Genomic DNA, 144179 nt, shown 5'->3' on the forward strand with positions numbered 1-144179 from the left:
ATCTCTTCCTCCCACTGCTGTTGACAAGCAGATGTGAAACATTCACATCATTTACCAGTTTTATTGCCCCAGAAATCCATTGCACCATCCCGGTCCATGAAGAATCCATCTCATTCATTCTGATCCATATCTGATCACTGAACCCATATGGCTCCAGAGGAGAAAGTGAGGCTGGGGCCTTTGTCCATCCCCTCCTCACTTAAATACAATTCCCATGCATGTCACAGCATCACCTCCCTGATGCCATGGTCTTCTTCCAGAGGGAAGGACAAATGACAACAACCTTGGCCCTCCCTCTTGCCCACTCCCACCCCCTCTTTTTTTTTTTAAGGTTTTTGCAAGGCAATGAGATTAAGTGGCTTGCCCAAGGCCACACAGCTAGGTAATTATTAAGTGTCTGAGGCCAGATTTGAACTCAGATATTCCTGACTCCAGGGCCAGTGCTCTATTCACTGTGCCACCTAGCCGCCCAACTCCCACCCCTCTTAACAGAATCTTCTCTAGCTTATGAAAAGGCCATGGGTATACCAGTTTTCTCTTTTCTCCCACTAATAGGCTTTGTGTTAAAATACTCCGACTAAAACTGGCACCTCGTGACTTTCTGAAGTGGAACAAATTCACACCTGCTGAGAAAGCTACTTACATCCTTTGCAGAGAAGCTGAGGAAAATTCTAAAAAAGAAAACAGAAACACTCAAGAACCCCTAGATCCAACAGTCTGTTCAGCGGTAAATACATCCAAAAAACCATTGATGACCTTTTTTTTTTCCCAGAGGCCCCTGACTCTGAAAAAAGAATCCTGCCAGTGATATTTATATACTAAGACAAGTGACTTTGTTTCTCACACTCGGTTTCCTCAACTGTACAATGAAAAGGTTGGATTAGAGGACCCTGTCCAGATCTAAGACCAGGATTCCCCCAATCTTTGTTAGTTGCCATCCCTCAGGATAATCTTAAATCTGTCCTCTGACTTCTATGGGCCTCTGTTTCTTCATCTGAAAAATTAATTTATGGGAAATGACGGGCTCTTAGGTAGCTTCCTGCTATAAGCTGTGGATTTGAAAGTAAATAAGAAAAGCTGCAAGTGATCATTTTGGAGCTATTGATGATTTATTTTCTAGCAGGGGCGAAGAGACTCTTCCAGGCTGCTGATTCCTATCTTTGCTGGAAGGAAAAACATTTTAAATGAAAAAAAAAAGAAAAGAAAAGTGAAAGGAGATTTGGCAGTATCTTCGATGGCTTGTTAAATTTCTTTGGATTCTTCTGAAAAGTCAAGTGATGCTCTGTAAAGTTTCATAACACAACTACACTCCAAGGCTTCGCCTACATCAAGCCAATGTATACAAATGAACACACAAATGTTTTTCTTAAACTTGAACCACCAAATGTAGCAGAGAAATGAGTCAGTTTATATAAAAATCCCCATGATTAGAAACAAGAAAGAAAAAAAAAAGAGGTGGAGAAGAAATACAACTCCTGGAGGTCTATGATTTTTCTGTGTGGCTTATGTGAAGTCACAGGCACCAAAATAAGTTTGCTGTGTCCTCAGCCCACTTTGCCCTGTGATTTTCTTGGCAGGAGGCAGGCCACGCTGCCTGGAAACCCAATACTGGAAATGTGATTTAATACTTCAGGGGTCTAGTTGACTCTTTTTGATTTGGGCCTCATCCTTGGCGTATCCCTGTTATTGGAACTTACCTCTTATTAAATTATTCAACCAATTGGATTTAAAGTTCCATATTGAAATGGACAATTGTTTTATTCATAGATACATCTAGGAATGCTAAGCCTCTAATGGGTTTAATGAGATACGTAAGAGGAAGGAAGATTTTTACACATCCTTTTCCTAAGGACAGAATTCTAAACTTTGGTATGAAAAACTGGATTTGATTCTTGCCTCTCGATGCTTCAGGAGCTGTGTGACCACAGAAAAATCAACCAATCTGCCTGAGCCTCAGTTTCCTCATATGTAAAATGGACTTAATAACAGGGCCTTCCTCACAGAATTGTGAGGGTCAGATGAAATGGTGTATGGAAAGTGCTTTGCAAACCATAAAATATCAGTGGTTATTATTGGGGAAAAGTGTGATGCTGAACCTTTTATCGAAACTCTAAAGACAAAGTTTGCTATTTTTGTTGTTTGTTAGTTGTGTCTTAACTCCTCATGACCCCAATTGGGGTTTTCTTGGCAAAAAATACTAGAATGGTTTGCCATTTCCTTCTCCGATTCATTTTTACAGATGAGGAAACTGAGGCAAACAGGGTGAAGTGACTTGCCCAGGGTCACACAATTAATAAGTATCTGAGGCCAGATTTGAAGTCAGGAAGATGAGTCTATAGTGCACTATGTCACCACCTAGATGTCCTAGAAAGAGGACCTGAGTTCAAATCCTACTTCTGACTCCACAGGCAGGTTATTTACTTATCCAAACCACTCTCCAAGATGACATATTACAGATGAGCTTTCAATCTGCATTAGTGGGAGGAATTCCCATATTGGGAGTTTCAAACAATGATGAAATCACAGACCTAACCTCCCCCCAATTTTTTATTATTCTAATATCTGTTTTTTCAGTCATTCCTCAAGTGTGAGATATTTAGGTCATTTTTCATGTTTTTGCTGCTATTAATAAGCAAAACTGTAAAGATTTTTGTATAGCATCTCCTATTTTTTTCCCTTTTAAAAAATCCTTAGGCTATACTACTAATAATAAGATCAATGGGTATGATCAATTTTGTATTTGTTTATTAAATATTGCCAAATTGGTCCCAGAAAAAGACTATAACAACTTATAATTCCACTATGTCCTTGGAAAAAAATTTTATTTTAAACTATTTCTGCCATTTTGGTGTCAGAATAGTCTAGTGGAGAGAGCCCTGGATTTGGGGGCATAGGTTCTAAGTTCAAATCCATTTACTTGACCTCTTTCATTAGTTTCTCCATTTGTAAAATAAGGGACTTAAAACATCTCTGAGGTCCTTATTATTTGAGCTGTTTGAATGATCATTTTTTTTTTTTGTTATTAGATATAAGCTGTCTGTTCTGGCATCCAGGCCAAGACTCTGACATTTGGATATAATTGGGCAGCAGAATCTATGTCAGAATGTCAGAGGACTGGCAAGAAGGGAAGAATGCCTCTATGATATCAGGGCTTGGAGAAGCTTCATAATGGGAAAACAGAATAAAGAAAACATTTCTAAAATTCACAAAACCCACCAAAAATGAATGGTGAAGAGAACAGAAATAGAAACAGTTTCTAGGATTTTGTCAAATTGTGTGTGTATATTTGTGTGTGTATCTAGATAGCTATATCCACACTATATATCACAGAAGCTGATACTATACATTCTTTTCCTTTGTATATTGAAATATTTGTGTTTGTTGCTTATTAAATTCATTAAAAAGAAGAAAAAAGACTAGGAGGTATCTTCAAATGTGAGTGATGATTTATATTTCCTCTTTTATGAAATCATCAGTTCCTATCATTACTGAAACAGACTGAAGCCTATCAGTCCTCAAAAAGTCCTACCTTCTTGCTCAAACCTTGGACATTCCATTCTATAGTGTCCTCTCTAAAAATTAATTAATTTTAAAAAAATTAAATATTTAAAAGAGACTTTTTTATTCCTTGTTTTGTTTAAGTCCTCCTCTCCTTCTTTGAACTTCTTTACAATTTATTTCCTGTACCATTCCTTGGTACTTAGCTTGGTACTTACCTTATGAGAAAAGGTAATTATTACCTTATACAGTTTTTTAAACATCTTTCTGATGGGTCTTTTCTCCTTCAAAAGACATGGTAAATCCTTAGAAGGAAATCTTTTCTCTATTCCCCTTAGTGATTACGGCCATGCTGTATGTGACTACTCGATGACTAAATGGATGAATGAATGAATGCATGAATAAATAAGAATGAATGGATAACATGATGCATACCTGCACTTTAACACATATATCATAGGTAAATGTATATTTGCATATGTATATATGTGTACCTACAAAATAGTGTTTATACATATACTGGTTGTATTCTATATACATACTGTGCATTGTTTATACTATGTTACATATGTGTGTGTTAGGCACGTATGAATATATACATGTGTTGTATTATATGGTATGTGTGTTCATATAAAATTGGAAAGGATCAATTAGTATAATTCCCTCATGGTATTTCCTCCTTGTATAAGTGACTTGGATTTGGGGGGGAGGGCTATGCAAAGTCACCCAGAGGCATCTGGGTCCAGTGGCCAGATATGAATCGGGATGACTGGAGATGGCCAACAGTAGGTAGACCAAATCCCGGATTCAAGTCCTCTTTCAGATACTAACTAGTTGTATGACTCTGGATAGGTCATTTCACCTCTTGGAATCTTCATGAAATGAGAGGGTTGGACTCGATGACACCAGACCTCCCTTCCTACTCTAAATAGAAAAATATTCCCAATTGGCCCCCCCCAAAAAAATTCTGTATTCATCCAAATTCACATAATAATATAGAAGTTGATCGCTTCTCTATCTTTCTAATTTTATTTTATATCGCAGAAAAATGTATGGCTAACGGGTTTTTGCTAAATGTAATCTGCCTTCATCACCTACCTCTGTGCATTTATCCAGCTGCTTAGAATGAATTTCCTTCTCAAATCTATCTTTCAGAATTCTTTTCTTCCTTCCTTCATCATTCTCAAAGCCCTCCATGACTTCCTGCCAATGAGTAAATCAAGTTATCCTACAAACTATAAGTTGCTAAATTGTCCCTCTTCAAATTTTCCTAGAATACTTTGTCCCCATCTCTCATCTGCTCCTTTTATTCTTACCTTAGATTATATTAAATGCATATATATTAATAGTAATAGATAACATTTCTACAGTGTTTAGTACATATCATACACTAGAGCTAAACGCTTGTCAATGATCATCTTATTTAGATCCTCACAAAAACCAGGAGAGCAGATATCATAGTATTCCCCCTTTTATGGATGAAGAAACTGAGGCAGTTAAGTGACTTACCCAGAGTCACACAACTAGTGACCTCTCTTTCCTTAGTTTTTCCATATGTAAAATGAAGGACTTAAGTTAAAACATCTCTGAAGTCCTTTCCAGCTCTGGAATCTATAATTTGGGTTTGAACTCATTTTCCTGACCCAAAGCCTAGAAGCAATGTGATGTAGTGGTTACAAAGCTAGTCCAAGAACCAAGTACCTTGCTTTTCAGAGTCCTAGGCTAGAGGTTCTCAAATATCATCGAGCCATATAAAATATAATTGAGAAATGTTTGACAAAAATAAATAAAAATACAATAGAACATAGATAATGTTCACATATGGTTTTCAACATTATTTGCCACCCGCAGGGATCCTTATGGATGGGTTTAATGACCATTACACTAGTCTCTGAAAATATAAGTTCGATAGAAGATGGCAACCCGAATTGGTAAAGGTAATTCCTCCACTGGGAATTCCCTATCGATGCATTCAGCAATCCAGATCCTGATCCCATCCATATGTGTATGTATCACACCTTCCAATGTAGAATGGAAACTTCCTGAGGGAAGAGCTAGAGTCACTTGTAGAGTTGCTTTTTTTATCCCCTAGTTCCATACAATACCCTGGACATGTATTCATTTGGTAAATGTTTGTAAATGTTTTAAACCAGTGAGTTTATATTCCTCTAACAGGCCCATCTGCAAGTCTTCCATTTTTAGAGAAAATGGAGCCATTTTGGAAAATCTTACAGCCTTTCCAAATAGAAGATAGATGGAGGCTTTTTTTTTCCTATTCATGGGGACTCTTTTAGAATAACACTTTTTTTTTTTTCATTTTGTCCTCTAGGGTTTTCTATTTGTAGCGAGAGTGATGGAACTGTGCTATATACATGCCCCTAAGAGATCAGTGCATATACCCAATTATGTCACCCCCATTATTCATCCATCACCCCTATCTCATACTTCTCTTGGGACTCTAAGTCTAGAAATACAGAACCGTGATTTGACAGTATCATTTGAGAAAAATAAATTTCTAATCCTATCCAATAGTTATATTCAGAGCATTGAGGTGGCATCCTAGAGGTTAGAGCATGGGCATGAAATCAGGGGAACTCATCTTCCTGAGTTCAAATCTTGCTTCAGACATTTATTAGCTATGTGACCCTGGGAAAGTCACCTAAACCTTTGTCTGCCTCAGTTTCCTCATCTGTAGAATGAACTGGAGAAGGAAATGGCATACTTCTCCAGTATTTTCCCAAGAAAACCCCCAAAAAGGGCCAGAGTGATTGAACAACATGTTTGTAGTCAGCTTGATTCTCTCCTTATGATTCCAGATGTTATAATCATATAGCTAGGGTTATTATAAAAATATGGTCTCTGTAGCTAGAGAAGAGAGAAAACTTTAGGCAATGCATAGATTTAAGACAGGAAAGACCTTGGGGGCCATAACACCCAATCCAATCATTTTTATAGATGATGAAATGAAGAGAAGATAGGTATGAATAAATTGAGGTCAGGATATTCCTAGATATGAGAGCACATCTGGCCAGTGTTCTAAGAATACCCACAACAGATGGTAAGTAATTTGACCAAAGTCTCACAGGGAATATTATAAATAATAGAACTGGATTTGAACCCAGGTCTTTTGACTTCCTTGGGGAGAAGAAAGAAATCATCTTTCTTAGCCAGTATTCCTTGGTGAAGTACTGTCCACCATAGATTAGAGACCCAAGATGAACCAGGGGAAAAAAAAATTATCTCCTATAAGTAACTGATAAAAATCCTGGATCTCCCAGATTAAGCTAGTATTTGGATCTATAGAGTGAAAAAGACTTTTTTTTTCCTGATTTGTCTTGGAGTTCACTCAGTATTTTTTGGAGAACAATTTCAAAGAAAAAACATGGCAGTGTGTTTGCTTTGATATTTTGCAGTAGAGAAAGTAGTCATACATTCTACTTGCATGAGATTAGCAAACCAGATATAAAAGCACAAAATATCTCTCAAAGTTTGTTTTGGCTTTTCTTCAGAACATTAGAGAGTGGTAAAACCAGTGTCTCTGGTTCTGGGTCAAACAGCTTTGTCATTAAAATTAGCTTACCATGTTTTTCCCTTATCCAGGGCCACTGCCATCAACATTTGCTCTTAATTGGAAAGATTCAAAAGCAGCAAGCAAAAAAATTCAGTTTTTTAAAAAAAGTCAAATTTTGTGTTCTTTGATTTACTGAAGCAGGCATCTAGTGTTCTTACTTCAGCTGATAGAATATCAAATGCTACTTATATTCTTGAATCCGTAAGATGAATAAAAATAATTTTACATCTTCTATAAAATCAACATTATTCTATATTATGATTTTTAATTTTAGTTCCATGGACTTTGGAAAGGTAATGAGATCACGACTCTGTGGGCTGATTAGGAGAGTAGTTGTTTCTTCCATTCACTTTTCAGGGACTTAGAAAAGACTAGTTGAGAGAATGAAGGATTTGATATAGTGGATAAAGAAAATTGAACTGCTCAAACCTACCTCCAATACTGACCAGCTGTGTGATGTTGGGCAAGTGACTTTCTGTGCCTCAGTTTTCTCATCTGAAAAATGGAAATAACAGCACCTACTCCCAGAAGTTGTTGTGAGGAACACATGTTACTATGTATAAGATATTAAATAAATATTAGCTATTATTATTAATATTCTTCTGTGTGTGTGAGCCCCCACTTTGTTTTCTTAGTTCCAAGAGCAGAATCAAACAGTTAGAGCTAAAGAGACCTTAGAAATAATTTAGTTCAGCTCCTTCATTTTATGTGAACAGTTGACTCAGGGTTGGTTCTTGTATCATGTCCTTCAGTTATATGAACAGTTGGATCTTAGAATATGTAAAGTGTAAGAAGATTGGAAAGATGGGAAGAGTTTTGAAATGCAAGTCAAGATTTTGTTTTTTATCTTGGTAGTAATAGGGAGCTCACTGAAGTTTATTGTTTAGAGGGGAGATATGAAATAGTCAGACCAATTTTAAAGAGATCAATTTGGCAACTGATTGGAAGGTAGACTGCAAGGGGAAGAGATTTGGGCCAGAAAGACCCACCAAGCAAGCCATTGCAATAGTTTAGTTCAGAAATGATCCCAGGGTGTGAGTGCAGAGAAAGGGACCTATAGAAGAGATAGCATCCAGGAAGAAATGACAGGACTTGACAAGTGACTGAATGCTCAGGATCAATCTGAATGATGAGTCAAGGATAACGTGGAGCCCAGGTGACAAATAGGGAATTTCAGAACAAACAAACATGGAATGATAACGAGTTCTGTCCTGGATATGGGGAGTTTGAAATGCCTAGAGTATATTCAGTCTGAGATGTCCACAAAGCAAGCCAACGATTCCAGCAAGTAAGGAAAGCTGGGAGTCATCTACATGAAGATGAAAAGTGAAAACACTGGTGCCAATAAGATTGCCAAGAGAAATGGTATAGAGCCGGCATTCTTAACCTGGGCTCCCTGGCCTTTTTTATTTATATATTATTTATTTATGACTTAAGTTTTATATAATATTTATATAATACATTGCTTTTAATATTTCTATTCAACTACATTTAAGATTAATTCGTTTTCTTTGCAATGCTAATTTCATTTTATACATTCAAAAACATTCTGAAAAGAGGTTCATAGACTTCATCTGACTGCCAGTGGACTCTATGACACACAAAAAAGGTTAAGAATCCCTGATATAGAGGGAGAAGAGAGCTCAGGATAGACCCATGATTATTAGGGATGACCTAGATGAGAGGATTGTCCCACTGAGAGATCTCTATGTAGACGAAATCACAGGTTCACCATGAAGAAATGTCATTATATTTACTACAAATATATAAATAGAATTGTTGTCTAAGACAAAAAAATTAAGCTCAACTTTCAGAAATAGGCCACCAATTCAAATACATTTGATCTTTTAAAAAAAAAAGTCACCTCATAAGTTGGAAAGGTTATCAAAGTATGTTGGTAGAGTGAATATTTCCAACCAGAATATAGCTGATCCTTGGACCTTCTAAGAAACTAGGTGTAGCTTTATAAAAGTTCTCATTAAGGAGAATTCTAATGGATGTTGATCTATTTTATGATGTTATCCTTATATACTTTGAAATGATCATCAAATATTATTGCTTCTATTAAAATGATCAAATATATACTCTTAAAATTAATAAGAAATAATTTTGAGAGAAATATTATTGAGAAGACAATAACAGAGTTGGGGATAAAAGAGACCTCAGATGTCATTTACTTTGATCCTATTTTTTTTTAACAGATTAGGAAACTGAAGTCAAAGGAGGCTAAGTAGCTTTACCAATGTCACGATGTCACATAGTAATTCTCAGAAGCAGAAATTATACTCATGTCTTATGAATCAAGAAGCAGGACTCTTTTCATTAAGTACATAAAATAAAGAACATCCAAAATATCCATGATATAAAACAAGTCTGGAAATCAATAGATAATGTCAATGAAATCTCTTGTCACCCAATTGTTATTTCATTCTGACAGTCACCTGCAAGCAGCTGGGTAAGGCAATAATAAAAACTTACCCAGTGCTAAATCACTTTTTGTACCTTGGTCTTATTCAAGCCTCACAACTTTGTAGGCTTGGTACTTCAGTAATTGAGCATGAGGATCACACAGATAAACAGTGGAATCTTCATTCAAACTCAAGTCTCACTTGGCTTTTTTTCCTGGATTCTTCCTAGATTTTCATGACACAGTTCTTTCCTGGCTCTTTTCCTGAATGTATTTCTGACTATTTTATTTTACAGATGAGAAATTAAGACCTAGACAGGCTATGATATAACTAGTATCATAAAGGTAGTTAATACCAAAGTTTAGATTGAAACACAAGTCCATTTACTGGAGAGCCAAGGTCTTTCCACTCTACCATACTCCTGCTTTCCTCATACAGCAAGGAGTATGTGACAGAAACAGGTCTTGAACCAGGTTTTTTTGACTCCAGAGTCAGCCCTGTATCTATAAGTCCATCTGGTCTATTTTTGCAAACTGATTCCTTTACCTGGAGGAATTCCTTTTTTTTTTAAGTGCAACTTTTGCCTTAAAAAAAATTTTTTTTATTCTAAATTTTATTCTAAATTTAAATATTCCACCTTTTACAAGAAGTCTTCCTCAATCCCTCTTCATTCTAATTCCTTCCTTCTATTAATTATTTCCTATTTATCCTATATATAATAAATATGTATACATATTTATACATTCTAAGATATATTTATACAAATACATACATATATGTTTATATACATAAATTTGTTTACATGTTATCTCCCTTGTTAGATTGTAAACTCCTTGAGGACAGGGACTGTCTTTTATCTTTTTTTTTTTTAACTCCAGTGCTTAGCATTAGGGCCTTCCACCTTATATTGACTGATTCATTAAATTTGATTGATTTAAAAAAAGAATATCTCTATATACAAAATGGAATCCCAAAAGAAGATTCTCTCTAAAATTGTGAAGCTCTATTTCTCTGTCCTTGATGTTTTTAAGTATATAATAAGAATTATATTTACATATATTATATATATATGTATGTCTATAATAAATTCTACACATTAATTTCAAATCTGTGCAGGAATCACTTCTGAAATCTTTGAACGGATTACTAAATTTCTCTGATGTGCCTTCAAAGCTATCAAAGTTATCTTCGATGTGAGTAATAACTGTCCTCCCGGATGTGGTTGTTTTATTTTCTCTGCCTAGGGATGCCTTCTCTGAGCTCATCAGAAAGCCTTTCCTGGCAATTCGTTACCCAATTCTAAACGGATTCAATCAGCGTGCAATCTTGTCCCTGAACTCGGAAGGAAAGCCAGGCTCTGGCAGGCGCCAGTCTGCCCACATCGTGGCTTGCCCTCTAGCTGGTCCCTGGGGCAGGGCAGCTACTGAACATACCACACACACACACAACAGCAGGATCTGGTGAATGATGAAGGGAAGCAGCTTAATGGTAGGCAGGCTGGCCAGGTGCCCACTTGAAGGCTTCCCTTCAAAGGGTGCGGCAATGCTAGAAGCCACAGGGACAGACAGGTAGACCTTGCTTTTTCTGTTGAAATCAGCCAAGAGATGACAAAGACAAGGACCTGCAGAAAATCAGGAAAAAAATGCATGAAATAAGTCCTTGCTCCTGAGTAGGACACTATGAGCTATCCAAGTCCACCCTCAATGAATGTTTTTATTATCTAGTAGAGGTTCTTATGCAGCTAAGACTGGACCTGGAATCAAGAAGGCTCATCTTCCTGACTTCACATCTGGCCTCAGACATTTTCTGGCTGTGTGAATCTGAGTAAATCACTTAATGCAGTTGACCTCAGTTTCCTCATCTGTAAAATGAGCTAAAGAAGGAAATGGAAAGCCACTCCAGTCCCTTTACCAAGAAAAGCCCAAAAGGGGTCACAAAGACTTAGAGGTGATTCAACAACAACAGTAACAATATCATCCTAAGGGTTCTTAGCCTTTTTTTTTGTGACATGGACTCCTTTGGGGGTATAGTGAAGCCTAAGATCCCTTTCTCAAGATAACTTTTAATAAATCAAAGAAAATGTTAAATATGGTTAGAAAGTACTGATAATAAAGATGTAGTTTTTTTTTCCATCCGGGTTCATGGATCCCTTGAAATTCAGCTTCAGGTTGGGGGACTCCAGATAAAGAACCTGAAACTACCCTGTGCTGCCTCTCAAGAAAACCAGGACAGGTTCTTTTACACCGTGGATCAGCAAGCTGGTGTCGTAGATAGAGACAGTCCCAGGGTCAGGAAGCCCTGGGTTCAAGTGCTGGTGATGCTCCCTAGCCTGGCCATGGGACAAAAGACAATCTCTCAGATCTAGATTTGCTGACTTACATATGCAAGTTAAGTCAAGTTAGACAAACATGTCAAGTTAGTAAGTGCCTGCTGTGTGACCTGCTCTTCACCATGCAGCAGGTAGACAAGGAGAGAGGGAAATCCCTATCCTCAAGGAGCTCACAGACTAATGAGAGAAGACAACATGCCAAACAGCAATATATAAGTAAGATGGATCCAGGAAAAATTAGAGCTAATGCCAGAGGGGAGCCCTATAATTAAGAGAATTGGGAAAGGTTTTCTGTAGAAAGTTAGAATTTAACTGAGACCTGAAGGAAGACAAGGAAGTTCAGAGGTAGAGATGAGGAAGGAGAGAGTTCTAGGCATGGGGGCAACCAGTGAAGGAACAGCAAGGAGATCTCACCATCTCTATGCTGATCATCATGCCCCAATCTCTCTGTTGACCCCCAGTCTCACATCTCCAACCTCCTTTCAGTTGGAGTCCATCTGGAACTGAATGACCAGAAGAGATTTCAAACTCTTCATGTCCAAAATGGAATTCTTTTCCCCCTCAACTCTCCCACACTCCTACCTTCCTTCCTACTGTAGAGAACACCATCCTCCTAGTCTCTCAGGATCAAAATCCAGGGTCATTTTTGACCCTTTTTTTATCTCTCACCAGCCCCCCCCATTTCCAATCTGTTGCGAAGACCAATTGATATCACCTTTGCAACAACTCTTGAATTTGCCACTTTTTTCTTCTGATGCTGTTGCCATCTTGGAGCAGACCTTCATCAGCTGCATCAACTGGACCACTACAATAGCCTCCATTCCGGTGCATCCTCCATAGAGTTTTCTAAAACACAAATTCACCCCTAACACACACACACACACACACACACACACACACACACACACACACACACAACACAACTCCAAGTCCTCTGTATAAACTCCCTGATCCAAATACAAAATGCCCTGTTTGGCAGTCAGAGCCCTTCATAACCTAGCCCTCTTCTATTTTTCCACTCTTATTATACCTTACCCCCACCACATACTCTTCAGTGATATTGGCCTCCTTGTTCTACAAACTCCAGGTATTTTCTCTGGCTGTCCCTTATCCCTGGAATGTTCTCCCTTCTCATCTCTATGTTCTGGCTTCCTCTGACTCCCAAGAAAAATCTCACCTGCTTCTAGAACCTTCCACCTTGTCATTATTTCCTATTTCTCCTATATAAAATTGGTTTCTTATTGTCTCCTCCCATGTGAGGACAAGAACAAACTTTTGGCGGCTTTTTGTTTTTCAGATCTATTTGCTCATCTCTAACTACTTTCCTAACTTCCGGTCTTTAGCACATAGGAGGCTCAATAAATGTTTGTTGATTGACTGTTTTGGAGTCATGGGTGTGAGGGAGCCAAGTACAAGAATACTGGATAGATAAGAAGGGATGAGTTGATGTTGACCTTCAAAAGCCCACCCAAAGGTTTTCTATTTGATCCTGGAGGTGATAGGAAGCTACTGGACTTTACTGAATAGAGGAAGTGATGTGGTCAGGGTAGGGAGACCAACTGCTAGCTACTGCAATAATCTAGACATGAGGTGATGAGGGTCTGTATTAGGGGGTGACAGGGTCCAAAGAAAGAAGGCGTAGAAGAGAAATAGTATAAAGAGACAAAGGAAAGAACATGGAAACTGGTTGCTTATGTAGAATGAGACAGTGAGAAGTTGGGGATGAAACTTAATTTGGGAGAGGCTAGATGTTAGGAGCCTTGATGGTAAGAGAGAAGTTAGGAAGACAGGAGGGTCTGGGGGAAAGGATAATGAGTTCAGTTTTGATATTGCCGAGTTGAAGATGCTGTTAAAACAACCATCAAGATGTTTGATGGGCGGTTAGAGAGGCAAGACTGGATGTCAGAAAAGTAATTAGAGCTAGGCAAATGGATCTGAGAATCTTCAGAATAAAGATGAAAATTCAATACACAGGAGTTGACTAAAAGAGTAGAGGAGGAGGGAGTTTCAATCCAGTTTTCAAAACATGTTAAAATTATAGGGCCAGGCCAAGAACAACAACAAAAAAAGTACCTGTAATATGAGGCTTAAGTGAGATAATGTCTGTAAAATACTTTGCAAACTTTAAAGCAATATATAATGTTCCTTTCTCTCCTCCTAAATTAAAAAAAAAAGAAGAGAATTCTGATTGAATAAGGATCAATCAGTATTCTAGGAGACTGACAAGATGATGGGTTCAGGATATAGGGTTTTCTCTATCTCTTTTATTCTCTCTTTCTCTCTCTCTCTCTGTATATACATGTGTGTATTATCTAATATGTTATATAGTATGCATATATGTATAATAGTATATAAATGTTATATGTTATAATACATATTTAATATATTATCTATAACATATAACATTATTATATATTACAAATTATATATATTTAAATACATATAGCTAGCTGGATAAATGGAGAGAGGGAGAGGGAGTAGAATCTCTAGCTCTATATCTGAACTGAGCCAATGCAAAAATCTGTTTTGGGTGACAGTATATATTTTTGCTAAATGACTAAATAAAATTTAATTGAAAAAATTTAAGAGCATTATGTAAGGACCAGTTATTAGTTGAGTCCCCCCAACCCCATGCATAATCTTCAGGATAGCACAACATAAAAGGGTTCTTGGGACACATCAGTAGTTTTCTGTAACCTAAAAGGAATGGTGGCTCCAGTTTTCCCCAATGCTGCTTGCTGCTATTTACAAAATTCTTTTCTGTTTAAATACCTTCAGATCAGATCTTTGGCTTTTTCTCTCTGTAAAGCAACTCCTAGAGGGCCATTAACAACACAGTAGTGATAGAACCCCCTCCAGGGTCTCTGCAGGGCCACTGCCCCTTCCATTTTGGAACCAACTGCCTCCTGCAGAGGCCACAATGAGGAGAAAAGGTTCTTCAAAAGGTTCTCCTCCCGGAGGAGCTGCCTCACATAGCAGCCCCACAATGATTCAAACTGCTTGAATTTGCCCAGCAGACTCTTGGTTTTTTTTCATGTGTACCTCCCTTTACTCACTGTCAACATTGTGATAAATGAGCGTTACTAATTATGGGCTTCTGGATCATTTTTTTAAACTAGATACTCATTGATGTCTTTTGCTTTTACATTGCCTAAATTTTCTCCTTTATCTTTCCTATTTTTTCTTTTCAAAGAGTCATTCCTTATAATAAAGTTTTTTTTTTTTAAGAAAAAAGCAAGAAAGGGGAGGGAGAAGTCAGCAAATCTACTGATAAAATGATAAAATGTGAAAATATATTCGTTGTTCTTTACTGGGTCAGTGCCTAACAAACTTTCAGGAAACCAAAAAAAAAAGGGTTTTTGTGATTAGGAAAAGCTTTGTAGGGTGAAGATGGTGAACAGTCTGAAACAGCATGCTGGTGGTGTGTTCCATAGACCTCATGGAGGGTGATACCATGACTTGCAAATTAATTGGATTCAAGTGAGGGAGGTGCATGCAAAGTCACCAGCCTTTCTGGCTCCTCCAGAGTTATCTCTAGGGGGCCAGATATGGATTAGGATGACTGGAGAGGACCCTGGATGAAGTGGGAGATTTTGACCTTTTTTATTCTAAGGTCTTTCCTAGATCTCATTTTGACTGAGGCAGTGTTCATTCAGTGATAATGTTAGGTAAGAATTGAGGCAAAGAATGTCTTTTTTTTTTTACCTAGTTAAAAAAAATCAATCTGGGAGGGGAAGACCTTAGAGTTTCTGGCCAAAAGATAATGGATAGCCTAGGGATAATAAGATAAATAGATTGTTAGCAGACGGATAGAGAGAGATAAGTGAAATTTAGATAGATAATGGATTGGCTGGCAGATGATAGATTAGTAGATAGATATAGATATCAGCAGCTAATAGGGAGATATTTAGATGGGTAGATAGAGAGAAATAATAGAGAGAAAAGTAGATAGATGGATTAAGTGCTTATAATGCTAAGTGCTGTGGGTATGACTATAAGCAAACAAGATCATAAGAAATTTAACATTCCAAGAAAACAAAAGGCAAATTGGGGTTGGGGAGATAGAGCATTCCAAGTGTTGTAGAACTGGTAGCCAGAGAATGACAAAGGCAGCCTGGTTCTGATAAACTAAGGCAAAAGCCTATCTATCCCAGAGCCTTGTCCCAGGGCAGAGCCCAGAGTGAAAACTGGATGCTTTTTCTTTTAGGTTTTTGCAAGGCAAATGGGGTTAAGTGGCTTCCCCTAGGCCACCCAACTAGGTAATTATTAAGTGTCAGAGACCCCATTTGAACTCAGGTCCTCCTGACTCCAGGACCAGTGCTCTATTCACTGGGCCACCTGGCTGCCCCCATTTGGGGTTTTCTTGGCAAAGATACCAGCATGGTTTGCTATTTCCTTCCATGATAAATGACTTGCCCCAGGGACCCTCCTGACTCCAGGGCTGGTGCTCTATCTACAGCAACATCTGGAACCATCTTAGCGACATGAGCTTGTGCCAAAGTCTCTACCAACTTTAAGATGTTTTGAGATTTTACATTTCCAGTAAATGTACTTGCATTGAGCTTTGTTCCCTGACTGACTGTTAATTGCTTATGAGCTACATATCAAGAGTACAGTTCCAATGTACCTTAGACCTGGGTTAGTTGCTTCCCCACCACCACCACCAAGCAAACCATAAGAACAAGTTATGGGGGTGTCACCCAGAGGAATGTCATAGTATAATAATGGTTGGACTGGATGGCAGGATCTTCTTCAACCCCAAATCCATGTTTCTATGAAAACTGAGTAAGTATCAGTATCAATAAGCATCAATAAGACAATATCAGATGAAAGAGATATAGGAATAGAAATAGCAAGTGTCAGCAGCTGATCAGATGTATGGTGAGAGTAAGAGAGGGAAACCTAAATAATCCTGAGATTATGAACTAGTGAGACTGGAAGCCTGATGTTTCCTTCAAATAGGAGAACTGGAAAAAAGGAGAGTTTAGATGGGGAAAAATAATGAGTTCCATTTTTTTTTAGACTTTTCAAGGCAATGGGGTTAAGTGGCTTGCCCAAGGCCACACAGCTAGGTAATTATTAAGTGTCTGAGGTTGGATTTGAACCCAGGTACTCCTGACTCCAAGGCAGGTGCTCTATTCACTGCACCACCTAGCCACCCCGAGTTCCATTTTTAATATGTGGAGTTGGCATGTCCAGTATGATTTGCCTCCAGAGAAAGGATTGATATTTTTGAATACAGACTGAAGTTGGTTGTTTTATACCTTCTTTATTCCTTTTTTTTATTCAGTGCTTCTTGTACAAAATCACAAATACAGAAATGTTTTCCATGATTGCATATATATATAACCCCAATATGATTGCTTACCATTTCAGGGAGGGGGGAAGGAGGGATGGAATTTGGAATGCAAAACTTTAAAAAATGTGAAAAATTGTTTTAGCATGTAATTGGTGGGAAATAAATTAAATGTAAAAAAAAGGGTAAGTGGTGATGTGGACCTGAAATTAGGGAAATTTGGGGACTGGATATATAAATATGGGCATCATCTTTAGATAGATGTTACTAATTAAAAATCATGGAAGCTGAGGAGATTAGCATGTTAGAGGATATGAAGGGAGAAGAAAAGAGGATCCAGGATAGAACTTTGGGGAATACCTACAGTTAAAAAAAAACCAAACTGATAGGCAATGGGGTCTCATGAGTAAAGAAGCTGACCTGAGTCAGAATAACCTAGATTCAAGTGCTCGATCTGACATATACCTCCCTGCCAGGGCACCTTGGACAAATTATTTGTCATCTCAATTCATCCAGGCAACTTTGTAAGATTTAGTAGCAAAGCAGATATTATATATATAGTATGTATACATATATTATATATACATACATACATACATATGTATATGTGTAAATATGTATGATGTAACAATGAAATCAGAGATCTGGCTCTTTTTATGCCATTCCACCAAAAAAAGAAAAAAAGAAAAATCTCAGCCAAAAATAACCTGCTAAAAATTTCTCCAAATTGAAGAGCTGAAGAAAATAAACTACTTATATTAGAATTTTATAAAGTAATTACATTCACTTCCCAGTTTATATTTCCTGCTAAAATATAAATTCCTTGAGTTTAGGGTTTCTTTTTTGTATCCCTCCACCAGACACTACCAGGGGACCTTGTACATAAAAAGTTTTTGATAAATCTTGTTGATTGATTGATGGATAGGCTAGGTCTGGGAATGAAAGGTTTCTTAGGCTGCAAAGCTCAGCCTGGGGCTATAGCAAATGAGTCTCCTTCCAAAGTGTAGCTCAGTTTCTGCCAAAGGAGAGAAACTATTTCTGGTCTCTTTGCCATGTGCATCCTTGGTCTGCTGGCCCAAGTCCTGGCCCAGGTTCCCTATCTTGTAACATTTCAAATAAGGTCATTTTAACATCTGACTTGAAGGACAGGCCCAACCTTTACCTTCTTAAATGATTTTCTTCTTAAATTTGCTCTTGTTCAGAATCAGTTTCTCCTATTTCTTAGCTACCTACCAAAGCAAAAAATTTCAAAGCTGCTGCTGCTATTCATCTCCAGTTTTTAAAACCATTAGACCAGAGTGGGGCTCCAGAGGGAAGAAATAGGATATCTTTGCATTGTGGTTTCATCATTTCAGTTGCCCAACTCTTTAAGACCCCATTTGGAGTTTTCTTAGCAGATTTACTGGAGTGTTGCCATTTCCCTCTCCAGTCCATTTTATAATTGAGGAAACTGAGGCAAACAGGGTTGAGTGATTTGTCCGAGGTCAGATAGCTAATACATGTCTGAGGCTCGGGGAAACCTTGAAAACAGTCATAAAATCAACACTATTAGTCTTGATAAGAACTCTCAATAAATTTCCTCAATTACTTCAATCTCCCATTTCTTTGATTTCTCCAAAATACTCCTCCATGACCAACACTAACTTCTATATGGATGCAATATGGAATATGTCTTTCTAACTCACATTTGTATCCCCAGTGCTTATCACCCTGAGTCTGATGCTTAGTAATTAGTACTTAATAAATAATTTATTCTCAGAATTATTAACCACTCTTTGCCCAGCCTTTAACCATATGAAGGATCTGTTGATATGCCTTGGGATCAGAACCCATGGTTGGCCTTAAAGGGATTAAAAAAAAATCCAGTGTGGAAGATGATTTAACAATATGGAAAAAGAGATCATTGATTAGGGAAGTGAAATAATAGCACGTGAAATAAAAGTTCAGAGAAGGGAGCTATGGATTAGGATTAGGGTGGTCCTTAAGGAACAAGAGGCTTTATATAAATGTGACCCAATTTATGTGAGGGGGATATTGCACAACTATAATTAAATCCATCAACTAGGGAGATGAAAGGTTCAGTGATTTGTCTCCAGCATGAAGGAAATAAATATTGGGATTGAAGTTCATTCCAGATCTTCTATCTTCTAGGCCACACAGCCCCTTGAAACAAAGGTTTCTTTTCCCCTGCTCCCTATCAGTGGTCTCCAAAGTCCAGGCTCCTTGGGTGACCTAGTCCTGACTGAACTGTGTTAATCAGACCATAGGAGGTTGAGATGTTTCTCATCACATCCCCCCAGGACAGGCTGATAGCATTGCAATTTAGAGCTGGAAGCAACAATAGGGACTATGGAGTTCAGATCCCTGTGGAAACTATTTCTTTCCCTTTGTGGAAATATTAAGAAAATATCTAAAATTATCTTGGTGTAAAACTTTGAACAAATCTGAAAGAGAAACTCTTAGTCTTTTTCATTTAATTGAAAAACAGTGTCTTGCTCCCATATCTCTGATCAGTCCAGGAGGAATTGCTCCTTTGACACAATTTTAGGTAGGAACTAGACAAGGAAAAGAGGTCTCTCAGGGTGTAGGATAAGGATCCATCTAACAGAAGAAAGGAGTCTCTTATAGTTGGGATATGTCTGGCTCTTTGTGACCCCATTTGGGATTTTCTTGCTAAAGATATTGGAATAGTTTTACCTTCTCCTGAGGAAATTGAGGTAAACAGGGTTACTTGCTCAAGGTCAATGTCCGAGGTCAGATTAGAACTCAGGAAGGAAATCTTTCATGACCCCAGACCTAGTACCTCACACACATCTAACTGCTCTTGGTTGACCTACCCAAGTGACCTCTTTCTGGGTGCCCAAGAGTTTAGAATAAAGATCTACCGAAGAGAAGGCGAAGTCTCTTCTTTTTATTTTTTTTTTGTTTTTTTACTTGAGGTCATATGACCACCTGAAATGATATAATGAGATTGGGAAAGTCCTTTGGGGAAATCAGGCATAGCGGGACTGAATAGTTTTAGGAAAGGTTTGTTTGAAAAATTAACTATTCCTGGGCAATGAGGCAAAATGTTAACTTTGATGTAACACTGAAATGTATATTTTATCATATTGTGAAATTTTCTTGCTCAAGAACCCTATAAATTTGAACTTCAAAATGATTTGTGGGGAGATGATCAAGGGCATGTGAGAAGTCTCTGTCAGATTGAAATTTCTCTTTCATAACTAGAAAACTCCATGAATTTGAAATAATGATAAATTAATAAACTGTTTCAGGTAGACATGTGCCTACAATTCAGAACACAAAATTAATATTTTGTCTTTAACACTCCACTCCTCATTTTATAGATGAGAAAACTGAGTCAAGAAAGATTAAGTGATCTGCCTGTCATATAAAGTGTGATCTATCCACTGTTTCTTCACAACTAAACACACACACACACACACACACACACACACACACACACACACACACACACAAAACCCACAAAATTCTCTGCTTTGCTAGTTCCCACCCTCCCTTTTAAGTGAGGTTCCTTGGGAGTGATTATACACACTATATACTACCAACACCTAACCACACCTCTTCCCCTATCCCTCAGATAATCAGGTGTGCCTGGAGGGTCAGTTTGTGTTACCTCTGACTAAGAGCCCCACCTTGCTGGTTTTCCCTTAGAGGTAAAGCAAAATGAGTCACATATAATGGACAAGAATGGTGGATGGGTTGGGTCTTGCATTGCACAATTTCGACATCTTTCTCTCTAAAACCCATTCTTTCTGACCTTGCCTGTTATTAACAGAACCACCATTCAGTGATCTGGGATCTCAATCCATCCTCAGCTCCTCTATCTCATCAGTTATCCTTTCTTCTTCTACTCTCTTAAAAAAAGGGCAACAAAAACGTACATACCCTTTAATCCAGCAATGCCACTTGGTCTATACCTGAAGAGATTATGGAAAAAGGGTAAAAACATCGCTTGTGCAAAAATATTCATAGCAGCCCTGTTTGTGGTGGCAAAGAATTAGAAATTAAGTGAATATCTTTCATTTGGGTAATGGCCTAACAAACTGTGGTATATGCATGTCATGGAACACTATTGTTCTATTAGAAACCGGGAGGGATAGGAATTCAGGGAAGCCTGGAAGGATTTGCTGATGCTGTTGCTGAGTGAGATGAGCAGAACCAGAAAAACACTGTACCCCTAACAGCAACATGGGGGTGATGACCAACCTTGATGGACTCCCTCATTCCATCAGTGCAACAATCAGGGACAATTTTGGGCTATCTGTGATGGAGAATACCATCCGTGTCCCGAGAAAGAACTGTGGAGTTTGAACAAAGACCAAAGACCTTCAATTTAGAAAAAAAAATTATCTTATGTAATTTTGCGATCTCTCACACTTTATTTTTCTTTCTTAAGGATATGATTTCTCTCTCATCACATTCAACTGAGATCAATGCATACCATGAAAGCAATGTAAAGACTGACAGAACTTGTTCTGTGGGGGGAGGGGGAGGGACACAAGAATGGGGGAAAATTGTAAAACTCAAAATAAATAAAATCTTTCTAAAAAATTTTTTTAAAAAAGAAAAATAAAGAAAACATCTCCCTTTCTCAATTTATCCAAGCATCGCCTAAGCTCTGGCCCTCATCAGACTAAAGGAACAATTGAAATTGTAGTGCTGTGATGGGTGTCTCAGCTTCAAGTCTTTCCCTACTTGTTCCAGACTCCATTTAGCTGCCAAAATGACTCTCCTTAGAGTTCAGGTCTGACCCTGTCACTCTACCTCTCCTACACACCATCTGCTCAGTAAGTTCCAGTGATTACAAATTTATTTTAGGATCAACTTATTTCATCTTTTTCTAATCTTTTTTTTTGAATTTCTATTTGTTCTATGTTTTATGCTGTAAATAATTATTAGTACCCAGAGTACATGCATATAATTTATAAATAAGTAAATAGATTTATAATTAAATAAATACTTATAAATAAATAATTAAATAAAGTGTTGTTTGGTTGTATCTGATTCATCATGACTCCATGTGTGGTTTTCTTGGCAAACATCTTGGAGTGGTTTGCCATTTCCTTCCCCACTCATTTCATAGATGAAAAACTTGAGGTAAACAGGCTCACATAGCTAGGAAGTGTATGAGGCTGGATAAGAACTCAGGAAGATATCTTCCTAACTGGGAGTTTCCTAATCTCCTAACTCTATCCACTGCACCATCTCGATATTGCAGATTACATGTGCAAAACATTTTACTAATGGGGTGTGCAATCAAAAAAAGTTTGGTGAGTCCTTATCGAGATGAATAGTTCAAACTCAATTAGAATAGGGTTGTCACTAATATTATATTTCCATAAAGTTCCACTATCCTTGGAAATGTTGTAGGAGCCTACTAGAGTTTGACATCTCAGGTCTAGATATCTTCACGGCGGTGGGGTGGGGGGCGGTATTCAGGAAGGACCAGCACTGCTGAGCTCTTTTCAGGGGCTGCTCATCCATCTTCGGTACCCAACTTTTGCCTGTGGTTCCAAGCTTTACCCTGTATGATGGCCATACCCTGGCAAACCTTCTCAGCTGACAGGCTAAACTATATCAAGGGGAACCAAGAGGCATTAGACCCACTGTTGAGTTAGAGACAGATCTACCCCAACCTTGGAAGGATATACTTTTTTTTTCCCCCCTACAAAAACAAATAAATGTAATAGGCCCCTCTGGACTCATCGGCCCTATTCAAACAACCAATGGAAAGTTAGGTTTCCAGAAGCTGGTTGTTACTAGTCCCAGGTTCGGGGTTCACCCTATGCCTGGCTATCCTCTTAGACACTAGATCACCACTCTCCCCTGAGGACTTCCCCTTAGCAAAGAGCCAGCACATTCAGTTAGCTCTTTACCAAAGGCATGTATTTACTCAATGGTGTAGCAAGGAAAATACTTACAAAGCATTTCCCTGAACACCAAGGCCCTAATCTCCTACAAACATGGAACAGGAGTAGCCACAGACTTAAAGTGAGGACCATATGTAGAATGCACTTAGGTAAGTCAATGCACAATCCCCCGAACTGCAGATTTATTTCTCTGGAGGGTCCTCATTGGTGATAGTTTCCATAGTTTCTGACAGTGTCTCTCAGGTTGGGCCATTCTCCTAGGTCATGTGGATCTTTTAGGGGCTGCTGACTCCTTCTCAGGGACTTTGCTGCTGTTGGGCTGGGCCAGGCCAGTTGGTCGCTCAGATGAATCCATCCTCTGGTCTTCTGGAATTGCTCTGTTTATAGGTAGTTAAAATAGCTCTCTTCAGCTATAGTGTATTAAAGAGCTCTGTTACAGAAACATTTTTATCTGCCATATTCCTATGGGAATCATATGTAAATGAATAACTAGGGACAAAAATATATTTCTAGCATAGCAATGTATGCTCTGGAGATAAATTCATTAGTTTGTTGGTTTCTTCATATGCAATTAGGGTATTCAAGTCTTACAATTTTTTTTTTCTTTGCAAGAGATGACACTGGAATTCTGGCAGAGTCATAAGGGAGAAGAAATAGAGAGGAGATATCAACAGACCTTTGCCACATATTGGATATGTGCACATACGGAGTCCAGAGAAGGTTAGGGGGAGAGGTCTGAGAGCTAGTGAGAGCAGGATGGTCCCAGGCTGTAAGTCTGAGGACCTGGAGGATGGTGTGACCTTCTACAGTAATAGGGATATGGGGAGGAGGGGGCTGAATAGGACATGTTAGCATCTATTATATAGAATGTGCTCTGTGCTAGTCTCAGAGCTAAGCACTTTACATCCATCTCATTTGATTCTCACGTCCCTGCGAAGTAGTTGTTAGTTTATATTTTTCACGAGAAAACCGAGGCAAACAGATTAAGTGGTTGGAAGGAGATCACAGAACTAATAATAAATATCCAGGGCTGGGTTTCAAGTCAAGTCCTCCTGCATCATGGCCCGGTGTTCTTTCCACTCCACCTTGCCATCCGCCTTTCTAGGGTGGGGGAATATCTATTTGCAGCTGCGTTTTGTTTTCCCCTCGAACTTTATCTCTATGGTTCAGCTTTTGCAGAACTTCAGCCTGGGTGGGGTGTACAAGGCACCCCAGAAAAGGAGACGCTTCCTGCTGTCGTCTCAGGGGAATGGTATAATTGTGTTTGGCCCCATGTTTTTTATGTTGAGAGCACTCTTATAGACAGGATAAAACGGTTTTGAAATTGGTCCTCTTGCCGCGCTGCACTAATGGTAGGGGTAAATAAACTGGATTCTGGAAAACTAATGGCAAAACGAAGATAGTGTAACTGAGGAATGAAGGAGAGAGCAATCCGCCGTCCCGTCCGTGATATTCTTACAGAATGATGACCCCCATAGTACAACTGCAGCTGGGGCTTCCCGTGTCGGTGAAGAGCACGGGGAAAGGAACTGGAAATCCCTCTCATTCTGACTACAGGGCTAGCACAGTCAGTCATTTAACAAGTGGAAGGGATGCTCCATGGGGTCAATCCATCATCCCACCCCATCTTAGAGCAACTAAGAGCTGCTGATCCCTGATCCCATTGCCAAGGGAGAATAGAGATGGATTGACCCAATCAGACTATGAACCAGGGGAAAACAAGGTCTAGACATCTCTATTCAATCAATCAATCAGGAGTGTGTCTAAAGGTGCAAAGGGAAGAATGGAGACATTGGTTGGGAGATTTGGTCATGTTCCTGCAAGGCTTGTATAAAATTTGCAAGTTAGTTGAGACCAGGGATTTATTTGCATATCTGACAGTGGAAAGGAATGAGATAACCCAACTGAGCCCAAAGAGGGAGTTGCTTGGAAGCAAAGGATGAAGGGAGGGAGGAAAATTGGGCTTTTTCATCAGCATCCTAGCAACAGCCTTGAAACAGTCACAATTAATGGCAAAGTCTGCTTTGGGAACCAAGGACAAACCTCAGCATCACTGTAGCTTCAAGATTATAAAGAATTCAGCAGAAAACTTAGCTACTAGTAAAAAGTGTGCATGAAAATTGTCATCACTTGTTTCTGCAAGGAATTGTGTTAGGGCAGGGATATAAAACTCCAGGAAGGAGAGAAAAGGACTTCCCTTTTGGCCCCATTTCTCCATAAGTTTGAGCCCTTGACTGAAGCAGTTGGGTGGTGGAGCTGATAGAGTTGGGAAGAGCAGAGTCTGAATTTCAGATCCTTCCTAAATGTATGATCCTGGGTAAGTCACTTTACCTGTTCACCTCAGTTTCTTCAATGTTAAATGGGAATAGTTATAGCACTTACTTTCCTGGATTGTTGTGAAGAGGTAATAAAATCATTTTTGCATGACATGTCAGAGAGCCATGTCATTTACCAATCCAGAAAAAGAAATGCTCCTGGAGACTCTTTTCTAAAAATGGGAATCGTTTGCTCAGAATGTAAACTTTTTTTTATTTCAAAGTGAAATTTGGTTTTTCAGTAAAACAAAATCGATGCCAACCTTATTATATAAACAGTGAGTTGGTGTAACAGTGTCAAATACTGTAGAGTTGAGAAAAATGGAGAATTAAGAACTAGCAACCCATCATAACTGTCCCCAGGATAATATAAACTCCTCTGGGCAGGGGCTGTGGATTTTTTTTTTATTTATGTATTTGTATCCCTGCCCTAACACAATTCTGAGCAGAAGGTGGTGACAGTTTTCACATACAACTTTTACCATGGATGCCATGAGATGGTGGGGGGTGGGAAGGGAAGGTGGTAGAAAAAAGAGGAACTCATAAACCTGCAGATGGTTGGATGTTGAAAACTAACTTTACATGTAATTGAAAAAAGAAAAAAGTAGATAAAAAAATTGATCAATTGAATGACACCCATACTCTTTGCAAATTTAAGAAAGTGAGGCAACATGATGAAAAATGCTATTCATCTCTGGAGAACCAGTGAACTTTTGAGGGCAGATTGAAGCACAAAGTTTTTCATTTTCTTTTCTTTTTTTTTTTCAGAAGGGGCAATATGGTAATAAGAAAATGTTTTGCTTGACTTCACCTGTATAATGGCTAAAATATTCCTTTCCTTCTCCAGAGGGAATGAAGATGGATTTCGAAAGTTTTTAAAATGAATGTTAAAAATAAATTAAAGGGGCAGCTAGGTGGTGCAGTGGATAGAGCACCGGCCCTGGAGTCAGGAGGACCTGAGTTCAAATCTGGTCTTAGACACTTAATAATTGCCTCGCTGTGTGACCTGGGCAAGTCACTTAACCTCATTCCCTTGCCAAAAAAACCAACCCTAAAAAAAAGTAAATTAAAGGGGGCAGTGGGTGGCACAGTGAATAGAGTGCTGGCCTTGGAGTCAGGAGGACCTGAGTTCAAATTTGGCCTCAGACGCTTAATACTCAGTGACCTTGGGCAAGTCACTTAACCCCATTGCCTTGCAAAAACCAAAAATAACAATTAAAGATAAATTGAAAGGGGGAGCCGGACGGTGCAGGAGATAGAGCCTGGCACGGAAGAACCCGAGTTCCAACCCAGCCTCAGGCACGAGATGCGTCCTAGCTGTGAGACTCTGGGCGAGTCACTCCGCCCCAATTGCCTTGCCAAAAAGAATGAAATAAATTGAATAAAAGGGGGGCAAAGGCAGAAAATGGAAGCGGCGTGCGGCAGAGCAGGTGCGCCCACCACAGCGGGATGACCTGAACTTGTCTGTCTGCTGTGGATCTGTGGGAAGCGCCAGGGCTGCTCGGGGAGGGAGCCACGAGGGCACGGCCCGGCTGTGCAGGGCCGCGCTCCCGGGGGGCTCCTATACTGTGGGCGCTCTGGGGGGGGGGGCTCCTATACTGGGGCCACGCCCCTGGGCCTCCTATAATGCGGCCACGCCCCCGGGTCTCCTATAATGCGGCCACGCCCCCGGGGTCTCCTATACTGCGGCCACGCCCCCGGGGTCTCCTATACTGCGGCCACGCCCCCGGGGCTCCTATACTGCGGCCACGCCCCCGGGTCTCCTGTACTGCGGCCACGCCCCCGGGGCTCCTGTACTGCGGCCACGCCCCCGGGCCTCCTATACTGCGGCCACGGCCCCGGGCTCCTATACTGCCGCCACGCCCCCGGGCTCCTATACTGCGGCCACGCCCCCGGGCCTCCTATACTGCGGCCACGCCCCCGGGCCTCCCGTACTGCGGTCACGCCCCCGGGGCTCCCGTACTGGGGCCACGCCCCCGGGCTCCTATACTGCCGCCACGCCCCCGGGCTCCTATACTGCGGCCACGCCCCCGGGGCTCCTATACTGCGGCCACGCCCCCGGGGCTCCTATACTGCGGCCACGCCCCCGGGCCTCCCGTACTGCGGCCACGCCCCCGGGCCTCCCGTACTGCGGTCACGCCCCCGGGGCTCCTATACTGCGGCCACGCCCCCGGGCTCCTATACTGGGGCCACGCCCCCGGGGTCTCCTATACTGCCGCCACGCCCCCGGGCTCCTATACTGCCGCCACGCCCCCGGGCTCCTATACTGCCGCCACGCCCCCGGGCCTCCTGTACTGCGGCCACGCCCCCGGGCCCCCTGTACTGCGGCCACGCCCCCGGGGCTCCTATACTGCGGCCACGCCCCCGGGTCTCCTATACTGCGGCCACGCCCCCGGGGCTCCTGTACTGCGGCCACGCCCCCGGGCTCCTATACTGCCGCCACGCCCCCGGGCCCCCTGTACTGCGGCCACGCCCCCGGGGCTCCTATACTGCGGCCACGCCCCCGGGCTCCTATACTGGGGCCACGCCCCCGGGCTCCTATACTGCCGCCACGCCCCCGGGCTCCTATACTGCGGCCACGCCCCCGGGCTCCTATACTGGGGCCACGCCCCCGGGCTCCTATACTGCCGCCACGCCCCCGGGCTCCTATACTGCGGCCACGCCCCCGGGGCTCCTGTACTGCGGCCACGCCCCCGGGGCTCCTGTACTGCGGCCACGCCCCCGGGGCTCCTATACTGCGGCCACGCCCCCGGGCTCCTATACTGCGGCCACGCCCCCGGGCTCCTATACTGCGGCCACGCCCCCGGGGCTCCTGTACCGCGGCTCCCAGAGGCCCCTCGCTCTGGGCCCCGCCTCGCCCCCTCCGCGGCAGGCCGGGCGGGCCGGAAGTCCCGGGAGCCTCGGCCTCCCCTCGCGGTCGCCTGCTCCGGACTTTTTTCCTTCAAAGTGACTTTTCCTGGTTCAGTAAAGGCCGCGCGGGCCGCCTGGGGCCAGAACCTCGGCCGGTCCGGAGCAGGGCAGCTCGGAGGGGGCGGGGCGGCGCGCGTGGGGCGCGGCGGGTGACGTCACGCGCACAGGCCCCTCCCTCCTCGGCCCCTCCCCCCCGCCGCCCCTCCCCTCCTCGGCCCCTCCCCCCCGCGGCTGCGCCCCGCCCCTCCCCCCCCGCGCCACGAGGCCGCGGGGCGGGCCCCTCCCCCGGCGCGCCGGCCTCCAGCCGTCCCGGCATGCCCCTCCCCTCCCGGCATGCCCCTCCCCCTCCCCGGCGCGCCGGCCTCCAGCCGTCCCGGCATGCCCCTCCCCTCCCGGCATGCCCCTCCCCCCGCCACGAGGCCGCCGGGCGGGCCCCTCCCCCTCCCCGGCGCGCCGGCCTCCAGCCGTCCCGGCATGCCCCTCGGCGCGGCGGGGCTCCGGGGGCGGCGGCCTCGCGCTCTCTCCGGCAACATGGCGGGCGTGGAGGCGGCGCGGGCGGCGGCCCCGGAGCCGCACCTGAACGGCGAGCTGGAGCCGGACGACAGGGACGACGGCGCGGCCGCGGCGGCCGAGGACACGGCCAAGAAGAGGCGGCGCAAGAAGAGGCGGGGGAAGGCCGGCGCCGCAGGTAGCGGGCCGGGCCGGGGGGCCGCGCCGCCGCCGCCATGCCGGGGCCTCCGATCGGCGGGGCCCGGCCCGGGGGCGCGGGGGGGGGGCTGGGCCCGGCGGGGCCGCCCGGGAGGCCGGGCCCGGGCCGGGGACGCCGGGGGGCCGCGGCCACGGAGGCCCCCCGCTCGGGCCGCACGGGCCCCGGGGCCCCCGGCCCGGAGCTCGGAGCCGCCGGGCCCCGGGACTCGGCCAAGGTCAGCGGGAGGGTCAAGGCGGGCCGGGCCGGAGAGGGGGGGCGCGGGGAGCCCCGGGCCCGGGGCCCATGGGCGCCCCAGCCCCGCCGCGGGGCGGGCCCGAGGTGAGCGCGGCCTGGCCGAAGCGCGGAGGAGGGGTTTAGCCAGGCCGCCCCGGCCCGGCCCGCGGGCTCACGGCGGGGCCCTCCGCCCGGGCTGCCCGGTACACGGCCTAGTGGGCGCCCCGCTCGTTCCTGGTGTGCGCTGCCGAGACACCAGATTACTGATCTTCTAACTCTATCCGCTTAAAGGGTTTGTTTTTGATTTTAGCTTCTTTGGCAAGAAAATGGGGTCAAGGCTAGGTCAGTATTAATTGCCTGGGGCCGGATTTGAACTCGGGTCCCCTGACTCCAGGGCCGGTGGTCTGTCCGCCGCGCCACCTAGCCGCCCCCCATCTAATCACTGCGATTGTCGCAAACCCTGCAGACACTCACCAAGCGTTAGGATTTCCTAGAAACCCTGCTTCTCCTGGGTCTCTTGACATTTTCACGCTGCCGTTATTTCTGTGATTACTTCTGTGTGTTGTGTCTCCGGGTTGGCTGAGGGCAGGGGGCTGTTTTACATTTTGTGTTTGCAGCGTCTTTACTTAGGAAGCTCTTAGTCAATTCTGATGAATGACCCGGGGTAGCCTGAGGTCGTCTCCTCCTTTGCAGTTTAGTGGGGTCAGTTGGGGTTGGAGTTTTGACCCTGTCCCTTTCAGTTTTTGCGAGGCCGTGGGGTTAAGTGTCTTGCCCAAGGTCACACAGCTAGGTCACTAAGTGTCCGAGGCCGGATTCGAGCTCAGGGCCAGGGCCGGGGCTGTCCGCTGCTCCACCTAGCTGCCTCCCCTGGCACTTCTTTAATTGTGTTACTTAACACTTAATTTCCTCATCACTTCTGCAGACTCCATAGTATTCTTGTTATCTGCCTCCCAGGAAGGGGGAGTAAGCTTTCACAGACAAATTTCTGAAAGGGGCCAATACTTTTGTGGTGCTTTGTTCTGAAATCCTTTTATCTCCTCCCTTATTCTCATTGGTCATGGCTCTTCTCAGACTACATAGCATTGATCTAATGTACTGACTTACTCTTGGAGTTGTTTGGTTCTCTCTAAATCATTATGCCCTTATCTCCTTGAAGCCATATTGAAGAGCCTGGTACATCCTGGCCTTTTTGTTACCACAGTTTAGTTAAAAGGCACTCACTGGTTTTGTTTTTTGTCATTGGGGAGATAGAAGTTTTCTAGCTTCTCTTTCACATAGAATTTCTTCAGTTGGAAGAGACCTTACCTTAGCTCATCAGGACTTGATATAGGCTTGGGTTGAATCATGGCAATGTGGATGGATTCATGCTTTGTAGCACACATACTCAGCTAGTTCTGAGGATACCAAGACAATAGGAAATAATCCCTGTTCAAAATAAGTGCAAAGTAGTGAAGGAGGATGATTGGGGAGGGATAGGGATTAGGAAAAGGCCTGGGATTGATGGTGGGAAATGACACACTCTTGGACACTGGAGTGCCTCAGAAATAGTGCCGGGAGGCATTGGAGGAGGTGATCTTGAGGAGGAGTCCATTCCAGGGAACACAGAGAAGGCCAGTTTGGCCTTAATTGTGGAGTACTGGAAGGGCAAAGAATTGAACAGTGAGCCTGGGAAGATAGGTTGGGGTTGGGTTGTGAAGGCAGTTCAGAAAAGCTGGGGTGGTAGGGAATCCCTAGAGTCTGTGCATGACAAGGGGGAGGGGAGTATCATTGAGGAAGGAAAGGAAAAGAATTGAGTGTGTGTGAGGGCAGTAGTCCAGGGGAGAGACCAAGATTGGTGGCTGATGGAGTGTGGAAGATGAGGGTGAGTAGCTGTGGTGCTGGTGACCTTACAGACCAAAATTAAGTTAGGGGAACGGGAATGGGAGCAGAATGAGTTGTTTTGGACAAGTCACCTTTGAGATGTTTGTGGGGCATCATCTGTGAACTGCTTAAGCAATTGGTGTTGTGAGACTACTGCTCAGGAGAGAGACTCATTTGAGTTTTCTGCATAGAGAAAAACCATGAGGTTTTCTTAAGTGTAGAGAGAGAAAAGAGGGCTAAAGACTGAATGAACCTTGGCATTTCAGAGGCTATTTTTCTCCAACCCCCCCTTCATTTTATCATATGAAAACTTGGATGTCTTGCCCAATGGCAAGTTGGGATTTGCAGTCTCCTTCAACAGTGCTGAGGTAGGTACATAGGCTTAGTTGAAGACTAGAGACAACCTACTTTATTTTTGCATAACTATAATTATTGGGAAATTTTTCTTCAAGTTGAGATCCGAATGCAAATTTTACTCAGTTTCTAGTTATTTCTGAGATTAAACAGAGTAAATCTAATTTCTCTTCCATTAGCACTTCCCAAACTTGAAGATACTAGATTCTTTTCTCCCCCCCCCCCCCCATGCTAACCATACTTATTGTCTTCAGACATACAGCTTGAATGTAGGTTCCCTGACCACCCTCCAACATCTAGGTTCCAGTTTGCCATTTATCCTTAAAGTAGAATGCCCATAATATTCCTGTTGTAGTTTGACCAAGGCAGAGTATAGCAGGGCTGTCACCTCATGGATAGGATGCTGTCTGACACTGTGTTAAATCTTTTGGGTGCTTTGTCACATTGTTCATTCTTACCAAACTTTGGTCATTCCCACATCTTTTTCAGTTGAACTGTGATATAATCATTTCTTCCCTCACCCTTAACATAGCCAGTTGCTAAAAGTTGAACTTTAATTTATATCTTTGTTAAATCGGTCCAGCATTCTTTCTTGCCTGATGCTTTTTGGAAGATGATTTTTGTTATCCAAAATTTTGACTAAGTCTCTCGGTTTTGCATCATTTGCAGATTGGGTGATCAGTCAGATTAGATGATATAAATGATGATTAGCTGCCAGCACTTTGCTGGGCAGAGTATGCAAATACAAGTAAAAAGGACAGCCTTTACTCTGATGGAGCTTATTCTCTCTCTCTCTCTCTCACACAGACACACACAGACACACACACACACTCTCTCTCTCTCTCTCTCTCTCTCTCTCTCACACTCTTTTTAATGGGTGATGGTAGACAGCTGGGGAGTCTGAAATTTGTGAGGAGGCTTTCTCAAAGGGAAGGCTGGAGAGTTAGGAGCTGAGCTACTTTAGAATTGTGGCTAACAATCCATTTTTATTCAAATGGAGGTTCTGGAACTCAGCAACTGGAAGAAGAAACTGCAAAGAGAGAGAGGTAGATAAACCATACTTTTTACTTCCTAATTAAAATCATTGCTAAAAACATTGACCCAAGAAAAGAATTTCTGAGGCACATCACTGTAGTGTTATTTTCCTTCTTTCTATGTTATATATTTCATTTTAATTTGGTCTGCCTCTTGGAACTTAAAACTTTTTTTTTTTTTGGCAAGGTAATGGGGGGTTAAGTGGCTTGCACAAGGCCACACAGCTAGGTAAGTGTCTGAGGCCAGGTTTGAACTCAGGTACTCCTGACTCCAAGGCCTGTGCTGCGCCACCTAGGTGCCCCGGGAAGTTAAAACTTTTAAAAATTATAATTTATTTTTTTTAATAGCAAAAATCCACCTTTCTATTCTTTCCCTTGCCCGCCCCCCTATTTAGAACAAGAAGTAAAAGCAAGCACTTTACAAAACAGTCAGTTGAAACAAATTTCCACATTGGCTGTGCTCCTCCGGAGTCATTCTTCTCTATCCAGAGGGGAAAGGCATATTTTATCATTAGTCTCAGGAATTATGGTTGGTCATTATGGTGATAAGAATTCCTAATTCTTTCACAGTTGTTAGTTTTTTCCATATTGTTGTCATTGCCTAAATTTCTCTCCTGGTTCTGTTCTTTTCACTTTACATCAATTTATACAAGTCTTCCCCCATTTCTCTAAAACCATCTCATCATTTCTCACAGCATAATAGAGTCTAATCTTACTCATATTCTCTAACTTATTCTTACATTCTCCAGTTGGGGACACTCCCTCAGAGTTCCATTCTTGGCAATCTCAAAAAGAGCTATGAATATTTTTCTACATTCATTAATGGTCCATTTTCCCTCCCCCTTTAGCTTTATAGTCAGCTTTGCTGTATAAGTTATATTTGACTTTAACCCTATATCCTTTGCCTTCTGGAAAACTGTAATCGAAACTCTGCACTCCTTTCGGGTGTCGTTTGTGAGTGGGACTGGATTCCTGAACTTCAATTCTTTCCTGACTACTTTTTTCTTTTTTTCTTTTTTCTTTTTCTTTGACCAGAAAGCCCTGGATTTTGGCTATGATGGTTCTGGGAGTTTTTATTTTTGATTTCTTTCAGGAGGTCTCTGGTTGGGTCTGTTTCCACTTTATCTTCTGATTCTAAACTTTCTGGCCAATGCACTCTTTTTTTTTGGTTTGTTTTGTTTTTTTAGATTTTTGCAAGGCAAATGGGGTTAAGTGGCTTTCCCAAGGCCCCACAGCTAGGTAATTATTAAGTGTCTGAGACTAGATTTGAACCCAGGTACTCCTGACTCCAAGGCCGGTGCTTTATCCACTACAAGGCCAGTGTATTCTTAAAAAAAAAATTATTGAAATCTGATTTTTGGACTTTTGGGGATGATAACATTGAGATGGTCTGAGAAGTCTTAAATTTTTTTCATCACCTATTTTCCAGGTCAGTTCTTTCTGCTCTGAAATACTTATATGTTCTGCTGTTTTTTCAGTCTTCTGACTTTGTTTTTAATATTTCTTGTCTCATGGAGTCATTGGCTTCTATTTGATCCATTCTAATTTTCAGGGAGTCTGTGGCTTGGACAAGGTTTTATACTTTTTGTGCCAAACTTTCAGATCCCTTTCCAATTCTTCTATAGCTTTCATTTCTTTTCCAATTTTTTCCTCAAGTACTCTCATTTCATTTATAAAAAATATATTTTTAACTCCTTTAAAAAAAAACCCAATCTATTCATCCCTTCTAGGAATTTCAGTTGGGCTTATTCCCAAACTTTTTTTTTTTATGTAAATCTTTGCTTATAAATGTTTTGGAACCATTCTCCTTCTGGGTCTGGATCTGCTGGAGCTTCCCCTGCCTCCATCTTAGCTCTTTCTGGTAGGAGTCTTTTTTTGTGTTTTTTCTCTTCTAGACTTTGGGCTTGATGGTGGGTTTGGGTTCTGTCACAGCAGTCTTGGTTGCTGCTTTCTTGGGTTGTTGTCTAATCCTGGACCAGGTCTGATTGTTGCTTCCTTGTTCTGAGCTCTGCAAAATTGTGACCTGAGTTTGCATCTAAGCCAGGGTAGAGACTGCTGGATTCAGCCCCAGGTCAGCCAGCTGGAAAGCTTTGGTGGTTCCCAGTAGGCTGGGCCAGATGCTGGAACTGAGACCCCATTGTACCCCAGCTGCTTACTCCTGAACTTCCTCCTTCCTTGGTGGAGAAAAGGCCTCGGGGCTCTCTGCCTGGAAACACCCCAGGATCAGTGGCCTGGAACAGCTGGCAAGTTGCCAGTTGGAAACCGCCCCTCTTCTGGTGCCTTGGTCTGGGTCTGACTGTCTCAGGGGGCAGCTCTAGTATCTCTTGCTCACGTTTGCACCTTTCCCCATCCGGGGCATGCGCCTAACCTGATACTGTGCCCATGCCCGATGTCTGCAAATCTTTATCTCCAAATGCTGACCAGGGCAGGACAAATGACTTATTACTGCTTTTGGATTTCCTCCATCAGGATTTATTCTGGTGCATTTTCTAGGTCCCTTTGTAATTAAGGTGTTTTGAGGGGAGACCTCTCTGTTACTCTACCATTTTGGCTCTGCACTTATTAATAAATGTGTTTTTAATTGAATTGCAAAATGAACTGCTAGCTTTCTCCTATAAATTTCTCTTAAAGCCAAGATCTGGCACTTCCTTTCCTGATCAACCCCACAACTTCATTGATTTTCTTCAAACTTGTACAGCATTTTATCTCTTCACCTACTTATTTGGGCCTTTGCATATACTACATTATTTGGCTATTTAAATAGTTTCTATTTACCCTTCCAAACTAGATTGTAAACCTTGAGGGAAAAGAATGTTCCTATTATGCCCTGCACACAAAAAAATGGTAAACATTTGTTGAATTGATGGATAGATGATCTAATAATTTGTTAAGTAAATCTAACTATGCCTTCAGTCCATCAGGGCTGCTCCATTCTCAGTTGATTTATTACACACCCTACAGCATCTGTTCTACACATCCCCCAGGGGCTTCCTGGGCCCTTTTCTTTCAACAACTTCCATGGATTCAGTTATCACCTGTGCAGGACTCCTGTTTTAGCCTGTCTCCTGAGCTGCAGTTCTCTATCATTACTGCCTTTTGGACATTTCATAGCAAACTCAGCCCATTCATTGCCTTTCTCCTCAGACTCATTTCTTTGAATTTTGCTGTACCTGTTGAGGTGCCATCATTCGAGTCTTCTGGGGTCACTAATCTTGGTTCATCCTCTTTGATTCCTGTCTCGTAGCCATCTTAAGATGTCTGTCTCTACAATGTTTCTGTCATAGGTCCCCTTTCTCTTTACACAGCTCTCACCCTGGTTTGCCTAGACTTTTACAATAGTATTTCCTACCTCTGCCTCATGTCCCTCCATTCCTGTCCCTCTCCACAGCTGCAAGAATAGTTTTTCTGAGCATGGATCTGGCCATGCTCCCGTGGCTCAGTTTACTCAATACATTTTGTTGATTCACGGCTCTAGAGTAAAATGCAAATTCCACTGACTCCTCAGTCTCTTTCTAATCTAGCCCTGCTCGACTCCCCAGACCTCCTCAGAGGCCAGCCCAGCTGCCTTGCATTCTGAGGGTGGCCTCTGAAGATGTTTTCATTGCCATGCCTCTGTACTTAGTGGCCATTTGCCTTGAATAATTTTCCTTTTTGCCTCCACCCCTTGAAATTCTCTCTTCAAACCATTTTCTCTAGTCTGCCCCCTTCTGAACATCCAGCTACTTGGGCCTTACCTCCAAAGCAATGTTTGAGAAGTTTCTTGAAGGCAGGAATTGTTTGGCTTTTGTCTTTATGTTCCCTGTCCTTAATGAAATATTTGGTATATAATAATAATAATAATCAATAAATGCTTATTGATTTACTTTTTACATATAAAGGTACTTATGTTAATTTTTGACGTTAAAAAAATTTTACCAGTTGCACCATATTTTGGCAGTTGTGTTTTTCTGAAGTTGAGAGTGGGATTCTTTTGATAATTTATTTTCTAGAGTGATTGATTTTAAGTAGTTGTCATTCAGACTTGATTTATACAACATTATTTAATCGGCAGGACAACAGGAAACGGAGGGAGAATCTGGGACTTCAGTGGATGAGGTAGCCAAACAGCTGGAAAAACAGGCCCTGGAGGACAAAGAAAAAGAGGATGATGAAGAAGGTAGGGGTGTGTGCGTGTGCATGTGCGTGTGTGTGTGTGTGTGTGTGCGCGCACGCGCTTATCTGTGTATGTGTGTCTGTATCTGATTTATTTTATCCAATATCTTAAGTTCTGTAACTGGAATGTGATGAGAGGTTTAGACAGTCTTAATGATTGATTCTGAAGGAACTGGGATATATAGAACACACTGTAAACTTGAGAAGCTTCTGTAAAAATCAGATAACAATCTAATTTTAAGAATCTTTCTATTATACAGCCATTCATGAATTCATGGAAAAGACCCTTTATTGAATTTATAACCTGAGATGTCTAGATGATGGACATTATAACATAAGGAATAGAGTTTTCAGTCTAGACTCAGAAGGGGGTAAATAGCACTTATTAGCTATGTGACTGGGGACCTCTTGACCTTTAGACCTTGGTTTTATCACTACCTTCTACAGTTTGTCAAACAAACAGTGACATTTGCCACTTAGAATTCTGAATTTGGAAGGGACCCTAGAAGCCTTTTATTTTGTTGATGAAAGTGTTTTGGCCAGAATCAAGATTTAAACTGGGAGTGTGTGCCCCTGAGTGTGGTATGATGGGTAGAGAAATGAAGAAGACCTGGGTTCAGGCCGTACCTCTGTGACCCTGGACAAGACACTAACTTTTCAGTGCTCTGGCCACTTTTGGAGATTCTCGTGTTATAAAGAAGGTCCTTGTGTCTGCTGGTGGTGGGATTTTCCTCACTCAGTGCCAGGGAAAGCACTGATCTAGCCCCTCCTCCTCATTTGTGTAAAGCTATTTGTATTTCACTTCTTTCAGCTGAATGATTGATTGCTTTACCAAGCAAGTTTGGATGTAATGATGCTTTAATTAAAAGAAAAGTTTCATTTTGTGTTCTAGTTGGCATAATGATGTAGGGCTGTTTAACTATTTAGGTACCCATCATTTAGTATTCACTAGAATATCAGAAGCTTAGAGGTTGGATTCAATACCTTACTCTATAGCTGAGGACACTGAGGTCCAGAGAGGCTGGTGACTTACCCTAGCCACATAGCTTATAAGCCTTAGCAGAATTTGAATGCAGACTCCCTGATTGCACATTCAGCACTCTTTCCAGTAGGTTTATTTACACATAATTTAGGAAAAATAAAAAGATGGAAGAACAGTTCTATTTATATAATCCTAGAATGTCACATACTCCTCCCCCCAGTCAGGGCCCCTCAGAATTCAGGTTTCCTACAGCTCTAGGATTTTTGTTTTAGGAATTTTGAGAGTTGGCTACTAGTACTCTTGGAAAAGAAAGGCAGTTTTCTGCAGCCTCCATCTGGGGGAGGCAGAGATATTATCTCCAGACCATGCTCCTCTCTTGAGACCTATTAACATATTTGACTGATGCCATCTGCCAGGCCCCCATCCCTTGCCCTCCCCCCCCCCCACAGGTTTTGTGGACCGATGTTCAGCCATCGGGGCTGCCTGTTTTGTTCATAATGCTGTCGGGGGTGGGATACATGGGTATGGCTGAGAAACCCATTCTTACATTTGGCCCAATGTCAACTCCATTAGTAATGTTTTGAGAACTTTGAATATAAAACCTTCGAGTTATTTTAAAGACAAGGATTTTGTCAGTTGAAGATAATTGATTGCTTCTGTACACACACAGTGGAATGTAAAATGATGTGATGGAACTAGGATCTACCAGGCATTTCCTCTCAAAACAAACACACACACAGACATACCCACATCCCAGATAAGGTTTTGAAAATTGGTACTGTAGCCTTGTTGAATCAGGTATATTTTCTTGTGTTAGAAATATGTCAACATTTTGCTAGCAGGTCATTGACCTGAGTCAGACCCACCCCTCACAATGAGACTCCTAGTGTTGAAGCCCGCCTGACCAGACCACACAGCTAGGTAATTATTAAGTGTCTGAGGCTGGATTTGAACTCAGGTCCTCCTGACTCTAGGGCCCGTGCTCTATCCACTGCACCACCTAGCGGCCCTGACACAAAGAAAGTTAAAGAAAGTCTTTGTCCTTAGGGAGCTCTCATTCTACTAATCCCAAAATGACTCTTTACTGGCTAAATCCAAGTCTATATCTATAAGGTAACCTTCAAAGGGAGGTCAGCACAGACCTGCAGAAGACCAAGCTGACTGTTGAAGAGAGCCAGGGATTCCCAGCTTTGGAGATGAGGAGGGAGCAGAGGCAGAACAGAGGAGAGAGTATTTGGATGAGGAATGGCAAGCAGGATGAGTTGGCTAGAGAACAGGGATGTATTTTTGTCAAGAAAATTGAGAAAGAAGCAAGCACCCTAGGTTATCATCCTTAAGGGCCAAACAGAAGGAAAAGAAGCCAATTGGGTTTACTGAGGAAGCTCAGTAAAATTTCCTTCTTTGATCAAAACGAAGTACAGTGCATTTCCTTCTCTGACTATTCTGACCACTGCTGTCATTCCACCTCTCCCTCTGCCTTCCAAACCTTTTCTGACCTTCACTGTGCCCTCCAGTCCCTTGATCTTTCACTTCTCAGTCTGACCATCTGCCCTGCCCTATTCTCATCATGACTTGTGGCACTGTCCTCTTCTCTGGAGACCTCCCCCCTTGTCACCAGTCTTTCCTTCCAAATCTCAGCGAGTCTTGGATTCCTCCCCTCAGTTGCACCCTCCCTGCACACTTTTGTAATTGACTCATTATCCCATTCACCACAGACTTTTCCTCAAATCTCCCTGAGAGTACCTCTCAGCTGAGAACCTTGCCTCATATTTCATTGAAAAGAATGGAGGCCATTCACTCAGGACTCCAGTTTCACGTGAAGAGGTGGCCCTTCTGTTTGCAAGGCATCCTTTTCTTTATGTGCAAGTGATCCTATCGTATCTGATCCAACAGATTGTCCCTTCTGAACCCTCCCCCAATCTATTCCTTATCAGCACCTTCTCCCTATGTGCCAGCTATACACATGCTCATGTCTCACTATCTTCAGGAAACCCTTCCTATTCTGTCCATTCCTATCTTTTCCTTCCCTTTTGTAACTAAACTTAAGAAGGCCCTCAACAACTGGGGCTTCCACTTATTTTCTTATTAATCTCTTAATCTTCTGCATTCTGGCTTCCAAGGTCTTTTCTCCATCTTCATCCTTGTTCAACTCTTCACCCTCTTGACATGACCCTGGTTCTCCTACCCATCTGACCAGTCCTTGATCTCCTTTCCAAAATCATTGTACAGTTCAGGCTCTGTTCTGGGACTTATTTCCTCTGTACTATTTTACTTGGTGATAATCCTCGGTTTCCATGGATTTGAGTTTTTGATTCTCAGATCTGCCTATCCAGCCTTAACCTCCCATTCTCCCACTGATTATTGGACATCTGAAACTGGATGTCTCCTGGATATCTTTTTTTTTTTTAAGGTTTTTGCTAGGCAATAGGGGCTTGCCCAAGGCCACACAGCTAGGTAATAATGTCTTGAACCCAGGTACTCCTGACTCCAGGGCCGGTGCTTTATCCACTGCGCCACCTAGCCACCCCTCTCCTGGATATCTTAAACTCAATGTGTGCAAAAATGAATTCGTTATTTTATCCCCAAACCCTCCTCTCCTCTCTCTCCTCTTCCTGTCTTCTTTCTTTGGAGAACACTGTTATTCTCCTAGTGACTTGAGCTCACAACCTGAGAGTCTTCCTCACCTTACTCACTTCGATTTTCCACATTCGTTCTCATCTTCTTGACATCTCTCACATTGCCCCCACCCTGGTGCAGAGCTCTTCCCTCACCCTTAGACTGCGTGTCTGTTGGCTAGTTTCTCCTCCTTCCAGTCTATCCTCTACTCAGCTTTCAGAACTCTATTCTTTGTAAAGTAAGCTCCAGTGGTTCTTGATTTCCAGGAACAAATAGGAAACCCTCTGTCTGGCTTTTAAAATCTGTCTTCACTTGCTCCTCTCCCTCTTAGACTTTTCCCCTCCCTTGCCACCCCTGCCTTCAGTGATGCTAACTTGCTTTTTTTTTTTAATTTTTTTGCAAGGCAAATGGGGTTAAGTGGCTTGCCCAAGGCCACATGGCTAGGTAATTATTAAGTGTCTGAGGCTGGATTTGAACCCAGGTAGTCTGACTCCAGGGCTGGGGCTCTATCCACTGCACCACCTAGCTGCCCCTGATGCTAACTTTCTTGCTTGACCCTCCATTTCCTAACTTCTTGCATTTTCCTGGTTGTCCTCCATGCCTGAAATTCTCTCCTTTGTATGGGGTCTTGATTGATTCCTCCTCTTCCTGGGGCCTTTTGTCTAGACAACCCCCACTTTATCTGTGTATATCATGTCTGTCTGTCTGCCCAGAATGGCTGTGGCTGTGAGCTCTTTGGGAGCAGGGCCTATTTCTTGCCTTTCTTTGTATTCCAGCACCTGTTTAGGACCTAGGAGCTACTTGATACATGCTTGCTGATTGAATAGTGAGCTGACATGGTTGGAATTATGCTTTTGGAAAACGACACTGACATCTGTGTGGAGAGTTGATTTGGAGTGGGGAGAAATTAGGGGCAGAGAGACCACCTGAATATTTTTTAAATTATATTTCATTTTTTCAGTTACTTGCATAGCTTTCAACATTCATCCTTTTTGTAAACTTTTGAGGTGTATCCCCTCCCCCATGGCATCCAGATCTCTGATATAGGTTGTACTTGTACAGTTGTCAACATATTTCCATTTTAGTTGTGAAAGAATCAGAACAGGAGAAAAAACCCATGAGAAAGAAAGAAAAACATAAAAGAACTTTGCTCTGTGTTTAGCTTCCACAATTTTTTCCTCTGGATGTGAGTGGCACTGTCCATAACAAGTGCCTCAGGATTGTTGTCCTAGTTCTCTGAACCACCCAGGGGAACTGCATCCATCCTAGCTGATCATCTCACAGTATGGTTGTTAATGTGTAGAATATTCTCCTGGTTCTGCTCCCTTCACTCCTGCATCAGTTCCTGTAGGTCTCAAGCTTTTCCATGAAGGGAGATTTGGTAGTTGATTGAGATGTTGTATGAAGTAATAACACCAGACATTTATATAGAACTGTGCTTTACGATTATTTCATTTTGCCTTCATTACAACCACATGAGGTGCTAGTATTATCCTCATTTTACAGATCAGGCAAAGGTAAGCGACTTGCCCAAGGTCACACAGCTAGTGTAAAGCCAGAGTTGAACTTAGGTTTTCCTGATTGTAGGTTCCCACCTGTGATCCCAAAGGTCTGAACCTAGGTCACTAGAAGGATGGTTGGGGTGCCTTTGAGAGTAATAAGGAAGAGGAAAGGAAAGGATTTGGATGAAAGACAGTGAGTTCTGTTGTGTTTGAATGTTTTGGTCCTTCATTTTTTAATGTCTAACAGACCCACTCTTTATTTTTTTAGGTTTTTTTTTAGTTTTTTTTTTTTGCAAGGCAAACAGGGTTAAGTGGCTTGCCCAAGGCCCACACAGCTAGGTAATTATTGTCTGAGACCGGATTTGAACCCAGGTACGCCTGACTTCAGGGCCGGTGCTTTATCCACTATGCCACCTAGCTGCCCCTCTCCCACTTTTTACAACAGCTCTTCCAAATCTCTGGTTTCTCCCACCCTCTGAGATGAGACTTACCTTGTATTTTCCGCCATGTTTTCCTCCCTCTTGTTCTTCTCCTTTCTTTCAGATGCCTACTGACCCGAAACCTTACCAAGGCTACCTGTTCAAGTGATCTATTTCCCTTCTTTCCCTCCAGCAGATTGACCCCTGTGAAGAGAAATATGATTTTCATGTCAGTCAATAAATGCAACGAATATACTGATCCATCTGGATTTCTCAGAGCTCTTTCTCCACAGGCAGACTCTGCTGCGTCCAAAACTACTAATGACCTTATGTTATCCTTTGGTAGTTGTTACCAGCTATTTCAGCAAACTCCTTCAAAGATTCATAGTAGTGTAGCATCTGGATGACCTGGAAGTTTAAAAACATTTTTTTTTTAATTTATTTTAAGGCAGTGAGGTTGTGTCTTGCCCAAGGTCACACAGCTAGGCAATTATTAAGTGTTTGAGGCCAGATTTGAACTCCAGTCCTCCCGAAGACCTGGGATTTTTAAAGGATATGGCAACAGAATTCAAGCTCAAGCTAGGTTCTTCTCAATTGGAAGGTTTTTGAGCCCCAAACTGATAACCAGTAGGCTCTACCCTAGTTATCTCGGCTTTAACCTGGTGCTGCAGAACTGGTTCTTTATTAGGAAAAGAAGTCTAGTAGAAACAGTTACTCACTTGACAGTAGTTGGAATCCTCAGGCTTTTAAGTTAATTTCTTTTGATTTTTGCAACTTTTCTGTCTATTACTTAATAAATCCAGTTATCAATCTTGTTTCTTAACTTCCCAAATTTATTTCTTGAAATATCATTTATTTTCATTATTGATGTTGAAGTATGATAAGCAACATCCTATAGTTTACATGCAGTTTTTCACTGAATTCTTTTGCTATTTTTTTATTCTGTTGACTTTTTTGGCTAGGCAATGGGGTTAAGTGATTTGCCCAAGGTGACACAGCTAAAGCAGTACTTTGAACTCAGCTCCTCCTGACTCCAGGACTGGTGTTCTATTCACTGCGCCACCTAGCTGCCCCCTATAGACATCTCTTAAACAGTTGAATCACCAAATTCATGCAAAATAGTTTAGTAACAGTTGTATAAATTAAATTAGTATATTTTAAAATAATTTTTTTTTGCAAGGCAAATGGGGTTAAGTGGCTTGCCCAAGGCCACATAGCTAGGTAATTATTAAGTGTCTGGGGCTGGATTTGAACTTAGGTCTTCCTAACTCCAGGCCTGGTGCACTATCCACTACACCACCTAACTGCCCCTTAAATTAATATACTTGAAGTTCTATACGTATTGTGATTCTATAATACTGGTCCATATTTGTCTTATCATTTAATTGTTATTTCCTTTATTTTGTGATTTAAATCTCTAAATTCTTTTTTCTTAGATGGAGATGGTGATGGAGATGGAGCAGCAGGAAAGAAAAAGAAAAAGAAGAAAAAGAAGAAAGGACGTGAGTTTCTAATTTTGATTTTATTTGATAAGACATAAGCATTTGACTGCCAGTATGGGAGTTCAGGTTCTTCTAGAACCCTTCAGTAGTTTAGTGGCAAACATAACTTCCCTTGTGCATCTTACAGCCTGAGAGGTCACAAACCTTATCATCTATGGCCTCCCAGATATCCTTCATAGAAGACCATCCCATGGCATTGGGAGCCCTCTCTCTTTAGGATATTCTCTGTAGCATGTGGACTGTTGGTCAGGCTTAGTTTAAAAGCCAAGGAAATATATTAAGGAAATAATGTTAAATTTTGCCCGAGGCAAAAACTTAGTAAAATTAAATTCATAATTCTATAACATTCTTTTGGATAGTAACTTTGTGGGTGTAATTTTTTAATAGTATAAACTTTTTAGGGTGAAAAAGATTTTAGGGAAGCAGTATAGATAGGACAGTGACTTCAGGTTTTTTTTTTATTGTGCTCCCGTCCCCCATCTGTAAAAATACTTGAACATGTTTTATATATATAAATTTATAAATTGCATCAGCTATTATTGTATTGATAAATTAAAAAATAATTGGAAATTGAAATTAAAGGATACATAAGATAAAATGCAATTAAAAAATTCTTTATTTTGAGAAAATGCAATTTTTATTTATTTTTTTAAGTTTTTTTTTTTTTTTTGCAAGGCAAATGGGGTTAAGTGGCTTGCCCAGGGCCACACAGCTAGGTAATTAAGTGTCTGAGGCTGGACTTGAACTCAGGTACTCCTGACCCCAGGGCTGGTGCTCTATCTACTGCGCCGCCTAGCCGCCTCCAAGAAAAATGAAGTTTTTAAAATGATCTGTTACTGGTTTAAAAAAAAAACCTATTTGCTCTCACTAAAATTAGTGAGAAGTTATTGAATGCGCTTTATTCTTTTCATTATTTTTTAGGGTTAAAAATACATATAGGAGCTGTAATATTTTCTTTCTACACCACAATAGATTGTTTTTGTATTCCAAGGCATGTGGACTCCACTTCATTTATTTATTTATTTGTTTTTGCAAGGCAAATGGGGTATTATTAAGTGTCTGAGGCGGATTTGAACTCAGGTACTCCTGACCCCAGGGCTGGTGCTCTATCCACTGTGCCACCTAGCCAGCCCAATGGACCCCACTTTAAAGACAAAGTTTTATGGTAAAAGAGCACAGGTTTGTAAGTCTGGACACCAGTGACTAATGAGTGAATTCTTTTATTAATGTGCCTTTTTCCTCATCAGTAAAATTAAGAGAGTCAAGTCATTCTAAAGATGTAAGATTTTAGTTCTTATTCAGAAATATGGGGAAATAAATATATATATATATAATATATTATATATATATATAATAGATTTGTCAGATTTTTAGATGAGTTATTAAGAAGGGATAGTTAATAGTAGATGGCAGAATCTGGAGGCAGAAAGATTTTAGAGTTGAAGGCTAGGAGGGGAACCTATCTTCTACAAAGCATGCAAACTCTTAATAGTAGTTATTGGGCAAAAGAATAAGGAAACGTTCAGATCATATACTTTAGAACTGGAAGGGATTTTAGAGATCACTCAGTGCAGAAGTTCTTTACAACCAAGTTTGAGGACTCTAGGTTAAGAACCCCTGATCTTAGTCTGTCATGTTCCTTCTACTCTTCATTTATGGACGATGAAGTAGCTGAGATATGGGGGGGGTGTCACCTTCCTGTTTAAGATTACTTAAGTCATAAGTTGAAGAACCTGGTTTTAATAAAATCAGTTCTTCTGACTTCACATTTATTGCCTTTTTCCACTGAACACCTTTCACTGTGTTTCCAGGCATTATAGAAGCCAAGAGTTTGACGGTGGGTGTTACTCTAATGTGCTTGCCATCTGAATAGAAAGTGTCTGGAGAGGGGGTAGAGACCCTCACCTACCCTCACCCTGCTCTTCCATTATCAAAGTGCTCTTGAGAAGGAGAATATTATGCTTCTCTAGGAACACCAATGCCAGATTTTCACAGGAGGAAAGAGCAGGGATTAAGAAAAAAAGTAATGGAAAGAGAAGCACAGGAGCAGAGTCCCAGTTTTCAGATGATTTGTAAGCCTTGACTTAAGGGTAGGTATTTTGAGTGTGAGGTCTTGGACCACTGACACGGTATAGGTAGACTATTGGAAGTCCTGAACCATTTCAATATTGATGTGGTTACATTAAGCAGAAAAGAACCAGAAGACAAGGGTTTTGCAGAAGGACAGTTGAGACTCTTTAGAGGTTCTTCTCAGAGAAGCAAAAAACTATTGTCTTGCCACATAGAGCTGAGAATGAAGAGATTGAAAACTAAGTCATTTATACTGTGAGACATAAGTACAGTATGAAAACGGACATGGGGAGGATGGCCAAAAAGGCTGAAATGTGTGGAACCTGGCCAGTTTTGAGAGAAAGAAGCCAAAATCTTGTAGTTAATTCAGAAATCTTATCCAAAAATACTTATTTTCAGAAGACAGGTTTTGAACATTGCAGCCCTGACTATCACAGGATGTGAAACTCCCATGAAGCAAGCGTTACTGATGGTCAGTAATATCAGTCATCCCAGGTAGAGCCAGTTGTCACCGTCCGCATAGAATTCAAAGAAAGCCTGAAGATGAAAGTGGCTGAAAACAGTTGTAAAACTTCAGTCTCATTCAGTCAGATGTTGGTTCCTCAAAGAGGGAAATGATAAAAAGATCTCAGCCTCAGCTGTCACTATTTCTTGCAAAACTCTTAACTGATAGAAAACAGTTTCATAAGGAGGAGACCAAAAGATTGTCAGCTCATTAATGGTAAGTGAGACATCAAATGGAGATTTGTTTTTGTCTTGTACAAGTTCCACATGAAGGGATTCCCTATAAGGGTTGAGAAGATGGTGTTTATGAAGGATATTGAGTTGACTTTTATCAGGCAGTAAAGCCTGAGAATGACAGACCCTTCTCAATGCTTACTAAAAAAACTTTTTATAATAAATGTATGGAGATTGTTAACCATTTAGTATTTTGAAATTTGTTACAGGTACTGCAGGTGGACAGTGAATTGGGGAGGCAGTGTAGAGGATTGCATTTGTAAATTTAAAAAAATTTTAATTACATAATTCTACACAATTTCTGGAAAGGCTATTCCTATTTTCTCCCTTCCTCACCTCCCCCTGCAAAATGAAAAACCAAGAGGAAAGAAATAAAAGACCCTTTGTATCAAACAAAAACGGGTTCATATAGTGATTGTGTCAAAAAAAATCACCCTGACTTTTGTCCATCAGCTTTGTCAGGAGGGAGGTAACATGCATCATGCGTCCAAGGTCAGCCCTTCTGTATCTTTGAAGTTCATCTCTGAGAACTGTGCGCTGCTTTGCTGCCTTGTCTCTCCTTGGCACTTTTACAATTCAAACCTTGACACACATCATAAGGAGGGCGGTGGTTGGTTCAGCTTCCAGACACAGCCTTGCAGGCGACAACATCCTGGGTCTGGGCTTGCATTGGGCAATGGAGGCATTGCCTTGGCTGATGGGGGCCCGATTCCTGGTGCCCATAAGCCTCTGGCCGATTTCTTGTGCATTTAACAAGGTGTAAGAAGTTACTATGGGGCGGCTACATGGTGCAGTGGATAGAGCACCGGCCCTGGAATCAGGCATACCTGAGTTCAAAGCTGGCCTCAGATACTTAATAATTACCTGGCTGTGTGGCCTTGGGCAAGTCACTGAACCCCACTGCCTTGCAAAAAAAAAGTTACTGTAGTTTGTCTTATTTGATCATTCTAGGATCTGGTGTCAGCTAAAGGGTTTTGCTGGAGTTTGTACATTTTGCTGGGTGATAGGACTCCCATTCAGGCTGCCATCTTGTCAGGAAGACCTTTGTTGGATTGCGTTTGAGAAATTAAGTAGTGAGTCTAAACAAATCGGAATTCATAGATCCATCTGTTCAATATAGACATTCCAGTAATGCCCACAATCTCTTAGGAATTAAAGCGTGACAAAAACTGTCAAAAGACAGGGCATTGAAGAATTTGCATGGTGGGCTGCATGTTTTGAGGGCTATCTCTCCAAAAGAGAAGCAGCCTAAGGAATGCTGTTGAGGAAGTCGTTGGGCCAGGCCGGTTGCTGGCCTCCTGAGAATATCAGTGAACTGCTCCTCGCAGTCTAGAATAACTTGGGAAGGAGCGCCTCTGAGTTCATTGAGGAAACTGCTTTATTCCTGTTAGATTCTTTTCTTGTTTTCTCAGTGGTTATTTTGATTTTCCTTTTGTAGTTGTCAGATCACTTTTGTAATTAGTGAAATAAGCAGAATTCTCTTTTGACTGATCTTTGGGGAATACTAATAAAACTTTATTGTGTTGCTCTAGAGTTCACAGAATGCTTAAGATGATCTTTTTGGGGGGTTCATAATGACTTTGTTGTTTGGCTCACAACTGTTATTTCCATTTTTAGAGATGAGAAAACAGACACTTTAATAAGTGTCAGAGCTGCAATCAAAGCCAAGTCTTCTGATTCAAAAGTACAGGGTTAGAGGAAGCTAGAGAATTAACTCAATCCAATATATTTATATCTACTTGTCAAAATCTGTATGTTTCTTGGGAAAATGTAAATCAAGTTACAACTTAAATACATGATAATATAGGAAGAATCATGTCATAAAGTGAATCATTACCCTGCATTTCAGTTCTTTGAATCTGGATTTTAGCATATTGTTTTAGGACAAAATTGGGCACTTAAGGTCATGGTGAACATGAAATTTGTTTAGAATTCTTGGGTGAAATGTGCTTTTCTCCAAAGGCAAACAGTTATTATTATTGCAACACTGTTAATCTTTCTGGTGGGTTTTTTTTTTGTGTGTCCTACTTGAAATTGGAGGAAGATGCTCCTACACTGACCACTCCCCTCTCCTCTGTAGCTGTGCGGTCCAGGCAGGTCCCCAGAGAGGCCCCGCTGAGCCATTGTGTCCGGTGATATGAACTGTTAACACTTGATTTGTCTTTCACAGCGAAGGTACAGACAGACCCGCCCTCAGTTCCTATATGTGACCTGTATCCCAGTGGTGTATTTCCAAAGGGTCAAGAATGCGAGTACCCCTCCACACAAGATGGGTGAGTAGTGTCCAGTCAATGTAGCACCTTCTCTTCAAGCTGGGTGCTGGGGTCCTCTAGGCTTTGGCCCAGGGTCGTCCCTGGCCTCGATTCCTAGGTTGGATCTGACCACACCCTGTATGAGGTGAGGAAAGTGTTTCAAGGGCCAAGGGGAAAATGGCTTTTGGAACTTGACTACCCTCTTGATTTGCCCTCTTAAAAACAGGTAAGAGTCTTTCCAAATGCTGCTGTTTCCCAGGTTAAACCCACCCCCCCCCAGCTGAACCCTGAATTCTCTGCCACTCTTCACATCTTCCTTGGCATCATTTCTCCTTTCCATGCAATGGTCCTCTTGTAATCTAAGACCTGCTCATTTGATAGATATTTAATGATGTCTGCAAGTGCAGCCCTGGGTTCAAACACCAAGATGACATCGTGTCCTGGTCTACAGAAAGTTTATGGTTTCTTACAATCCTCTTCTTTTAGAGAGGAATAATCTGCCTTTTGAACTGCATGTTGTATGCTGAGAATGGTGATCCTGCCTTCTTCCAGGAAATGCCCAGGTCTATAAAACAGGCAGATGACTGGAAAGGCCAGAGAGGACTACACTTTCATCTGTAACTGGTCACAATCTAGGGTGGAAAGTAAATTTTCTAAGTAAAGCTGATGTCTGCTATTTGGTGTCTGTCAACTTTGTGTGATCAAAGGGGTTTCTGAAGAGTGATGTTGATGAACTGCTAAAGGTGAGGGGGATGGCACCCCTTCTGTCACTGTCATTGCTTCCTCCTTTGTAACAGGGTGTGCGTCCTTTGGGGGAACAGCCAGACTGGAACTTGGAGCAAGTGGGCAGGGTTAGCACTCCCTGAGGAATGAATGAGAAATTCTTCCTTTTCTTTCCAGCCCCAGTGGTCCCAGAATTCATTTGAGTGCACCTTAGCCTCAAGACAGTTGGCATTAGCTGTATGCGGAGGTGACAAGGACACAAAGAAAAGGGAGCTGACATAATAATGAAGGCAGTATATGTAAAATGAGCATGCCAGCATTTGTTGGGGAGGCACTGCCGATTGAGGTGCCAGGAGAGGTTGAGACTTTGCAGGGCACTGGGGACTCCATCCCAGGAATGGAGACAAAGGAGATGGGACGCCTTGGGGAAAGCAAGAGCATCAGTATGACTGGTGAAAGTGGGGGCTGATGTACAATCATTGTGGAAGTTAGTTTTGAGCCAGGCTATGTATGTAGAGCTTTGGAATTTGGTCCTCAAAGCAGCCAGGGAGTCCTTGATTTGGGCTGAAGGGGGGTACGGCCAACAGACCATTCATGGTTATATACAAAACTAGCAATAGAATTTCAGTCAATCAGTGACCAATTATTAAGTGCCTGCTCGGTACCAGTTGACTTGTGAGCCCTCCTTTCCAATTGAACCCCATCCAGAGCTTCCCCTTTTCAGTAATATATGGCTTATTGTGTCAGATTCACAAAGAATCAACAAAATTAGTTTAACTTTTCAAAATGGTGTAATGGATTTATATTTATGCAGTGTTTTGTAAACTCTGGCTTTCCTTACAACTACTGTAATGTAGATGTGATCTCTGTTTTACTATAACTAACATGTAATAAAACTTCATATAAATCCCAGATGGGGGAAGAGCTTCAGAAAATGGGGACTGAGTGGCCAGAAATACCCCATGATTTACCCGCTCTGGTAAATTTGGCATGGGTTCGGGAGAGACTTCAGGTCCCCTTTGTTCCTTCTCTTTTTTCTTAACTGCAAATAGATCTAGAAAGGGTTAAGTTTAAAGCAATTCACAGTAAAGCATGAATGATCATTCAGGTAATCCGACTGCCAACAATCTCAAGTGTTATGGGAAAGGTAGGCTTTGTTTTTGTTTCCAGTTGGGAAAATATTTGGGGAATCTCATTTTTTAAAAAATTTAGTCCCCTCTTTTAATTTTCATGAGCCCTACTATGAGCCTGGGATGACCATTTAAGGCCATGTGATGGCACTAGAGCATGAACTGTCCCAACCTCAAAGGAGATTGACATGCTGATCTGATCGGTTGAAGAATATCCTTTATTCAGATTTCAGTCTGCAGTTGGATGGCACCCCACTGAATCTGTTTATCAGTGTTTGTGTATCTGGGACAGGCAACATAGCTGGTCTGTGACCTGGGTCCAGAATTACAGAGGTGGAAATGAGTTGGATTACTCTAGGGAAAATGCTTTTACTAACCTCAGCTTGCTGTTGACAGCAAAGGTCCATCTTTTCAGTTCTACTATGATGATTCTTTGAGGAGGTAGCAATGAGACACCACTGTTGCAGAAAAACTAAAAATGAATGTCACATAGAGAAGATGGTGAATGGGGTTTGAAAAGCTGCAGTATGTAACCAGTGAGAAATTTCAAAGAACAACCAGGAGAGAGAATATCCTCCTGGGATTATATGGCTGGAAGAGAAAATGGGCTGGTCGGAAGGATGGGAACGATTATCTTGGATTTTGAATGGCACCATTTGAAGACTGTCAGTAAGATCATAGATCTGTTTATGTGAGAGTTTATATGGTGAACTTGGTCATTGGGGCACACATTTTGTTTTCTTCTCTGCCTTTATTTATTTAGGTTTATTTTTTGTTTTTGTTTTTTTTGTAAGGCAAATGGGGTTAAGTGGCTTGCCCAAGACCACACAGCTAGGTCATTAGTAAGTGTCTGAGACTGGATTTGAACCCCAGGGACTCCTGACTCCAGGGCTGGGGCTTTATCCACTGCGCCACCCAGCTGCCCTTCTCTGCCTTTTTAAAAAGGTTTTATTGATGCTCCCCCCCACCAATGTAATGAAAAATGCTATCTGTGCAGAGAGAAATGAAGGTGGATGCAGATAGAAGGAGACTTTAAACCTTATTTTCCCCTCTTGTTTTGCTTGTTTTGGTCTGTTTTCTTTCACAACATATGGAAATGTTTTACATGGGTGCACATGTATAATCTACATCAAATTGTTTTTCTTTTCAATAAAGGAAGTGAAGGAATATGGAACTCAAAAAAAAATCCATTTAGAATTGTTTTTACAGGGGCGGCTATGTGGTGCAGTGGATAAAGCACCGGCCTTGGAGTCAGGAGTACCTGAGTTCAAATCCGGTCTCAGATACTTAATCACCTAGCTGTTTCGCCTTAGGCAAGCCACTTAATGCCATTGCCTTGCAAAAACCTAAAAAAAATTTTTACATGGAATTTAAAAGATAATTAATCATCAATTTTGTGGGATAATCTCAGAATTTTTTATTAGTAATATTTTCTCTTAAATTCACCTTCATTTCTCTCTGCACATACCTCCTTTATCCCTACCTCTACCCCTTCCCATCTTCTAGGCCCCCTTTGTAATAACAGTAAGAGGACTGAGAGGTAGTTCATCAGAACTAGCCGGCACACATCAACCCAGAGCACCACATTCACACCCATAGTCCACCTCTGTGAACAAGGGAGGCAGGTCCATTCTGTCCTTTCCTCACCACTTGTTTCTAGGGGCAAGTAGTAACCCTTCCTTGGTTGTGCTATAAATCTATCTTCTGCTTCTTGTCATTTGCTTTTTAATTTATACAAAATTCTAGCTCTCCTTCTCCCACCCCTTATGAAATGATGACCCCTTCACTGTGTAACATGATACAGGGAGGGGGATGTAGTCCCTCCTTGCCAAGAGTCCTCTTCCATAGCCTTCCCTGACATCATCTGGCTGTCTTCCTAGTCGTGTGGCTCAGTTTCATTCAATGTTGGTGTGTCTTAGGGTTCTGTGTTTACCTTTATATCTTAGCACAAACCTTTCCTGTGGATAGAAGACCACTGTTACCTAGATTTCTTAAAATTCTCCCCTAGATTTCCTGCTTCTTTTGCTTTATGCTGATGCTAATTTCCTTTCAATGTCTCCTTCTAAGGATGAGTCCTTCCTTATTACCATGAGATCTCTAGTCTTTGGAATCATTTTCCCAAAAGCCTGGTGACTAGAGAATCTGTAATATTTTTTCAAAAGATAAGTGTAAAGAAGAACCAACTTATATTGTTAGTGGATTCTTGTTCCTAGTTGAGGCTTTGTAAAGCTAAATGTGGATGCCTGAGGTGATAATGATTATTTCTAGAAGGTAATGGTCTCTGTGATTTAGAAGATTTTTCTAAAAAATGCGGGCTTAGACTAGGTGGCCTTTGAGGGTCCTCCTTTCTACAGCACTGGGCATGCAAACTTAAGTTTAATTAGGAAAAATTGAAAGAATTATTTCCACATAAGCTTTTTTTTAAGGTTTTTTTTTTTTTTTTTTTGCAAGGCAAGCGGGGTTAAGTGGCTTGTCTAAGGCCACACAGCTAGGTCATTATTAAGTGTCTGAGATCAGATTTGAACCCAGGTACTCCTGACTCCGGGGCTGATGCTTATCCACTATGCCACCTAGCTGCCCCTATCATTTTGTCTGTCCTTCCTTTATTTTTTTTAGGGTTTTTCAAGGCAGTGGGGTTAAGTGGCTTGCCCTAGGCCACACGGCTAGGTAATTATTAAGTGTCTGAGGTCGGATTTGAACTCAGGTACTCCTGACTCCAGGGCCGGTGCTCTTATCCTCTGTGCCACCTAGCCGCCCCTCCATAAGCTTTTAAAAAAAAATTATTTTTGGGTCGGCTAGGTGGCGTAGTGGATAAAGCACCGGCCTTGGAGTCAGGAGTACCTGGGTTCAAATCTAGTCTCAGACACTTAAATAATTACCTAGATGTGTGGCCTTGGGCAAGCCACTTAACCCCATTTGCCTTGCAAAAGCCTAAAAACAAAACAAAACAAAAAATTTATTTTTAATTTCTGTTAGTCTTTACATTGGTTCCATGGTATACATTCACATGAGCTTTTTAGAAAATTGAAAATGTAACAAATATATTGGGAGTTCTAAATTTAAATAATTGTCTCATTTTTACTTTTGAAGGCGAACGGCAGCTTGGAGAACCACAAGTGAAGAAAAAAAAGCATTAGACCAGGCCAGTGAAGAGATCTGGAATGATTTTCGGGAAGCTGCAGAGGCACATAGACAAGTGAGGAAGTATGTGATGAGCTGGATCAAGCCTGGGATGACTATGATAGAAATCTGGTAAGTCTGGAGGTCTGGGGAATGGCAGCTCAGGGGCCCTTGGCCAGTGGGTATGGTATATGAAAGAAGATAGGACCAAGAACAGTTGGTTGTTTGACTAGACTTGTAATTGAATTTTTGAAAAAGTTACATAATTCAGTATGTTTTGCTTTGGTTGTATAAGTTCCATTTTCAATCTCCTTTTAGACAAGCTCTATTAGAAATCCTTCAGATGTGGTTAGGTGAAATTGAGAAAAGAAAATGAAGTTGGAGACGATCAATCTTCCTATTGGAACACTTTTCCTCTAGATTTCCTAGTATTTTAAATGCTAGGGTGGGAGGGGTGAAATGGCACTTGGAAATCAATCATTTGAACTGAATATTTTGTTTTTATGTTTTAAATTAGAAACCTGAAAAAGGACTAGGATATCTTTGTTAAGATAATTGCCTGGGTAATCTCCTTTTACATAGTGAAGCCAGAGAAAGGAAAAAACAATCATCACTGACTTCAAGTTTTCTGATATTTTTTTCCTCTCAGGAAAGTTAATTATCAGTATTGATGATTCATCAAAGCCAAGTATGACAGAACTCTAAAATTAGTATTTCATGTGTAGAGACCTTGGAGGTAGTAACAGGTTTTACAGGTGAACTGGAAATCCTTCCTGATTCACCTCCAGAGAGGATCATGTATGGTAGGAGGAGGAATTAGGTTCCATGGAAATGTTGACCAATTCTGAGATTTTTGGTTAGGTTATGCTGTGGAATCATTTCACTGGACTGTCCATTCTTTTTGTTTTAGTGAAAAACTGGAAGACTGTTCCCGGAAGCTCATAAAAGAGAATGGCCTCAATGCTGGCCTTGCCTTCCCCACAGGCTGCTCCCTCAATAACTGTGCAGCCCACTACACTCCCAATGCTGGGGACCCCACGGTCTTGCAGTATGACGACATCTGTAAGATAGATTTTGGAACACACGTCAGCGGTGAGTGGTGAACAAGTATTTCGGGGCTTTGATTTGGGTCATTTGGGACAAAGGTTACCTCTCCTTGAATAGCTTGGTGACCCCCCCCCCCCCCCAATAATGGGCCAGTCTCTTGATGGCCTTAGGCTCCCTGGAGCTCACAATTCTCAAACTGAATTGATTCACTAGCCCCAGAAGTAGGAATTAGAAGTTGTTCTGTCATGCCCTAATGTTTAATTATTTTAGAGGTTAAAAACTTTTGGGATTGTTCTGAAATACACACTTTTTTAAAAAATAATCAACCTGCTCTCATACTAGAGATTTTTTTTTATTATTATTTTTCAAGGCAACGGGGTTAAGTGACTTGCCCAAGGCCACACAACTAGGTCATTATTAAGTGTCTGAGGCCAGATTTGAACTCAGGTACTCCTGACTCCAGGGCTGGTGCTCTATCCACTGCACCACCTAGCCGCCCCATACTACAGAGATTTATGGGATAACATTTGGCCCATATTTCATCCTATGGTCCTCAGCAAATCATAGTTAAAACAGTCATTATAAAACTTATTCTATGTCATGAGCCATTTTAGTTTTTTATTTTTTCCTTGTGACACAAGTGGACATAGCTTTTGCTGTCACTTTTTCTTTTTTCCCCCCATTGGTTTGTGTTTTCTCTGCTACTTTTTTTACCCATAGTTGCTAGCTGTGGGGAGTTAGTTGTGTATGTCTTTCCAGGTATTCTTGTTCCACTTGCTTCAGGAGTTTGGGTTTATGTTCTAGATGACTGATTTAGGTTCCTGGGGCATTACCTCCATCAGCTGTCCCTGTGAATGAGCAGAAGACATGTTGATTGATAATCAGCTTCTGACAGCTTCAGTGAATTAAGGGATCACTGGAATTTTGTCACAAAAATAAAAAAATCTAAGTTAAGAAAATTCTTTTTCAGGTAGAATTATCGATTGTGCTTTTACTGTCACTTTCAACCCCAAATATGACACATTGTTGAAGGCTGTAAAAGATGCTACTAACACTGGAATAAAGGTATGCAAAATTACCCTAACTACTTCAAGAATTTACTCTGATTTCTTAATTTTTATAGGAGTGAACCTTGTACCCTTTTAAAAATTGTGTTTATATTCAGTGTGCTGGAATTGATGTTCGTCTTTGTGATGTTGGTGAGGCCATCCAGGAAGTCATGGAGTCTTATGAAGTGGAAATTGATGGGAAAACGTATCAAGGTATGACGGTCTTTTGAAACGGAACCGTAAAATGGCCTGTTTGTTTTACATCTGCAAGATTCCCTGACCTTAACATACAGGCCACAATGCCATCTCACTCTCGATTTTTTTTTTTTTTTTTTTTTTTACCTTCCAAGAGTTTCAGGGGGTTCAGTAATGAGGAACAAAAAAAAAAATTGAGTCTTGGGATATTATCTCCAGTCTTTTAGTTTCAGGGAGGGAGAGTTGTGTTTGGGGACTTCCAAGAAAATCACTGCCGTGTGTATATCAGGTTCTTTGGGGATAAGTTAAGCTTTTGGTGCTATGAGGCTAATTGTATTGGGGTGCAAAAACCAAGCCTTAGATGGTTTTCTTCATGAGATCAATAATCACAAGAGTAGGTTTTGTAGAAACTGGTTCTCCATTTATCTGAAGGGACATTCTATTTCACATTTCCTCTTGCAAAATACTCTATAAAAAGTTGCTTGTCTCTCCCTCTATAGTAGTTAATAATGGATTAAAGAATGTTCTCTGTTTATTCTAGTGAAACCCATTCGAAATCTTAATGGACATTCAATTGGGCCATATAGAATACATGCTGGAAAAACAGTGCCCATTGTGAAAGGAGGAGAAGCAACGAGAATGGAGGTGGGTAGCAACTTAAAACCATCTCTGTGACGATATTAGGGTTTTCTCAAACTGAAGTTTATTAACAAATTATTATGGTTCAATGCAGTAAGATAATGACATCTTCCAACTAGTGCAGTGGCACAGTCAGTGCTTGAACAGAATGCTTTTTAGATATATCACTTGTTCAGCCATTCCTTTTGATAACCTCAGTTTCTCTGCTCTCACAAGAACATCTGTCTGTCTTAGCAGCAGTATTATTTAGATTGCTTTCTAAGATGGCTCAAGTGTTAGAAGTAAAACTCACCGCAAATATTTTTTCCCTCATTTACTTGCATTTATTTTGTTTGTTTCTTTAAGGAAGGTGAAGTATACGCCATAGAAACCTTTGGTAGTACAGGAAAAGGTGTGGTGCATGATGATATGGAATGTTCACATTATATGAAAAATTTTGATGTTGGACACGTGCCAATAAGGTGAGAGAACTGCTCCCCCCACATCTATTTCATCATAAATTTGCTACATAGATAGATCTATTATTTTTTACCCGCCCCCCACACATACACCCAGAGCCATTTCACATTTGCCCTTTAAATTTTGCATTGGGAGCTGAGATTGTGTGTAAAGAACTACAAGGTGGTCTGGTCAGGGTTGCCAGTTTGTGTCCGCAGAAAGAAAACCGGAAAAGGAAAAAATAGAGAAGTGTGAGTGTGGAGTTAAGGGTGACTGACTTGGAGGGTTGAGGATGTGAGGAGAGAACAAATGGAGTCAGATTCCAAAAGGATAATTGGGGGGGGGAAGCCATTTAAGTTGATGACTTTGTGGATGTATGTAGGTTTTAGAGAGGTTTGCCTAGAAAGAAAACTATTTTATTTTTTTGCCTTTCAGACTTCCAAGAGCAAAACACTTGTTAAATGTCATCAATGAAAACTTTGGCACCCTGGCCTTCTGCCGCAGATGGCTAGATCGCCTTGGAGAAAGTAAATATCTCATGGCTCTCAAGAACCTGTGTGACTTGGGGATTGTGGATCCCTACCCCCCCTTATGTGACATCAAAGGCTCCTATACAGCACAATTTGAGCACACCATTCTCTTACGCCCGACATGTAAAGAAGTTGTCAGCAGAGGAGATGACTATTAAACCTAGCTCCGAGGCCACCTCAGCAGCTTTCCCTAGGCTTTGTTGGAATACATTATACCAGAATTAATTTGCAACAAACATATTGTCTGTTTTTAACAGTGGACCTCTGTAATACTTTCCCATGTGTGAAAAGGAAGGAATTCAGTCGAAGGCAAGTCTTCTCATGTAACTAAGGCAAAAAGCTTTCAGGGGCTTTTAGAGAGATTTCACAAATGTTAAAACTGTTCACTATTTTCTGTTGAGGAGAACCATACCTATGATGCTCAATTTTTAGTTTGGAATGAGTTCTATACATTTTGTTTTGAACATTTATTCTATAAAAGATGCTTTTCAGATATTTATATGACCATATTCCTTGAATGCTTTGAATGAATTGACCACCTAATTCTCCCACACTCACTTACTACTATAAGCCCTCTGGTCTCAGATTATTGCCTTATACACTTCCTGGATTCCATTTTGTAAAAAATAAAGACAAATTTTCAGATCTAAGAGAATACATTTCCATGTTTGTGGTTCTAATTCTGGGCAAGATTTGCTGGCTGTATTTAAGAGAATCCATGTCTTAGTGTTAGAATCTGGAATGTAGCTTTCCTTCCTCCTGCTCATGCAGTGGATTACTACCTTCACCAGCCTGGTACCACCCTGGCAGCAGCAGTGCACCAAGCCATTGGCTCCTGATTTTCTTCCTAATGGATGAAGGAGGATAAACAACCTTAGCAGACACCCAGTCTTTGAGAATTCTTCATTTGCTTTCTGAGATCCTCCCGTTAATCCTCATTTTCTCCAATCAAGTGGAAAGATATATATTAACTTTCAAGCATTCTGACTTTCTAAAATGGAACCTTTTACTGATTGTATCCACGCTGGGGGGAAAAAAACCAAAACTCTTTGGCTTTGCTAGCAGAAGACTTTACATACCTGGAAAAGAAACCTTTTGAGGCTAAAGAATCAGAAAAGGAAAACCAGGGAAGTTTCTAGGTTGAATTACTGTTCTGAATAGAACAAATACAATCGTAGTCACTAACTAGGCTCCTTGCTAGTATGAGCCAGTTTGATGGGGTGAGAGGTTAGTTTTGCATCTCACATCAAATCAACATCAGGGACTTAGGGGATGAGTTTGCAATGCTGCAACGGTTATGTGAAATGTAAATGCCTAAGTATGCAAATCCCTCCAAAATAATTCATTGTGAAGGGTCATATATTTACTTGGGTTTTGATCACTGTCAAATCCCAATTTTTCTTACTTGTAAATAAATACTCAGTTGGGACTGTCCCAAAAACTTTAAAACTAATTTTTGGGGCTTGATATTTTTTGTACCAGGGTAAAAAGCCTTAACAAAGGGCATGCTTGCTTTCCAAGTGTGCTCCCGTCCTGTCACCATCACTTCACGATGTGATCGCCTGTGGGACATCGCTTTAGTTTCTGTTAGTCTTGTTCACCAACCATCCTGTTCTCAAATACAAAGAAACCTATGACTTCCTCAGTGGGAGAGGTTTGGCATCTCTGGAGCTTAAACCAGCAGCCTCTTGACAGAATGATGAATGAAAGAATGAATGAAAGCCAGCAGGATCCTCCTTTTGGGTGACAAGTGTCTTTGGAGAGGAGGGGAGGGGGGGACTTGGAGGACAACCAAAACGCATGCTCTGTAATCACTACCACGTATAATAAGTATGTTACTACTACTGCTATATCCTTCCGACTAGCTCGCTGTAGAATGCCGAAGCTTAAGATGATCCTCGTCCTGCAGATGGATCCTTGGACCAATTCTGTATGTGCACAAGCTCCCCTCCAGTGACTGACTGACCGACCGACTGACCAACCGACTGGGGGATACAGCATCGGCGACCGTGATTGTACTAACTCCTAGACTGGCTGAACTTTGGGGGGATGTGATCTAGTTAAGCAGGGAGGCTGCGGATTTAAGAAACGTGTAACTACCTACTATCCATCCATGTATCTCTCGGAACCATTCTGTCATGTTAAAATAATGCTGTACCTTACTGGCTAACAAATGATTAGTTGGATGTTTAAACAATAGTGCCTTTAGTAAATTACTTTACAATCAAAAGAACGTTGCTTGTTTGTTAGCTCTGTGTGGCGAGTGCATTGACCACATTGCTCTTATTTGTCCACTCCACTTGGTCAACTAGAAAAGGACTTCCTTCTTTGCTTGGGGAAAGTCATCTCCCTCCCTTGTATTTCAGAGCCCTCCTCAACGCGCTCGTTTTTGGCTCACAGCACCAAGGTGACTTGCCAGCAGGTGGCTCCCAAGCTGCCAGGCTTGGAGACAGAAAGACAGACGGGTCCCTAGAAACACCACCTGTATTTTCTGGGAACAGGACACCTGGGCCCTACGAAGTGGAGTCATTTTGGTACACTCATATTTTGGCATTATAACCTCCCTTTAGGAAACACAAAAACACCATTCAGTGTTGCCCACATTAAGTTTTATTGAGGTATAATTTATCTAACAGTTGAGGTAACAACTTGCATAGGTTTTTATGAAACAATTTCAAACCCTAGCATTTAGCTAATACTCAAGTTGTATTTTGGCACAAATCTTGGTTTGCTCAGTGGTAAATTCTCATTACGACAGACTAAGTATCACCACTGCCTCCAAATCGATTTCTGACTCTTGAGTTTTCCCAATGTGGTTTCTCTCCATTTATGAGTAATTTTTGAGAAATGCTGGAGGCAATGTAACAACATCTTAGCAGTGTAGTGGTCGTGGTGGGGAGGGTATCTTGTCTTCCTCCTGTGCTTAAGGCTAACACTCCCAAAAGAGCGACTGTATGGAAGTAAAGGTTAACACTAGGCTATGTCGCATTTTCCCATTTCTTAAGAGGCAGCAAAATGAGAAGAACTGGTGAAAAGAAAACCATGGGGCATATTCATTTCAAAGCAGAAGGGAAGTTGGCCCAACACGATTTAAGTCATTCACATCCTTCCTTGCTGGCTCGGAATCGGAGCCCAGCCTTGAAGTACAAAGAAAAGTAAGCACAGACTCAACAAGTTCAGCCCTTAACTTAAAACATGACCTTTTAAAAAGAGCAACAATTGAAAACGAAACTCAGATGCACAGAGCAAGTGAAAAACAATGCAAAGAGCAGCACGGTAATAATAATAATACACTGATTCTCTCCCATGTCCATGCGTGCCCTTTATTATAAAGCAAGCTCCCTCTTCAAAACTTCCATTCTTAATCATCAAAACAAAAAATGCCCTACAGATCCGACCTTTCCCAAGCAAGAAATGGCTTGGACGTTTTGAGACTTCACCAAAGTCAGTTTCTGGCCGAAGGAATGGTCTGCTCTATTGAAACTCCAGATGTAAAATACGAATCCTCCCCATCCGAATTGCCGATCTTGCCTCCTCCCCACAGCCACAGGACTAAGCTCACTTAAAGAGACAAAGGTTCTAAGCTGCCTGGGTTTTTTCCATTTGGACAAATTTTGAGGATGCCTAGCTAGAAAAGAACATTTTGCCTTTGCTCTAGTAGTTCAAAACCAAACATTCCCACGTAGCCAGGTCTATCAGAACACGGTCCTGCAGTCACTCACTTGGCTTGATTTGAGAATGTAACCAAAAGAAAGGGAAGCTATAAAAACAAGTTGTAAGAAAAGCCACTAACTGATGATCAGGATTGAATTCTTCTGGTGAGTGAGGCCGACAACAACCTGTGTTTGGGTCTCACAGAGTCTCGCCTGAGACGGTGCTTGGAAATATCTGTGTCCTAAAAGAAACCCTTTTTGGTGAAATGGTCTGTCTTAATACCTAAAAAGAATTAGCCCTGTAGCAATAGCCTTGAAGAAGGCATGCAAAAACATGTACATAAAATGGTGTAACCATTAAGAATTTTAGTGACAGTCTCATAAAAATCCATGATTTAAAAAAAAAAGATAAAAAAAGAATGAACACCAGTCTGAGGTAAACATCAAAAATTTAAAGACTCTTCTCTTAAAAACAAAACCAAACTGTTGTATAAGAAAACTCCAGGTACTTTAAAAAATGTTCAAAAGTTCCCTACTGTCAATATCCAAGTGTTAATTTATACCAACTTTGTTTCTGTAAAAAGGTTTTGTTTTTAGCTAGATACAAAATATATAAACATAGTGTACACTGATTCACAAGAAAAAGTACAAAACCAGTCCCCTACCTCCACCAGCTCCTCAGAGAGCCCCGGGCCACCCCCAGTCACTTCCCTGGGGCCTCAGCTCCTCCAGGTCCTGGGAGCAGGGCTGACCTCCCCCCGGACTGGTGGGGGGCTGAAGGCCGAGAGTCCACATTGCCCGTCCTCTTGGGGAGTGCGCTGAGTATAAAATAAGATGTACGCTTGGGCCTTACACACTTCTTCCAGCGTGCACATATTGAGCTTGGAATCATTGCAGTGTACCCAAAATCCTAAAAAGTTACAAAGGACAGAAATTAAAAAGTGAGTCATTCCAGGGAAAAGCCAAAATAACAACTGCATTTTATTAGCATGGAGCATTTTTTTCTTACTGACTTTTTTTTGGTATGACTAGTGCAGTTTTTTTTTTTAAGGTTTTTGCAAGGCAATGGGGTTAAGTGGCTTGCCCAAGGCCACACAGCTGGGTCATTATTAAGTGTGTGAGGCTGGATTTGAACTCAGGTCCTCCTGACTCCAGGGCCGGTGCTCTGTCCATTGTGCCACCTAGCCCCCCCAAGAGGAATGTTCTTAATATGGAATACACATTTACTTTTTTATTATTTTATCTACCTTTAGTTTAAGAAGTTTGTATCATTAGTATAAAGTCACTTCTAATCGAGGTTTCATTTCACATTCTACTTTATTACACAAATAACTTAGTTGATCAAAGGAATTGGGCCACCTACTTTCATTTAAAAAAGGAAATAATTCAACTAGCAAATGCCCAGATCCATTTATGCCTGGAAAGATCTTTTAAATTTGCATTCCCTTTTAATTATCCAGGTCATTCCTAATGTCTGTGGTTACAATCTTGGGAAAATCTGAAATGATCCTTACGGAAGAGGAAAGTGGCTGTCAAATAAAGCGAGGGTTCAAACTCGACCTTAGGCCGGTCCATTGCGAAGATTTGGATTCTCGCCAGATGTGTTTAGGTGAGGGCCGTCAGAGGTGGACTTTTATTCTAGGCCTTTTAACACATGCTTTCATCTAGTTCCCAAACAAACTTTAAGAAGACAAAGTCTCCTCACTGGTACCTCCTTCAGAGTTGTAGCAGTATGCAGTATAGTGTCCTGAGCCAAACCCCTTCCCGTGATGCATGACGACGGCAGACAAATCATAGATGAAGCAGTCCGGTCTGAGGGACTTTAAAGATTCTCTGTAGCAGTAAGGCTCCATGTTCAGGATTTCATCAAAACCAACGTGGACCCCGATTTTCTCTCTGTGATTACGCCCTGACCACCTGGAAAAAATATTAGAAACAAAACGTGCTCAACTTCTTACCTTCCAAGTGAGTTATACACCTCCATGAATAGTTTCATCAGATCAGTTTTCATCAGTCCTACAACTAAGTCATTACAATTTGAACTAAACAGAATGTTCTAGGGTCAGTCAGTTCTTTGGGAAGGCTGATCAGCTAAAGTCATAGATATCAGGACTTTTATTTGAGATCACTGCTAGCAAAGCTGTCTTCATGATTTTTCTGACTTTACATGCAACTGATTTTGTTTATGCAAACACTTGAAAATTATGTAAAATCAAGTGTCTTTTCTGCTCTCTTCCATCATCTGTCAGATTCCAAATTTTCCCCTTAACCAGAGAATCTGTCAGATCTGTTATCAAAGAACTGACACAAATAGAGAAGACTAAAAGTTTCATGAATAAAATAGTGGTCAAAGCTCAGACCCAATTTTCAAATCAAAGTACATACTATCAAACCACCACATGAAAAAATACTCTTAAACCACAAGACAACTGAGATGTTCACTGCCACCAAGGCAGAAATCATGCTGAAGGGAAGTGGCTGAGAAAAGATAAGACACATGAATAATTTTACAAAAAAATGACTTAACCATTCGATCCTTTTGGATCCATTAAATCCCACTGCTATATATGACCAAAGGGACAAAAAAAATGGAGAAAAGATTCAGTATATACTAAAATGTTCATAGCAATCTAACAAAGAGGATGCACCCGCTTCACGATGTGCTATGTAAATGTAATTGTCTCATTGTACCAAAAGAAATGGGAGAATGACCTGAAGCAGAGAGGAGAAAGGAGACAGAAGTACTCCAGGCCTTTAAAAACATGAAAACTAAGCCCTGAGCAGATGAACTGGGGCTAAAGGCAACAGGCAGTACTGGTTCCAGTGCAACACTACCGAGAAAGGAGGTAAATGCAGAGAGTGGCCAATCCCTGCCTCTTAACTGGGGACAATACTGGGAAATGTCCAAGATATTTTTATCTATCTATCTATCTATCTATCTATCTATCTATCTATCTATCTATCTATCTATCTATCTATCTATTTTTTAGGTTTTTGCAAGGCAAATGGGGTTAAGTGGCTTGCCCAAGGCCACACAGCTCGGTAATTATTAAATGTCTGAGGCCGGATTTGAACCCAGGTACTCCTGACTCCAAGGCTGGTGCTCTATTCACTGTGCCACCTAGCTGCCCCCTCCAAGATATTTTTAAACAAGGTCATCACTAATTTTTTCCCTAAAGAGAAACCAGCTTAGCAGACAAGGTAGCAGGCACCACCGGGAGGCAGTGGGGGGCTGAGAAGGCTGAGTCTCGACCCCGGGCTCTGGTTTAAGGGGTCTTTTGGTCGGTTTCCACACTTTCTAGAGGAGATGCTGGGGTCACCTGCACTTTGATTGGGCCAGGAAGGTCAGAGACACCCGGTGGCCCTTCTTCCCCACTTCCCCAAAGTTCCCGATTCTCTCTATCGGAGGCAAGGCCTCAAGGTTCTTCTAGGGAGACTGAATTGAGACCATTACTGGACTCCACAAACAGACTAAAAGCCTGAGTGTGAATCCAAGGTCTGCTGCTTTTTTGTTTTTTAGGTTTTTGCTAGGCAATGGGGTTAAGTGGCTTGCCCCAGGCCACACCACTAGGTAATTATTAAATGTCTGCGGTTGGATTTGAACCCAGGTACACCTGACTCCAGGGCCAGTGCTTTATCCACTGCCACCTAGCCGCCCCCCTGCTGCTTAATTTTTAATGTGACCACAGGGGGTCAGTTTAATGTCTCTGGGCCTCAGTTTCTTTTTCTGTAAATTAAGAAACCCCCATTTTAATTGGTTAAAAATTCAGGAAGCATTTTCGGAATTCAGTAAGAATATTGAGAAGACAAATTACACCAGTTCAAAGACATCTTTCTAATTTGCATTTAAAACGCAATCACAAAATGAGCCTCTAAATCCTAAGTCTACACAACCTGTAGAAACTTTTTCCCTTGGGATAAAACCATTGGAGTCTAGGTGAAGACAATAGATTCGGGGCTATAGGACTTAAGTTTCTCTTAGGATACAGAGAATTCCTGAAGGTGTAGGGGGATCCTGCAGTGATCACCGGGGAATGCAGGGGAACCCAGGGTCAACTTCTAGTGACTAGGATCATTCTTCAAATCAGATCAAGTCCGAAGGACGAAATTAAGTTCTTAGTGTGCGGCACTAACGCGTGGTCGTAAGTGGCAGACTGAGCACCTGGACCTTGGGATCTAATCATCTGACTGTTCCTTTGAGCTGGGTGTGCTGGGAGACCCAGGAGAGGAGACAAGCACAATGTCAGAAGCAGGAGAACCGAGTCCCTTGGAGCCAAGCCCCGTGGTGCCGAGTCCGTGAGATAGGGCCAGGGTTCTCCTCAGTTTACAGGCTCCTCTCTTGAAATGTTTGCATACAACTAAAACATTGAAAATAAGGCAGTTTAGGATAAAAATGTCAAACTGTGCAGCATATAGGATAAAAACAATAAATGGGAAAAGAGAAGAGATATTTTAAAGTATATTTGACTTTCAAACAACCCACAAAGCAGAACTGTAAAAGTATCACACTGGTTGGGGAAATTTGTTTTGCTGTTATTGTTTTTAACTGTTTAAAGCAATTTAAAATTCAGTTATGTGCCATCCCCTAGCAAGACTAACCACAAAGTCTCTCAAACGTTCCTAAGGACAGTTTAGTCAAAAACTATCATTAAACGGATTAATTCTAAGAGATTACATTCAGGAAGTTAAAACCCCCCAAAGTGCAGAGTTTCTAATAGCCAACGCTGATACAAACCTGAATCGTTTAAGGTGTAGTCTCAGAACCTGAGGCAGCCGACACACCATAAGCTGTTTCTGGGCTTCTGTGAGTATAACTGGTTTTGAAGAAAATTTCCTGCGCTTTCCTTCGATGGAAAAAAGATAATAAACCCACTTTCAATTTCAGACTAAGGTAAAGGAAAACTAATTTAATTAAGAGTTTAAAAACTCATTAAGCCTATGAATATGGGAACTGGGTCAAAAATCTCACTTTTTTTTTTACATTGTTTAAAAGAAAAGGATGCTCTGAGCAAATGAACAGTGCCAAGAGACTAGAGAGGAGGAGGAAGCCCTGAGCCTACTACCCATTTTAATGAGCACTTTTCCAGCTTGAGAGCAAAACGCATCTAGATAAAACAATTCTGTACATTCAAGTTGATCACTAGGGCTGGTAACCCTGACCTTCTAGAATTAAAACTTTCCTTCTATAATTCTGCTTTTTTTCAGTATTGGTACAAAAGGACTTTTGCCCCTCTTGAAACCTATTGGTTTAGAGTCTCTTGTCACCCTTCCAGTAACAGGTTCTTATCTACTTGGGTAAATCACCATCAACCATCAATTTGCCATAAACCCATGAATTTTTTAACTATGGAACTAAAAACTTGGCTTATCCAAAAATGAAAACATCATATGCCAAAAGTTCGACTAATTTTTGATATAGTGTTTCCAATTCAAAGAGACGTGTCTAATTAAAAGGAGCTTGGTGGTAAACACCCCCTCCAAGTTAGTATTAAGATCCTTAGGCTCACCTTTGTAAGACCCAGAAATGCAATATTGTTTTCAGAGGAGAAATAGTACCAACCCAGACCTGTTGCCACATAAAGACAAATCCAGTTCTGTCAGGGGCAACCAAGTCAAATACACTCTCAACTGACTGGGCAGCTGGGGAGCAAAGATCCTGACCCATGTCCTCAGCACAGAGACTGGGACAACTTAGGGTCCCCCCTCCTCTGACAGCCCACTGTGGCCCATCTACCCACACTTCTGCGCCCCAGCCAAAGTGCTTGGCCTTCTCAATCTCAAGTAGAACAGAGCAGTTTGGGCGAGACATGGTCAGAGGCGGTGCCAGGGCATCACCCTGTGCCTCCAGTGCTCATGCCAGGGGCCCATGGGAGCCATGGGTTTTACTTAACCCAGAAGTTCACATTCCTTCAATAAAGACAAGCCTTAGAGTAAATGGTGAAACTCCCTCCCGCCCCCACCGTGTTTCTCTGCAAGATTGAAGCCCTTTCAAGACACAAAACACATCTAAAATTACATACTGTCTTTACTCACTGTTACACTGGTCACACACATAAATTTTTCCTTCTAGAGCTTCAGTTTCTGTGAACTTGGCCAACATTTCTGTAACCAAGCAGGGATACTGCGCAGCCATTTCTTTTCCATTACAGTGATATCTTTCCGGAAATTCCAGTGACAGGTCCCAGAAAGGTTCGACTGTATTTGATTTATTATCACACGCAAGACATGTAACCTGTAAACAGAAAGAGTGCGTTAGTCTCTCCACGTATTCCAACGCCCTCTCCTGGTAGTAAAGGCAGCACCTTCCCTAAAAGAGATATTTGTTCTGATGGGTAAAAAAGGGGACAGGACAAGGCGAGCAGAAGACGGCTGGGATGCTTTCTTTTAGAACCCCTTCCCAAGCCTGAGAGACCAGGGAGAAGACCAAAGAGCCCGTTTTTATTACACAGGCACAAAATGCTTTTGTACAAGGAAAGTAACTCCAGATGGAATAAGAAACAACTCCAGGGGGAAAACTGCAAAAAAGTAACTTCCACAACAAGCAAGCTCTAACTGCTAAGACGCCACGTGAAAATACGTCTGAGGAGCTACCTTGAACTCACAATCATGGAAAGTGCAGGAATAAAGGATAAATGAGGAATTCAGAAGAATGGGCTGGACCTGGACAAACTGAATCTAAACCCAACAATAAGGAGGCTAAACTCTAGGAACCGACCCCCAGTCCTGATCCAGGAGAGACCACAGCAGGAAGGACAAACCTCTGCCCTCAGGGAAGAGGGTGAGGCTGGCGGGGACAGAACACAGCACACATCACGGGGCTGGTGCGTGGCTTCTTGGGAGGGAGAAGAGACGAAGAAGGTTCTCTCCAGAAAACGGCTGTGATGGAAGGCAAGAGAAATTGGTAAAATTGAAGAACCCTAAAGAGCTTCTTGAAACCCGTCAGCACTATTACTATGAAAGAAAATAAGAGCTGAATCTAGAATCAAGGGCCAGTCTTCACATTAGTGAACTGGTAACATCCTTCAGACGCAGTGCTGCAGGCCAAGGGGAGCGAGGTCCAGGAGCAGTGTCCGGGGCCTCTCAGAGGAAGCACGCCGGAGGAGCGTGAAGGGAAAGCATTTGGAGATGAAGCCGAGGGACGCAACGACGCCCGACCACTTGAGCTGCCTGTTGGAATGGAACTGCATTGTCCCAAAGGAGAAGAGGAGGATTACCTCAGCACACAACATACCTACGATGCTGAAGAGGGACTACAAACCGTGCCACTCGGGCACCAGTTGAAGGACCAGTTTCCCCAGAAGCATGTCCTCATGGGGAAATCTCATTAGACCTTGTGTGCTGCATGGGCCCAGCAGAGGTGAGAGTGCCAATTTGGGCCTACGAGGACCACCTTTCTTCAGTGTTATCTCTCTCTGACACACACACACACACACACACACACACACACACACTACATTTTGGGAATGTGGTGCCATTAGACAGGACTGTTTTATTTTGGAGGCCACGGAGCTTCTACAGGATTCTGAACAGGAGTGACATAATGATTATGCCCAGCAGCAGGGTTTTGGATGACTGGTTGCTCTTACAGACTGGCAGTGACAACCATGGCGTCTACTTTGGCAACATCAGTAGAACGCTTGAAAAAGGGAAGGACAGGAGATTACATTAAGAAGAGCAAACATTGACAAAATTTGGCAAGTAATTGGATCTGGAAAGTAAAGAAGGAAGAATAAAAAGTAAGAACCAATATCTCTTTAACAAGGCTAACTAGGATGAAGAATGATAGAGGCAGCATGAAAAATAACTAAATCAAATGAGGATGCCTACCATTTTAATTTACTTTGGAGATACCCATTTCTGAAGCCTTCTTCTTCATTTTGTTTCCTCAGAGGTGGTATTAATCAACTAAATATTTCAAACTATGTATCTCAGAAACAGAAAGTGATTTAAGAAAACCTCATAGACTCTAAATCCATTAGTAATAAAATGGTTCATGGAAAAAGAGGCAAATATGTTATCTCAAGGAAGGCAGAAAGTTCTGTGCTTGGAGTCAGAACAGTAAAGTGAGAGAGATTCTCTTATTTCATTTACAAAGCAAATGGACCATGCTGGCAGCTAGGAAACAATAAATTTAGGATGTAGAGTACAATTTATTCAGATTTTTAGCAACGTCCTCCTCCCCAAAAAGACATTTAACCTATAACAAGTTTGGGTTACCAAGCATGAGGTTCACTTTTTTCCTACCAAATGCATCTAAAATTAACTAAAAGACAATTGCTATCTTCTATACCTATAGTTCCCCAATAGTTGGCCTGGGATTTCTGCTTTCTTCAATCCTCATAACTCACCTATTTTATCCCATCCTCTTCCTATCCATGGAGGACCTGATAACATAAACTCTGTGAAGTTTTGCAGTTTTTCCCCAGTGACACTAACCTGCAGAAGAATGACTAGTACATGCAAACAGGACCAATATCCCGTAATTGTTTTATTACTAGTATTACTTTGTGGTACTGATGTTTACTTGAATGGTACAAAGAAATTGTTTCTATTTTCCCCTTGCATTTGTTACGAGTGATTCTGATCTATAAAACCACACACCAAAGCCAAGTCCAGATGCTGAAACCCTACTGAAGTCTTCAAAGGAGACGAAGCTAATGCTGCCTCTTGATCAATATTTAGCATTTTCCTAGAAGACAGTATATTCTAGGTTTAATTCCCCACAGTAAAGGTAATGAGTGATGACAAAAAACTAAACTTTGGCTTTTTAAAAACATCCCATTATAATTTTTTCTTATCGTGTTATTTCCCTTCTTGCATTTTACAAGCCAGCCAAACTGGCTTTTTTCTTTCTCTTTACATTGGCTTGCCCTCTACTTGGCATGTAGTTTTGTGCTCATTTTTGCCTCACTGAATCTTGTTCTTCCTTGAAGACATAACTCATGCACCATCTTCCATATAAAACCTTTTTTAGATTCTTCCACATTTCCTCTACCCTCCTACCATAATTACTATAAATAGTAATATGGCTAGAGAAGTAGCCCCAAGAGCCGGGAAAGTCTGACTTCATATCCTTATCTCTTGAACCATATCGGCAGGATGACTGTGGGCAAGTCAATTAACTCCAACGCTCTGGTCACTTCTCTAAGAAACTGCAAATTGGAGAGGTGTGCTCACTAATATTGCTACGGAAAGATTTTATCACAGAGTTCTTTGTCACAGGTCTGGTTACTATTTCTATGTATGTGGGTAGCTAGGTTGTGCACTGGACAGAACACTCGCTTCAAAGTCAGGAGGACCGGAGTTTGAATCCAGCCTCAGACATGTAACTCTTACTAGCTGTGTGGCCTTGGGCAAGTCACTTCACCCTGACTGCCTCTCCTCCAGGGCCATCTCCAGTCGCCCTGATTCGTATCTGGCCACAGGACCCAGATGGCTCTGAAGAAGCAAGTGAGGCTGGGGCCTTAGCACAGCCCCCCATCACTCAAATCCAATTCACGTGCTCGTCATGCCTTCACCTTCCTCACGTCATCATCCTTGGCTCCAGCTTCCTGGTCACTCCCACCCAGGCGCCTAGGCCAGAGTCCCCCTCCTCTCATGACCCAAAGCATTTCTATAGGCAAGGAAAGCCACTTGCTCCTGCATCCTCCCTGTACATTTTCATTGCCTATTTGATACTTCAAGTACATCTTTTCATTTCGATAGCAAACCTCACTTCAGAGCCACCTCAAGAGTCTGGGGGCAGTTCTGGTGGTTGGGGAGGAAAGGAGATGGCCTCGAGGGTCATGGATGAGCCGAATAAAGAGTGCTAGCTACAAAGGGGGGGACAGAATGGCAGGTGACTGCGTGGCCTCCCAGGGGCAAGAATTCTCCTGATACTGAACGAGGAGTCTTCTATGGGTGTTGGAAACTGCTGGCTGGGGGAGGAGAGAGAGAGAGAGAGAGAGAGAGAGAGAGAGAGAGAGAGAGAGAGAGAGAGAGAGAGAGAGAGAGAGAGTGAGAGTGTGTGTGAATGTGAGTGTGTGTGTCTCAACAAAGTGCCCAAAAGAGAACTCTCCTGAGGTCACTGGAGCTCTGGATTTTCAAGGAACATGCAATGAAAGATGAGGCAGATAAAAGAGCTGGTGGCTTCAAAAGTGGTCAGCTTTCCTGATATGGGCTAATGGGCCCCAACCAAGAACCCACCTATGGTCTCTGGTCCAGAGACTGGGAATAGAGCCATGAGGAACGAGAAGAGACCCTGACAACTCTACCTGGTTAATAAAACTCCAGCTCATGCTCTCACTGCTCCTGGGGAAAGGTGACTCCAGACCCTTAGCAAACAAACCTCCTCCAACGAGTGAGGGTCTGTTAGGGACTGTTATGTATGGGAGCACTGTAAATTATCTTTACCTGGTGTCCTTGAGCACCAGAGTCTTGTTTTACCAAGTGCCATGGGAATGAGAGTGGATTAGGTACTGGAGAGGTATTTAAGCACTGATACTTGGTTCAATAAACAGAGACCTTGGAGCACTCGATGGAGTACTTGTCTCCCTTGTCATCCTCGTCTCTCACCCTTCCAGTGCTCTCCTGGGGAAGATTGGGGGAGTCCAGAAGGGGACTCAACATATGACATCCAGTAAAGGGATTCAACATATGGTGTCCGAACAGGGACATAACAAGGGTCAAAGAAAAATCTGTTAAATTACTCCAGCAGTGACTGGTCCGATGGAGCCAAGGCTGAGAAGGATGTGGGGGGGACTCTCTAAAGAGGTAGTTTTACAAAGCCAGTTCAATGTGTTAAGAGTCTCTGAATAAGAATCCTTGTCCCTTTTTTGGTAGTAAAACTGAGCAATGGATAGATCTCTGGAAGATCTGAGTTTGTATCTCCCTCCCTTACTAGCTTTGTGATCCTGCAAGTCACTGAGCTATGTCTGTCTGAGAAATGCCTCATCTATAAATGAGGATATTAATAATGTTTCTACCTTCCAGGATTGGTTGGTGTGAGAAAGCGCTTTGAAAACCATAATGTTAATATCTTAATATATATGTGATACATAGTAATTATAAATGATATATAAATTCTATTCATTATTTTTTAATATAGTAATGTTATTGGCCCCACAGATGAATTCCAACAGCAACCAATGGCAATCTGCAGGGGCAGGGGTGGCATTCCTAAGGAAACCCCCTCCTCCGCCTGCACCACCCTGAGCCCAGTTTGTCCTAGGGTCCATCAGAGTTCCCTCCAGATAGGGTCCTAATCCTAACTCAACCCATCCTCAGCCACACCGGTGCAGGCTGACCTGTCGTAGGGATAGTGGGTGAAGTGGAGGAGGAATTCCCAAGCCTGTCACTTTGAAGTGACCCTGTTTCCCAGAGGGTCTGGAGTGCAGCTCTTGAAAGAGCATACAGAGCAATGGAGCACAGGGGAGGGGAACCTTGACTCCGCACGCCCTGCCGCAGCAGCTTGGTCTCCCTCACTGAGGGGTGAAGCAGACAACTTCCCTGGGTTGGAGGGCCAAGAGGGCACATTGCTGGGAGGCACTTTGCTTTCTAACAGCACGTGAGAGGGGAAACTGTTGACACATAAGGTGGGTAGATGTGTAGTTACTTGGAGGAGAGGGGATCCCAAACTGGCCATGATTCTGAATAACCACAGATGGGGGGACAGCACAGGAACAGCCCCTCCAAAGAACTGGGGGAGGACAAAGACTTTGAAAATCATTCCTTGACACAGCTCTCTAGGAGGGGAAGATTTAGCATGAGAGTGGGTAGTCGTATGGAGAATTGGTATCAAACTAGATCCAAGGACAGGTGAGAGTCAAGAGGCCAATGATCTCTCTTCCCCCTTCTACTCTGGATGACCCTGGTTCACGATCAACAACCATTGTTGTAATGGTCAGGAGGTGGTCATGCCATGGTCCTGTGGGGTTGGCTCCAGCTTTCCTATCCCCCTGACCTACAAGATGGGCCAGATTGTTGAGACTGATTCTTTCAAAATTAAGGAAGGAGAGGAAGAAAATCTTAGTTCTTGGGCTTTTGTTTTCCTCCACATTATGTCTATCCTGAGGGGAGAGGGAAAGGTCTGTAATTCCACCCCCTCCCTTTTTTTCTCTTTAATCTTATCATTCATGCCAGGAGAATGGAGGGCTCAACACAGGGTCCACATACCTCCCTATGTGCTGCCAGAAACAATTAAAATGTAAATGGGAAATACTTGTTAAATGAAAATAAAAAAAACCCAGAGATAATATCACATTTTAAAACAAAGTCTTATTGCAGCCCTGGGGTCCTTTGTACAGATGAATGGGTCCTTTTCTATTTGGGTTCGACATCATTGGCCTAGAGCAGGGAAATCTGATATTAGACTAGGGTCATGTTGCCAGGACAGAGCAGAGACAGGGCAGCTAGGTGGCAGAGTGGACAGAACACTGGTCTTAGAGTCAGAAGGATGAAGTTCGAATCCCGTCTCAGATATCTGACACTTCCTAGCTGTGTGACCCTGGGCAAGTCATTTCACCCTGACTGCCTCATATCCAGGGCCATCTCCAGTCATTCATGATTCCTATCTGGCCACTGGATCCAGATGGTTCTAGAGGAGAAAGTGAGACTGGTGACCTAACACAACCTCCCCACTCTAATCCAATTCACGTGCTTGTCATTACATCACTTTCCTGAAGTCACGATCTACTTCCAAAATGAAGAACAAGCATCCTCCTCCTCCTCCTCCTCATCATCATCAACAGAGGCAATACTCAAGCCCATGTCTTTTGGACCTTGAGGCCTACTTTCAATCCACTATGCCATCTGGCCTCTCAGAGAACATCCTTAAAGAGAAATAGTTTTCCACTAAAACAATTCACTAATAAAATAGAACAAAATCTGATTGCAAAAGTAGCCAAAAAATTGGCACAGGCCACCAGGGAGAACAAGATGGGCACCACTAGTATCAAAGACAACTTACTCTGTAACAAACTGTGGCACTACATTTATTTTGCCTCTATAAAAGGTAGGAAATGGTTATTAAGACTCACAGGTACACTATACTCTAAAATTGATTACATATGAAATCTATAAAAGTAATTTCAAAGAAACATGTTGCAAAAGTGACATGATCACCAAGAAGATCTTTAATAAGGGATAGCTTGTGGGAGAAAAGAACAAACACAAAACAGTCTTAGAACAGCCTTAAAGCAGAGCTGAAAAATAAGCTTATCTCAAGAAAATGGCGATCCTTCTTTCTCCATCAAGTCCAAACTCTACTGGAGATCTGTAGTTTTGACCAAGGCCCTTCTCCCACCACCTCTAAAACACAGATGAATAGAGGAAACAGGGATGCCAGACAGACATTTTCAAGTCCACAGATTAATAGTTCTCTATAGTAAAGCATTATAGATGACAGAAAAGAACTTTGAAGACAATCTCATCCAGCCCTGAAACTGGGAATTGAGCTGGAGGCAATGGCCAAGATGGCCAAGTCCTTCTTCTGCCTCAATATTTAGTTTCATCTAGTTGCATTTTGTCAAGTTAATAAGGTTTTATTTATTTTTTAGTTTTTGCAAGGCCATGACATGCCCAAGGTCACACAGCTAATTAATTTTTAAGTATCTGAGGTGGATTTGAAGTCAGGTTCTTATTCAGTACTTACTAGGTACCAGATGGTGTTAAATACTGAAGATACAAAGAAAGAAAGAAAAAAAATCTTCAGAAGAAGTCCCCTTTCTAAGGGCCTGTGACTTAGCAATTTTATTCTACATCAAAATCATCTTCCCAAGAACCCCAAGGTCCAAATAGTTCCCTTTATTCTTTATAGTTAATGCCCCGCTACTTTTCCTTCAGATTATCTTCTCTGATCCTAATTTTTAGTCCAGTTCTCACTCAAAGTTTTTGGTTTGTTTTTTAAGGCAGCAGCATCACTATACCAAACACTTGTCTTATCCTCACATGTTGCAAAAACTGGCTAGTATGAACTTTGGAAATATTCCATCGGGGGGGGGGATCATCAAAAGCAGAGCATCGTGAATATTGAAGTTAATATTTCTAATGTTAGAAATGTTTTGTATTCCTTTGAGCTGACTCCTCTCAACATGTCTGTAAAACAATCTTTTCTGACCTAAAAATCTTCTTTGCTCACTAGTTCTCCTGAGGTGGGATTCCACCTTCTCCATTTAGGATGGCTTACTCAATAGAGCTTCCCAAAACGTCACCCAAACTGAAAACACAACAAAAACAGCTCATACCTGACTAAGAAGTTGTCCATGAAAGATGGTATTCACCACATTCAAAACCTGCTTGATAAGTTTCTTCTGAGTGCTGGGAATGAGGGCCGGATACCTGGCGCCCGTCGTCTCCAGCTCCTGCTGGACCTTATCCAGCAGCTCACAGAGGAACTCCTGAGCGTCTTGCTGGGCGTACCCTCGGAAAGCCGGGATCAACCTCCAGACCGAGTGCAGCATGGCAAAGGGGGACACCAAGGCCCACTTCCCCGACCACATGACTTGGAAAAGAGTATGCAGTTCATGACAAAGAGAAATGTATTTGGAACTCGGCTCCCTGGGCTGAATAAGTTCCATGCTCCGGCTTTTCGATGCCCCACCACTTAAACCTGAAGACAGACTTGGGCGTCTCAACCCAGGAGGGCCTTTATATTTTTCTTGATTTTCTTTTATGTGAAACATAGAATCCAAAAGTGGTGGGTGTTTACAGGAAGCTCTAGTCTTCCCACTAGCAGCCATGGCCAGCAATTCTTGAGTCTGGTTCAGATCCAGTTTTAAAAAACATTGCCGAAAAATAAGTAAATGACTCAATACCTGCAAAATAGAATTCATATAGCAGGTGTTACCCAAATTCCTCAATCCTGTTACCCCAGGTGTCACAGTGGGTCTTCGTTTGATAGGGGAATCGCTCACTTTTCTTAACCTTATTTCATGTGAGGTAGACACTTTTTTACTAGTCACTGGTGATGCTGGGCTCTGAACAAGTTGCTTTATGGGGAGCATTTCCATAATGCCTGACCTGGCAAGGTCTTGCAGACGGGAACTTTTCCTCGGAGGCATTCGCTCCAATTCTGCCTTAAACTGGCGCTTCAGTTCCTGTCGCCGTCTTCTGGCTTCTTCTCTCTTCACTTCTGCTTCTTCCCGATGTCTTTCTTCTTGTAATCTCCTTTTCCCAAGAGGAGTTTGTTCAAACCAAGATCTAAATACTTTGCCCATTAGCATCCGCCTCCTGTGCCAAAGAGCAGTGAACATCTGATCTTCGTTTCGAAGGAGAGCTTGGGCACCACCATGGGAAGGATAGGAGTCGTCACTGGTCCCCATGGAGCGCAAAATCCTTCCACTGCGAGTAGTGCAGTCATAGTTCTGACTTTTGATGGCATTCAGTGTACTCCGCAGTAACTTCAAGTCCCCGGTTGCAGTGTCGTTAAGAACGTAGTCATCACAGAGATAACAGAAAACATACAACTCATTCACCTCCAATGCGACTGGATGGTTACTATCTTGAAAGTGCTTGAGTGCGTGTTCCTCAATGTATCTTCCACACGCCACATGAGAACAGCTAAGGCAAGCCCACACCGAGTCTGTGGTATTACAATCCACACAGTGCCATTTTTGAGGACTGAGGATGGAATGATCTTGAGCAAGCCGAAGCCGCCCAACATGCTTGCATTTATCCATTGTTAATATTGATGTAGTCTAGCTGAGAAATATATAATCCAAATGAGTCTTTGTCCATAATTTGGATCTGAAAACTAAACACAAAAGAATATCAGTTTCTACTACAATTAAAACAATTTTTTTCAGCACAATAGTAATTTTAGAAGCTACTGCACAATGCTCCTTTCTTATTTCTGATCTGCTTGTCAAAGTTAGCAGGTAGTCCTTTTCATTTTTGTAGCCTTTATTTCCTTGAGCTCTCCCTATGACTTTCCTTACTCCCTTCTCTCATTAAGCACACTTCATTTGGCTCTATTTAACTGATGACTAACACTTATACGGTGAGGAGCAGCTTCATCTACATTAACTCAGTTGATCACCTCCTTAATTTCCCCTTAAGGTTATTTGACCACTTATACCTCTCTCCTCACTTTATCAGAGAAACTTCGAGGGAAAACCATCCTTTCCTTTTTCTTCAAGGCTTCTCCCCTTCACCACTCCATCCTCTGAAATGTGGCTCCCCATCTCACTCAGCTGACTGTTCTCTCCAAGGTTACCAATAATCTCTAGATGGTTAACTCCATTGGCTTCTCAGTCCTCAATTTCTCCACACTCTTCTTAGTATCTCTCGAGCTGTTCCTTAAGGGCTCTCTTGCTTACTCCCTCTTCTTTGGGTTTTCATGACCTGCTCTCTACTGGTTTTCTCCATTCCTCAGCCAGTGCTAATTATCAAAATCCTGCCCCCTCTCGCCCTTCCGTAATGTATCCCAAGGCTCTAAACTGGTTCCTCTTCTCTACCCTCTTTTTGGTGACCTCCTCAACTCCCATCAGTTCAACTGCCATCCCTCTGCAGGTGACTCCCAGATCTCAACATCCAGTTCTGATGTCTCTCCCAAGTTCCAGTTTGACATCACCAACTGCCTATTGAACTTTTACAAATGCAAGTCCCATGGGAATTTCAAACAGGACTCTTTATCTACCCACCACCAGCACCACCACCACACTTCTTCCATGCCACTTCCCAAATCCCCTAATTCTATTAAAAGCACCAAGACCCTTCCTGGCATCTGGGTTTCCAACTTCTCCTCAGCTCTTCGTTCTACCTAGCATCCCAATTCCAGCCAGTTGGCAAGGCTCATAAATTCCACATTCCTCTCTCTCTTGCTACTCTCCCCTTTTCTCTACTCATACAAGCCACCAACCCTAATTCAGGTCTCTATTACCTGTCATGTTAAACCAAGGGTCACCTTCCTTCTAATCAATCTATACACATACCTATTTAATAACCATCTCCCCTCAAAAAGTCCACAACTGTACTGTTGTGGAGCTATGACTTCAGTGAGCCATTCTGAAAAGAAATCTTGAACTCTTCCTAGAAAACTAACATATTGATCATACTTTCTGACCCAGCTACCATATAATTACTAGACCTGTATCTCTAAAATATTTTTTTAAAAGAGAGGAAGTTCTATATGTACACATGTATAGCAATCTCAAGGCAGGCATGAGTTGGGAACAAATGCTAGAGAGAACTGACACAATGCATTCAATTATAAAGGAAAAATATCCTTGAAAGACTCACAAATCACAAGTTCAAGGGAATGAAAACAAAAAATGCCATTCTCTAATTAATAAAGGTGATCAATTTGAAATGTAGAGACATGCAGTTTTTTAGACATGGTATAGTCAATGTAAAAATGTGTTTTGTTGAATGGAAACATATGTGTGGATATATATACATATATATATATATGTTTTTCTGAGTTTATTTGTTAGGAAAAGAAACAGGTTAATTTTAAATATACTTGTTATTTGAAAAATAAAATTAAAAAAATTACTCTTCAAAAATAAACTCCCCCTCTTCCACCCACCTTGGGTAGAGGGAATATATCCCAATGGCTGGTGCACAGTTAACATGATACATTCTGGGTGATTTACTAGGTTTCTAAATGAAATCCTCGCTTCAAAGTCTCTCCCCTCTGCTTCCCAGACACTCCTGCTCAACATGCTGGGTTTCATTAGGTACCTTTGACAAGACTGCTGCCTCCTATGCCTGGAGTCTCCTTCCTCCTAGGCCAATCTCATGCCCAGCCCCTCCAAGAGAAGGGCTCCACTAATTCCCCAGTTAACTGTACCCACTCTACCTGAAATGATTTTTTTTTTTTACTTTGTACAGATTCTGTATCAAGTCATAGTCATGTATGTTGTTCCCTCCAACAGGAAGGTCCTTTAAAAGCTAGGTGGTCTTGCGCTGCCTTACACAATGCTTGTTGTATAGCAGATTAATGCTCTTTAAAAAAATTTTTTTTTAACTTTTTGCAAGGCAAATGGGGTTAAGTGGCTTGCCCAAGGCCACACAGCTAGGTAATTATTAAGTGTCTGAGGCCAGATTTGAACTCAGGTCCTCCTGACTCCAGGGCCGGTGCTCTATCCACTGTGCCACCTCGCCTCCAGATGAATGCTCTAGCTCAGCGTCACTCCCAACTCCTCCGCAGACACTTTTCTCAATGATCACCAACGGCTCAACCCAAACAGCTTCTGGAGAGGCCAAATTCAGCCTTTGATTGTAACAAAATTGCACCCTCTAGTGGGCAGACGCTAGCCATGCCTATTTTTCCATTTTCCTTTCAGATAGGTAAACTTTTTACAATACGAAGGGAGGACTCCAAATTTTCTCCCACTAGTATTGAGGTTTTCATTTTCCAGTAATTGCTTCTAAGTGCTGTGGGAAGTTCCCTTGATCTTTTTCTTGGGGGATCTTAACATTCAGAACATCACTGCTCTTTAGCATTCATTTCTTTGCCTACAAATTGGTCTCTTGGGGAAAAAAGGGGAAAAGGGAAAGAAAAATAGCTGTGCTGTTTTCAACAAACCCAAATCACCTGTGGGTATGTGAAAGCTGCACTCCTGTCAGCAAAGGGTTAAAGGGAGAGGGAGAACTTGTAGAAAGGATGGGGAGAACTAGGGCAGACAACAGGTCAGTTCAGCATATCCAGAACTGGTTGCATGGCAGACCCCAAAAGAAGACATAGATGGAGGAGGAGATCTCCAGGAAACTATTCAGGCCTTGGGATCTGTATTTGCTTTAAGCAGTTTAAAATTGAAAACGACTTTGACATAAGACACAAATGGTATGCTTGTAAAATCTGGAAATGGTATATAGACTGAGGATGATCAGGGAATGGGCTTAGGTGACTTTCCCAAGGTCACACCGTCTTTGCGGCTGAAGCAGGACTCCAGGGCCAGGGCTCTATCCACTGAGCCATCTCATAACAGAGAAAGAAGCATGCTGGGGTGAAGGTGTTAGATGAATTTAAAAGTCTTTAGTGGCTAGAGTTTTAGTTTGTCTTAAGCTCTGGGAATTGAAATGGATTGTAAAGTACTTTGAATGTGCAATGGCTGCACAGAGAGCTATGGTGACTGTCTTCATCCTCCTTGGTCTGTAACAGAAATACCGCACTCAGTTTGGGGCACCACAGTTTGGGAGGACGTCGTAAGCCAGAAAGCATCCAAGGCATGGATGGAAAAGGGAGCACCTTTAAATCAATGACCCAGAATGGATACTTGAAGGCACTGGGGGATATTTAACCTGAAGAGAAGAAAACTCAAGGGTGATCAGATTATTATCAATTATTTTAAGGCAGAAAACTGGAGAAAAAATTTAGGTCTATGGAAAAGACATATGAATTGTTGCAAAAAGTTGCTTCAGTGAGCAGAACAGGAGAACATGAGTCACAGAACCAGCAATATTGGACCAACGACCAAGTCTGAAAGACTGAACTATGCTGCTTATAACAATGATCCGGGCTAACTCAGGATGAAAATCTGTTTCAGAGATCTGAGTGAGTGAGTGCAAACTGAAATATATTTTTCACTCATTTTTCCTGCTTGTTCTCCCTAAATATGGTTCATACGGAAATATATTCCATATGATTTCACATATACAATTTATAGTATATTGCTTGCCTTCTCAATGAGTGGGGAGGAACCAAAGTTAAACAAAAATGTGAAAATCAAACAAAACATACAAATCAAGTAATAGTTCTTACCCACTGCTCCTATTCTATTCGGTCTCAAAGGGCAGAACCAGAAGCAATGGGAAGAAGTTACAAAGAAGCAATTAACTTTAGGCCTGATGTCAGGGAAATCCTTCCAACCAGAGATGCCCCAACGTGGAACAGATTGATTTGGGACATAGTGGCTGCCTACTACCCCAGAGTTTTGGTCCTATTAGTCAATCTGATAGTTGTTTTATTCTGCATTTCTCTAATCAAAAGTGATTTAGAGCATTTCTTCATATGACTATAGTTTTTATTCTTCATCTGAAAACTATCAACTGAGGAACCTGGCCTTAGTTCAAATTATTTCTTCCCCTCATTCCTCAACACAACAGCCACACTCTACCACAGAATACACATAACTGGGCTGAGTCTTGTTTGTATCTTCCTATTTCCTGTTCACCTGCTGAACTCTTACATATACATATATATATACATATACATACACACATGTATATATGTTTAATATTTTTTCAGTTACACACAGATAGTTTTCAAAATTGATCTTTTCATAAGCTTTTGAGTTCATTTTTCTCCCTTCCCCCTCCCTATGACAGTAATCTGATATAGGTTATACATCTTAACAATACACATCTGTAAAGCATCTGTGTATGTTTGCATGTATATACGTATGATGTTCCCATCAAAATTGTTAGTTGTGGGGGCAGGGAGCTAAACTTATCATTTTATCACTGCTTATAACTATCCTAAACCAAACTTTGCCTTCTATCATCCCTATAAAAATTTTAAATTATGTGGCCTTTAAAATCATTGGCACTGGGGCAGCTAGGTGGCGCAGTGGATAAAGCACCTGCCCTGGAGTCAGGAGGACCTGGGTTTAAATCCGGTCTGAGACACTTAATAATTACCTAGCCGTGTGGCCTTGGGCAAGCCACTTAACCCCGTTTGCCTTGCAAAAACCTAAAAAATAAAATAAAATAAAATCATTGGCATTTTAAAATATAATAGAACAAGGGTTGGATCAAGACTCAGTGAAGCTGGGTTCAAATCATAGCACTGTTATTCATTCATTCCACACGCAAGGTTAGCTCTCCTTGTATGTTTTTTTTTTTGGCAAGGCAACGGGGTTAAGTGACTTGCCCAAGGCCACACGGCTAGGTAATTATTAAGTGTCTGAGGTCAGATTTGAACTCAGGTCCTCCTGACTCCAGGGCCGGTGCTCTATCCACTGTACCACCTGGCTGCCCCAAGGTTAGCTCTCTTTGGCCTTCAATGACCTTATCTGTAAAATTTGGACAGAGAGGGGTGGCTAGGTGGCGCAGTGGATAGAGCACTGGCCCTGGAGTCAGGAGTACCTGGGTTCAAATCCGGTCTCAGACAATAATTACCTAGCCGTGTGGCCTTGGGCAAGCCACTTAAGTCCATTTGCCTTGCAAAAACCTAAAAAAAAAAATTTGGACAGAGAGTCTTTCTGCTCAAGCTCTGATCCCATGAATCAAATACTAAGGAATATCTTCCATACCTGGATTTAAATCTATATTGGGGGTTAAAGCTGGGCTAATTTCAGAATTTCAACTGTTAATTCTGCAACAGAAGAATAGTTTAAGATCTCACTTAGAGGGGGCAGCCAGCTGGCACAGTGGATAGAGCACCGGCCCTGGAGTCAGGAGGATCTGAGTTCAAATCTGACCTCAGACACTTAGCAATTGCCTAGCTGTGTGGCCTTGGGCAAGCCACTTAACCCCATTGCCTTAAATAAATAAAAATAAAAAAAAAAGATCTCTCATAGAGACCTAATATTAAATCGTATACACTTTGACTCACCAGTGATGGTTTTACTTTTCAGGGAAAGAACCAAAGATGTTCACCTATGGTAAGGCTATCAAGCCCCAAGGCAAAAAATGAGGCTAAACTGCAATCTGGTATTAAAAAAAAAATTATAACAGATCCCTGACCCTGAGAACCTGACAGCTATCTTTAGATTCCACTATCTAGGAAAACATGTGCTCAATTCATCAGCAAGTCCAATGTAGTTCTCTTCCCTTACCCCTTTCAATCTTGTCCAAAGACTTGAGCTTGGCACAGCGGTGAACAGGATGGGAAGAAGCTCTTGTTTTTGTTCAGTCACTGAGTGTCCAGCTAGCTCTTTGTGACCCTATGGACCACAGTACACGAATACCACCCATTGGCTATCTTGACAAAGATCCTCAAGTGGTTTGCCATTTCCTTCTCCAGTGGAAGTAAAAAGGGGTTAAATGACTTTTCCAGGGTCACACAGTTTCTAAGTGTCCAAAGCTGCATTGGAACAAGTCTTCTTGACTCAGGTCCAATGTTCTATCCACTGAGCCACCTACCTGTGTCCAGAATAAAATAGGCTACTGTTTTATTAACGCAGGAAGGTGATTTTTGTATTTACTGACCTCACCTTCTGAGTGCCTCAGATTTTCTCATGAACTAAGTGGCTGACTTTGCAGAGGGGTTTACAGGAGGCGCGTTCAACCCACCACCCTCAAAAAGCCCTTTCGTGCGTGGGGCATGGCATTTCATTATCAGACTCACTGATAATATTGGTTACATTGTAGCCATAAATAAATATTAAATTCTCTGTGCTACACTTGGCAAACTTTCGTTGGACAATGAGGCCCAGAAGAGCTAAAAGGTTGGATGTTCATGCTGCATTATCAAAAGCGCAGACAAGTGGACGAAATCTGCCTCAGGACTGACCAGTCTAGTACTATTTACCAGCAGCAGTCTTAATCTAAGTGCTGTATCATAGTTCTAGAAAGATGGCTTAAACCAAGTCCCTATATTACATCAAAACATGGACAAAACAGCCCATTCAAACTCCCCACCCTTAAGAGAAGGGGAAAGGACACAAACTCTCACAGGAAAAACTAAACAGAAAAAAAAATGAAGTAAAACAAATTTTTCCCAATGAATCAATATTACCTGAGTCAAAGAAAGCAAGACTAAATTTCTCAAATGAGATTACATAATTATATTTCAACAAGACAAAATGGATATGCTTTCAACCCTACAAAGTGATTTAGAACCAAATCAAGATATAATAAAAAGATCTGATATCTATGAAATTGAAAACTATCACTGAAGGAAGAAATCAAGATGATGGGCAAGAGGAGCGGCAACGCAGAAAACACAGCAAGGACCTCAACGAAGTAGCCTCTGAAGCCTGGAAAGACTCAGGTCGGAGACAAGGAGCACAAGCAAAGAAACACTGGAGCTGAGGATCTAGTGACCTCAAGGACTGTCCAGGGTCCAGGGAGCGTGACTATGTCTGGGAAAACTGGCCATCAGTCTAGCCCAAGTCAGCTTCAGAGCAACACAACACATCACATCACATCACACACAAGAAGCTCCAATGAATATATAACCTAACTGTGAAAGGCAAAGGAGAAGGGTAAAAAAAGAAACGCCTTTCAGATCTATAGGAAAACAGATCTACATCTAAACAAGTGATAGAAATCAACAATTTTAATTTGGTATGCAATTTAAGAAACCTTTGCACAAAGAAATTTAATAGACTAAAAATAAGGAAAATGAATGGAAAAAATCTGAATAAGGTTCTATGATAAAGTAATTTTCTTTAAAAGTAAATTTCATTTCCAAGATGTATTAAGGAAATGATTCAAATTCATAGAACTTAAGAGTCACTTTCCATTTTATATGAAAAAGAAATCTGAGGTGTGAATGAGCAATTTTCTTATTTCCTATTTTTCATTTTAGATTTTTGCAAGGCAATGGGGTTAAGTGACTTGCCTAAGGTCACACAGCTAGGTACCAAACAAGCAATTTTCAAAGAAAGAAATTCATGCTATTGATAATTTTTTAAAAAAAATCTCTAAATCGTTATTAGATTTAAAATAAAACAACTTTAAGGTTCTATTCATCAGACTAGCAAATGAGACAAAAATGGAAAAATGACAATTGGGGGAGGGGCAGTGGCAAAACAGACACACCAGTGTACTGTGGTAGGGGACCTGTGAACTGGTTCAGTCAATTTACAAAGTAATTTAGAATTATACTCACATAAAGTTAACCAAACTGAGTATATACCCTTTGACCCCACTATACACTACTACAAGGGCCAAAGGCTAAAGAAATCAAAGAAAAAGTGAAAGGATCTACGTATCCAAAAAAATATTAAGAGCAACTCTTTTCATGCAGCCAAAAACTGAAAGCTAAGAGGCAGACTGACCTCCTATTTGGGGACTGGGTAAACAAGATAAGCAAACTGATAAATGAATGTAACAAAATAGGACATAATAGTACCTTAAGAAATGATGAAACACACAATTCCAGAAGAAACTGGACTTTTATGAACTAAAGAAAAGTAAAATAAGCAGAAGAAGAACGGTGTGGACAGTGATAACATCATAGAGAAAAATAACTTTTAAAGACTTGAGAATTCTAAGCAATTGCAAAATAAGGAAGACAAAACCCAAAATCCCACATGCCATTTAACAGTATTATACTTTATTTTTTTTGGGGGGGGGGTTGTTTGCATGGCAATAGGGTTAAGGTCACACGGCTAAGTAATTATCCAGTGTCCTCCTGACTCCAGGGCCAGTGCTCTCTCCACTGTGCCACCTAGCTGCCCCACAGTGACGTACAAAAGTATTTACAGTGGTTCTTTTCAAAATGGCAAAAACTCAATAAACAGAAACATCAATCTACTGGGAATGACTAAATAAAATATGGCAAATGAATTTACTACACCTTAATATAATGAAATGGCTAGTTTTGGAGAAAAATAAAAAGACTAGTAGGAACTCATGCTAAATTGAGTAGACCCAGAGAACAATTTATACAATGACATTATTAAAAACAAAAAACAAAAAACAAATACAGAGCTCCATACTCTCCTCAATGAAAGGAGAAATCCCAATTCCAGAAGATGTGACAAATTACCCAGTATGGTGACAGACTCAAAATGAAGAATTGAGACATATGTTTTTTGGACATAGCCAATCCAGAAACTTACCTTGCCTGACCATGCAATAAGAGCTTTCATTTTCTTTATCTTTTTGGTTGGGGGAGGTAGAAGGGGGAGAAAATAATGACCCCCCCCAAAAAATGCTTGCAATGTAAAACAGGCATGTTTCAGGAAAAAAAGGGAAAAAAAGCAGAAAATGTATATTTCTGAACATCTTAGAGATCATTGAAGTATACAATTTAAAAGAATCAATTTATATCATTAAATCTAATTAAATTTAAAAAGAAAAAACTCCATAAAAACAAAAAATGAAAATAAGTCACTGCAAATGAAAAATAAAATTATCTGAAGCTAATCAAAATTATATGGCAAAATGAGCATCTATAACAATTGGAAAATGACAAGATTAACAAATAAAGAATAAGGAATCCATAACCTCTAACTACAGAAAGTAATGCATGAAGCAGAAAAATTCTAGACTGATATATTTACAAAATAATTTTAATGAATTATTTAAAGAACAATCTCTAATATTAAACCATTTTCCAAAAAAAGCAGAACGATATTCTACCAAAATCTCAGAGATAAATAGGGTTCAGATTTCTACACCAGAAGAAATAAAGCAGAGAAAGAACAAGATTTCATTAATGAACATGAAAGTAGCAATAGCAAATAATTACTCTTTATGAACAAGATAGATTTATATTGGGAAGTTTAAAGTTAAACAATTAAACAATTAGCATTATATTATATTTAAAAATAGAAATAAAATCGACAAAACAGAGCACTCAAAGGAAAAAAAAATAGAAGTAGATGAATTAAAGGACCTTTTCTTAATATGATCAAAAGCATTACCAAAGAAAAGAGACAGCATTATTTGCAACAAAGAGTGAAAGGTTTCCCAGTCAGGCACAAAAATGAAGCCAACTATCTCCATTATGCCATGTCTCACAGAGTTCACATAGCACAAGATAGGTTCCTGGTGAAAAAGACAAGAAAAATATAAAGGGCTAGGAATTGACTCAATCAAAATTGTCTCTACATGATGACAATGTTTTTACTTAGAAAACATCAGAGAATCAATCAAAAAACTAATAAAGAGAAGTGCTTCCACCTTTTCATTCCTGTTAAAGGATGTACCACCATAATCCCAGTTATACAAGTCCAAAATTCCAATTACAGCCACTCTCCACATTCACTCGGGAACCAAGTCTTGTTAATTCTTCATCCCCAACTTCTCACGTCAGCTCTTTCCAAGACCACCAACCTAGCTGGTCAGCATCAGCTCTCCTACATCTGGACAACCTCCTCACTCTCCAATACATTGTCCACAAAGATGACCAATTCCTAAAACATCAGTGTGATGGATCACTTTACTCCCCTGCTCAAGAAGCTACTCGGGCTTCTTATTGCCTTCTAAGATCAAATACAAAATCCCCTGAGGGTCCCAGCCTAGTGTCACAGGCTTACTGCCCATGCTTCCTCAGCATCTTCCCACGGCTGCAGGAACATCCCAGGGATAACTTCCTCACCACTTCTGCCTCACCAGTCCAGTCTCTCCACAGCAGCTGAATTCAGCTACCTTCGGTCTTCCCCCAGCCTCACTAGCCCTGAAAGTACTTTGTATTAATTTTGTATCTTTTGTGTATTGTAACAAATTTGTTGCCATCCTCCACCCACCACCAGGGAAGCTTCTGGAGGACAGGAATCAGTTTATTTTTTGTCTTTGCATCTCCAGCATCCTGCAGTGTTGGCCCAGAATAGCTCTTTTAATAAATGTCTGTTGAATTGAAATCCACCAAAATAGTAAGATTTTTGTATTTCACTAACAAAAAGAAATGGAAAAACCCATTAAATATAATATGTGTTAAACAGCTGGGAAGTTAAACTAACACACACACACAGACTTCTATAAATATTATTATAAAACTATTTTCACAGAAATAAAACAGAACTTCTAAAAAAAGTTAGAGAATCCACATCAATGCCATAAAAATGATATTACTAAATAAATTAAATTACAATCAACAGTCTACTAAACCATGGAGGTCATACTTTAGGTTAATTTTAAAGCAATAACAAAATTCATACAGAATAATACATAATCAAAAACAATGGTGGAGAGTGAGACTAAAAGGAGCTTGGGGGGCGGCTAGGTGGCGCAGTGGATAGAGCACTGACCCTGGAATCAGGAGGACCCGAGTTCAAATCCATTTGCCTTGAAAAAAACCTAAAAAAATTTCTTTAAAAAAATAAAAAATAAAATAAAAGGAGCTTGGGCATTTTCATATATCAAATCCCATTATAAAACAGTAATTATGATATTGGACCAGAAATAGAAAAAGTAGCCAGTTGAAGAAGTTATTTATTACAGGTGCATTATTCCATATAGTAAAGGTCATAAAATATTAGAGTAAAGAACTCTTTATTCATTAGGAACTACTGGGAGGGGTGGCTAGGTGGCACAGTGGATAGAGCACTGACCCTGGAATCAGGAGGACCCGAGTTCAAATCCAGCCTCAGACACTTAATAATTACCTACTGTGTGGCCTTGGGCAAGCCACTTAACCCCACTGCCTTGCCAAAAAAAAAAGGACTACTGGGGAAAGAAGGATAGGTGATTGGGATAAAAGATTAAAGCAGAACCACTATACACTACAATGAATTTCAAATATTCTACACATTTAAAAAATCACACTTTTCAAAAGTTAAGAAATTATAGAGAAGAGGTGACTTTATAACTGCCTATGACAAATTATGAAATGATTTATTAACAACTACAAATACAAAAGTAAGAAGTTTTGGAATAAATGAAAGCTACTAGGGAAAAAAAAATCTTGACCTGAAAAAAATCTCTGCAGGAACAAACTGGTAAAAGAAAATTCAGAATCGGGGTGGCTAGGTGGTGTAGTGGATGAAACACCGGCCCTGGAGTCAGGAGTACCTGGGTTCAAATGCGGCCTCGGACACTTAATAATTACCCAGCCGTGTGGCCTTGGGCAAGCCACTTCACCCCGTTTGCCTTGCAAAAACCTAAAAAAAAAAAAAATTCAGAATCTACAGGGAAACCAACAAATAGTCTAAGTCATTTCTCAATGGAGTAGTCCAAGAATATATAAAATGTTCTTCTGATACTACCTCTAGGAAAAAAAAAAGAGGTGTTCCTAAGATCACTATTCATTGAGAATTTTTCCATCCACAACAGATACAGGATTCCCTTTGCCCCTTCCTGCAATAATATCATGACTTTCTAATTCCTTTTCCTCTGAAAAAGCTAAAGTGCCTTCACTTTCAATCTCATGATACATCTGAAAAACAGAGAGATGAAAAGGTCAAGTTACCAGAGACTGATTGATAGAAGCTACACTCCCAAGTCCATGAGGGAGGGCCCTTGTCAAAGGCCAAAAGGATAAGACTAGAATCAGTCTTCAGAATCTTGGTTCTTTTCCTCTGAGATCTACTGAAATTCCTCTAATTCCCTTGCTTTAGTCTCCCCCTTCCCCTAATCTCCAACATATCATTCCCTTGACTTTCCCATGAACAGGACTGATCATCCCACTCCTGTTTAAAGAGGAACAGTCCCCCACTAAAAAACAAATTCTTCAGCAAGGCATTCAAGGCTTCTAACATTTGGCTTCAAATTACCTTGCAATTTTATTCTAGGCTTCAGTCAAAAATTGACCCAGTTTTCTCTCCTTCCAATTCTCTGCCCCGCTGTTCTCAAGTCTGGGACAGAATCCCCACTCTTTCCCCTTATCTACCATTGAAAGAAATCCTTGAAAGCCCAGTGATTTTGGAACTTGTCCTCCACCTCTCTCCTTCCCAATACCTATTATCACTGCTTAAATGGTAAGTTACATAGGTACAGGTTTCTCACCTCTTTCTAGAGGTGAGTGGGGGCTCCATCATCTTATCTTGGACATCCAAGAATTTAGCATAGTCCCAAGAGAGCTGAATGACACAAATTAAGGGAATGCACCATGATAAATTCCTGAGGTATAGCAGAATGACTGCAGTGGATCTCCTCCCCCACCCCCTCCCATTATTTTACAGAAATTTTTAAGGATTAAAGTAATAGAATTTGAACCCTGATCAAATCCAGTGTCTTGTTATCTTTTTTCCAGAAACATAGAAAGCAGTAGATGGAGATGTAGAAGGACTTACTAGGTCAGCACAACCCAGAGTCAAACATTTTGTGTTTTAAATTGTATAATTTCACATCTCACTTCAAGTCCTTGGCTCTTTTAAGAGGATTTGTAAAAATACAATGAAAAAATGTGAAAGTATTTACATCTTCTATCTGATCATGTGTATTTTTTCTTTTCTTCAGGGAAAGTCTCTTTAGGGAACAAGCAGCAATTGCACCCTCTACAAAGACTGAATATTTCATAAAGGTTAATATAACAATCCTCAGCACTGGAAAAATTGTCAGTAGGGTTAGAGATCTACATCTTGCCCACAATGATGAAACCACAGCTATTTCAAAGCAAGCTATAACTACCACCTGCAGAGAAGATTTGAAAAACAACCAACCTGATGAGTTTCATCCTAAGTTTAGCTAAGAGCCTTTATAGTGGTGCTCTTAATGTGCACGAAGGCACTGAAGGAACATACAAAAATTCTAGATATTTTTCTCAACCACATTTTGACAGACTTTAGGACAGCAAAAACTTAAAGACCTTGCCACAGTTGCAAATTTTCATATAATTAGTATAGCAGGATAACTGAGGGGGGGAATTTAGTGTTAACTTAAACCAGTTCAAAATCTGATTTAGCTATTTGCAGAGCATTATTTTTTTCAAGCACATAATAAAGGCCTAATGAAGCAACAAGTCTCTTCCCACTTCAAAAGTTGCTACCATTTAGCTAGGTAATTAAATTATTACTGATAGGTAAAGGAATTTGTATACACATTTTGCATGGCTCTGAATTTACAAGAAATTTAACTTTTGATGACAGACCAGAAATATATTTCAGAAACTATCTATCCTTTCAGTAATCTAATTTCTGTGAAAACTATGGGTCCGTAAACATAAAAAAATATCTCACTTTAAGCAAATTAGGAAGAGAGCAAATCAGTATCACTGAAAGTGATGACTAGAATAAACTTTTAAATTGAAATATATATGTGTACACACACACACACACACACACACACACACACACACAAACACAATGCATTCTAATTCCATTAAAGCCTAGACTCCTTTTGGAGATTTTTAAAGGAAATAAATATTAAAAGTAGGCATATTCCCAGTCTTTAATCTGGCTATTTGTAGGAAGACTCAAGAAAGTCACAGTTTTAAATTCAGTTTTCAAAATAATCAATTGTTTAGATACATTCCAAACAGATTCTGTAGATGTTTAACTGGAGCCATTATTAGGTATTTTGCGTAAGAAAAGACAGGAGGATTTTTCCATTAAAGACTTCAAACAATTTTCTCCCTTCCAACAAAACAAGACAACACAACACAACTCCACCCTCAATCTATGTGGATAAGAAAGGATTTATAGCCAAAATTGGGAGGTTACCACTGCTTAATCTGGTTTTCTACATTCTGGTTTTTTCCCCTTAGGTCCTGCACAGTTGATTCAAGAAAACTGTCCTTTATTTCGTTTTTATCTCATAACAATACAACACTTTTCCTGTTAGGTGTGATGCTTTCCTATGGGTGGTTTAGGCACCTCTTCCCAACTGGGCCGAAACCTGAAAAGAGCCTTAGTCAGAGAACTGAGGAGTCTGCTCCTTCTTGTCCACCTCTCCAAGTTTCTTTTCTCATCTGAAAACAGCAACAACAACCAAAAAACCCAGGGATGATATCTCCACTTGTGTTAATAACTTTGCAAACCGTAGAACCTTATAAAATATGACCTAGTTTGATGATTCCCTATTCTTTCTGTTTCTTTCCTGAATTTAACCTTTGATGACCCTGGAATCCTCTTCCACCTGAGACACCTAATTTCCCAGATCTTGACAGCCCTTGCTTTTCCCTGCTTTGCCATTCTCAGTCAACCCAGTGCTGACCTGAGCCTCCAACACTAATAATAACTTGGTGACTGACTACTCTGGATCACTCCTCCTCATTTAGAAGGAATGTGGCTTGATGACCCGATCTGAGATGTATTCAAAGAATTACATTATACAACTGTTAAGTTTCTGAAAAACAAGGATGATCTTAAGCTTAATATATCACTGTCCGAACATCCCATCACCATGTATATGTATATAGGCAAACATTCATTATTGATGACTGATTTCTTAATGCAAGCTCTCACAAAAGACTTTATCCAAGAATGAATTCAGATGAATCAATATGCAGACCAGCTGCCAATACCAACCCTGAACAGCCTTTATAATACTCACTCTTCAAATAACAGGTAAAAATTTTTTACAGATTCTATTCAGAACAAGGATTTTTAACCTAGGATCCAGAGAATAGATTCCAAAATGCTCAGGACTTGGATACAAAAAAATGGTGTCTTTATTTCACTAACCCCTAACTGAAATATTAGCATTTCCTTCTATTATTTAAAGCATTATTGCCCCTAAGAAGGGATCCCACAGGCTTCATGACTGCCAAAAAAAACCCCAAAAAACCAAACCCCTACTGGTTTTAGGAGTCTTATCTTTTAGTGTTAAAAGGATGTTGCCACTAACCTGGATGGGGAGGCTATTTGATGAATTCCTTGATTGGAGTCAAGAAAAACTGAGTTTAAGTTCTGCAGTGGTTCAGGGCAAGTCACTCCCTCAACCTCTTTTAGACTTCCTCAACAGTAAAATGAAGACAATGATGGTACATGCAGTATGCAAGTTGTTTTGGGGCTAAGATGAGAATATATTCAAAGCATTCTGTATACTTTAAAGGGCTACATTAGTTTCATCCTTCTAAAAGGAGTACCAAGGCAAGCAGCACCTGGTCAGGTGAAAAAGGAATCAAGAAGTCCATTATAATCACTACCACTGCCAGGGAGATAGTAACCATCCCTAAGCTACAGCTATGGCCCAGAGGATGGGGGATTGGGGTCCTTTGTTTCTGGAATAGTTCCTTCCTTGTGATTAGCCGCTGGATGGAGTATTGAAATCCAGAAACTGACCTTAAAACACAACTGCCCACCCAGATCTGTCAAAATACGTCTCCAAATGAACACGCAATAATACCACACATGTCTTTTCCAGTCCATAAATCCAAAACCACTGCCATGATGATGATGATCTTAATTTACCGGGAAACTGGAAGTTGAGAAACTCCAGAAGACTTTTGTTCTGCCACCCCAAACCTCACTCATCCAAGATGCTCTCCTTATTTCTCTCTTCGGAAGTTATCTCGGCAGAAAATGTATCTTAATTCCTGGACCGACGCCAAGACAATATTCTGGGCTTTTTTTCTGGATTTCAACGGAAAGGTTTTGGGATGGGGGATGCGAATACAGACAAGTTAGAAAGTTAGAGACTTCTGGATCGCGGTCCATTAAGAGACACGTGAATTAGCAGAAGCCTTGCGGGAAGCGGGGTCTCCCCCTGCTTTTATTCCAACAAAAGGGTTCAGCGGGATTCCAGGAGAAAGTGAGATTTACACTTGTCTTTGTGGGTGGGACGCGAAGGCCACGGCCCACAACGCGAAGGGGGCGAGGGGCCAGCCTGGCACGGGGAGCGGTCGTGGCCCAGGGCCGGTCCCACAACGGCTCTGCGTGCCCACGAGCCGGCCCGGCTGGGCACCGCTCGCCGGAATCCCGGGGGCACGCGGCCCGCCCGGCCCGGCCCGGCCCGGGGCTTTCGGCGCGCTGCTCCGGCCCGGGGCCGCGGCGGGCGCCAAGCCGGCCCAGGAGGGCCGGGCGGGCCGGGCGGGCCGGGCGGGCCGCGTGTGCCCCGGGCCGGCCCGCACCCCGCCTTTGTCCCCCGCTCCCGCCCTTTGTGTGGCCGCGGCCCGCTCCCGGGCCCGGGTCCGGCCGCCGCCGGTAACAAAGCCGGGCCGGGGGCGGGGCCAGGTGGGCGCGCGGGCCAGGTGCGGCGGCAGGTGCAGGCGGCGGGGCCCGCCCCGCCCCCCGGCCCGGCCGTGCCCGCCGCGGCCCCGCCGCCCGGAGGCGCCGCAGCCGAGCTCCCGGGGCCGCGGCCCCCCGCGGCGCCCCGGGACCCTGCCCTGCCCGCGCCGGGGGAGCCCTCGGCCCCGCGCCCGCGCCGCCGCCGGGACCGCCCTCCGCGCGCCCGCGCCCGCGCCCGCGCCCGCGCCGCCGCCGCCGCTCACTCACCGGACGCGGCCGGCGCCGCCATCTTGCGAGCTCGCCACCCGGGGCGCCGGCGGCGGCAGCGGCGGCGGCGGCGGCGGCGGCGGGAGAAACGGCGGCGGCGGCGGCGGCGGCGGCGGAGAACCGGCCCCTGCGTCACGCCGTGACGCCGGCCCGGCCCCGCCCCCTCGCGCCCCGGCCCCGCCCCCGCGCCTCGGCGCCTCCCATTGGCGAGCTCGGCCGGGGGCGGGCCCGGGGGCGGGGCCGGGCTCCGAGTCGGGGAAGCCTCCCCGGGCGCCTCACTCTGTGAATGAACTTTGGGAAGCGCGCGCGGCGCCTGTGCTTGCAGCCCCCCGTCCGGCCCCGGGCCCCCGCCGCCACCTGCCGCGCCTCCGGGCTGGGGGGCGGCGGCGGAGCAGGGCGCGGCCGCCCCTCCGCGGGGGTCTGGCCGCGCTGTCGCCCCCAACAAGCCGCTTTCTCCAAGCCCGGGGCCCCAGCCTTGACCCCCCCCCAGGACAGGGCGAGCCCCTCAGGCTCCGATCCCCGAGGGGGGTCTCCCCGGGGGTCCCACCGCGCTGCCCAGAGCTGCCCGGGCGGCACGCGGGCACCCTGGCGGGATGCTGGCTAGTTTGGGCTGTGGTCCTTGCAAGACCCCGGACCCCGAAGAAAGGCCTCCAGCGTGCGTGCCCCGGAGGCCGGGAAGCCGGGGAGGCCAGTGCCCTTGTTTCTAAGCCGAACCCCCCCCCCCCCAGGTGCCCATCAATGCTTGGGGCACGGATAGGACCACCCAGGCAGTGAACCTGGACTTGGGTGAGGAAGCCCAGAACCCTCACCCGGCCAGCCGACCCACCCGGCATCTCCTGTAGATCCAAACCCCCCCGCACCTGCCTCGCCCCCCCCCATGCCTCCATCCCTGCCCCGGGGGGCAGGGATCGGCTCGTTTTTGTATCTGAAATCCACAGCATCCGGTGAAAAAGAAGCTTCTAGAGAACTGGGAGGGTGTCGTTAGAAACCAAATTAGCAAAGGCAAGAGATGTGTCAGAGTGCCAATAAATGGGTCATCCCGAGAGAGAAGCAGTAGCTTTGTGGCTTGGGGGGTAATTTGGGGGGGACTCGGAAGCCAGGGACACAAAAGCAACTTGATAGCCCTCCTCCTCCTCCTCCTCCTCCTCCTCCTCCTCCTCCTCCTCCTCCTCCAAAGAGGGGAGGACTGATATGGGGTCTGCCCCCTCCTTGGATTCTCTATCCCTGTGACCCCAGGGATGGACTCAACCTACCGTCTTCCACAGAGGAATGAGAAGGAATGTCAGAGAATCATGGCTAGAGCTGGCTCCAAATCCAACACTCCTCCCCCCATCTCAACACCTGGCCTCCAGGTCTCTGCTTCATTCTGTTGACACGCTGGAAGAGGTCGGTGAACTGGACGTCAGCATAAAGAAAATGAAAGCAGGGCCCGGGTGAGGAAAAGAACCCTGATCTGGGGGGTAGGTAGCCTTAGGACAATCTGACCAGCTCCAAAGGCTTGAAAATTCCAGCCAATGGGGCTTGATTGGTGGGTTCACCACCGAAGAAAACAGAAGCATCTGGGAAAGCAAACCAGGGTGAGAAAAGAAGACAATACAGAGAGGAGAAGCATGAAGACGTGAAGAATGAAGAGATGAGGCCCAGTGTCTGCTGGGACAGCCAAGATTACAAGGGACTGGAGATGAAGGAAGGCAGGAGCCGCTTACCAAAAACAGTCCTGAGATGGTGGGGTGATAGGGGTGCTAGGGTCAGGGGTTAATTGCAGACAAGAGCCGATGACAAAGGCAGAAGATAAAACTGCTCTGCAGACTGAGGAGCCAAAGTAGCCCAGATGTTATTATCCCGTTATTGGAAGCATTACCACATCTGATAAATTTTTTACAAAATTTTTGGAACTCTGGGGCTTAGAGATTAAACTATCAGATTTCCAGGGAACTCAAAGTTCATGCATGATTGATCTCTTATTAATGCTCTGCCTGGGAGCTTCTCGGCTTCACCACCAAATCCCTGCTTCTGCCAGAGGGCTTTGCAAGTCTCCCCAACGGCTAAAACCACCTCCTCTCAGATTAACATCTCCTTATACTGTATATGTTAGATGGACCTGGTTGTTTATATGTTCTTTCCTCCATTCAGTTGTGGACTCCTTGAGGGCAGAGGCTACATTTTATGCTTTTTTCTAACATTTTTTCTAAACATTTTATGTTTTTCTAATACACATTTCACATGCAATGCCCCGATAATAAGAACATACAGTGGCTGGCACACAATAGCTACTCAGTAAAAAAAAAAAATAGATCTGCAGAAAGTGAGGGTTCCCCATGGTGACAAAGAAAACCTTGAGTGTAATCATTATTAAAGCAAACTCCAAACGGTTTGGGACCTCAAAGGCTCTAAAAGACATATCTGGAAAACTGGAGGGGGCAACCTAGGTGTAGACTTAGGCTGCAAGGTAGAGGATCAGGGATAGGGCAGCAGATGGTGAACCCCCAAGATCCTGATAAAGCTGATAAAAACTTAGTTAGACTGGGAGTCTCCTAGGGAACAGGATGTTACATCTGAACTGAAAGAAGCTTTCAGTTCAAACCTTGTCCAATTCTCCTTATTTTTCAGATGAGGTAATTGAGGCTTGTAGAGTGGAAGTGAATTATCAAAGATCATAGAGGTAGTAAGTAGCAGAGGTGGGATTTGAATCCAGGCCCTCTGAAGAGGCAGTTAACCTTGACCCTAGCCTGGTCAATTGGGCTTCCATGAGCCTCTAACTTCTCTCAAGGCACTGTCTCTTTTAACCTTTGTCGTATCAATACTCCTTTGTGCAAACTCCTGCCAGAATAATTTTAATAAAAATTCATAATTTAAAGAAATGCTATATTGCAGAAGTTGATGAAAATAGTATCATTTTTCCCACCTGAATTCATGGAATCCTGATATATGAACCTTGCTGAGATATAGGGACCCTCAGGTAAAGAATTTAGAGTCTAACCAAAGCATACTATTTTCAATTTAAAAAAAAATGTTTTATGTTTTTCCCCTCTGGTGGGTTTGTTTCCTTTTTGTTCTGATTATTCTTTCACAACACGACTAATATGGAAATATGTTATACCAGAATACTCACTGGCAGGGGAAAGGGAGAGAAAATGGAGGGAGGGAGAAAAATGTGGAACTCAAAATCTTACAGAAAATAAATGTTGAAAATGATCTTTACTTGTAATTGGGGGGGGAAATAAAGGGGAAAAGATTAAAAAAGAAGAATTTTGGGGTCTAAGAAGAGAATTTAGATGATGGAAATGTAACCTGTTTTGACCTCTTGAGGAAGGGAAGTCTAAAATATCACACACACACACACACACACACACACACACACACACACACACACACACACACTTCTTTGCATTCTCAAGCCTCGTCACTTGGAACATAATTTAATCTTTTCTTAATGACTGTAGACAGTCATTATGAACAATCATCATTCTGTGCCATAATCCAGTGATGCCCTCAGGTACTGGCAGGGGTGGGTAGGGCTGTTTGCTTTTCTTACATTAAATGACTACACTGCTGCTGTTTAAAAATTATTTTATAGGGTAGGAAATGGGAAACCAAGTTTCCATTGCTAGGAAATGATCCTGAAAAGATGAAAAGGGACCATCCTGTGCAAAAAAATTCATAACCATTTAATTTATAATGGTAATATCAACAAACAGTTTCAAAATATTTATTTTAAAAGTCACATTACTTGTTATAGTGGTAATTTGATTTAATTCAATGGATTCAATAATATTTTATATTGGTTAATTTACTTGATATGTTCACATTAACATTATAGTAGCAGGTATGTAATGGATTTATAAATATATATTATAGACATCTTAATAGTTATGAGCAAAATATTTACATATAAATCTGTTATAAATATATTTAATTACATTATAAAAATCTTTAAAGTTTGCCAAGTTCTTTTCATATATAATCTCCTTTGATTCTCAAAAGAACCTGTGAGGTAGATGCTATTATTATTATTATTATTATTATTATTATTGATACCATTTTCCAGTTGAGGAAACTGAGGCAAACAGAGGTTAAGTCATTTGCTCTACCTTATACAGCTAGTAAAGGTCAAAGCCTAGATTTGTATTTGAATTCAAGTCTGTCATTGCAAGTCTTACATTCCATCTCCTGAACCACCTAGTTTCCTCTAATGAACAAAATTTTGTCTGAACTACATTATGTAGTTTAAGAAATACCTAAGGGTTGGGACAACTAGGTGGTGCAAAGGATAGAGCACAGGCCCTGGAGTCAGGAGGATCTGAGTTCAAATCCAGTGGCAGCCACTTCATATTTACCTAGCTGTATGCCCTTGGGCAAGTCGTTTAACCCCTTTGCCCCTTAAATAAATTTACAAACAAGCAGAAATACCTAAGGGTAACAGAAAAGTTTATGGCTTGTCAGGTAGAAGAGGGAAGAAGGGGTGTTGATATAATCTGTCTAGATTGGTCCCCTTAGCCTAGAGAAAGGAACCATCAATCCGCCAGCAGTTTCTGTGAGATGAGAGGAATTCTACCACTGGGCATCCGTGTTTAAAGTGCTCATGAGATCATGGACATTGAGAGTTTGGTTTACTCCACATTGGTACCATTGAAAAAAGGATTCAGCTTCCTTTCTGTTCTCTGAGAACAAACCAGTGCCACTCTTACCCAATCTCAGAGGGGTCCGAACCTAGCCACAGCTTGGCATTGGTCTGCCTTTCCTACAACGACTACTTTGTCCATCAAAGACAAGGATGGATAAATGAAAAATGGAGCAGTTAGCCAAGTTGATTGGTATAGCAATGGTATCCTTTGGCTGCATAGTATCATAAACCCTGAAATTAGATTTATGAACATTTTGGGAGTTTGGGGCTATATTTTCATTCCTCGAGAAACAGAACCGGATCAACAAAGCCTTTTGATTTTTTTTCAAGAAGAAAAACCAGGGGTGGGGAATATCTTGATTAAAGCCCAAGAAATTGTGTAGTCTGGTGATGTCAAGGCAACCGCAGATGGAAATCCAATAAATGTAGGAGCTTTTTAGGGGATGAATTGGTTAAATGTTTGACCAAATACTGCAGGCTAATTTTTAAGTGTTGGTTCTTGGCAGAAAAAAAGTTTCCCCATCCCTGCTATAAACCTTGACCAGATTTTGGGGACCACTCAGAGGCAAACAGAGGTTAAATGATTTGCCTATGGTCACACGGCTAGTAAATGTCTGAAGCTAGATTTGAATTTGGATTTTCCCGACCCAAGACTGGCCATTGTGCCACCTGCAATGCTCTTACCCTGGGAAATAAGTGGTATTTTACAGTTGAAGAAACTGAGGTAAATAGAGTTAGGTGATTGCCCAGAGTCACCTAGCTAGAAGTATCTAGGTCAGATTTGAGTTTAGGTCTTCCTCTCTTCAGGTTTAGGACTCTATCTACTGAACCATCTCTTACCAGAGATCCTGAATGGAGATTTAGCCTCTTTAAAAAGGTATCTCATTGGGGCAGCTAGGTGGTGCAGTGGATAAAGCACCGGCACTGGATTCAGGAGTACCTGAGTTCAAATCTGAATTCAGACACTTAATAATTACCTAGCTGTGTGGCCTTGAGCAAGCCACTTAACCCCATTGCCTTGTAAAAAAACAAATAAACAACAAAAAAGGCATCCATTGTATGGACTAGATGACCATGGCTCTACATCTCTGTTCTATTGGTGTCTTATCCATCTCTTATCTCAGTCTTTCCAATTCCTTTCTCTAAATCAGATCATAGTTAGGGAAGGTACAGGCTATCCATTCTTCACAGGTAAGCTGAGAAATCCCCTAGGCAAGCAACATTTTAAAAATAATGATTATCGTACCTAAAAGCATCATGTATTATTAGAGACAAGAAGATTGGGTAGAAAGAGGACTGAATTTTGAATCAGAAAGACCTCACTCACAGTCTGAGTGCCCTTGCACAAGTATCTTAGGACTATAGATGTGCAGAATTGTATAGCACCTCAGAGAGGTAGTGAAGTGGCTGAAAAGACATAGTGCCGGGCTTGGAGTCAAAGACCTCAGTCCAAATGTGGCCTCACATGTGTGACCCTGGGCAAGTCACTTAATCTCAATTTGCCTGAATCTACTAGAGAAAGAAATGGCAAGCACTCTAGTGTCTTTGCCAAGAAAGCCTAAGCATTGGTGTGATATGGTCCATGGGATCACAAAGAATAGGCTATAACTGAAAAATTACAAGAAGCTTCAAAAGTCAATCATCCCTAGCACGTATAAATCCCATTTACAACTTCCTTGATAGGCAGGTCTCCATTTCAAGTCCTCCAGGAAAGAGGAAGTCACCAGATAGGCAGAATCAATGGAAAGGAAACTCTAGTCTTAGAGTCAGAAGACCTGGGTTTCTTATTAGCTGTGATCCTTGGAAGGCATATAACTTCTGGAAGATTGATGAGGATAATATGCCTTCGTAACCTACTTTGTAGGGTTGTGAAGAAAAAAAAAATTGCTTTTTAAGCCTGGAAATATATGCACATGAATCCCATCCCCTAACTTGCACCTGCTGCTCCTCATTCTGCCTTGTGGGGCCAAGTGAATAAACAGAACCCATCTGCCACAAGACATGAAGATAGTTTTCATGTCCCCCTATGTTTTCATCTCCAGACTAAGCATCTCTACTCTCTTCAACCAGCTTTATAAAGCTTAGTTTTCTGTCCCCTTAATATCTTCTAGGCAGCATGGTACCATGGGAACAGCTGAGGCTCTATATTAGGAAGTCCTGTGTTCAGATTCCAATCCTGAATGACATTTGATAAATTGCTTCATTTCCCTTGTAAAATGAGGTTGAATTAGATGGCCTTCAAGGTCCCTTTATGATCTGTATGCCTTTCAAGTGATGCCATCTGTCCTTTAATAAAGGCCTAATCACTGCCACCCCATCCTAATCTCTGATGTGTTATCGAGATCTCGATGGAAGGCAGTGTAATCCGGGACTGGCTGGAAAACTCTGGTGTTGGATCTGACCATCAAATGAGATCCTATATCCAATGTGCTTTAATCAAGCCTATGAGCTTCATTAAATCCTATGAGTAGGTTAAATCCTGCCCTATGAGCCAGACACAGGCTAAGCACCAGGACACAAACCAGGACAAAACAGATCCTACCCTCGAGGAGTTTATAGTCCACCGGGAGGTTTGAAAGACCCTCGCCTCCACTTCTTGGCTGGGTGTGGAATGCTCCGACTAAGCAGTGTCAACCTTTTTCAGTATTCAACCTGGTTAGTTTTGCTGAATTGAGTTTTTTCCCCTTCTTTTTTATGCTTCGTTACAGTGAATGACTCTCTAGGAGCCAGAGAGAGCCACATTGGAAAATGTAGATGATACTAAAACAGAAAATATCAATAAATCTTTTGGGCACAGCAGAATATTCTTTACCATCTGTGCCCAGAGAGGACTAACTGGTTGAGCTGCTATATAATGAAGAGAAGACTCCGACTTGGAGGTCTTTCATGTGACTTTTATGTGAATTTTTTTGGAAGTTGCCCTGGATCTCACAATACTGAGAAAGATCCTTAGGATAACTCTCAATGGAACAACGGCAGCTGAAGGCGTCCAAACTTTGGGGGAAAACTGCTGGGCAGGTTGCTGATGGTTATCAGGGTTGGCTCAGCCACTTGGCAAGGGCTGGGTCAGGTCTTAGGATGTATGTGGCCACATCCTCTATTGCAGTGTCAAGGGAGGGCAGAATGAGGGGCAATTTGGAGGTCAAGAACAGGAAGGAAGGAGGAAGTGAGGGGAAAGCTATCATTAAGGTTCTCTGCTGGAAGAACCACAGCAAGATGGGGTGATACCCGAAAGGGGGGTGGGGAGCTGCTGCCGAATTCAAGGCCTTTTTTTTTTTTAAAGAAAGGAGAACCTTTGGGCATCCTTTACATTTCCTTAAAATGTAAGTAAGCTCCCTGATGGCTTTTTCCTGTTTCCCCTTAGTCCGCATAGTGCCTGCTATCTGTATTTAGGAATTGGGGAATTGGTCATTAGGAGCATTTATATAACAATGGTAATTTTAGTGGGGTGGGGGAAGGAGGGTTCTTGAGTCAAGGTTTCAAAACATCCAGTCTTGGCTCCCATGGTAGGGTAGAGAGGAATGTGGAGCCCCCCAAATGGGACCAGAGTAGGACCAAGAGACCAGGGCTCATTGCTTGGAAGAAACCCACCCCCTCCTTGGATTGTCACGAATCAATGCTAATTATACTTTTCTGGAGTGAAGAAGCTGGATTTTGGAAAGTCACCTGGAACTTTGGCATTACAAGAAAGTAGATGGATTGGGGATGTAGGTGGATATGGTCAGGGTCTATTGGCTGCCACCAGAACAGGAAATAATAGTCTGGGTCCTTCTCTCCTCCTCCCAATTTTCATCTCTATCACCTGGGATCAATCACAGGCATAATCCTCAGGTCTTTCACAGGCTGATTCCAATTCTAAAGCTCTTTCTGTTCATTAACTTCTTGGACCCCCCCCCCCCCCCCCAGGTGCTTCTCTCTCTCTCTCCTTTTGTCATTGGCACTCTCATTCCTCTTTCGTATCCATTGCTTTCATGATACCCCATCAGCTCCTGGCCTTCCACCAGGGCATCCTCCCTGAGCCTACCACCATTGGGCAGGAGCCAAGGTCTAAACCCCTTTCTCCCATTTCCCTGGATTAGAATTTATCTTACTTCCTCTGAGTCCTAACACCAGCATTTGAAGTTACCAGTTGGGACTAATTTGATATGGAATCCTGTGCTAAATATATTGTGTTATTAAAAAAAATTGTCCTCTTGGTGGGGCATTTGGGGCACTAGGATTTCTGGTGATAGAATGAATTAAATCAAAAGTATTAGAATTTTCAAGGACTATGGCAAGAAATAACTGGAAAAAGAGCTGGCCTTAATGTCAGGAAGAACTGGGAATCACTCTTTCCTCTTGCTTTGTGACCCTAGTCAAGTCACTTAACTTCTCTGTCTCCCAGGCAACTAACTCTCTAAGACAATAAAGTTGAAGAATTTTCTCATTGGGAATCCCCATCACCAGAGAATTACCATTTTAAGAAAAATGACAAGATCTGTTTTGGGCCAAGGGTTTCCCCCCAGGACTTCATATCTTCCATCTGTAAGAAACAGGAAGGAGCAATGGATCTGAATTCAAGTCTTACCTACCTTTAATATTTACTAACTTTATGATTACGGGCAAGACATTTAGCCTGAACTTTGAGTTTCTCCTTCATAAAATGGAGATAAGACTCATACAGTCTATCTTACAGTTAGCAAACTGTCTTTGTTACCTGCAAAGAAGCATATAAACATAACGTGTTGTATAAAGTTCTTAATTCAGGGGACAAAGGATGGTCCTTGGAACCAGGAGAGCCTGGCTGGGTAACCCATGTAAATCACAACCTCTCGGGCCTTTGGCAAGACCTTAAGCCAATAAGATCTTTATTGGTGGAGGGAGTCGGCCTCACCAGTCATTTAGACAATAAACGTTCATTAAGAGCCTGCTGCATCTCAGGGTCCAGGAGATGGAAGGAGGATGCAAAGAAAATCCTTGGTCTCTGGGAGATCACATTCCAATGGGGGGGGAGATTGCATGAAAATAACCCCACAATGACTAGATACAGAGTGGATGGAAGGTAACCTCTGAGGGGAAGAAGAATCTAGGAGCTGGGGATCCAAGAAAGATCCCCACCCCCAAGATTATAGACTTGAATCAGAAAAAAAATTAAAATATAGTTTACAGGCTAGCTTTGGGTAAAAGTCCACAAATTCACCTATGAATATTTTAAAATTTAGTTTTCATAAAACCCCTGGGGAATGGGTGGAGCACCTATTATTCATTCCCATTTGCCAGATTTAGCTCAGAGGGGCTAATTCGCTTGACCATGGTCACCCAGCTAGCAGGGTGACTATATCTCAGGGCCTTGACATTGAGGAGTGCCACGGGGAGAGGCCGGAGCAAAGAGGAAATCTGACAGATATTCACCAATAGAGGGGTTGCTTTATGCCGTGCTACAGCAGATCAGAAAGGTTTATCAAGCCCTACTATGTGCCAGATCCCTTCTTAAGCACCTACTATTTGCCAGACCCTATGCCAAGCCACTTTCTGAATGACCTTTGACTTCAGTTTCCTTATCTATAAAATAACCAACCTCAAATGCCCCTACCAGCTGTAAATCCATGGTACAAAGGGTACAAAGTTTTTTTTTTTTTAATGACAATCCCTACCCTGAAGGGTTTACTTTCCACAGTGGGGTGTGGGGGAGAGGTGATATACTATGGATAGACAAGCAGAATATAAGCAGAACAGGACCAGGGTGCTGGGCAGTGCTTTTGAGATAACTGAGGCAGGGGGACACTGTTCTCTCTGCCCCCATGGGGTGTCCAGAGGTCTATGCTACCCCCACCTCTGTCCCATTTCCTCACGGCACCCCCTCATCTCTAGGTCCTGCCCTGTGATCAAGGGTCTTTTCTTCTACTTCTTCCCATCAGAACTTCTTCCATCCACGTCCTCTTGCCCCTGTCTATCAGGGGAAGGGGGAAAAAAGGGGAAGAAAAGGATGTTTCTTGTCATCTCACCCAGTTCAGCGTGGAGTTAGCTCCCTAGATTTCAGATCCCTAGTCCTGGGAGAGTGAAGGGACTCCCTCACTTGCGGAACACCCCAGAGGGGGCTGAGCTCTCTAGAGTTCTGATCTACAGACCATGCTTGGAATGCATCCTGCCTTGCCATCATTGTTATTAAGAGCCAGGCTCCTTCCACCCTCTGCTCTGGGTGCAGTAATCAAATCAACACTATCATTGCTTCTGGAAAGGTCCTTTCATTTGACTCCCCTATGGGTCCACTCGTCATCGGGGCAACCGTTTCTCAGGGTCCATAGCCAGCTTTCAAAGGCACCAAGTAGATCCAATTGATAAACTAATTCTGGGCTGAAGAGTTAATGGTTATGACAGAACTAATACAAAGTTGTTTCTTCCTGGGTAATTTGCCTTTTAACGGGACATTTGGGAGATAATAAGTCTTAACCCAAAGGCATGAATGTCTAATTTCATGCATTAGGACAAAAGGTGATGCTTTGGAGTATGTGGTTTAGGGAAGACAAGCTAGCCACACACCTCTCAAATCATTGTCATTTGGGGGGCAATTATTGTAAATACTCAGAAGCTTGAGTTCCTCATCTGTAAAATTTCATAGTAGTTGGATTGTTGAGATGATCACAGGAGATTACATTACAAACCTTCAAATGGTGTATACATTTCAAATATTTAATATAAAAATATGTCCATATATTATATAAAATGTTATTTTATATAAACATACATTTTATATATCACATGGTATATAAATCTATTTTATTATATCATATAAATTTGATATTTATATATTTTTGTTATATTTATATATAATGTATACATTTGCTTATATATGATGTTTTATAACACATTTTAATATAGCTTTAATTTGACATATATCACAGATAACTATAATAGGGTGTTATATATAAATCATATCTTAATATATTTTCAAATGTTTGTGCCATATATTAATATAATGTATTTTCATATATTCTATATAAATATCATATTTTCTACTTAAATATTTAAGTGTCATGTTAACATGATGTGTTTTCCTATATTATATATAGATATCATATATCCTATATCTTATATTAATACCCAATGGAAGACATTAGCACATAGAAGATACTTAATGCTTATGGACTTGATAAAACATTTTGCATATATTCTCTTACTTGATGCCAAGGTATCATAATCCTCATTTGACAGATGAGAAACTAGGTGCCAAACCTCTTGGAAGGGCCTTGCCCCCACTGGCACAGCTGGTAGGTGCCAGGGCTTAGTCATTTTCCCCACTACCCTAGATAAATAGTTGCCTGCACACTAAGAAGCGGGACCTCCAAGGCTTCCCTTCTCATCTTCTAGCAGAGAAGAGGCACAACCTCAGATCGTGGATTTAGAGTTGGAAGGGACTTTTGACCACGCCACGTTCTCTCATTTTACAGATAGGGAAACTGAGGCCCGGAGAGTTTAGGTAACTTCCCTGAGGCTCTGTAGGTAGAAATGAAGAGAGCTGGGATTCCAATTCAGTGCCCGGGGCTTGTTATCCAGGACTCACAGAGAAGTAAAAAGTGGCAGATGTAAGCTTTTCCACCATTTACTAGATCATCCCAGCCAAACCTCTCACCTTTCAGGAGGGAAAAAAAAAAGGAAGGAAAAGCAAAGTCATTCCTTGGTTTCGTTTCTGAAATTTCAACAAGGTCTGAAAACATGAACAGCAACATGGAGCAGGGGAAGGGAGCGAAGGCTCTTTGAAAATGCGTCTGGTGGAGGCTCTCTACAGGGTTTTCTGCAATCCTGCAGCCTTGCCACATCAGAGTGGGAGCGATTGCTAAAGCCGGTCGGTGAGCAGAAATGCAACAGGCTTCTGCGTCACAGAGGAAAGCCACATCCTGCGTGTCATGGACAAATGTGCTCTGAGCCATTCCTGGTGTGACCAGGAGGCGCCCTCCCCCGGCCCCTGGGCCCTCTCCCCGTGGTCCTCCGGCCCTGGCCCACTCGGCCTGGCTGCTGTCTTCTTTGGGTGCCCACCCCCCAATCCTGGACATTGTGCCCACCCTCAAGCTTCTCAGCTCGGCTCCCTCCCCTTGACCCCCAGGCCTTCTCTGCCCTGGCCCACCTGACCTGGCTGCAGTCTTCTTTGGGTACCTAACCCCCCATCCTGGACTACCCCAGCTCTCAAGCTTCTCAACTTCTAAATAAAGTTGAAAGTTTTCCCCCTCTTTTTGAGGCAGCTCCTGAGTGACAAAGGCCATTTTAGGAAGTAAATTTATCTGGCCATCAGACCCACGTGGCTCGGAGGAGAAAGGGAGGCTGGTGACTGTGGCCAGCCCCTATCTCCCTGAGGTCCAATTCACTTGCATGTCTTGGCATTACCTCCCTCATGCCATAGTCCTCCTTGGAATGAAGGCCAACAACAGCAATGGGCAAAGTAGATGGGCAGCCCCACTGATTCTAAACCATTGCTCATATATATATATATATCTATATGGGCAAGATACAGAAAAATAAAAATCTACAACAAACCTTTTTTTTTCCCTTTCACTCATATTTCCCAAATATCCCTTCAGCTCTCTAGGGAACCATCCCTTATAAGAGAAAAAAACCCAACAAATGTTAACACATAGGAGAAAAACCTCACATCTTATGCTCTGTTCCATCCTCAGAGTCCACTCCCTTCTGGAAGAGAGGAGGAGACTTCTTAGATTTCTCTCTCTCTCTCTCTCTCTCTCTCTCTCTCTCTCTCTCTCTCTCTCTCTCTCTCTCTCTCTGCTTTTGCAAGGCAATGCGGTTAAGAGTGACTTGCCCAAGGTCATACAGCTAGGCAGTTAAGTGTCTGAGGCCACATTTGAACTTAGGTCCTCTTGACTCCAGGGTCGGTGCTCTATCCACTGCCCCAGCTAGCTGCCCTCTTAGATCTCTTTTTGAAGACTAGGCACGGTCATTCTAATTTCATAGTGTTCAATCTGGATTGTTCTGTAGTTGGTGCTTTTCCCCTTGATATTGCCTTGAACCAGTTCCTAGAAGTCTTTCCATGTTTCTTTAGATTCCTTGTGGTGAATCACTGGAACCAGGAAGATAGGGCTCCCTCCCCAACCCTGTAAGACTCTGGGGTGGTTTTAGCATCTGGAAAATAAGGGGGTTGTCAAAGAAAGGGCCCAAAGGCAGAATTTTGGTAGCAATACTCCAGAGTGCATGCACCATATTAAACTATGACTGGGAAATACATAGCAGTATAAATAAAAATTCCATAGGGCATAATGTTAGTAGGAGGTTTTCTAGGTCACTATGTGCCCTCCCCACCCCCTTGCTCCCCTCTTCCCCCCTTCCTCTCCTCCTTCCCCTCCTTCCTTCCTCCCACTCTTTCTTCTGTGCAGTTTAATGGCCCAATTTTTATTTGAGTTTGACACCAGGAGTCAGGACAACCTATAAAAGTGACTTCCAGGTCTAAATCTACAATATAATATGAAGGCCTAGGGGCATCGAGAAGAAAAGGGTCTTGTTAAATGGTGACTAGAGTTCACTTAAAACAAACATCCACCTGTTTCACCGTTTAGCCTGGAGCTGACTATACCCACTTTGGGAGCCAAACACCCCCCAGTTTTTAGTTTCCCATAGAACAGAGGTTGCATTTAGGCTCAGATGAAACCATAGTCATTATCACATTTGAAATTCAGACCCATGGGGGCGGCTAGGTGGTAAAGCACTGGCCTTGGAGTCAGGAGTGCCTGGGTTCAAATCCGGTCTCAGACACTTCATAATGACCTAGCTGTGTGGCCTTGGGCAAGCCTCTTAACCCTGTTTGCCTTGCAAAAAATCCTAAAAAAAAAAAAATCAGACCCAGGAGCAACATTTCCAGAAAAGACTACCTTTTCCCTTTGTAAATCACTAAATAAACTGATCCCCCAAGGGGGGAAGAGTCTCATCTTTAGGCAGCCCCCCCTTCAATGAGAGGCAGTGAAGAAAGCATGGAGTTGGTAGAATCCCTCCTCCCCATACACATTTTTTTTTAAATTAGTTTATTTATTTTTAGGTTTTTGCAAGGCAAACAGGGTTAAGTGGCTTGCCCAAGGCCACACAGCTAGGTCATTATGAAGTGTCTGAGACCGGATTTGAACCCAGGCACTCCTGACTCCAGGGCCAGTGCTTTATCCACTATACCACCTAGCCCCCCCCCACACACACACATTTAACATTTCAGAGACTTAGTTTTCTCATTTGTAAAATGGGGCTACTCATTTTTCTTCTACCTTGCATGACTTTTTGTGAGGAAAAGACTTTTTAACCACTAAGTAAGAGGGAGTTATTCTTTCCTACAGGGGATGCTTACACTGATGAAGGGTCCAGATGGACAGTCTTTCCTCAGGTGAGCTCCTGTTTTGGTGCACCCTTAGGGGACAATTGATGCCGGCTGACAGTAATAGGAGAGGTGGTTTAAGGTGAGGTGGCCTAGATCTTCTAACATTTGTTCCCTAAGTCTCTCTATTGACTAGAGGTGATAGTAATAGCTCCCATTTAAAGAGCATCTTAAGGTGTGCAAAGCATTTTATAGATATAAACTCACTGATTTCAAACAACAACCCTATAACTGTAGGTGCCATTAATATTTCCATTTTATAGATAAGGAGACTGAGGTCTAGAAAGGCTAAGTGACTTGCTTGGAAAAACAGCTCAGGTCATTCTGACTTGCTGTCCAGTTCTGTATTCCCTATAAAAACAATGGGTTTATGGGACGGCTAGGTGGTATAATGGGTACCTGAGTTCAAATCCGGCCTCAGACACTTAATAACTATCTAGCTGTGTGACCTTGGGCACTTAACTCCTTTGCCTTGCAAAAACTAAAAAAACAAGCAAACAAACAAAATCCTGATGGGTTTAGAAAGTGGGAAGTATTCTCCTTTGGCTGTCCCAGCTGTCCTCCTCAAACAACCTTTGGGGTCACCTCCTTTTCCCCCCTCATTTGTGTTGACAATGTTGCCCTATTGGCTAATTTTTTTGATCTTCGCTGAAAGGTGGGAGATTACAGGTACTGGATGCTGAATACAACTTTTGGAAGTGGATATTAACACTGGTGATGCTTAAATCATCTTTGTCACAAGAGGAAGTTCTTGGGGGGATGAGTGGATCAGGAAATAATCACAGTTTCGAAAGGTGGCATCAATAAGACTTTAGGGGAGTGGGTATTAGTTTGTCTTGAATTGTTAGATGTAGAAATAGAAGCATCAATTATTTCATTTTATAAATGGGGAAACGGAGGCTCAATGAGATGAAAGGTATTGCCAGTTTGTCTGGTTCTCCCATGGACATAGAGAGTAAATGGCAGAGCCAGAATTTGAAACCAGTTCCTTGATGGCCAACCTGCCTCTATTGTCTCTCTTTAGACTATAAGCTCCCTGAGGGCAGGCACTGTCTTTTCCCTCTTTGCAACCCTAGTGCCTAGCTGTGCCTAACACAGGAGCGGCTGAAAATGTGTTTATTGATTGATTGGATGAATCTTGCCACCATCTCATGTCTCTAGAAACATCTGGAAATAGTTTTAACACACCACCCCTTAGCATGTGATTTCAAATATAGTCACTCTCCTGCCTCACTCCAAACCGCAGCAAGTGGATGGATGGATGGACCCCAGTGGAAACAAATAGCCTTGGTAAACAAGCCAAAGCTAAACCTCAAACCCCAAACCATCCTAATGGACGTCCAGTAGAACTGGACCCACCGGGCCAGAAGCCCTCCTACGTCACCCAGGCCCTATTCTTCCCCCCCCTCCAAACTGACTCAGGCAAACTTATGAGGCCAGTTACTTCTCCAGAAAATAAAAATGAAAACAGCGTGTCCGCAAAGGGCTTTGAAGCTAATCTGCAGTAATACCATTTTCTCCACGGTTTTTAAAATCTGGACCAATCAGCCAAGCCCCGATCTGTCTTTCTCTGGAGCTGGCTGTTGTCTCCTCCAGCCTGGGAAGAGGCCAAGGGGAGAGCCTTCTGATGGACTCTGAGGAATCGGAGGAGAGTTTTTAGGTGAAGGAAACAGGGATCACTATAGGGAGGAGGTAGTATCTGTGCTGGGCCTCTCAGGAAGAAGGCCATGGATCAGTGAGATGCTTCTTCTCCTCCTCCTCCTCCTCCCTTCTTCTTCTTCTTTCTTTTACTCTTCTTTCTTTTTTAGTTTTTGTGAAGCAATGGGATTAAGTGACTTATCCAAGGTCACACAGCTAGTAAGTATCAAGTGTCTGAGGCTGGATTTATACCCACGTTCTCCTGACTCCAGGTCCTGTGCTCTATCTGCTATACCCTTTAGCTGCCCCCAAGAGTTCCTGTCTTTTTTTTTAGTTGAAATTTTATTTTATTTTTCTAGTTACATGCTATGGAAGTTTTTCAACATTCATTCATTCATTCATTTGCAAATTTATAGTTATACATTTTTCTACCCCCCCCAAGGCAATGAGTGAACAGTCTGGTAAAAGTTGTATGTGTCCAATTGTGTTTAACACACTTATATTTTAGTCATTTTGTGTAAGAGAAATTACTACTAAGAGGAAAGAAAGAAAACCGTGAAATAGGAAGGAAAAACAGAAATTCTAAAAAAGTGAACATAATATGCATTCAGATTTCATGGGACTTTCTCTGGCTGGAGCTTCTTTCTAAAGAGAGCTGAAAAATACAAACAAAGACCAAGAACTATTACCTTTAATTTAGAAAAAAAACCTGATATCTTATTGTCTGATCTTGCTATCTCTTTTACTTGATGTTTCTTCCTTAAGGATATGGTTTCTCTCTCATCACATTCAATCTGGATCAATGTATACCATGGAAACAATGTAAAGACTGACACATAGCCTTCTGGGGGGGGAGGGAAGTAAGATTAGGGGGAAAATTGTAAAACTCAAAATAAATGAAATCTTAATAATTCAAAAAGAAAAAAAGAAACATACAGGCGATCAGAAGTAAAAGGTATCAGGCTGGAGACCGGTGGTGAAGCCCAGGCCAGCCTAGGGACACAAACAGGAGGGGCAGGGTGAAGACAGGGAAGAGAAAGGGATTTCCCTTCCAAAGACCTCACCATCAAGGAAGGGGACCCCATATCAAGTACACTTCCCATTGAATCCCTGAGCCAACGAGGTAGGCAACTGAGCAATGGTTGTGGGAAGGAAGGTTTGGGGAGTCAGATGTAGTCTTCTGAGCTGGTGGACAGTATCGGACAAATATCCAGTCGACGGAAGCCTCTTCTCTGTTTCTTAACCCCTGAGCCCAGTGATCTTGTTTGAGTGGATACTGGATGCCAACCAAGAGCCCTGGAATTTCATTTGGCTGCAAACTGGAGATGGCGGGAAGCCCGTCCAGCCCAGGCATCCAACTGTACTGGAAAGGAGGTTCAGCCCCGATCGGAGAGGGGGACAGGCTGCAGATACAGTCAGTTACTTATCTAGAACCAGACAAGAGGGCCCAGCTGAACAATGTTGTTGTTTTTTCTTTTTATTGAAATTTTATTGGATTTTTCCTCTTACATGCCATGGTAGTTCTTCAGCATTCATCCCTTTGCGGATTTATGAATTACATGGTTTTTCTACCATCTTCCCTTCCCTCCTACCTCTTCATGGCAGCAAAGAGTCTGGTAAAAGTTATATATGTACATTTGTTTTTAACAATTTACCTCTGAGTCATTTTGTGTAAGAAAAATTAGAACGAAGGGGATAGAAAGAAAACCATGAGATAGGAGGGACAAACATAGAAGTTTTAAACAACTGAACATAGCTGTTTTTTCCCTCTGGATGTGGATGGCATTGTTCATAGCAGGTCTTTCCGGCTTGTTCTTGATCTCTGAGCTGCTGAGAGGAGCTGCCTCCATCATCTTTGATCATCTCATAACGTTATTACAATGTCTTGACTAATATTATCTTCACTTTTTAAAGTGAATCTTTCATTTTTCCCCCCTTTCTTTTGAAGGAAGTGTTCCGAAGATGTTTGAATTCTTTTAAAGGATCGGGATTTTCCTAAAGGAGATTATAGGATTTAGAACTGGAAGAGCCTTGTGTTAAATTCTTCCTTCTTCCAGATGTGTGACCCTGGGGAAGTCATTTAATTCTCAGTATTCTGGGAGTATAACCAAGACTATAAAAAGGGGACCGACCGTCTGATGGAATCCCCTCCGCTGAGAGTTCCCTAGACTAGTGAAATCACAGGTCCAATCCCTATACTACAGATAGAAAAACTGAGGCTCCAAGAGATTATAATATGAATGTACTTCATTTTAGTCACTAGCTGAATTGCTCACAGCCAAAGTTGTACATAAATTTTTTTGTGGTAATGACAATAGCTAATTTTTTTTAAAGATTTTTAAGGTTTGCAAAGTACTATACAAATATGATCTCATTTGATCCTCACACCCCCTATTGTTATACCCATTTTATAGATGAGGAAACTAAGGCAAACAGGATGTTCAGTATCTGGAATGAGTTTCAAACTTAGATCTTTCTGGTTCCAGGACAGAACTAATCCAGCTTTGGTCACAGAACATGATTTAAAAGGACTCCCGTGGTGAAGAGTAATGTGCATTATCAGTCACTATACCTGTCTGAGAAGTAGCATGGCATAAGTGGAGACTTGGACTCTAAAAGATCTGGGTTCAAATCTCACTTTTGATAGTTCCTAACTTAGTGACCCTGGTCAAGTCACTGTGTTTCATCATTTGCAGAAGGAGGGGACTGGACTAGAAGGCTTCTAAGGGGCCTCCTGGCACCACATCCCTTACCCTATGATCCAGGTCAATGTCTATTCTGGGTCAAGGCACAAGTGTGCCACTCTGGGTCTCAGTTTCTTTTTTTTGTCAATTAGGAGTTAAACTAGCTGACTCTAAACTCCCACCTAGTTCTAAACCTAGGATGCCATGGTGATTTCAAATCTAGAATTTCTCATAAAGGGCTTTTCTCAAGGTAGATAATAATAGGCATCTGCCTACCTTATTAGTGCTGCCATAATAGATCAAATGAGAAAATGCAGGGTATCCCAAAAGTTATTAAAGCTTAAACCTGTACTATGACTTTTGGCATACCCTATAAAAATAAAGGGCTCTGGAAACCGTAACATGACCTATACATGCTTGCTTTTGTTATTAATAATAATCACTTGTGATTAATAATAAAGTAGAACACAGCTGTAAAATATGTGATATAGCTTATATTTCCATGGGGTTTTATGGCAACCGATGCAGAGTTCTTACAAGAATCTTATGATGTAGTTTAATTACGTTCACTCATTTTGCACATAAAGAAACTGAGGTTCAGAATAAATGAACTGCTCTTAGTTATATCCTGGTAAAGTTGACCTCTGCACAAACATGAGCCTTTTTGGTTCTTTTATGATGAGGATTATTGTGCCAGGAGAGCCACGGAGAGTCCTGAGGCGGTCCCAGGTTGGGATTTGCCCCGGATCAGGGAGGGCTGAGCTCTGGTCTTCTTGGCTCAGGAGCCAACTTGGGGACTGGCTGCCCCTTAGGGCTCCAGGAAGAAGAGAACGGTGACAATAAACAGTAAAGTGAGAACCTCACTCAGAACTTGTTACACTAATGAAATAACAGGTTCTGTTAAAAAAACAACAGACCAACAAACAGCAAAAACTCACAGAAGCAACACCCAAAATAAATAAATAAATAAATAAACCAACCAGTGATCCAGACCCTGATTTCATTACTATGGGGAATTTAAAAGTCTCTGAGAGTTATCAGAGGCCTCTGAGCAGTCTGCTCTGTTGTCCATAGTCACAACACTGCTGAGTGGAAGAAGCAGAGTTTGAACTTTGGTCTTCCTGACTAAAACTGAGTTGCTTTTCAAGTATATGTTTCTTTTGACCATTTGATTTTATAATTAACAAGCATTTTTCTACTCCTCCCATCCTTCTTGTAAAATTTCAAACAAACAAAACAAAAACCTCTCTGTAACAAATAAGTATAATCAAGCAAGACAAATCCTCTTATGTCTAAAACTGTCTGGCTTGGAGATGAGCAGCAAGCTTTATTATCTTATCAGTCCTTTGGAATCAGGGTTGACCATTGAGTTGATCACAGATCTTAAGCTTTCAAAGTTGTTTAGTTTTATAATGTTGCTATTATATAAATTATTTCCCATGGTTCTGCTTATTTCTCTCTGAATCTGTTCCTTTCAAGTCTTCCCGGGCTTCTCTGAACCAGTCCCTTATATCATTTTTCTTATTGCACAATAATATTTGATCACAGAGCTCAGCCCTCCCTGAATCCAGGGCAAATCCCAACCTGGGACCACCTCAGGACTCTCCGTGGCTCTCCACGTCTGTGCAGATGACAGACAGGGGATCAGTGAATGACACAATAATCCTCATCATAAAAGAACCAAAAAGGCTCATGTTTGTGCAGAGGTCAAATGGGCACCCTCTTGCTTAGTTTCTAGTTCCCTGCCAACACAAAATATGTTGCTCTGCTTATTATTTTTGTACATATGAGTTCTTTTCCTCTTTCTTCGATCCCTTTCAGGACATAGAACAAGTTTATCAGAGAACTTAAGTCATTACATTTTATAATACGATGTCCTCGAGTTAGCTTGTAAGGTGATATTGTTCCCATACCTTATTTACATTGGGTCTCAGAAAAGTGAAATGTCTTGTCCAAAATCATTCATGGAGATGGTCAGTAATAGGGCTGGGCTTGGAATTTGAATCCACAACCCCTTTACTTTTCTGTGCTGTCTTTTCCATCTTTCTGTTGAAAGCCCATGAATGTGAATGTTTCTGTCCTTCCCTTCTGCCATGTGGACATAGCAGGGAGGAGGGACCCACATCATGGCCAGAAGTGATCATTCTTATGTGATCCTGGCACTGACTCACCCTGCCAGCTGGAGCCCTCCAGCCTAGACCCCAGGCAGCATCTCCCTGGCAGCAGCAGGTAGGCAGCAGGTGTGGGTAATGGGGTGGTGACCAGAGAGCTTGGAGACCCAGCTGGACTTCAGGGCCTCTCCTGCTCCTGTCCTGAGCATCCTGCTCTTGGCTCAGTCTCCAGGATTGTTCCCTGCTCCTGGCAGGAACCCCAACTGCAAGGAAAGGCTGGCTAGGAGGGAGAAGGGAGCGTGGAAAGAGGTGGCAAGAGCCCATATCTCCTGTGATTCAAAGCTCTACAGCCTGGGCAGAGCTTTAGAAATCAGGGCTGCTGCAAACAAGGCTTTTCTGGAGGGGGCAGCCCTTCCAAACTGAGGGTTCTTCTACATGATTTGAAAGGTGGGTTTTTTTGGTTCTGTTTTTGGTCTTTAGAAAAGTTCTGGAGCGGCTAGATGGCGCAGTGGATAAAGCACCAGCCCTGGAGTCAGGAGTACCTGGGTTCAAATCCGGCCTCAGACACTTCATAATTATCTAGCTGTGTGGCCTTGGGCAAGCCACTTAACCCCATTTGCCTTGCAAAAACCTAAAAAAAATTCTCACTGGTAGAATGCCATTGCAGAGGTCATTGTCCCTCTATTTCCATAGGATATTTTTTTTGTAACCAAGGGGTTAAGTGACTTGCCCAAGGCCACATAGGTAATTATGAAGTGTCTGAGGCTGGATTTGAACCAAGGTCCTCCTGACTCCAGGCCTGGCACTCTATGCACTGCACCACCTAACTGCCCCACTGTGCCATCTAGCTGCCCCTCCATAGCTATTTTATAGACAGCAGACATAGTATTAGGCATGCAGCAAGTGCTTAATACTTGTGGACTGATAACAGATTGAATGCCCAAGGTCAGATTCAATCTCCAGCACTGGCAGCATGAGCCCAGGAGAGTCATTTAAGGTCTCTGATCCTCATTTGATTCAATTCAATTCAATAAGCATTTACCCATCAGTAAAATGGGCACAGTAAGTAACTAAGGTTATAATACATAACCTTCTTCCCCAATCTTTGATTTTGCACAGATTATTTTTTTCTTCCATGATGGAAGCTGGGTGCTTTCATTCAGGGCTTTGAATGTATTTCAGGTCCCCCAAGCATTGATTCAAGGGTCTTGAAGATGACAAATTTCCAGAATGTTTTCCACTATGGGTCAGCTCTGAAGGGACATTTATGGTATTTTAGACTGTTATGATAGACCCTGAGTGGTCCATTGGTCATTTGTCTCTCCCTTCTCTGCACTGAGATGACAAAGTGGGCAGAATGCAAAAAGAAGAAATAGTTTTCAGACTGGTGTTCTCTTGGACAGAGTTCGCCAGATGAAAAGATGCGATTTTGGAGCTACCCTTTCCCAACCCAACATAATGGTGGGCAGCGCTGCCTCTTGGAGCGTGGACTCGATTCTTCGGGCTAGGATCAAGACCACCAACTACCTTTGCCTCACCTGTGTGTCTCCTTCCTTTAACATTGACCTTATTGGCCTCAACTCAACAGCATCAGTTGGCATCATCTTCCTTCTTAGGTGCCTGAGCAGTAGCAGCCATGAAATGGAACCAATGGAAGAGTTATTTTTAAAGGGAGCCCAAAGGCCTGATGGATCTTTGCCATTTGCCTGGATGATGCCAAGAGAGGTGAAATGTAACATGACAAATTATCAGACTTGTAAAAACCTTTTTCATGTTCCAACAAGCCTTGAATTTTTTCTATCTTCCAACCGACTGTACTACAAGAAATCAGTGAAGATACTGAATTCTGTTTAAATTTATCTGTTAATACATGCTGTGGTTTCCTTAGGCTTTTCAGGAATAAATTACTGATTCTCTCTCTCTCTCTCTCTCTCTCTCTCTCATATATATATATATATATATATATATATATATATATATATATATATACATATGAGGTCATTGTAAGTCTAGAGGACTCTGCAATGATAGTTAACATCCATCCACATTATTGCATTATTGTCTTATCTACTTCTCACTTGATTCACATTGGATTAAGTTGGGTAACTCTTTTATTTTCTCCCATTTTGATGAGGGGGTTGGATAGGCTAGAGCCAAAAGCAGAATTGTCCCTGGAAATGGGAGGCTTGCGTCAATGAATGGAGCTGAACCCTAGTGAATTCCAATGGAAGAGGACAGGCCAGGAAGGGTGGCCTCAGCTCAGTTTTCCTTCTAAACTTGCTTAAAATTTTTTTTTTTTAATTTATTTAAGGCAATGGAGTTAAGTGATTTTCCCAAGCCACACAGCTAGGAAGTTATTAAGTGTCTGAGGCCAGGTTTGAACTAAGGTCCTCCTGACTCTATCCACTGTGCCATCTAGCTGTCCCTAAACTTGCATTTATAGCAGTCATGTAAAACACTAGGCAAAGCTCAAAGTGCTCTGTGGGCAGTCCCAAGGGTCTTAAGCTATTAGAGCTTAAAACAGCCCTTAGCTTTAAATGGGACTTTTTTAAAAGCCCCCATGGGATGTCATTAGAATATCCTGTATAAATGTCAGTTATTACTATAACTGAGAGACAGTGTGGAATGATTCAGAGGGGGCTGGCCTTGAAGTCAGAAAGACTGGGGTTCCATGCCCTCCCTTTCCCATATATTAGCTGTGTGACCCTGGGCAAGTCATTTAACCTCTGAGTACCCTTCAAGACTTTGTTATAAGTTTTTTGAGTTTCTCCAATCTTTAAAATCACACTTTTGGGGCGGCTAGGTGGTGCAGTGGATAAAGCACTGGCCTGGAGTCAGGAATACCTGGGTTCAAATCCGGTCTCAGACACTTAATAATTACCTAGCTGTGTGGCCTTAGGCAAGCCACTTAACCCCATTTGTCTTGCAAAAACCTAAAAAAAATCACAGTTATGAACTAAAAAAATATTCTTTATAATTATTTTATAATAATTATATATAATTTAACCTTATAATTATATAGTTAATTACTTATTATTCTACACTTATTTTTAAGAATGATATGTTATTTTATCTGATAGACATCCAATTGAAGGAAACATAAAATTTTAAGAAACATTTGATTTAGGGTTTAAATTTCTGATGCATATGAAAGGCAAATCGTCCATTAATCTTATTTTACCTAAGAGGCATTATGGGCCTGCTGGGAATCTATTTATAATCAGAAAGGGTCAAAGTTCATATTGTCACTGATTGGCTAGTTGTCAGTTAAACCTTCATCATCAGTTTTGTCATCTTTGCAATGGGATAATGCTACCTATAACTGGATGGTTGATGTAAGAATCAAACGAAGTTATCGTATGTCCAGAGGACTCTGCGATGATAGTTGTCATCCATATTATTGTCTTATCTACCTCTCACTACCTCTAATGTCATAACTACACTAAAGGCAGAGGAAAGTCAGCTTATGTTGGCAATTTTGGGGTGAGTAATAGAAACCCTCCAAATACATTTCCCAATTTCTATTTAAAATTTTTTTCCCCCTAATGAACCTGGGGACCAGAAAATATTTTTCTCCGACTTTTAAATATGATACTAACATTATTTCTTCCATGACCTCTGAGATCCCTTCTCCATTAATGTTGGGATTATGTGATTCTCACCCTCTTCTTTCCTTTAACCCTGACTTTTTTTACTTCACTGTGGAACAAGTTTCTATACTTACTTTCCTTTCATTCTATTGGTAAAATAGCTCACTGAAAGCCAAGGCAGGAAGATTCACTTAATTTCTGTTTTACAGAGAATAGAATATAAAATACACCTGCTACTTCTCTACAGAGAGGTGGGAGACCATGGTTGGGGAATGGTGCATCTGTTTTAGTCATTTGGATTGTCTGCCGAGGTTGCTCATACAACCAATGCTCAACATTCTTCTCTGTCCCCAAATTATTACTTTGTCCCAGGCCCCAGGTGATAGAAATTTGGCAAATGGGAGGTCCAGTTGAATATTAACTTTTGCTTCATGTAGGAAGAAAACATGATTGTACCAGATGCAGGCTCGCAGCACACCGAAGCCGTGGAAGGGAGGCCTGCTCTGGTGAGGTGAGCACACCCCGTGGGACAGGAAGCTGACTCACAGAGGACAGCCAAGTGACCAGATCTCCCCTTTCTTCTTTAGCCACTGTGAGGTTTTGGACCATCCCATTCAGCATAGATAGTGGGCTTCGTTTCAGGAGAAAAGGGCTCAAGTCTGTAGCTAGAGCCGGGACACGTTCCTGTCCAGGTTTGGCAGCCAGCGGCCACCGCGGATAAAGCTTTTGGCCTGTGTTCAAATACAGCCACAGACACTTACTAGCTAGATAATCGTGGGGCAGGTCACTAAACCTCTGGCTGCCTCAGTTTCCTCATCTACCAAATGAGATTTAATAATAGCTCCTTCTTCATTGTGAGGATGAAGGCTAGAGAAGGGAATAAGCATTTATTTACTACTTACCAAGTACCTAGCACTGCGCTAAGCACTTTTTATAAAGCTTATCTCATTTTATCCTCACAATGATCATCATAATCAAATAAAATGAGCTGAAGTTTGTAAAGAGCTCTGCCACCCTTTAGATGCCATATAAATAATAACCATTGGAATTGTAATCTAGACACTAGCATAGATCCTCTTATTCCTTTGAACTATCTGCCAGTATGGGAGGAAAAGGTGGGATATAGTGAGGCAGAAAACCTCTAAGGAATGTTAAAGCCATTTCTCTTGCCTCTTTGTTATATTAAATAAACCTCTGTAGCTACTGAAAAATTTACCGTTCAAGATATCTGAATGGAGTGGGACCTGAGCCACTTTTTTTTTTTATTAACTCCTGGGTGAGGATTCATAACCTGACTTTTTTTTTTTTGCCCAGCTATTTGAATTATTCTATGGTAAGTTGTGGGGTTGGATCTTATGTGCATGTGTTAGAGAGACCTTGACAGGACCTTTGGGCAGGTGGCATTAATATAGGGCCACCTGGTGAGCAAAGCATATATATCACACTCTTCAATGGCGAATGAATAAAGAGACATCTGTCTTTCTGTGAAGGCATCTCTCCACCTGGGATGGGCAGGTTGTACTTCTGCAGTCCACTCCAATTACATGGAATTACAAACATACAGTCTAAACCAGAGTCACGCTGACATTTTTTGAGAGATGAGCATCCATAAAGTGTAAACAATAATAAATCAATTCCGTAGGGAGAGAATCCCCTTCTATTGTATTGGGGAAAACTTTTTGCTTGTCCAGTTTGTATATTTGGCACCAAGTGTGACGTCTAGGTCAATCAATATGAAATTCTAGACCTCCCAAGAGATTTTTTTTGAAGAATCTAAGAACTGTTCCATATGGACTTGGTTGAGCTGTTTTTTTCATTCAAGACATTTGAGGAAATGAAGAAAAAGACAAAGCTTGAAACTCTCAGCAGGTTCTCAGAGAACTCTCTAGAAGTGGGGTTATGGATCATTGTGAGCCCAGGCAGCTCAGCTTAATTTACAGGGATGACAAATATTTAACTAGAAGGAGAATCTCAAAGGGGTTGATGAGGGCATCCCTTGATAGATCAGTCTGATGACTTTTCCAGAGAACTTGTTGAAATAAGAGGGCAAGGTTTCTGTACAGAGGAGAGTGGCCTAAATGGAGAAGGCCGAGAAATGGCTGTGTGATAATGGATTTTGCACTGAATGGAAATAAATTGGCATTTGAGTTTTTTTCATGAACCTTGCTGGCTAAACCAATTCTTCATAGCTGGATTCCTCCAGGGCAAGGTATGAACTCTGAATTGTTGAACCTGTTTGGGATGTCCAGCTGCCAAGAAGGAGCCAGACCCTGGAGGGGAGGAGAAGCACAGTCTGTACAATTCCACCAACCAGCCTTGACAAGGATCACTCCTGGTCTTTCTTACCTTAACTGAAAATTCAGCTTTCCTTTCTGGTTCTTTAAGTGGGTCCAGTGTCCCCTTCGGGGACAATATCTTCTCTTTACAATGTCTGTTACTCCTCAACCTGCTCCCATCAAATCTCTAAAAATTCTATGGGAACAAAATCAGGGCAGGAATTCATTTGCCTATTTATTCAGGAATTTTCCCCTTCCATTACCATCACCTTGTGTATAGCAGTGTGCCAGATGCAGATTTGGGAAATGCCGAAGGAATAGAAGACCATGCTGAAGTTTTCAACCTAATTAAGACCTAAAATTAAATGAGAAGCCTCTAAAACCCAATGAGAGAAACAAGGAAAAATATGAGAGGCATCTTGGCATGACTGCTAGGGAGTTAGCCTCTAGTTTGGAAGCTCTCTTTTCAAGTCCCGTAGCCTTCACTCGACTGCCAAAGGGGTCCATGAAACCAGAATGATGGAGAACCTTTGTTCAGTATGAGACTTTTTACTGATTCCCCCCAGCCACTAGGAGTCTTGGAGCCATCTTGGAATCAAATTATTGTTGCTGTTTGGTCATTTTAGTTATGGCCGACTTTTTATGACCCCGTTTGGGGGTTTTCTTGCCAGAGATGCTGGAGTGGTTTGCCCATTCCCTTTTCAGCTCATTTTACAGATGCAGAAACTAAGGGTTAAGTAACTTGCCAAAGTCACCCAGCTAGTAAATTTCTGAGGCTGGATTTGAACTCAGATCCTCTTGAATCTAGGTCCAGCTCCTTGGCTACCTCTATACCTCTACCTCCTTCCAAAAAAAAAAAAATCCTTTGTTGTATCATAAGAGTAGAAACAAAGGGAACATAGCCATCAAGTCCGATTCTCTCATTTTATACATAAGGAAACTTGACACCCAGAGAAGTGAACTTGTACTAGGGTTGCAAAGCCACTAAGCATCTAGGGCAGGCCTTCCCAACCCATACCATGCCATATTGATTTTGGGTTTGGAAAAATAGACCTAGGGCACAAGTGTGAATATTAGGGAGAAACACAATTGAAAGTATAGAAATAAAGTGCAAACCGGATACATAGAAAAGTTTAATACTATTTGACCAATTAAGAAAACTATTGCTTTTTAAAATCCATTTTTAAAATGCATTTTAGACCTGGGAACCACTTGCATCATTTATCTGCTAGGTAAATATGTAGCTTGGAACTCAATTTAAACTGCGGTTGAAAGTGTCTGACTTTGGGAAGTGCTTGGAATGGCTCAGAGGGAGAAGAGTCACAAGATACAGTTGGATTGGGTTACTTGCTCACTCCATTCTGTTGTTTTGGGTCAGCATAAAGCAACAATGGCAGGTTTTATTGAAGTGTTCAGGTCAACAGTCAAGACTCTAGTGTTTTCGATTTCAATCTGAAATTAGTGGTTTGGTGACAGTGACAGATTTTCACGGCTGTCCACTTTGATTTATGTAATATTAACCCCCTTTGGGACTTGCATCACCATTCTGTTTCCTGATGGACCAGAAAAATAATGGAAACTCAGTGTCTGGTGTTGCAAAACTACTGAACACACTGTCCTTATTCTTATATACCTACACTTAGAAAATTTTACTTTTTTCCTGATCTTTTTCTCTTTGGTACCAAAACATATTTTTATTTTTTTTTAGCAGTAAACAGAATCAATAGAAAGATGACTTTTATCATTTGATTACTGAGGGGAAAAGTTCAATTAGTCTCTTTAGTTGCTTCTGATATAAAATGTGAGGATGTGAAGGTTTTTTTTTATATTTTATTTTATTTTTTTAAGGTTTTTGCAAGGCAAATGGGGTTAAGTGGCTTGCCCAAGGCCACACAGCTAGGTAATTATTAAGTGTCTGAGACCAGATTTGAACCCAGGTACTGCTGACTCCAGGGTGGGTATTTTATCCACTCTGCCACCTAGCTGCCCTTTTTTATATTTTATATTAGGTAGATAACTGGATAACATCTGAGGTCCTTTCCACAATCCATTTGAAGTTTGCAAAGCCCTTAAGATACAGTAATTCATTTGAGGTAGAGTGTTGCTGTTGTTCTTAAGTCTTTTTCAGTTATATCCAACTCTTCATGATCCCTTTTTGGGGTTTTCTTGGCAAAGGTACTGGAGTGGTTTGCCATTTCCTTCTGCAACTCATTTTACAGATGAGGAAACTGAGGCAAACAGGGTGAAGTGATTTGCTCAGGGTCACACAGTTAATAAGCTTCTGAGACCAGATTTGAACTCAGGGAGTTGGGGGAATAGGATGTGGGGAAGTGGGCAAATAGGACGTAGGAATGGCATATAGCTAAATTTGATCTCAGCTGAATTTTGAGTCCCAAGAATTGAGTTCAAATCTTGTTTTTGCAACTTCTTATCCATATAGCAGTTTTCTCTGCAGTTTAGTTTTCTCTTTCATGGTCTGCTTTTCTGATTTTATTTCTACAATTCCCTTGTAGCATCCACACAGTGGATTTTGTTTTATCCTTCAGGTAAGGAAAGATAGAGACGGTAGGATGAATATTTTTATTCCAGAGGAAAATTATAAATCTACTTGTCATGATTTCTATCCAAAATGTATTTGCCTGGAAAGAATAAATTCTAGTAAATTTCAGTAAAATTATTTTTTTTTAATTTAAAAATTCTTGTTTCGGTGGATACAATCGACTCACCCCACCTTTTTTAGTATTAATAAATGCTTGTCGGATTGTGGAATAAATCTCTGAGCCTAGAACCTGTTCGTTCTTAAGAAGGTATTTCATTCTAATTTTTGTTTCTCATTCCACTTTCTTTCCATAATCAAGCCAGGGAGATAGGGCAAGTTTTAGTCCATTCTACAGATTAGGAAATTGAGACATCCAGAGAGTTTGTCTAAAAGGGGAAACAGGACGAACCCTCAGGTCTTCTGGCTGTCTGAGTCCTACCCCACCAGGCTATGCTGAAATAGTTCTACCGTTTGAAGCTGTCTCTTGACACCTAGCTAGCAGTTTCTCTGGGAGGAAGGAGGAAGGAATACCATTTTGGTTATGATAAAAACCAGTTTCTTGTGAAAAATTTTACTCACGCCTGACTCTTAAATATCACATAAAGCAGTCATAATGGAGAAGAAGACGATCTCCGGGCTGTTTCCCCTGAAGTATTTGCATAGCTATATGGAGAGAAATGGGTTTCGAGAATTCCACTGTACGACTCATCTCCGATTAGACCGATGCCTTGCCAAGCCAATTTGGCCTAAATTCCAAGGTGTCCAAATTGATTGAGAAGCTCTTCTATCAACCTTAATTTATTCGCTCTTATGGAAATCCATGACCTTGGAGAGTGAGCAGAATAGCAGATTAGGAAGAGCTCATGTGTGCCTACTGAGCTGTTCATTTAAAAGGTGGAAGAAAAAGCCACTGTGTTGAAAGGGGGGTTTCATTTCCCTTTTCTGGTCTGAACCACACAGGCATTGAGCGGGGTTGCCTTGGGGTGGAAGGCTCTGCTGATCATGCATTACTTTCTCTGGACCCACCCAGACATCATGAGGAAGGGGCCAGTAGTGGCAGAAAAAAGGATGATAAACATGAAAGGAGGAAGAGGTGGTAAATATTCCATAGGGAGGCAGGGCAACCAGAAATGGGGCTCAGAGGCCAAAGGCAAGGGATGTGCGACCCCAACACTGCAGCCAACAAATTGTTCCATCTGGGCAATTCACTGAAGCTGTCCACCTCAGTTTCCTCCTCTGGGAAATGAATGAGTTAAACAGAGATGTTAAGTAACTTTCCAGAGGATATCCACCTAAAAAAATCACAGGGATTAATAAAGCTGCAAGGAATCTCAGAGAGCCAGTCCCCTCATTGTAGAAATGAGGGGATTGAGGCCCAGATAAATAATGTGATGTATTCTAGAGCAGCAGATAATCATACATCACACCTTCACTTCAAATACCAGTCCCCCTTAGCTGAAAAAATTATATGTAAACTGCCAAATCACTCACAAAATATATATGTTCATATACACACATGTATAAAATTATATGTATATAGGTGTATATATATATATATAATATATGTAGGATCTGTTTTGATTGGTTTTACTTTTTTTCTTCTTCTTCCTTTTATTAAAAATATTTGATCTTAGGGGCAGCTAGGCGGCATGGTGGATGGAGCACTGGCCCTGGAGTTAAGAGAACCTGAATTCAAATGTGGCCTCAGACATTTAATAATTGCCTAACTGTGTGACCTTAGGTGAGTCACATCACCCCATTGCCTTAACTAAATGAAAAAATTAAAAAAAAACTTTGGTCCCTTTTAGAAGGGAGAGGAAGAAGAAATCTAGATGATATAAAAAAGAAATCAATAAAAAGCAACTCTTTTCAAAAACCCCGATATAGAACTAAGTATGATCCTATCAGTATTTAACTCAATAGACAAAAATAAAAATGATATATCAGAAGCAAAGAATATTAAAATAGTAAGAAATAAATTTAAAAAACCCACAAAAACTCCAAGTTACACAGAGAGGATATGGGAGGGAGTCTAATGGAGTTACAGCTGGAAAGAGAGCTGATTCCCCAAAAAACAGGATCCAATTATAAATTGAATCAATATTATTATTTTGCAAGGGAAATGGGGCTAAGTGACTTGCCCAAGGCCACACAGCTAGGTAATTATTAAGTGTCTGAGGCCGGATTTGAACTCAGGTACTCCTGACTCCAGGGCCGTGCTCTATCCACTGCACCACCTAGCTGCCCATGAATCAATATTATTAACATTTTCTCCATTACTTTCTTAAGTCTGGACAATCATGCAGAAAGCCCTTTTTTTGTAGCATTTGTCTTTTTCTGGAGTTCAAATGTTCACAATGAACATTTAACAATTGGCCCTTATTACCTTTTTACTGGACCAAAGACTTAGAGTTGAAGGGAACCTCGGAGAGCATCTGTTTAGGTTCTAGATAGTTAGAGACAGTCAGGAACCCACTTAGTTCTGATCCCACATCCCCTGCACCACTGCTGCTAATAAATAACCTTATCTCTCCTTTCTTCAGTCCATTCTCCACACAGCCTCCAAAAATCACCTTCCTAATCCATGCCTTCTGCCCCCCCCCACTCAAAAATCTCTAGTGGCTCTTTGGTGCTGCTAGCATAAATGTAAAGCTTAATCTTCATGGTTTCTCTAATTTAAGCCCAGCTTTGCTCTCCAGCCTCATCTCGCAGTTCTACGTAAACTCTAGGTTGTGGCCAATCAGGACTAATAGCCATTCTCTTCCCATCTTCACTTTTCCAAATGCTCCCTCAATGGAGTCTTCCATGATTGCATCAGCTGAATGTATTTTCTCTCTTCTCCAGTGCTCTTAGAACAGGTTCCCTGGATGTCTTCTTTGCCTCTGTTATATATTATGCAACACAAACTCGTCTAATTATTGCTCATGTCATTCCCATCATTAGAAGGGTAATGTCCTTGAGGTCAGGGATGTCATTTTCTGAGTGTATCTAGAGTCTGGCCTCAGTATTTGACACATTTAAAGAAATCTAGACCTGTGATTTCATTTGTGTAGGGAGTTCACAAGGAGGAAATTTCTTCTACCACCATTATGCAATCCCCAAACTACAACTTAATATCATAGAGAGTTTCCTGGGGTACTGAAAGGTGACTAGAGTCACACAGCCTAATAAGAGTCAGAGGCAGATTTTAAATCTGGGTCTTCTTAACTCTGAAGCTGGGAGCTCTCAGTTCATTATGCCAAATTTTCTTCCTTCCTTCCTTCCTTCCTTCCTTCCTTCCTTCCTTCCTTCCTTCCTTCCTTCCTTCCTTCCTTCCTTCCGGTTTTTGCAAGGCAAACAGGGTTAAGTGGCTTGCCCAAGGCCACACAGCTAGGTAATTATTAAATGTCTGAGACTGGATTTAAACCCAGGTGCTCCTGACTCTAGGGCCAGTGCTTTATCCATTATGCCACCTAGCCGCCCCTATAGTGGATTCTTTAAAAAATTTTTTTCTTTTATTTTTTCCAATTATATAATAAAGGTAGTTTTCAACCTTCATTTTCTGTAAGATTTTGAGTTTCACATTTTTCTACTTCCCTTTCTTCCCTTTCCTCTATGATACTGCATAATCTGAAATCGGCTGTACATGTTTATAGTGGATTCTTAAGAAATATTCTTAATAAATTAATAAATATTAATAATTAATCAATAAAAATAAATAAATAATTATATTGATACATAAATATAAGAGTCCTTCTTTCACTTAATAACTATTAGGTATTAGCATCGCTTTCTTGGGTCTTAAAAATTTCCAGATGAGATTTGTCAACTACTCATTTTTTTGTTTGTGAAACCCTTTATTTCTTTAAATGACTTCAATTTTTTTTCCCAGTTACATGCAAAGATAGTTGTCAACACATCTTTTTTTGCAAGCTATTGGGTTCCACATTTTTCCATCTCCCTCTCTTCCAACCCACTTCTCCATGTGCAGCAAACAATTTGATATAGGGGAACTAAGGGGGAAAAACATGAGAAAGTAAAAACATAAAAGAAGTTTTAAAAAGTGAACATAATGTGCTTTGCTCTGCATTCAAAATCCGCAGATTTTTCTCTGAATGTGGATGACATTTTCCATAATAGGACTCTCAGGATTGTCCTTGATCATTGGACATTGAAAATGTAGGGCAGCTGGGTGGTACAGTGGATAGAGCCCTAGCCCTGGAGTCAGGAGATCCTGAGTTCAAATCTAACTCAGATACTTAATATTTGCCTAGCTGTTTGACCTTGGACAAATCACTTAATCCCATTGCCTTGCAAAAAAGAAAAACAACCAAACATTGAAAATGTACAATGTTCTCCTGGTTCTGCTCACTTCGTTCAGCATTAGTTCACATAACTCTTTCCATGCTTTTCTGAAGTCTGATCGCTCATGATTTCTAACAGAAAAATAGTACTCCATCACATTTTTATATCATAGCTTTCAGTTACTTATTTTAGCAAATTCCACTGAGCAAAATAATGTGCTTTTCTGTTGGAACTCATGGAAAATCTGTTTCATGGGACATATCAGAGAGAAATGATAAAAATCCATTAGGGTAGGAATGTGCCTGACAGCTTGTCTTTTTTGTTTCATGTATCCCATTCATGAGATGAGGCCAGGAACCATGTTGTTCATATTTGCAGCTCTCCTCCATACCACCCAAAACTACCATGAGATTTTTATTTGCTGTTCAGTAAGTTTTCAGTCATATCTGATTTTTTTTGTGACCACATTTGGGGTTTTCTTGGCAAAGACACTAGAGTGGTTTGCTATTTGTTTCTCCAGCTCCTTTTACAGATGAGGAAACTGAGACAAATTGGGTTCAGTAACTTGCCTAGGGCAGCCAGCTTAGATCATATTTGAACTCAGGAAGGTTTGACTTCAAGTCCTCCATTCTATCCACCACTTAGCTAACCCAACTATGAATAGTCTTCATTAAATACTTAGGGATTGATTGCAGCCATCCACAGGTATGTGAGTGTCCCCCCAAGGTTTTGTCTTGGGACTTTTCCCTCCAAGTCAGAAGTTCATGAACAATGGTCCATAGAACCCTTTGATTTCAAGGTAAACTGTGAACTTGGCTGGAAAAATAAATTCATCTTTATTTTCACTAATCTCTAACTGAAAGTTGGCATTTCCTTTAATTATTTGAAAACATCATTCTGAGGAGGGGTCCATAGGCTTCACTCAATTGCCAAAGGGGTCCATGACCCTCCCCCACCAAAAGGTTAAGAAGCCTTGCCCTAGGTGATTTCATCAGCTCCCTTGGGCTCAGCTGTCATCCTTCCATAGATGATTTCCAGATCTTTCTATTTAGCCCTAATCTCTCTCCTAAGCTTCAGTCCTGTCAGGACAAATGCTTGATGGATAGATATATTCACCTGGCTGTCTCTTCAGCTTCTCAAACACAGCATGTGGTAAACAGAACACATCTGCCCCCGGACCTCTCTCTTTCTAGCGAAGTCCCAATAAGTCCCAGGTTCATAGTTTCCAAATCATTCTTGACTCTGCCCTCCCCCTTGCCCTCATATGGAACCATTTCCCAGACTTTCTCAATTTCCCTCCCATAGCATCTTTCACCTGGACTGTCTTCTCTTCACTTACATGGCCAGTACTCCAGTTCAGGTCCTCTCTCCTCACAAAGCCCCCTATACAATCAACAGGTTCCAATTTTCCCCCTTCCCAATCTATTCTCTGCACAGCTGCTAAATCAATATTCCTAAAACAAAAGCAGCCTGGCATAGTAGAGAACTGGGCTGGAACCCAGGAATACTGGGATTCTAGTCTTCTGTGTGATCCTGGGCAACTCACTGAATCTGTCAATACTCTGGGCTCAGAATGTCTCATAGAGAAGGTACTATCCTCTGACTTGGCTTAGGGAAAGGGAGGTTCCTCACCTGGGTGTTCCCTATCACCAGTGAAACTCGCAGGTATATTCTCATTATCACGATTCTGAAAATATCCCTATTCCTGAAATTCCTAAATTGGGTCGGACTATGTCACATGCCTAATTAAAAATAACAAAATAACAAAAATAACAAAACCTAATTCCCTCTTAGATCAAGGATAAATTCCTAGATCTGGTATTTAAAATCTAGTCTTAACCTTCTAGATTTATTTATCTTAGAGTTATTCCTCTTTACTAGACTGGGGGAGGGAGAGGGGTCTTATAGGGAAAGGACAAATTCTTATAAAAGTGATTTAGTATTTTATTTTCCCCAATTACATGTGAAAATTATTTTTAACATTAGTTTTTTAAAACTTTTGAATTTTTCAAAATTTTTCAAATTCCCTCCCTTCCTCCCCCCATTGAAATAGCAAGCAATTAAATATAGGTTATACATGTGTCATATGAAACATACTTTCATATTAGTCATGTTGTAAAAGAAAATAGAGAAAAAACCCAAGAAAAACAAAGCATGTAAAAAAAGTATGTTTCAATCTATATTCAGAACTTTCTTTGGGGATGGATTCTTTATCAGAAGTTTTTATCAGAATGTCTAGGGTCATTGTATTGCTGAGAATTAGCTAAATCACTCCAAGGTGATCATCTCACAATATTGCTATCACTTTGTACCCAATACGCTTCACTTTGCATCAGCTCATGTAAGTCTTTCCAGCTTTTTCTTATAGCAGAATAGGATTCTGTCACAATTTCTTCATCCATTTTCCAAATGATTGTCATCTCTTCCCCCATTCATCTCCTCCTCCTTGCCATCAGAAAAGAGTGATTATAAATGTTATATACACATAAGTCCCTTTCCCTTTTTTTTTTTAAATCTCTTTTTGAATGAAGTCCTATTAGTGGCACTGCTAAGTCAAAGTATAGCATGGTTCTATAGTTCTTTGGGTATAGTTCCAAATTAAAGACTGGTTGAATCACTTCTTTCACAATACAACTAATAGGGATCTATGTTTAGCATGCTTATACATGTATGGTCTATATTGGATTCCTTTTTTTTTTTTGCAAGGCAATGGGATTAAGTGACTTGCCCAAGGCCATATAGCTAGGCAATTATGTGTCTGAGAGAGGATTTGAACTCAGGTCCTCCTGACTCCAGGGCTGGTGCTGTATCCACTTGCGTCACCTAGCTGCCCCTATGGATTGCTTTTCCCAGGGAGAGGGGAAAGGGAATGAAGAGAGTAAAACTTAAAACCTTGTAAAAATGATTGTTGAAAACTATCATTTTGTGTAATTGGAAAAGCAAATAAAATATTTAATAAAAAAATGGTTGAAGCTTGGTGGTGAAGTGAATAGAGCATCAGCCCTGGAGACAGGAGGACCTGAGTTCAAATGTGACCTCAGACATTTAATAATTACCCAGTTGTGTGACCTTGGGCAAGTCACTTAACCCCATTGCCTTACAAAACCAAAAACAACCCCCCCAAACAAAAAAAAATGGTTGAATCAAATCCCAACTCCACCAATAATACAGTAATGTCTCATTTTCCCCAAATCCCTTCCAACATTTGTCAATCTCCTTTTCTGTCTTATTAGTCAATCTAAAAGGTAAGAATTGTTTCAATTTGCATTCCACAAATCATTTAGCAATTCAGAGCTCCCCTTTATGATTATAGATAGCTTTGATTACTTCAGCTGTAAACTGTTCATATCTCTTGATCATTTATCAAATGGGGAATGACTCCTATTTTTTTTTTTATAAATTTGACTCAGTTCTCTATATGTTTGAGAAATGAAGCCTTTATTAAGGAAACTTGCTTCAAAAAATTTTTTTTACAGTTATGATTGCTAAAGGTATTTCCTCCCATCCTATTTCCACCCCTCTTGTTTATTGTATTCCCTCTTTCCTTTTGCAGTCCTCCTCAAAAGTGTTTTGCTTCTGACTGCTACCTATCCTAATCTGCCCTCCCTTCTATCACCCTCCCCACCTCTTACCTCCTTTCCCTCCTTTCTTCTAGGATAAGATAGATTTCTACATATATGCATTTATTCCTTCTTTGAACAAATTCTGATGAAACTAAGATTCACTTACTCCCCCCTCACTTCCCCCCCCATCTTCCCTGCCAATGTAAAAACTTTTTCTTATCTCTTTTATCCAAGATAATTTGCCCCATCTGCCCTTCCCCTTCCTTCTCTTCCACTGCATTCCTCTTTCTCATTCCTTAATTTAATTTTTTCAGAACTTATGCCTTCATATTCAAGTCATACATGTGCCCTCTGTCTATATATTCCCCTAACCGGCCCAATAATGAGAAAATCATCTTCCCATGTAGGAATGTAAACAACTTAACTTTATTAAGACCTTTATTATTTCTCTAACCTGTTTACCTTTTTGTGATTCTCTTGAGTCTTGTTTTTGAAAGTCAAATTTTCTATTTAGCTCTGGTATTTTCCAGCAAGAATGGTTGAAAGTCCTCTATTTCATTAAATATCTATTTTTCTTCCTGAAGAAGTATACTCAGTTTTGTTAGGTAGATGATGCTTGTTTGTAATTCTAACTCCTTTGTCCTTTGCAATATCATATTCTAAGCCCTCTAATGCTTTAATGTAGAAACTGCTAAATCTTGTGTTATCCTGACTGTGCCTCCATGAAAGTTGAATTGTTTCTTTCTAGTTGCTTGAAATATTTTCTCTTTGTCCTGGGAGTTATGAAATTTGGCTACAATATTCCTGGGAGTTTTCATTTTGAGATCTCTTTCAGGAGGGTATGGGTGGATTCATTTTACCCTCAGATTCTAGAATATCAGGGCAGTTTCCCTTGATAATTTCTTGAAAGATGATGTCTAGACTCTTTTTTTTTAATCAGGTAGTTCAGTAATCATAAAATTATCTCTTTAGATCCATTTTCCAGGTTAGTTGTTTTTCCAATGAGATATTTCACATTGTTTTCTATTTTTTCATTCTTTTGGTTTTGTTTTATTGTTTATTGATTTTTCATAATATAATTGGCTTCCATTTGTTCAATTCTACTTTATAAGGAATTATTTTATTCAGTGTACTGCCTTTTCTATTTGATTGTTTTTACTTTTTTAAGGAACTTTTTTCTTCAGCAAATTTTGTACCTCTTTTTTCATTTGGCCAGTTCTGCTTTTTTCCAGGCACTCTTCTCTCACTCTTTGAACCTCTTTTTACAAACTCCTGTCCTAGTCTGCTTTTTTCTTTAGTATTTTTTGTGTGTGTTTCCCTTACTAAGCTGTTGTTGACTCTTTTCCATGATTTTCTTATACTTTTTATCTCTCTTCCCAATTTTTCCTCTATCTCCCTTATTCTATTTTCAGAATCCTTTTTGAGCTTTTCCATGACCTGAGATCGATTCATAATTTTCTTAGAGGCTTTGAGTGTTGGAGGTTTGACCTTGTTACCTTCTTTTGAGTTGTGTGTGTTTTCATCTTCCATGTCACCAAAGTAGCTTTTTTCTTTTGTTAATTCATTTTTCCAACCTCAGGCTTGACTTTTAACTCTTTGTTAAAATGGGTGGAGAGCACACTGTCCCAAGCTTTGGGGACATTTTTTTTCAGAGATACTTTTAGGGTCTCTAAGTTTTCAGTTCTTCCAAGGTAGTATGATCTAAAGTTTGGTTTACTACTCTTCTAGTCTGTCTGGCCTGTGAGTGACCATTCTTTTATGCCCTGAATCTGTGAGGAGGGTCCCTACTCCACTGCGGTTTAAGTTCTGGCATGCTAGTGCCTTTCGCTGAGCCTGCCCCCAGATCTGCTACCTGGACCTGAGGATGGTCAAAGCAACCGAATTCTGCCTGCAGTGCCAGAAAAGACCCGGTCGACTCTTTCTGCCTCCCCTTTACCATCTGTGGCTGAGAGTTCTGGAGGCAACTGTGGCCCCTGCTGATTGAAGGCTCCCAAGGTCTGCTCCTGGTTTCCTGGGGCTGGGTCTGTGTGGACCACTCTCCATTCTCACCCAGGTGAGATGGACCTTACCTGCCTACCTTCTAAGCTGTCTTTGTCTAGAAAATTATTTCACCCTGTCCTTTTCTCCTGCTTCAGGAATTGTTTTCCAGCACTATTTAAGGGTGTTAGGAGGGGTTTGGGGGCAAGCTCGGGCTACGCCATCTTGGTTCTGCCTCTGGAAAGGACAAATTCTTATGATATTTGTAGTCAAGACTTACTGTTTTGATTAGCATGGTTCCCCTGAATCAAACCTTCTGTTTGGCACTGGAAAAGACCCTTCTAAGAGTAATTAGGATGCTAAAAGGGAAGGGGGAGGGTGACCATTTTGGGACCAGCTGCAATAGCTGTTTTGGGTAGTCAGTCTGGATGAGAGGTATCCCTGGGCTCCATCAGGGGGTCCTTCTTTGTTGTTCAATTGCTTGAGAAATAAAAGAAAAATGTCCCATGCATTTTCATTTTTTTTTTCTCCCCAAGGGACATGTTTCTTTCCATTTGTCAGCTCCAAGGGCTCTTTTTTTTTCAACCAAAACCTAATCCCCTGTCATTTGTGAAAACACCATTAGTTGCTGGGGAGCTCCGATTTCATAAACCCAGGATTTGGTTTTCTGATAAGGACGCACTTGATGGCAGTGAATGACTCTGTTTTCATGCAAATCTGCTCCCCAGTTAAGTGGAACTGCCAGGCCAGGCCCGGGGCCCAGATGCTGGGCTCTCAATCCCCATCCTTTCTGAGCCAGTGGAGTTTATTGCTTTAATGAGAGGGTCTGACTGGCAAAGCATCACATGTGAGGTGTCTGATAAAAGGGAAAAAAATCCATAAAATCCACCCCCATCTGACATGATGCTGCAGTTCACTGGCAGGAAAAGCCCTTTATTTTACATTTGCGGTTCTTTTGAAAGATTCAACACATATGTGAGAACAATGAGGTTTGAGTTGTAGGATTTTCTTAGCCTCAAAAATGCAAACTGACAGCAGGGCTGTTGAGGTCTTTTCATTCAAACCCTGTGTTGGCCTCAGGGTCATAAGCCTTGGCCAGAAGGGTTCCTTACGTTAAAATGCTGGGCCTCAGTCTCCCCATCCCTAAAATGGTCATGAGAGGCATTGTGAGAGCCACCTGGGAGAGTCAGGATGACCGAACTCTGGAGTCTGGGACAAATTACTTAGATTCTCATTGTCCCAGGGATGAAGACTACAAGTGTGGAAATTTCACAATCTGCATCAGAGGAGAGAATGTACATAATAAAAGTTCCCCATAAGCCAGAGGGCCATCATTAGCACAGGGAAGATTTGGATTCAAATCTAGCCTCTGACCTTTTGAGAATCACTTCATCTCTCAGGACCCCCAATGATCAAAACTAGAATTTACAGAATTTGCTGTCTGCATCAGGGGAGGGAGTTTTCATACTGGAACTTCACCACCCCGATGAAGTCACAGATTCAGAACTCAAGTCAGAGAAGTGTTCTGTGATCTGAACTCTCTAGATGAATTACAGGCAAGATTAGGATGCTCTAAAACATTGAGATGTGACCATAAAAGAGTATTTTTTGTGGCTTCAACATTTTCACTAACCTAGCCTCTGAATTAACTAGACTCTACCCAGGGATGGGAATGGATGCTTCCTCTACAGAACAAGTTTTGAGTTTGTGGCCCTAGAAGAGAAAGAACAAGGACCCACAAATGGACCTCATAATAATGTAGCATTTAACTTAATATAAGGAAGATTTAGTGTTTATTGTTTGAATTCTCCAATAATGGAACAGACAAGTAGTGAGCTCCCCATTGCTGTCATCTAGCAGAGACTGGATAACAACCTATCAGACATGTTCTAGGTGCTACTCCTGCCTTGGAAGAGTTCTGGCTGGGAGACTGGACTAAATGGGTGATGCCCCTCCCAACTCAGATTTTATGATTATGTTTTGTGGGTTTCTCTGGGGAGTAATAACATGTTTGGGGGCTTTTGTAATATGATGTAAAACAGAGGAAAAATTAACTGGTCTGTATTGGATTTCAACTTGTAGACAAGGAACAAGCCTGCCACCATGAAGGAAGGAAAGAATGAAGAAGGAAGGGGGGAAGGAAGGAAGGAAGGGAAAACGGAATAAAGAAAGAGAAGGAGGGAAGGATAAAGCATTCACAAAGCCCCTACTATGGGAAACCACTGGGCTAAGCAAGGGGATACAGGAGGAAAGAAGTCAGTCGGGCAATCAAGATGGAGACCTGATGGGGAAGACAACACATACCCATCAGCCTCATCCCTCGTTTTAAGTTCTCTACATCTGAATATCAACCTCCATTGACTTTCTATTTCGAGGCTCAAGTCAAACTCTGCTTGTGTTCTCATATTAGCTTGTTTGAATTCATGGTCCAGAGACTTCCATGTGTTTTTCATTTGTGGGCTGAGCCGGAGCAGAGATCTGGATTTGATCATCATGCCTTGATGGGTTCTCCAGGAAACTGTCGGCAGTGATACGAGGCCATTTTTACGAGAGCATTTAAGACAGAGAATGGTTAAACTTCAGGCAAACAAGGCAAGGAACAGGGGAAACAGGAGGAAGAAATAGTGGAGGTATCTTGATTTTTTTTTTTCCCCTGAGAGGTATGAAAGAAAGTATTGGCACCAGCTGGGACCTGAAGGCAACTTCTCCCAGTTGAAAGATTCCTCCCTTTTCCTTGGTATAAAGGGGAGAAGAAGAGCAAAGAGGGGGGTTTCTTCTCGATGTATGGGAGAGACTTCAGTCTCTCCATGATCTCATCCCATGTGCCCCTCTTCTTGGATGATTCTTGACTCTTTCCATAATTCTACATGTATGTGAGAGCCTTCATCTGAATGAGGATTAATGGTAGTTATAACTCTTTAATGATTTGGGAGATGCGTTGTCCATCTGTTATCCTTCACTCCCTTTCCATGACTGTCTCACACGTCATGTGTCATTGATGTCTTTTATACTATATTGGCATACAAGTAATAGGCGGCAGCCACTTAATGTTCACCATGTGTCTTTCCATTGACTCAATCTGGAACATTCTAAAGTGTTATTCTTCTGACATCCCGGTGTTTCATGATTTCACAGTCATAGAACATTGCTGGGAGAATATTGGTATTAAAAAGAGGATTTTGGGCCAATAGGCAGTTTGGAAATCCAATCTTGCTCCTATCTGCCTTTCCACATTCCACCCCCTACATTCAGGTTACTTCTCTTAGAGGGACACCCTGCCTCCCCCCAAATCAGAGGGTCTTAATCTGAGGTCAGAAATTTTTTTTAAAAGTATTTTAGAAAATGTTTTCATTCCAATTGGTTTCCTTTGAAATCAACTGTATTTTATTTTATGCATTTACAAAAATGATTCTAAGAAAGAACTAATAGGCCCTAGAGATGATGCTGAAGTTGTGAACCTGGGTGACTGAGGGATGCCACCAAGGAGGCTTGGAAGAAGGGCACGTTTCAGGAGAGAAGATGATGTTTGTCCTTCATCAGAGTGGTGATACCATGACAAGCACATAAATTGGATTTGAGTGATGGGGGGGCAGTGCTAAGTTCCTAGTCTCCCTTTCTCCTCCAGAGCCATCTGGATCCAGTGATCAGTTAAGGATCGTGACAACTGAAGCTGGTCCTGGATATAGAGCAATCAGGGTTAAGTGACTGGCCCAAGGTCGCATAGTTAATAAGAGTCAAGTGTCTGAGGTCAGGCTCGAACTCCCATCCTCCTGACTCCAAGGCCAGTGCTCTGTCCACTGTCTCACTAGTGAAGATGATGGGTTTCGCTTTAGACATGTTGAGAGGCAGCAAGGTGGATGTGTACAGCATGGAACTGACAATCCCAGTCTGAAGTTCCATCTTTGGATCTTTTGTCTTCTCTTCTGCCTAGAATGACCACTTTTCCCAGCTGCCACTTGTATGCATACAAAGCAAAATTCTTCACATTTGATTTTTTTTTGTTTTTGCAAGGCAATGGGGGTCAAGTGACTTGCCCAAGGTCACACAGCTAGGCAATTATTAAGTGTCTGAGGTCGGATTTGAACTCAGATCCTCCCTATTCCAGGCCAGTGCTCTATCTACGGTGCCACCTAGCCACCCCTGCATTTGATTTTTAAAATCATTCTGTCACTAAAGAAAACTTTGTGTCACCACCAGTTATGAGTGGGCATCATCACCATGTTGAAGTGGTCTCAATTTAAAGAATCAGTGTCTGAAACCTAGTCAGTCACAAGCATTTGGGAATCATGGGGTGATTCAGGAATGAGGGCTGCTGAGCCCTTTTCGGGGTTGCTTTTCCATCTTTGGTGACCACCTCTCACCCAACTCTCACCTGTGGGTCCAAGAAGTTCTAACACATGCAACGACCACACCCCGGCAAACCCTATCCTTAGATAGGCTAAACTAGGTAGAAGGTAACCAACGGACTTGTCAGTGAGCCAAGAGGGATGATTTCATGAAGACTTTCACTGGCAAAAGGATTGTGAGGGTGGCTGGGTGGTGCAGTGGATAGAGCACTAGCCCTGGAATCAGGAGGATCTGAGTTCAACTCTAATCTCAGACACTTAATAATGACCTAGCTGTGTGGCCTTGGGCAAGTCACTTAACCCCATTGCCTTGCCACCCCCCAAAAGAAAGGACTGCCGAGAGCAATTTGTTCCAATAGCCAAGTAGGCAACTGAAGTAAAGTGCATAGAAGACACCAAGGTCATCTGCTGTATCTTGGGGCATCACCGGTTGTCTTGGCTTTTATCTCTGGAAGAAAGAGTGCAGCTGATGACTTTGTACAATTGTACCTCCCTTAAATTCAATTCACACACAAGGGCCATCACCCTGGGATGTCATTGGTCTTCTGGCAGCAAAGGGCAAACAACAGCACAGCACAAGCCTGAATCGCCCTCTTCTATCTGTTCCCGGGGCCGTCGTACAGGCCCTTTCAGATTTAGCTCAAATACCACCTTCTCGACAAAACCTTTCCCAATTTTCCCCATCTAGAGATGATCACCCTCCCTAACTAACCCCAGGAGTGAACTTCAGTCATACGATGTAAGATTCATGAGACCTAGCAGACCCCTGGTCTAATTCCTCCTTCCTTTACAGGTGACAGCACTACTTTTTTTGTTTTAGTGGCATCTATCATTAAGTCCATGTTTTAGTTGGAGGATGGAGACATTATCTTACTCATCTTTGATCTCCCATAGTCCTCTGCACATGGTAGGTGCTCAGTAGATATGTGGCTTGGAAGGACAAATGAAGCAACATTATTTTAAAATCATGATTGTTGTTTCTCTCAATGTGCCAGGCAACTAAGACCATATATTGTAGAAGGTCCCTATCTTCATGAGTTGGAGTTTTCCTACCTGGGAGTCTGTAGCAGCAATGAAGTCTTTTTATTTTAGTTTTTGATTTTTGCAGGACAAAAGAGTTAAGTGATTTGCTCAAGGTCATTATTAATTAGATCAGCTAAGTCATTATTAAGTGTCTGAGGTCATATTTGAACTCAGGTCCTCCTGACTCCAGGGTTGGTCTCTATCCACTGTGCCACCTAGCTGCCCCCATACCAATGAAGTCTTGTAGGTCCAGTACAGAAAGTATGGTCCTGGGGGTAGAGGGCTGACTTTAAAGTCAGGAAAACCTAGATTCAAGTCCATTTCCAACATACTGTCTGGAGGACTCTGGTAAGTGTTCCTTTTTAGTCTCCTCCAAGAAATTGTAGAGAAGGTGCCAACCTGCACTGATGGCAGGAGCTTCCTCCTTTCAGTTCTTTTTTCTCTTTATTTTTTCTTAGAGGCAGATAACAGAACTCATAATTAGTTCAAGATACAAACAACCTTGTGGGCCCAGTTTAGACTTTGTCAAACTGTGGCTACTTCAAATGCTGAGCATCCCAGGATCCCAGAGGCTTTCATCCTTCCTATTTGGATGCCATTTGGGACTCTTTTATTTGGTGATTAATACATGCCTATTGATTCATTCATTGATTTGTGCCATAAGAGATGGTCTTCAGGAGCTGATGCGGAAGGATAAAGGTTGCTAAGTGGATGGCTGCTGACCCTCTGGCCACGAGCTTGTCCAATATTAGCTGGGCTGATGCTCACATGGTTTTTGACAATATATTGGTATTTGAAGACCTTCCAATGAGCAGAACCTGGCAGGGCCTCCCCACTGGCCCAACCTTCAAGAATTCAGGGTCCTTTTCATACCAATTGGAGAAGTGGCAGAGTGGGATACCAGAGGAGGGTAGTATGGTTTGTAATTATATTTTCTAAGCCCTGCTCTCATTGCTCCCTGGGTAAAGCTCTGTCAGGGGACCATAACTCTGGTGGGTTCTGCCAAAGTAGAGAGGCTCTGAAGATGGGCCTGGGCAAGGTAAGCACGTTTAGGGTCCTAGGATAATCAGCTTTTTTTAATCCCTCAAAGGCTATTTGCTAAATTAAAATAACAATAATAACAGAATTTTAAAAATTTATTAGGGAAAAATCTTTTTCTAACTACAGGTAGAGATAGATTTCAGCATTCACTTTTTTTTGCTTTTTTAGTTTTTGCTAGGCAGTGGGGTTAAGTGGCTTGCCCAAGGCCACACCGCTAGGCAATTATTAAGCGTCTGAGGCCGGATTTGAGCTCAGGCACTCCTGACTCCAGGACCGGGGCTCTATCCACTGAGCCACCTAGCTGCCCCAGCATTCAGTTTTGTAAAATTTTGTCCCCTCCCTCCACAAGACAGCAAGCAATCTGATATAAATTATACATGTATAATCATGTTAAACATATTTCCATATTAGTCATCCAATAATAGCATTTATAGGTTTGCAAAGTACGTTACAAATATTCTCATTTTATTTTTATAACAATGCTGAGGGGTAAGTGCTCTTATTAGCCACATTTCCGTACTCCCGTCTTTGAGGCAGACAGAGGTAAAGTGACTTGTCCAGGATCACACGGTTGGTAAGGGACTGAGATCAGATTTGAAGCCAGGTCTGCCTGACTCCAGGTCTGGTTAACTATATACTGCCCTAAGCAATGGGGGGATGACTCCCTAAAACCTTACCCCTAAAAAAAATCACATAGCAATGACATGAACTGTACTTTCTGGGAAAGCAGAATGATTTGTATCAGAGACAATGAAATAGCAACTAAGGATTTGGGTTTTAAAGACAAATCTCCTTTCTCTCCCCACCCCTCCCAGTTTAGGAAATTCCAAATAATCTTTGAAGCCCAGATCTCCTCATTATTCTTCACCCTGTTATCTTCAGCCCCCGGCTGACCCCCAGGCCTCTTTCCCTTATCTTCTCTGGCTCCCTTCTAGACTCAGCTCCTATCCTTGTACCTGGGGGAGGTCTCCCCAGTCCCACCTTTTCCAATGGCTAATGCCTTCCCCTTTGGGTTCTCCCTCCATCAATTGTGAACTCAGTTTCTTAATAATTACCTTAGGCAAGTCACTTAACCCCATTGCCTTGCAAAAAAAAAAAAAGTCATCCAGTCCAATCTCCCACCCAGTGCAGAAATTCATTCTACAGCATCCCTCAGGAGTCATCATCATTTCCACTTAAATATCTCCAGGGATGAGAAATTCACTACCTTCAACAGGATTGTTAGGAGAACCAAATAAGTGAACATATGCAATGATTTCTTCCTCCCTCCCTCCCTTCCTCCCTTCCCTCACACAACTAGTAAGTGTCCAAGGCTAGATTTGAACTCAGCTCCTTCTGACCCCAAGGCTACCATACAGCTGCTCTGACATGCAATGTGCTATCATATCATTATTTTATTTTTATTTTTTTTTTTAGGTTTTTGCAAGGCAAATGGGGTTAAGCGGCTTGCCCAAGGCCACACAACTAGGTAATTATTGTTTGAGACTGGATTTGAACCCAGGTACTTCTGACTCCAGGGCCAGTGCTTTATCCACTGTGCCACCTAGCCGCCCCCTATCACATCATTATTGTGAGGGATAAAGGGAATATTAAGCATCTCTTGTGTATGATGCCCACTCAGCACTTACTTTACAAAGTATAATCTCATTTGATCTTACACCAACTCTGTGCTGTTATTCTTCCCATTTTATACTTGAAGAAATCGAGGAAGTCAGGGACAAAGGGACTTGTCCAGGGTCATACAGCTGTCTGAGCTCTAGCACCATCTCAGGGATTCCTGTCTTTGCAGCCTGGGGTGGCTCTGTTCACAGATGAGGAAACTGAGGCGGAGGGTTGAGCGACTAGCCCAGGGTCATCCGGTGAGGAAGATGAGTCTGCGGGCCTGGTTCTCCCTCCGCCACCCCACCAGTCGCCCTGCACATTGAGGACAGATACTTTTTCAGATGAGCCATGCGCAGAATCACTGGAGACCCCAGGAGCCCAAGAGGAGCTATGAGAGAAGCCAAGGTGGCGACTTCCTTCTGGGGAAGCATCTTGATAAGATACCTTTTTTTAAGGCAATGGGGTTAAGTGACTTGCCCAAGGTCACACAGCTAGGATATTATTCAATGTCTGGGGTCGGATTTGAACTCAGGTCCTCCTGGCTCCAGGGCCACCTAGCTGCCCCTTGGGGAAGCATCTTGTAGGGACCATTGCAGGTGGAGCTGACTCTTGGGGAAAGGGATCTCCCTGCAGTTTTCTTCTCCTATCTCTCTCATCCCAAACACTCCCAGACAGTCTGGGGCTGCCTGTGAACATACCCTATTGGAGGGGGGATTCTGTACCACCTCCCACAATTTAGAGTTGAGCCCTCCACCCCAGATTGCTCAGCCCTCTTGTAGAGTCTGTTGCTTGAGTTTATTTGAGCCTTTAAGACAGAAGGTTATTCTCTAACCTTGAGATAAGAGAGAATTTCCCAGTGACCCCAGCTCCTAGGTGACCACTGGGAAGTCGAGGGGCAGGAATCCAGGTGAGAGGTGCACCGCGGGAATGGTTTTCCTTCACAACCTTCTGAAGGCAGCTTCTAGAAAGAGAATAAACAACCTCCCTCTCGCATCTGAGCTCCCTGTGATTGGCCGTCTCACCAAAGGGAGTCTGGAAAAATGGTCTGATTTCTCATCACTCTGAATTTATTAAGCCTCGAATAAAAGACCCTGTATTTTGAGTTTTTATATATAGCTGGGGGCTACATATAAACCGGGTTTCATTTTATCCTCACATTCCAGAGGAAGGTAGGACAAGTTTTCTTTTTCTTTTTTAACACATCAAATAGAGAATCTGAGGGACAGGGAGAGAAAGCAAACTGGCTAGTTATATAAGTACTATTCACTCTGGGGGTAGAATTTGGTTCTTCATATTTTACAGGAGACAGTTCTCAGAGTGTGGTCTGGGGTTGCCTTGCGGTCCCAGAGAGATCAAAACTATTTTCATAATAATACCAAGATGTTTTAATTTCAATAACACATTGATAGATATAACCTATGTAAATCAGCAGACAACCTTATGAGTTCCAATCTGACTTCAAACATTTGCTAGCTGTGTGACCCTGGGCAAGTCATTCCATCCTCTCTGTCTCAGTTTCCTCATCTTTGAAATGAACTGAAAAAGGAAATGACAAAGCAGTCCAATATCTCCGCCAACAACCCCCCCCCCCAATTTTGGGTGGGTTTCCTGCAGTTGAGGGCCAAGAAGTCATCATCATCATCATCTCTCTAGGATTCTCAGGACAGTGGATGGAGGATCAGCTGGGCTGAAGGGAAGCTCATATTCGCTGGTTAAGTCCTTTAACTTGCCATGGTTCCAGGGGGCATTGTGCCGGTGCCATCAGGGATAGACTTGGGCTCAGGTCTTGGCTCCAAGGCTAGTGCTCTGTCTCCTGTGCCAAGCTGCCTCTCCTAAAACTGTTAACCTCCACTAATGTACTATTTTTTTATTTTTTGGTTTTTGAAAGGCAGTGGGGTTAAGTGACTTGCCCAAGGTCACACAGATAGGAAATTATTGTGTCTGAAGTCAAATTTGAACTCGGGTCCTCCTGGCTCCAGGGCTGGTACTCTATTCCACCTAGCTGCCCCCACTAATATATTATTAAGATATATGCTGTGTACCTAAGTTCAAATCTGACCTCAGACACTAGCCACATGACCCTGAGCAAGTCATTCCACTCTGTCTGCCTCAGTTTCCTCATCTGCAAAATGAACTGGAGAAGGAAATGGCAAATGGTTCCAGTGTCTCTGCCAAGAAAACTTCAAAAGGGGATCGTGAGAAGTCAAACATGACTAAAATGACTTTACAACATTCCAAAGACTCCCAAAGATCTTGGTTTCCCCCCTCAGCCTTTGTCAAACACTCCAGACTGGCTAGGGCCCTATTCGAGGGGGTTATTCTGCACCGCTCCCCCCAGTTTATGGCTGAGCCTTCATCCCCAGATTGCTCAGCCCTCTTGAAGAGTCGGTTGCTTCAGTTCATCCTAGATTTTAAGACTGAAGGAGATCTTGGGCAGTCATGACTTTGTGACCCAGTAAAGATTTGCAGTTGAGGGGTGGCGAGGTGGTGCAGTGGATAGAGCGCCAGCCCTGGAGTCAGGAGGAACTGAGTTCAAATC

General features: G+C 41.9%; 2 protein-coding genes across 7 annotated transcripts; one reads left to right on the forward strand and one right to left on the reverse strand.

The window, feature by feature from the left end:
- The first annotated feature begins 28655 nt into the window (after positions 1-28655).
- Positions 28656-59728, forward strand: METAP2 (methionyl aminopeptidase 2). The gene is made up of 11 exons (XM_074226613.1): positions 28656-28909; positions 36443-36547; positions 43499-43564; positions 48543-48645; positions 53568-53729; positions 54508-54689; positions 55615-55709; positions 55810-55906; positions 56430-56533; positions 56873-56988; positions 57401-59728. The coding sequence occupies exons 1-11, from the start codon at positions 28696-28698 to the stop codon at positions 57651-57653; spliced, it is 1497 nt and encodes a 498-aa protein (XP_074082714.1). The 5' UTR covers positions 28656-28695; the 3' UTR covers positions 57654-59728.
- Positions 55177-94084, reverse strand: USP44 (ubiquitin specific peptidase 44). 6 transcript variants are annotated; one of them, XR_012476254.1, is made up of 7 exons: positions 92415-93445; positions 75371-76878; positions 67182-67380; positions 65884-65992; positions 62860-63065; positions 61814-62058; positions 55177-55492 (listed from the first exon to the last, which is right to left on the reverse strand). XR_012476254.1 is itself a non-coding variant. In XM_074226610.1 (6 exons), exons 2-6 carry the CDS (start codon positions 76802-76804, stop codon positions 61868-61870), a joined length of 2139 nt encoding a protein of 712 aa, XP_074082711.1. In that variant the 5' UTR covers positions 76805-76878; positions 94004-94084; the 3' UTR covers positions 58119-61867. The 6 variants fall into 6 exon arrangements, 5 of the variants coding, with proteins under 5 accessions (XP_074082711.1, XP_074082712.1, XP_074082709.1 ...); XM_074226610.1 differs by lacking the exons at positions 55177-55492; positions 92415-93445 and adding an exon at positions 94004-94084 and having other exon boundaries at positions 58119-62058; XM_074226611.1 differs by lacking the exon at positions 55177-55492 and having other exon boundaries at positions 58119-62058; positions 92981-93445.
- Between the last annotated feature and the right edge of the window lie 50095 nt (positions 94085-144179).

This window comes from Macrotis lagotis, chromosome 2 (genome assembly GCF_037893015.1).
Source record: "Macrotis lagotis isolate mMagLag1 chromosome 2, bilby.v1.9.chrom.fasta, whole genome shotgun sequence".
Classification (NCBI taxonomy): Eukaryota; Metazoa; Chordata; class Mammalia; order Peramelemorphia; family Peramelidae; genus Macrotis; species Macrotis lagotis.

Excerpts from the sequence above, each read along its gene's own strand:
- USP44 (XM_074226610.1), bottom strand. The coding sequence starts at position 76,804 with ATGGATAAATGCAAGCATGTTGGGCGGCTTCGGCTTGCTCAAGATCAT. Across the intron at positions 65,993-67,181 it reads TGTGTGTGACCAGTGTAACA|GAAAGCGCAGGAAATTTTCT; the intron begins GTGAGTAAAGAC and ends TTTCCATCGAAG. Across the intron at positions 62,059-62,859 it reads CTGCTACAACTCTGAAGGAG|GATTTTGGGTACACTGCAAT; the intron begins GTACCAGTGAGG and ends GTAACTTTTTAG.
- METAP2 (XM_074226613.1), top strand. The coding sequence starts at position 28,696 with ATGCCCCTCGGCGCGGCGGGGCTCCGGGGGCGGCGGCCTCGCGCTCTC. Across the intron at positions 28,910-36,442 it reads GGGGAAGGCCGGCGCCGCAG|GACAACAGGAAACGGAGGGA; the intron begins GTAGCGGGCCGG and ends TTTAATCGGCAG. Across the intron at positions 56,989-57,400 it reads GTTGGACACGTGCCAATAAG|ACTTCCAAGAGCAAAACACT; the intron begins GTGAGAGAACTG and ends TTTGCCTTTCAG.